Source organism: Xenopus laevis, chromosome 2S (assembly GCF_017654675.1).
Source record: "Xenopus laevis strain J_2021 chromosome 2S, Xenopus_laevis_v10.1, whole genome shotgun sequence".
Taxonomy (NCBI): domain Eukaryota; kingdom Metazoa; phylum Chordata; class Amphibia; order Anura; family Pipidae; genus Xenopus; species Xenopus laevis.
Window position 1 is genome coordinate 148828624 of NC_054374.1, and position 144179 is coordinate 148972802.

Below are 144179 nucleotides of genomic sequence, written 5' to 3' on the forward strand. Positions count from 1 at the left end.
ATAGAACATACACAGCAGCATAAAGGAAGCATATACTCACAGCACGTATAGGCTGAATCCCCACAGGCTAGGGAATATACAGCAGAGAGTAAGTTGACAGCATGTGATGGGTATTGCCCGGTTTTCAGGATATCTTCCAGTGGCAGACTAGGGGAACTCCTGACATCCCTATCTCAAAACTTGGTTCCCTACTCTGGGTCAGTAATACCCTGGGACACAGAGGTGAAAACGTTGGGATCTGCCCGTCCTGGCAGCACCCAGAACTCTTTTTCCTCCTCGGGGCCTATGATAGGAGGAGCAATGAAGCTGCGAGGCACTTCTGTAGGAGGGCCTGGACCATGCTCAGCTTCTGGAGTCTCCTCATATTCTTCCCATCCTGGAACTGGTCCTAAGGGATTGTCGTCCTTAGGCTTGGGAATAGCAACCAGCAAATTCTTTTCCCTTTCTAGGGATATCTTTCCCCACTCGTAGTGGTACAATTCAGCCACTTGAGTGCTCTCTCCTGGCACAGACCTTTTACTTTGACACCAAATCTGTGCAGGAACTTCCAGTATGGATTCATCAGCACTGTTCACACTGGATGACATCAACTTATCCAGCAAATCCTCATCATCCTCCAATATTGGAGGGTCTCGAATGGAGGGTGCTATGGGTGCAATCGGCCCCAATCGGTTGTATGAAAACTTTCTCCAGTCCACGTCATGACCTATGACTGGAATTGGAGTAGGAACAGCAAGGGCTGTATAGATGGTGACAGTCAAATCCCCACAAGGCTTCGAATCACCGAGCAACACTTTGCGGGATGAAGACTTTGGCTCAGAAGAATTAGACCTCACATGAGGAGCGGCGGCTCCTGAAACAACCATAGGAGTTTTGGAAACTGGAGATTCAACCAGCAGGTTCTCTGTTCCAGAATTAGAAGCATGCTGAAAGTATTCCTCCTCCGAGGATATAGAAACAGCGTCAGGCCTGCAGGCCGCATCAACTTCAGGTGCGTGCCACGCCCTTTCCAGACAGTCTTCTGGTAGCGGTTCTGGTGCAGGCACACAACAAATGGGGGCCCCTATAGCAGAAGGGGTACACACTTCTCCCCCTGGTGCATCCAACACGGTAGTAGACACAACCAAAGGTGTAGGCATCACGGCCGTCAAAACATCACACAAGCCCTCGGGCTTCAACAAAGGGGTAGTGGAGCACACATCTGCCGTCCAGCCGGACGGAGTGTTTTCACTGACCGCAGCCGCGGTCACATCTCCCTCAAGCGGAACCACTTCAGTTGGGGAGGCACAAGCTGAGGTGAGCGTAGACTCACTGGGTGACTCATCTAGTACGGGTACGGGTACAAAGGCCGGCTCTAGCGCGGGCTCTGGGACCTTCTCTGGGACAAGTTCTAGTGCGGGGGCCGCAGCCGCTGACACCCCCAGGGCCTCCTCTATCTCTTGGTAGACAAGAATAGTTTTGCCGCTCACCTTGTCCCGTATCTTCTCCACCAATGGAGGTTGATCAGCCCGGTTGAATGGTCCCATCCATAAGCGGGTCTCGCATTGCGAACACACGCCATCCGGGCCCTCCAAGGCGTTGGGCACTTCCATATCACACACGCCACAGGCCAGAATCATCATTCCCCTTTCGATTGGGGTAAAGGTACCCTGATACACATACTGCCGCTCGGGCTCCGCCCGGGTAGTATCACAGGGCAAAGGCTCCATAGTAGGCTCCGGAATCTCCGGTTCAATAGCAGGTTCAGCCGCAGGCTCAACAACCGGTTCGGCAATGCACTCAGCAATTGGTTTGTCCACACACCTATCTGACTCAGCCGAGTCTAACAGCATGGAAACCAAACTCAATATGGCAGCGGTACTATCCTCCAGGGTGGGACGTCACGCCATGGCTCGGGTAACACCCCCTTGGGATAATCTGGTACGCCCTTTTCTACTTTTTTGCGCGTTTCCCTTCTTAAACCATGCAGGGTAGGGCGTTGGCTCTGGAGGTTGCGCAACACAAAATTCCTTCACAGCAACTTTTCCTACACGAGGTGGTATAGGTGGCGGTGAAGGTGGTGGTGTCGTAGGGCAACTGTCCACCAATGATTCTGTTCCCAAGGCCAAACAAACAGGTTCCTTAGCTAGCAAAAAGTCATTAAAGTCTATGGCATCAGCAGCTAGGAATGGATTTAGCCCAGGGGTAGACATTTTAATTTCAGCATACTCTGAATCCTTGATACTACAGCCCTTGTTCTCTTCCCATAGGCTGGAGCTATAGTAAGATTCATCTATCATCGGATCCTCACACTCAGAAGTCAAATTAAGCAATGACAGAGGAGGGGGACTGCTCATAGGCTGGACAGACTTAGGCAGGCTCTGATACCGACATGGACACCCCTCTGCAGAGACTCCCATATGGTACACCTTGGAAGGCCAAGTATCACTGCTAGGTTCGGCAGGGACCCAATACAAGAGCCGGACAAACCCTTTCTCATCAGGCGGTTCTTGTGCAACATATTCAAAAGCATTAAATATGGGGTTGCCCCTTAAGGAATGATTCACAACATCTATAGGGCACCCCTCTGGGACATTATCCACTACAAACGTGTAGTCAGGATCCGCTCCCATTTCTAAGGACCAGTCCCACAAGGCAGCTTCAGAAAGGGGAGCCATTATGCTTTTGCTGTGACCGAAATGTGTGAGGGATACACGCTCACCCTATAATCAGTAGGCACACCGCTCAGGGAATAAGAACTACAGACTTTCCCCGCCTAGGTGCCTTTTTCCTACTGAGTCCGCACACGCAGCGCCTGTCACACTAGGCCGCGTGTGATCTTACAGTTAAACCCTTTTCAAGCCCCACGTTGGGCGCCAAAATGTAGCGCTATAGTAAACTGACTTGTGCTAGGGCCGTTTACTCTACTTTCCTTGGTGGGCTGAGACCACCGATGAGCTCTCTTTCTCAGGGGTAAGCCCTCGCAGCGGGGTGGAGGCAAGGGTGTATTGTAACTGTAACCTGATGCTATAGCACAATGATGGGCGCCAGTAGTTCTTTAACAGTAGAACCAAGAACAATGTTTATTGAACAAGAGCACAGAGATCATTTAGCACATTGATCCACAATGGAGAACATACACAGCAGTATAAAGGAAGCATATACTCACAGCACGTATAGGCTGAATCCCCACAGGCTAGGGAATATACAGCAGAGAGTAAGTTGACAGCATGTGATGGGTATTGCCCGGTTTTCAGGATATCTTCCAGTGGCAGACTAGGGGAACTCCTGACATCCCTATCTCAACACTTGGTTCCCTACTCTGGGTCAGTAATACCCTGGGATCTTGATCCCTCTAATCTCCTCGGCGGAGCCTTGAGCTGCTCAACTATTTAACCTCTCTATCACTCCTAGAGCGATCTATAAAACGAGTATAGCTGTCTAATTACTAGGGCCAAGGCGCCTAGGGTCAGCATCACCCATTCCCTTCCAGCCTGCTTAGTTGGGCTAAAGCAATGGACCCAGAGCACATGGTTCCTAAACCTTTTATACTCTGGCACAGTGCTACTAGTGTACACTGTGTGAACTGCAGGGGTTACATAAGCACAAGGTCCCCATAAGGACCCACTGAGGTGTACATATTACTAGGGATGTGCCTGTCTGTAATGTGTAAGGGTGTCTAAGATTTTCACATCCCTACACTATGATACTGAACAATCTTTATTTTCAGTTCTTTTGAGAGTTGCTTTGAGGATCCCATGCTGCCACTCTTCAGAGGAGAGTCAAACAGAAGCACAACTTGCAATTGGCCACCTTAAATACCTTTTGTCAGGATGGGACACACCTGCCTATCAAATTCAAGGCTTAACCAGCTAATCCAACCAATTTGGTGTTGCCAGTAATCAGTAATGAGCAGTTACATGCATTCAAATTAGCAAAAATACAAGGGTACCCACGTTTTTGCACAGCCAGTTTTTCACATTTGATTTAATTTCATACAACTGAATACTGCTTCACTAAAAATCTTTGTTCAGAAAACACCCCAGTAGTTAGATGTTCCTGGGATATGAACGACATACCACTGTTATCTTTTTTGTTGAAAGTGGATTAAATTATAAGGAGTTCCTAAACTTTTTCATATGACTGTACCTCTCCCTTCATTAACATTGGGATGGCCACTTGTAAATGTTGGCAAAGTTCATTTGTTCCATATATTGAATAGGGCACATGAATTCTGCATTAGGCATGCCTGGACAACAAAATAATCTGTAACAGGAATGGGGAACTTGGTCAACAGTACAAGGCATTGCTACATTGGAGATGATACCAAGACAGATAAGTGGTACAGGTATGGGACCTGTTATCCAGCATGTTTGGGACGTCGGTTTTTATATATAAGGGGGTCTTTCCATAATTTGGATCTCTCTGCCTTAGGGCTCTTACTCACGCGCGTTTTTACCTGCGCTCCCCTGCGTTCCGTTTTTCGGCGCAGGTTGAGACGCAACATTCTGCATCTTTCCTGCGTTCGGCGCCTACACGCGCCTGAGTGAATACTGCCCCATTTGAAATAATGAAATGCGTCTATTCCTGCGCTCCCCTGTGGCTGAACGTCGAAAAACGGAACGCAGGGGAGCGCAGGTAAAAATGCACGTGAGTAAGAGCCCTTAAGACAGCTAAAAACATTTAAACATTAAACCCAATGGGGTTTTCAAGCAATCAACAATTAGCTCTAACTGCTCTCTCTAATAGTGAAAGCACAATTGGGATTGGGTTGCTGTCTGAGCCATGGGAAAGACTTAATTTTTCTTAAACATGATTCTGAAGAAATAATGCTAAAAAGCATTAACTAACTAGTACATCAACAGCGCCCCATGGTGACCATAACTAAATAGTGCTCTTACAACTACCTGAAAGAAAAGTTCACCTTTAAACTAAACTTATTTATTACAAAAAAAAAACAGATTACAAGGCTCCCATTTTAATTAAACTGCTCGTCTTCTTAGCCACACCTTCTCCTCTTCATCTTCCATTCTTAATTTCCAACTGCTGTCAGGTTACTAGGGTAATTAAGCCCCAGCAATTACTTAAATAAGAAAGAGAAGACAAAGTAATTTAAAAACCATCCAGTGAAAACTAATGGCAGATTGTCTTTAGAGCCATCTGGAATTTAGCTGGATATTTAACGAAACTACAATTCTTTAGCTTTGGGATTATGATAGAATGTGACGTTTTCTGAAACCCGTGCCCCAAATGGCTTTGATGGAGTGAAATATAAGTCATAGATGTCGTGAAAAAAGAAATTCTCCCTAAAATGGATTTTTGACATTTATCACATTATAATTAGTCACATTATGTGTAAAGGAAATGAACTGTACATAGATACTTGGCCTTGGCAGACTGACACTTCAAATTCATTTATTTTATGAATACTAAATTGCTGAAATAGTTGTAACTGAGCCAACTCCGTTAGTTAAAAATTGAATTATATCCAGATTAGGTATAGCGCCAACTCATGTATTGTACAATGACAGACAGATAAAGTTGAGGTAAATCTGATTAGTGCACTAAACTCAACTCCAGAAGACTAATTACCTCTACTACTTCAGCTGCTGATGGATGAAGCTCAGAGACTGTCCCATCCCTGGACAATGCACATTAGCCACCCTTTCTATGCAGTACAAGACATAAGTCTCTATAACATCAATATCATTTAGTAGTTGTGAGAGCAGACCCAATCTCTCCCTACTATACCTGCTATCCCACAGTCACACACCCGTCCCAGAGACTATTATCCACTGTTACTATAGACACCATCCCTCCCTACTATACCTGCTATCCCACAGTCACAGTCCCTTCCCAGAGACTATTATCCACTGTTACTATAGACACCATCCCTCCCTACTATACCTGCTATCCCACAGTCACAGTCCCTTCCCAGAGACTATTATCCCACTGTTACTATAGGCACCATCTCTCCCTACTATACCTGCTATGCCACAGTCACACTCCCTTCCCAGAGACTATTATCCCACTGTTACTATAGGCACCATCTCTCCCTACTATACCTGCTATGCCACAGTCACACTCCCTTCCCAGAGACTATTATCCCACGGTTACTATAGGCACCATCTCTCCCTACTATACCTGCTATCCCACAGTCACACTCCCTTCCCAGAGACTATTATCCCACTGTAACTATAGGCACCATCTCTCCCTACTATACCTGCTATCCCACAGTCACACTCCCTTCCCAGAGACTATTATCCCACTGTTACTATAGGCACCATCTCTCCCTACTATACCTGCTATGCCACAGTCACACTCCCTTCCCAGAAACTATTATCCACTGTTACTATAGACACCATCCCTCCCTACTATACCTGCTATCCCACAGTCACACTCTCTTCCCAGAGAATATTATCCCTCTGTTACTATAGGCAACATCTCTCCCTACTATACCTGCTATCCCACAGCCACAGTCCCTTCCCAGAGACTATTATCCCACTGTTACTATAGGCACCATCTCTCCCTACTATACCTGCTATGCCACAGTCACACTCCCTTCCCAGAGACTATTATCCCACGGTTACTATAGGCACCATCTCTCCCTACTATACCTGCTATGCCACAGTCACACTCCCTTCCCAGAGACTATTTTCCCACGGTTACTATAGGCACCATCTCTCTCTACTATACCTGTTATCCCACAGTCACACTCCCTTCCCAGAGACTATTATCCCACTGTTACTATAGGCACCATCTCTCCCTACTATACCTGCTATCCCACAGTCACACTCCCTTCCCAGAGACTATTATCCACTGTTACTATAGGCACCATCTCTCCCTACTATACCTGCTATCCCACAGTCACATTCCCTTCCCAGAGACTATTATCCCACTGTTACTATAGGCACCATCTCTCCCTACTAAACCTGCTATCCCACAGTCACACTCCCTTCCCAGAGACTATTATCCACTGTTACTATAGGCACCATCTCTCCCTACTATACCTGCTATCCCACAGTCACTGTCCCTTCCCAGAGACTATTATCCCACTGTTACTATAGGCACCATCTCTCCCTACTATACCTGCTATCCCACAGTCACTGTCCCTTCCCAGAGACTATTATCACACTGTTACTATAGGCACCATCTCTCCCTACTATACCTGCTATCCCATAGTCACACTCCCTTACCAGAGACTATTATCCACTGTTACTATAGGCACCATCTCTCCCTACTATACCTGCTATCCCACAGTCACACTCCCTTCCCAGAGACTATTATCCACTGTTACTATAGGCACCGTCTCTCCCTACTATACCTGCTATCCCACAGTCACTGTCCCTTCCCAGAAACTATTATCCCACTGTTACTATAGGCACCATCTCTCCCTACTATACCTGCTATCCCACAGTCACTGTCCCTTCCCAGAGACTATTATCCCACTGTTACTATAGGCACCATCTCTCCCTACTATACCTGCTATCCCACAGTCACACTCCCTTCCCAGAGACTATTATCCACTGTTACTATATGCACCATCTCTCCCTACTATACCTGCTATCCCAAATCCCCTTCCCAGACACTATTATCCCACTGTTACTATAGGCACCATCTCTCCCTACTATACCTGCTATGCCACAGTCACACTCCCTTCCCAGAGACTATTATCCCACTGTTACTATAGGCACCATCTCTCCCTACTATACCTACTATCCCACAGTCACACTCCCTTCCCAGAGACTATTATCCCACTGTTACTATAGGCACCATCTCTCCCTACTATTCCTGCTATCCCACAGTCACTGTCCCTTCCCAGAGACTATTATCCCACTGTTACTATAGGCACCATCTCTCCCTACTATACCTGCTATCCCACAGTCACTGTCCCTTCCCAGAGACTATTATCCCACTGTTACTATAGGCGCCATCTCTCCCTACTATACCTGCAGGGGCGCTCCACCAATGAGGCGAGTTGAGACACTCGCCTCAGGTGGCAGCGCCCCCCTGGTTACCAGGGGCGGCAAAAATGCCGCTCCTGGTAACTAAGAGCCGAATTTCCGGTTTTCAACCCGGAAATTCGGCTCTTCTAGTGCAGAGAGCGCAATTGTGCTCTCTGCACTAGCGTCGTGCAGCGCCCCGACCCCCTCCTGCGCAGAAGATGTGAGCGCCGTGAGGAGGGGTCGGGGCGGCAACGGAAGGCCGCCTCAGGCGGCATATAGGCGCGGATCGGCGCTGTATACCTGCTATCCCACAGTCACTGTCCCTTCCCAGAGACTATTATCCCACTGTTACTATAGGCACCATCTCTCCCTACTATACCTGCTATCCCACAGTCACACTCCCCTCCCAGAGACTATTATCCACTGTTACTATAGGCACCAGGGCCGCCATTAGAAATCACGGGGCCCCGTACAACAAAATTTTTGGGGCCCCCTGGGCCCTGCCCACACTGACGACCAAGCTCCACCCCATATCCCGCCCACTCCACATCGCAGTTAAAAGACCACACAGACATCAGCGCTAAAAAAGTAAACCCCCCCCCCACACAAGTTGTAAAAAGCTATTGATGGTCAGGGCCCCCTTATAAAAAATTGGGGCCCCAAAAAAAAAATTAAATTCTTTTTTTTTTCTAAATATACTATACCTGCTATGCCACAGTCACACTCCCTTCCCAGAGACTATTATCCCACTGTTACTATAGGCACCATCTCTCCCTACTATACCTACTATCCCACAGTCACACTCCCTTCCCAGAGACTATTATCCCACTGTTACTATAGGCACCATCTCTCCCTACTATACCTGCTATCCCACAGTCACACTCCCCTCCCAGAGACTATTATCCACTGTTACTATAGGCACCAGGGCCGCCATTAGAAATCACGGGGCCCCGTACAACAAAATTTTTGGGGCCCCCTGGGCCCTGCCCACACTGACAACCAAGCTCCACCCCATATCCCGCCCACTCCACATCGCAGTTAAAAGACCACACAGACATCAGCGCTAAAAAAGTAAACCCCCCCCCACACAAGTTGTAAAAAGCTATTGATGGTCAGGGCCCCCTTATAAAAAATTGGGGCCCCAAAAAAAAAATTAAATTCTTTTTTTTTTCTAAAAAAAACATTGGTGGCAGGGGCCCCCTTATAAGTTAAAAAAAACTTGGGGCCCCAACAAAAAAAAATGTAAAAAAAAACTAAAAAAAACAAACATTGGTGGCAGGGGCCCCCTTATAAGTTAAAAACAAATTGGGGCCCCAAAAAAAAATTTGAAAACAAAAAACTGGTGGCAGGGGCCCCCTTACAAGTTAAAAAAAATTGGGGCCGTCAAAAAAAAAATCAAAAAAAAACAATGGTGGCAAGGGGCCCCTTACGAGTTAAAAAAAAAAATCGGGGCCCCAAAAAAAAAATTAAAAAAAAAAAGATTGGTGGCAGGGGCCTATAGAATATTAAAATAATACATTGGTGGCCAGGGGATTAAAAAAAACACACAAACTGGTGTTCAGTAGAATTGAACTCATGGCTTCAGTACTTCAACTTCGCCTCCTTTCGTGACTTCGGGTCTTTTCGCCGCTTCAGGACTTCAATTTCGGCTGTTTTCGTGACTTCGGGTCTTTGCGCTGCTTCAGGACTTCGGCTATTTTCGTGACTTCGGGTCTTTTCGGCGCTTCGTGACTTCGGGTCTTTTCGGCGCTTCGGGACTTCGGCTTTTTCCGTGACTTCGGGTCTTTTCCGGGCATCGGCTTCGGCTTTTCGGCACTTCCGCATTCGGCAACACAAGAGGCAAGACGTACGGCTCGGGCGCTCGTAAGGGGGGCCCGGATCTTCAAAAGATGCAGCGCTGCCGGGCCCCCCTTCATGCCCGGGCCCGGTACGCTTGTCCCCCCTGTCCCCCCCTGATGGCGGCCCTGATAGGCACCATCTCTCCCTACTATACCTGCTATCCCACAGTCACACTCCCTTCCCAGAGACTATTATCCCACTGTTACTATAGGCACCATCTCTCCCTACTATACCTGCTATCCCACAGTCACACTCCCTTCCCAGAGACTATTATCCCACTGTTACTATAGGCACCATCTCTCCCTACTATACCTGCTATCCCACAGTCACACTCCCTTCCCAGAGACTATTATCCCACTGTTACTATAGGCACCATCTCTCCCTACTATACCTGCTATCCCACAGTCACACTCCCTTCCCAGAGACTATTATCCCACTGTTACTATAGGCACCATCTCTCCCTACTATACCTGCTATCCCACAGTCACACTCCCTTCCCAGAGACTATTATCCCACTGTTACTATAGGCACCATCTCTCCCTACTATACCTGCTATCCCACAGTCACACTCCCTTCCCAGAGACTATTATCCCACTGTTACTATAGGCACCATCTCTCCCTACTATACCTGCTATCCCACAGTCACACTCCCTTCCCAGAGACTATTATCCACTGTTACTATAGACACCATCTCTCCCTACTATACCTGCTATCCCACAGTCACACTCCCTTCCCAGAGATACAATGGTATTATCTTATCAGCTTCTGTCCCACAGATCCAACCCCATAATCTTTATTATACATGGTATCCTCCATTATGAGCAGAAACCAATTCATGTCAGAGAGCATGTTTGTAATTGAGCTTTAGAGAAGAAAAGCCCTATTTTTTCCCTCAAAAGCCCCGCCTTATGTGGGCGTGTCTCCTAATAATCACACCCAAAAGAAAACCCACGTGGTTAATCCCCACCAATTACAAGCCTAGAGTCTGTGACGTGCGCCGTCCGGTTCCTACAATCTCCATGTGCTATTTCCGGACAGCTGGTGCCGGTGTCATTGGGAAGTTCAGAGCTACAGACCATGCCTGTCAGGGTGCTGCTCTCTAGGCGGCTCCTCTTTCCACTCCGGTACCAGGCTGGACCCGTTGCCCCGTGGAGGGCTGTGAGTACCGGCTGGTTCCCTGTGGGGGCCGCATTCAATGTGAAGCAGCAGCAGCGGAGGCTTGATGTGTTCGGCAAGAACACGGTGAGACCTTCTCTCAGGGCTGAGGCAAAACCGTACTGCTGGGATATGTGCTTTTGGGGGGCAGGGCCTCGACAAAAAACAATGGCAGCCTGTTCTATCTGGCAGGGCATGCTGGGAAGTGTAGTTCAACAACAGCTTTAGAGGCACAATAATTTTTTTTCACTTTGTAAACGTTAATCCGCAGTATAATCTGCCTCCTGTGTTGCTTAGTAGCTATATGTAATTAGTTTAGTGTAGAGAATATTTCAGCTTTTTTTAGAAACTTGTTCATGTAAATTAAAGGGCATGTAAAGGCAAAAAAATAAAATCCAATTTTTACTTTCTCTAATGAAAAAGAAACCAATATACTTTAATTAAAAAATGTGTACTGTTTTTATAAGAAACCTGACTGTATGCAGTGAAATTCTCCCTTCATTTACTGCTGTGGATAGGAATTGTCAGACGGTCCCTAACTGCTGAGCAGGGAAACAATCATACTTATGAACAGCAGGGGGAGCCCCCGCCTTACTTCCCAGACATGCAGAACTCAAGCAGCTTTGTTTATGACGATCCCTAAGCAGCTCAGACCACACTGAGCATGTGCACAGTCTTAGTCTTGCAAAGATGTTTAACAAAGTTACAAGATGGTGACCCCATGTAGCCAACTTTGAAAGCATAAATTATTTGTTTTTTGATTAGGCTTGTGGTGCTGTAAGTTCATGTTTATATTTACTAAATACAGCATTTTTAGCCTTATTTTATTTTAGACTTTACATGCCCTTTAAAGACTGGAAGCTGGAGTTGCTGTCACCTGATAAAACATTACTGGCCACACTGCCTCTGTCCCCTCTAAATCTGCTGTTTAATGGATTGTACCTTTGCTGCTGCCCATGGGGAAGGGAGAGCCAAGTGGTTTTGAGTAGGGGGTCCTGATGTCCCCTCCTATGTGTGTCATTAAAAGCGCTATTATAGGCAGACGGGTCTGGCAGGGAAAATGCTGCTAAACCTATAGAGTGATGCTAGTAGGGGAGAGCAGTAGTGACAATATAAAGGGGACTAATAGGGGTGGCTCACCTTTTAATATGTTGATCAACAGCCAATTCATAGCAACTTATTTATTTTCTATTTTGTATAGTTTTTCAATTATTTTTCACCTTGCCTTCTTTCAAATGAGGGAGGGGGTCACTGACCCCATCAAAAATGCTCTGTAAGGCTAAAAATGTATTGTTATTGCTTCTTTTTATTACTCCTCTTCGTATTCAGTCCCCTCCTATTCATACTACAGTTTCCATTCAAATCAATGTATGGTTGCTAGGGGAATCTGGCCCCTAGCAGACTTCTATAATTGCAAACTGGGGAGCTACTGAATGAAAAGCTAAATAACTATAAAAAAAAACAAAAAAACACAAATAACTAGAAAATTAATACCAGTTGCAATTTTTTTCAGAATATCATTCTCTTCACACTAAAAGTTTATTCCCTTGTAAACCATTCCTTGATGTTTTCATTGAATGTCAGTAACTATGGAATTTTTTCGTACTTTATTTCAGTTGCCAAACTTGCTCTCTCAAGGTGTCCATTGGCGTGGACGCCAAACAAGCAGATCTTTCACCCGATATGCCCACCAAAGGCAGGGCGATCTTGAGCTAATTACAACAATGAGAATGGGCACTGCTGGGGCGACAAGGACAGCATTTACTGGCCTATGTGTTCCATGATCGTGGGCTCGCTATCGGGCCTATTTTTGGCCACATATTGGTTAATGGAGACCTGTTGGAAGGCCCCATACACAGGCAGATAAGCCACTGAATTGGTCTAAAGGACCTAAATCTGCAGCTACAATCTGCCGATGGTGGCCATCCACAGAGAGATCCGCTTGTTTGGTGATGCCACCAAACAAGCTTATCTCTCACCGATATGCCCACATTGAGGTGGGCGATATCGGGCTCGTCCGATCATGGGCCCTAGGGCACAACGATAGGATCATAGTTTAGGCAATATAGGCGGTTGGATCGTGGGACGGCATCATCAAGTATAGCGGCTGCGATCTGACGGGATTTTTTACTCTGCCCGATCAACATCTAGCCAACTTTCGGCCAGATGTCAATTGGGGAAGCCCGCTGGAGGGCCCCACACACGGGCCAATAATAAAAACAGTAGCCCTCTGTGCTTATATTCTTGTTTGTCACTAGGTGGATGCCCAAAGTGACACAGTGGTCTGGCCATGTATCAGTTTGCAAGAGAATTGATGGCATTAAAGGGAAGCATCTTGACTCCCCCCTAAACCCTATAAGAAACCTTAGTGGGCCTGAGATAAAAATGAATCCAATGATTGCTTTCATTACTCCACCTGCAGCTGGAAAGAAAAGCTAATTGCTTATTGGTTGCTGAGGGTTACTAAGGGTTACTGTCGAGGTGCATATTTGCCCAGTGTTTATAAATGAGCCCAACTTTAGTGTCTTTTATTACATAGCCCTATTAAAAGGGTTGTTTGCCTTTAAAGGGGTTGTTCACCTTCCAAACACTTTTTTCAATTCGGTTGTTTTTAGATTGTTCCTCAGAAATAAAGACTTTTTTTCCAATTACTTTCCATTATTTCTTTTTTTATTGTTTTTCCAAAATCGAAGTTTAAAGTTGAACGTTCGTGTCTCTGGTGGCTGACCGCTCAGTCATTCAGGCGCAGACTTTAAACTGTTAAAATTTTGCAACATTTAGTTGATACATTACTCAGCAGCATCTCTGGAGTATTTGCAACTATTGTATCAATTCAAACAGCTGCCTGTAATGAAACTCAGGGAATCTGCTCAGCAGGGACAAAGATAAGAGATATCAACTAAATGTATCGATTTAGAACAGTTTACAGGGTCGGCGACCCCTCCCAGGGCTGCTTCAGAAGGTGAAAAATGTCACTAAAATATTAGAAAAACAGTCACACATAGCAAATAGAAAGTCATTGGAAAAAGTCATTACTTCTGGTGATCTATCTGAAAACAACTAGTTTTTTGAAGGTGAACCACCCCTTTAAATTAACTTTTAGTATAATGTAGAGAGTGATATTCTGACACAGTTTGCAACTGGATTTCATTTTTTATTATTTCTGGTTTTTGAGTTGTTTGGCTTTTTATTCAGCAGCTCTTTTTCTGTTTCAGCCATCTGGTTGCTAGGGTCCAAATGACCCGAACAACCATGCATTGATTTGAATGAAAAACTTGAATATGAATAGGAGAGGCTTGAATAGAAAGATGAGTAATAAAAAGCAGACAAATACCTCTGCACTCAACCCATTAACAATATTTGTAAGACTACTTTAAACTACTAATGCCTTATCCTTTAAACAAACAGGGATTGTTTGTCCATATATTGCAATATAATTAAGCTGGCCAGCATAAATTTATGGCAATATATGGACAAACAATCCCTGTTTTTTTCAAGGGTAAGGCATTTTCTAAAGGGATACAGTCATGGGAAAGCCTGTTTTTTTTGTTTTTTTTTCCCCAAAACAAATCAGTTATTAGTGCTGCTCCGGCAGAATTCTACACTGAAATCCTTTTCTCAAAAGAGCAAACATTTTTTTTTATACATATTTTGAAATCTGTCATGGGGCTTGACATATTGTCAGTTTCCCAGCTGCCCCCAGTCATGTGACATGTGCTCTGATAAACTTCAGTTGCTCTTTACTGCAAGTTGTAGTGACATCACCCCTCCCCCCCCCTCAGCAGCCTAACAACAGAACAATGGGAAGGTAACCAGATAGCAGCTCCCTAACACAAGATGACAGCTACTTGGTAGATATAAGAAAAGCACTCAATAGTAAAATCCAGGTCCCACTGTGACACATGCAGTTGAATTGAGTAGAAGAAACAACAGCCTGCGAGAAAGCAGTTCCATCCTAAAGTGCTGGCTCTTTCTGAAAGCACATGACCAGACAAAATGACCTGAGATGCACCTACACACCAATATTACAACAACAAAAAAAACACACTTGCTGGTTCAGGAATGAAATTTTATATTGTAGATTGAATTATTTGCTAAACACTGTAATTTAGAAATAGAAACTACATCATAAAAATCATGACAGAATCCCTTTAAAGATAATTTTTCCTATGCGCGTAAGGATGGTGCAACCTGCCCTTCAGTTGTTGCTCCCTATGCCATGCATTTCATTTCTCATGCTTGACGCCATTGTGACAGTATAAATATCTTATGTAACGCTTATTTAGCGATACTTTCTTCTATTTCCTGTAGGGTCTGTTTGGAGTCCCAGAGCTGAGTTCCCCAGAGGGATTCCGGATAGTTCAGGACAATGCTCTTCGGAACACAGAGTCTCTGGTGGAGAAGGTGTGCTCCATTCCGCCCAGTGCAGAGACAGTCAGGATATTTGACCAGCTTTCCGATGAGCTCTGCAAGGTTGCAGACTTGGTGAGAATAAAATGATTGTTTTATTTTCTTGATTCTATGCGGAAAGTACCGAAATAAAATGCAGCAATGCTTCTAGATTGTGATATGTACCTTCTGTACAGTCAAGGCCTTCTGACCTAAATCTTCTGGGGAAAACATCATATTTTGAATGTAGTAATGCTTAAAGGACCAGTAACATAAACATTTTTTTTTTTAAAAAAAATTAGTTTCTTTTTAACGAAAAAAACAAAACACCAAGACAATTTTAACTTTTAAATCACAAAGCTTTTATTAAGAAATTACTTACCGATTCTCTGCATGCGCTCCTCTTCAGAAACGGCGACAGGGTGACGATCCATCGTGCGGCGCTCGATTTCTCCTCCCTGGCTATCTCCTATAGAAGGCAGGGAGGAGAAATCGAGTGCCACACAATGGATCGTCGCCCTATCAGCGTTTCTGAAGAGGAGCGCATGCACAGAATCGGTAAATAATTTCTTACTAAAAGCTTTGCAATTTAAAAGTTAAAACTGTCTTGGTGTTTTTTTTTTTCGTTAAAAAGAAACTAATTTAAAAAAAAAAAAATTAGTTACTGGACCTTTAAAGGGACTCTTAGCCAGGTCCAGTAACATAAGCCCTGCTTTACTGTAGTCGGAGTAATGTAGTGATATTGTGTTGACAGTTGATTATAAAGTTGAGTAAACTTTTAGTATGATGTAGTGAGTGATATCCCTAGACAATTTGTAATTGCTTTTTATTTCTTATTATTTGCATTATTTGGCTTTTTATTCAGCAGCTCTCCATTTTGCAATTCCAGCAATCTGGTTACAAGTAGGGATGCACCGAATCCACTATTTTGGATTCGGCCGAAACCCCTAATCCTTCGCGAAAGATTCGGCCGAATACCAAATCCGAATCCTAATTAGCATATGCAAATTAGGGGTGGGAAGGGGAAAACATTTTTTGCTTCCTTGTTTTATGACAAAAAGTTACACAATTTCCCTCCCCGTCCCTAATTTGCATATGCAAATTAGGATTTGGATTTGGTCAAATCCGAATCCTGCTGGAAAAGGCCGAATCCCGAACCGAATCCTGGATTCGTTACATTTCTAGTTGCAAGGGTCCAAATTACCTTAGCAACCACACACTGATTTGAATAACACTGGAATATGAATAAGAGAGGGCCTGAATAGAAAGAGGAGGAGAAAGGGGAGCAGGAATAACTCTACATTTGTAGCATTAGAGAGCATTTGTTTTTTGGATGGCGTCAGTGACCCCCATTTGAAATCTGCGATGAGTCGTAAGAAAAAGGCACAAAAAAAAAAAATACTACTGGCCTTCATTATTTATTAAAAAATAAATAATGAAGGCTAATTGATAAGTTGCTGAGAATTTGACATTCTATAACATACTAAAAGTTAACTTAAAGGTGAACCACCCCAATATATAGTGACTTTCTATGGCAACCTACAGCAGCCCCTCTGGCATTTGCCAGAACCCACAGATCGGGGCCTGTACACATACACATTTGAAGTTTATGTAAATATAAACCCACGGCCTGTTCATGTGATGCCAAGTGAGTGTGCAATGAGTTTAGCTTGCCCGCCATTTATGAATAGGCATCATTTGCATTCATATTCCCGGGTAGATATTTCTTACCGGTGGGCATAGGGGTTTCCATTGATTTGCAGTGGGCACAATTATTCTATTTCTGTCCTGCAAAATATTTCATTGAGGAAAAAGTGGCCAATTTCACTATTTGCTCCTAACTCTTTGCCCATGTTATTAAAGCAGGCTTTTCATTGTGTAGGGTAAAATTATTTATTCTATTTAAAGAGGTCTTTTGGTGGAAAAAAAATTATTTTCTGTTGATTTGCTGCTTTTCCCTTTCTGTGCAGGCTGATTTTGTCAAAATCGCCCATCCTGACTCTTCCTACAGGGAAGCTGCTGAGGAGACCTGCAGGAACATAGGTACCATGGTGGAGAAGTATGTTTGTGCCATTGCCGTGCTGTTTTGCATCACATTTGTACATGTCTATTCATAGCCTAATGCTACCATTTTACTGCAAATAGGTGTTACTTCTGTTATTGCAGAGGGTTAATTAACTCATTTTTTGAGTGTTGCTTTGTACATTGTATTATTTCCTTGTTGCTCTGGCACCCACGTATAAGGGTAGGACTACACGGACGTTTTCGGTGCGATCCGGCGCAATGCAGCAAAATGCCGGCTTCAAATCGCATGCAACGGAAATAAGGTAAGAGATAGAAATGTTGGATGAAGTCGCATCATTGATCCGACGTGACACGACTGTCGGATGCAGGCGCAGCGTGTAGCATCCGACAGTCGTGTTGCATCAGATCAATGCTGCGACTTCGTCCGACAATGCATTCACTTAACCTTATTTCCGTTGCATGCGATTTGACGCTGGCGTTTTGTCGCAGCACATCGGATCGCGCTGAAAACATCTGTGTAGTCCTACCCTAAAGTTGGCCATAGACGTAACAATTAAGATCTTTGCTAGAAAAGATCTTTCCAGGAAAGATTGTTCGTTTCAACATGCACGTGTAGAGCTGAATAATCAGATATACAGATAGAAACAATAGAATTCTACCTGTATCTGACAATTCGGAACTAACAATGGCCGATGTTCTGGTGCCTTCAAAGCCGCCTGATCAAACTTTTCCATCTGAGTCGATCAACAAGCCAACGGCTCATCTCTCACCATACACGCACCAAATATTGTACGAATTTAGTTTTGTACGATATTATCGGTGCGTCTATGGCCACCTTAAGTCACAGTGGAGTTCCATGACCTGAATTTAAAAAAAAAATGGTGTAAAATCAGGCAAAAGTATTATGCATAATATATAGGTGGGACCACAAAACATGTAAAATGAGGGAAAACATAAAATCAGGTGATGTAAAATGTGGTTTCTACTGTATATATTTTAATTTTCCTTACAAATTACTAATCACATTTTTGTGTTGACATTTCTAGGCTGAATACAAATATTCACCCTGTATTAAATAAATATATACTTTGCAAATAAGAGCAATTCGTCTTTGCTGCTAACAAGGGATTTGTTATATAATGTTGATATATGTAAATATTGTTTCATTGTTCCATTTTTCCTGCAAATCACAGTTTTGTGTTGACCTTTCTAGGCTGAATACAAATACAGATCTGTGCCAAAGTTTAAGGTCTCTTCTGGGAAATCAGCAAGTTATGGATTCATTGGACCCTGAAACGAGGTACTTTAATATCCTACAATCATTTGCTAGCCAAAACATTGCAGCTTGTGCTACATGCTACATATACCTACCTTACAACTGTCCTGTTTTTCGTGGGACAGTCCCGATTTTGACAGCTCAACCTGCAATCCTGGATATGTACTGAAATGTCCCGATTTTCTCTTTGAACTCCTGCACTGAACAGCCAGAAAAAGATACAAAGTTTCTAACTTAATTGGCTTTTGGCAGAGAGTCCAGAATAGATACTTAGATACTTTTGTAACTGCTTAAGATAAAGAGGTCTCTTGTGAGAACTGAGAGTTGCAGCTTAAAGGGCAATTCACCTTCAATAGCAAAACTGTAATAACACATAAAAAACACAGAAATGTGGACACCCTGGTTGAGAGTTAACGTTGGCTGATACAATCATTTGGTCTCTGTGCAAACAACTTGATTTAGTAGGGGCTTATTCAGACCTGTGGAGAGAGGACTGCAGCAAAACAATAAATTATTTTTGTTTGTAGTGAGGGTGTTCTCATTTTTTGGGGAATGCTGCTTTACACATTTATTTCTAGGTAAGTCCAAGCAGGCATTTTTCTGATTTTCAGCAATTGGCTGTGAAATGGGTTAATTGGTAAAATAGCCATTTATTTGCACTTAGAAAAAGCTACTGATTTAATAGTCCCATAAAAAATGTATGCATTCATCAATACAAATGAACCCTTTTTTGTTATTTATATAAAAAATAACTATTTCTAATTGCAGCTTCCATCATGTACAGTGGAGCCAACTCTGTACAAATGAAATAAAAATATCTATAGGGAGGCAACACTTATGGTGCATGTGGAATCATAGAACTGCATTGAATGTACTTTAAAGTGTCTGCCGGTCTGAGAATCATTTAACAACCAAACCCGTGTGCCAAACATTAGGATTGTCTGATACTTCAACATAGTTGCATTTATTTAGCTACAGGCCAGTAAATGAGGTACCATATAACCCTTAATCATAAATCCGCATTCCTTTAATGTCTGTAATGCCAGCGCCACCCTGTGGTGATATTTTATTCATTTATTTTACACTTATTCTACATATACCTATTGAGATGATTATGAATATTTAGAAACCAGAAAGAAAAAAAGATACCCCGTATATATTCCCTAATTGAGGTTTAGATGTAAATTCCCAATCAATTCACCAATATCATTACATATGTAGACACCACATTTAATTAATTTAATTATTCTAATAAGAGGTATTATTGTTCCTTCATGAACTTAATGAATAAAGTGCTTAGTGCGTTATAATTAAATATTTGATTAATAATTAAATCATATCTAGAAGAAATTCATAGCTAATATAAATTAAATAAATAGCAGTGATTCTTAGAGAATTTTTTTTACTGCTATTTATTTAATTTATATTAGCTATGAATTTAGCTATGAATTTCTTCTAGATTTGATTTAATTATTAATCAAATAATTAAAACGCTCTAAGTACTTTAATCATTAAGTTCATGATGGAACAATAATACCTCTTATAAGAATAATTAAATTAAATGTGGTGTCTACATATGTAATGATATTGGTGAATTGATTGGGAATTAATTAATTGGTCTATCTGAAAATATTAATTGAGATTTACATCTAAAACTCAATTAGGGAATATACGGGGTATCTTTTTTTTCTTTCTGGTTTCTATATACTTCTATACACTGACCTAGTCAGACCCCGCTATAGGTCCTAATCCACAAGCTATATTACAGGTTCTTTCTTTTTTCAATTAATCCTTACCGATTATGAATATTTGCCATGGTACTTGTTGGGTAATGATATCATGGGATATTGATTCACATGGTACATATACAGAAGATACTATTAGAATTTCTCTTTTATATAATGTGTATGATGCATTATGCAGTGTACTTTTGAAGCCTAATTAACTTCTGTGTCATTTTCAGGCGTGTGGCTGAACTGTTTTTGATTGATTTTGAGATAAGCGGAATTCATCTGGACGAGGAAAAGGTACATAGATTTGATGTAGCACATTGCTGTTAATTAGTACAGTGATTTTAAAAAGTTATATGAGAGAAATGCCAAAATCAATTTGTATATTGCCAAAGGTAATTAGCTGCTTTTAAATATAGATAGATATATATAGATTTATATATAGGTAGATAGATAGATATATCCGTTTAGAGAATACCGGCACTCTCGAAAAAGAGATGAATAAGTGCCTGGGTGCAATCCTCAAATATGCGTATCAATGTAGTCCTTAAAAGGAGCACTCACAGGTCTTAAGAACAGTAGAAAAAATCTTTAATGTGGGCACCAAAAAAAAAAAAGATTTTTCGGAACACCAGCCTTTCTCAAAGTGAAACAACACTACAAATATCCAGTTAATATACAGGATGTGACAGGGAAGGGGCGTGATGTGCAGGGATGGTGTGACGGGTAATTAGTTTAAACGCAAAATTCAAATCAACCAATCATAGACTATTAATAGGGTGCTTTGTTAAACCAGAAATTCAAATCCACCAATCACAAACACATATGTGTTATTCATAATGGGCGTTGGTTTGGGCAGTCTCTCTCTCTTAAAAGCCGCATACTGGCGGGGGAGAATCTAGCCCTCAGACTGAAACCAAGCTTCAAGAGACACTGACTACAAGTAATGCTACTATGCAGAAAAGTAAAAGACTTTTATTTATTTTATTATTTTTTTTTACTATGACCAGAGGTAAACAAGTTAGGGACCACTGTGTGGGATTTACCTTGAAGTGGTATGGTGGCTTATAAGTTTGTAAACACATGCACTTGCATTTATACTGAATTACTTGTGAGACAGGAGACTAGGGAATGTGAATTGATTCATTGGCCAATTCAGTAGCACTTCCATTATACTTAAATACACTATAACTTAGCCATTTGAGTGCTCCCTTAACCCCCCTTTTTTTATATTAGAATGTAAAAGCCTGCAGGAAAATGGATAACTAAATTATTTTGTTTGTTTTTCTTTGGTGAAATACAGAGAAAGAAAGCTGTAAACCTGAATGTGCTGATATCGGACCTAAGTAGTGAATTCCTGCTAGGAGCTCATTTACCCAATCGCATTGACAAGCAGGCCTTGCCTGAGCACATTCACTCCCAGTTTCCCTGGGATGGAAGATATATACAAGTCAGTGGTTTACTTGCAGATTCGACTGACGATCTGGTAAGCGTTACGGGGTGGTTTCGATTTTTTGTTATCAGCAAATCTGTAACCAATAATCCGTGGGAAACCTGGGGTTAGTCTGGCTCAAAAATGTTTGGGGTTTAATATTGTAGAACACACCATCACAGGGGCATATATTCATTATCTGGGAGTGAGGTTCTTACTATTACACAAGCACATGCAATTAGACGAAAAGCACAAGGACTAAAGCAAAAAGAAAGGAATAGAATGCTAAAAAAACTACCGTATGTCAATTACTAGTTAATGGCAATTGTCTTCATAAAGATCTTTTATTTATGCCTTCGGTAAGTTCAACAATAATTTGATCAAAAACTGTCCACTGTTAGGTACGAGAAGCTGCCTACAAGATTTTCCTTTATCCCAATGCCAACCAGCTGGAGTGCTTGGAGGAACTGCTTGCAAGCAGAAATACCCTGGCACAGCTTGTGGGGTACCCCACATTTGCACACAGGGCGTTACTAGGGACCATGGCAAAAACTCCAGGTAAAAATTTTGAAATCCCCTTTTTTTATTGCTGTACGTCAGAGGTTCTTAAAACTTAAAGTTTAAAACCAACACAATGGGTGTTCTAGTTCCAGTTCTAGTAATGGACCAGGGATACAAACAAACACATATTTTCAGGAAATGCGTCATGGTTGTCCACAAAAAAAAAAAAGAAAAATTGCCAGTGCACGGTTTGCCTTTAAAAATAATTACTACAAAAAAATGAGGTGTTAGTATCATCTTTGGCCAAAATATGTAAGCTCACGTGCCACGTCAAGGCCACTCATTGTACGCTATACATAATGACTATGGCTAAAAATGCCATATTTTATATACTGAACTTATTGCTCCAGCCTAAAGTTTCAGCTTGTCAATAGCAGCAATGATCCAGGACTTCAAACTTGTCACAGGGGGTCACCATCTTGGAAAGTGTCTGTGACACTCACATGCTCAGTGGGCTCTGAGCAGCTGTTGAGAAGCTAAGCTTAGTGGTTGTCACTAATTATCCAGCAGAAAATGAGGTTGGTCTGTAATATAAGCTGATGCGGAGAGCTACTGGGGCATCTTTGGAGACACAGATCATCCCTGCTAAAGGGCTGTTGTTGCCTTGGGCGGGTACAGAAACCCAAAACATAATGTACAATATTTCTACCTATTTCTTTAGTTAAGCTGTAGTTCTCCTTTAAAGGGGTTACAAGGCAAGTCTGGGCAGATCTTATTCTGCTTCATTTTTAATGTAGATGAACTCATAACTGATGAGCCCTGCAGCGTTTGCCTTTTAGAGGTGTCCTGTGTTTAAAGGGATGGTCTGGCAATTTAAGCTGCAACCAGATATCTGTACATCTGTCTACAGTTTACAAGCTGATCAGTAATTCATTTACACTTTAACTACATGAAGCATTTCAGATGATACCCTGAGCTTATATTCTTTACAGCAGTTCAATATCTGTTGAGCAGTGTCGCCACAAAAAAGTTAAAATCACTTTGAACCTTACAAAATGGATCATTATAGGGCTGTCGGTGCAATAAGTCCAATAGATAAAATAAAGCATTTCTTGCCTCATCTCAAATTTAAAAATCCCACTATGAGTGGTTCAGGCCCTAATTGGATTAGAATGTTAAATCTGAAGAAAGGATATTTTTAATAAGAGCTTTTACATACTCAGAAATGTTGCAAATAGTATATTGAATTTTTTTATTTATTTGCGGAATACATTTTTCCGGCTTTATTTCGTTTCAGAGACAGTACAGATGTTTCTTCAAAAATTGTCGGACAAATTACACGATCGGTGAGTTGTTTTACTTTATTGTATTATTCTAACAAGCATTTAAAAAGCTTCAACAAATCCTGCAGTACTGTGCAGTAGAAGGGTGTATAACGGAAACATACATACAAATACTGACATATATAGGGACACTTTGGGGACATCTTGATGTATTTCTGTCATCCTTTCCTGTGGATTGCAAAATCACAAAGCATTTATAATAACCTTGCAGAAACTGCAGAAGATGAAGGGAGGTGGTAATTCACTGCAGGGTACCAAGTTTTTAGGCACCACTTACCTGCTACTTCAGCCTGGTGTTTCTTTGTTTATTAATCATAGTTATATGGATTCTCATAGTGTATAAAAACCTGGTGTTGCATTGGCTACACTGACCCCCATACAGTATTAAATCCCAGTGCTGCATTGCGCATTAATCATTGCTATACTGAACCCCACAACATTAAATTCTGCTGTTTCATTGGCTACACTGAGCCCCATACAGTATGAGATCCAAGTGCTGCATTGCTCGTTAATCATTGCTATAATGAACCACAGACAGCATGAAATCCTGATGTTTTATTGGCTATTCTGTACCCCAATACAGTATGAAATCCTTGTGCATTAAAGGGGTTGTTCACCTAAATTTAAACTTTTATTATGACATAGAGAGTGATATTCTGAGACAATTTGCAATCGGTTTCATTTTTTATTACTTGTAGTTCTTCAGTTATTTAGCAGAAATTACCCTAGCAACAATGCACTGATTTGAATGAGAAACTGCAATATGAATAGGAAGATGGCTGAATAGAGAGTTGAGTAATAAAAAGTAGCAATAACAATAAATTTGTAGCCTAAAGCTGGTCATAGACACAAAGATAAAGTCGCACGAAAATTAATTTCTTACGACTTTTGGGCCGTGTGTCTGTCGTCCTGACATTTTTCATATCATGTCGGCCGTTTAGTCGATCAGACAGGTTATAAGATTTCTATCGGATAACGATAATTTTCCTGCCTGTATTGTCCATATCAATGGGTGACTGTCATTACTATTGGTCAGACTTTCACATAATTGCTGTCTCTACTACTTTATTTAATCTGAAAGTTTAGTTGCAGGTCGGAAGATTGCGATTGTTCGTCGTATACAAGGCAAAAACTGCATGCAGAACTCAAGCAGCTTTGTTTATGATGATCCCTAAGCAGCCCAGACCACTCTGAGCATGTGCACAGTCTTAGTCTTGCAAAGATGTTTAACAAAGTTACAAGATGGTGACCCCCTGTAGCCAACTTTGAAAGCATAAATTATTTGTTTGATTAGGCTTGTGGTGCAGTGAGTTCATGTTTATATTTAGTATACAAAATACAGCATTTCTACAAACAAAAAGACGCACGTCAAATTTCGCTACACGTCAAAAAAATTTTGACGCCCATAGACTTTAATGGCCATCGGCGACATTTCACCGGGGTTGAATTTTTGGCGAAACGGGTCAAATTCGCCCATCCCTATGAGTGAATGAAATATATGAAATAATCGGTTCAATCTACAAAAAGGCTGTGGGAAGTTAGCCTTTTTGTAGATTGAACCGTGGTATAGTTATTTCTTGTTATTTCTTCTTCTTCTCTTTTTTCTCTTTCTCTTTTGAGATTGTACTTTAAGTGTGGGGGTGTGTTGCTCTAACTATTACAGTTTTATATAGTTTTTGCTCATAATCATTATTAATCGTTCATTTACATATTGGACTGTTTTTTCAGTTTCTGACAACACACTTCCACACTATTACGATCTCTTCCAATACTGCGTTATGCCATGCCATACTATATTATACAACAGCACGTACTAGCAATTATTGTATACCTAGGGTCCTTACTTTTCAAATAATATCTTTAAATGATTACAAGTTTCTAAAAGTTCAGAATATTTTCTATTCGTAAGGTCCGTGTATTCACATTTATTAATTTATAAACTTATTTGTTATGGGCGATAGTAGTGACTGTTTTTAAGTACTCTTTTAAGTACTTTTTTATGTAGCGTTTAACTATATAATTCAACTATATGATTACATCACTTCTATATTATTACTAGGGATGCACCGAATCCAGGATTCGGTTCGGGATTCGGCCAGGATTCGGCCTTTTTCAGCAGGATTCGGATTCGGCCGAATCCTTCTGCCTGGCCGAACCGAATCCGAACCCTAATTTGCATATGCAAATTAGGGGTGGGAGGGAAATCACTTGACTTTTTGTCAGAAAACGAGGAAGTAAAAAATGTTTTCCCCTTCCCACCCCTAATTTGCATATGCAAATTAGGGTTCGGATTCGGTTCGGTATTCGGCCGAATCTTTCACAAAGGATTCGGGGGTTCGGCCGAATCCAAAATAGTGGATTCGGTGCATCCCTAATTATTACCTATGTTATTCAACATCAGTTCCCTAATTGAACAGTAGGGGGGAAGCTACATATATGGGTATTTGGCAGAAGGCGCATTGGCTTCTTGAGGAAGTGACCAGTTTTGAGTCACGAAACGCGTCAAGCGATGCTCTCACCCTGCCTGCAACCTATTTTTGTGTGCACTATGTTTTTAATGCAACATCCTTGAATAAAATTTGTATTTTTACCATTTTTGCTTACGGATCCCATGTCTATGGCAGTCTGTGTGCCTTTTCGCTTTGTTTTATGGTTCGGGATTCGGCCTTTTCAGCAGGATTCGGCCGAATCCTTCTTCCCGGCCGAACTGGATCCGAATCCTAATTTGCATATGCAAATTAGGGGTGGGGGGGGAAATTGCATGACTTTCTGTCACAAAACAAGGTCGTCTAAGATGTTTGTCCCTTCCCACCCCATTCGGTTCGGTATTCGGCTGAATCTTTCATTAAGGATTCGGGGGTCCAAATTAGTGGATTCGGTGCATCCCTACTTTAAAGTGGGTGAAACCAGAAAGTATTGGAACGTGAGGGTTTTTATAACAATGGGTGTGGCTTATGGTTGTGGGAGGGGCTTGTTTTAGCAGTCCACGCTACACTCACCACACAGAGCATCCTTCCACTTTTTTCACTCCAATTCAAGCACTGCCCAAATTACCTGCAATCTCAGCTCCCTGACAAGGACCAAAATACTGTTTGGACTGTTTTTTTGGTATGCCTGAAATGCACCCACGCATTTACAAACCTGCAACGTCCCCCCACCCCCGGACCTTGTAAAAATTGTCCTGCTCAAAACCGGTCCATGTGCAAAAAAGTTTGGGAACCGCTGTGCTATTTGACTCCAGAGAGCTTCCACCATCTCTGACGATGCTCATATCATCATACATGACCTTCAACTCTCTGTTGCAATAGGAACTAGTGCCTTATTTTCGTCATTACGGGCAACTTTTTGGCCCCCAAATAGTTCTCAAAACATTTTTTATGTCAATGGAATGGAGTGCAGGTCATTGGGATCGCAGGACAGTGTCCTATGGCTTGAAGAACATATGATCTCCTGGAAGATATGATCAATTTTCCTGACCATTTTCGGCTTTAGTCTAATGCAATTGGATTATGACCTTCGTACTGAATGGCATGGTAGAAACTTCACTGCCTATGAAACAAGCTGGCACGGTCAGACAGATATCGCAAGTTTCTGTGACTGTGCCTGTGTCCCAATGAAGTAAGTTTCCTATTTAAACGAATACGGGAAGTGCATTTTGACTGCTTCATGTGAGTTGGTGTGCCATAGACCTAAGGTTGCATAACAGAACAGCAATACCTGATGTCTGCAGAGAGATTGCCATGTTGCATATTAAACCTTTCATTTTGTATATTGCAGAATCTGATGCCATGGGATCATCCTTACTACAGTGGTGTATTACGCGCAGAGAGGTAAGTCAGTGTTTCTTTCTGCGACTTAATGCACAGGTTGGTGTCTTGCAGCCATAGGATTGATTCCAGTCTGGATACGATCTGCAGGGAGTTTATACAGTATGTTCTCCCTGTGTGTATCTTGGTTTCCTCCCATTTTCCAAAAACATACAGGCAGGTCTTGGTTTCTGATAAAATTGATCATAGTGTGTTGGACAGGGACTGGTGGGGATGATGAATAATCTCAGTAAAGTGCTGTGGAATAAGCATTTGCTGATACATTTAGGATGTTTGGAAAAACATAGCATTACACTTTTGTACATTTAGATCCATGAGAATGCTTTATTGGCATGTATAAGCTCTTGGGTCTTATGTTTGGCATGCACAATGCCATATATGTGATGCATGTCCAATTACATGAGTGCCAGTGTTCATTTAAAGGAGAACTAAACCCTAAAAATGAATATGGTTAAAATACCATATTTTACATACTGAACTTATTGCACCAGCCTAAAGTTTCAGCTTGTCAATAGCAACAATGATCCAGGACTTCAAACTTGTCACAAGGGGTCACCATCTTGGAAAGTGTCTGTGACACTCACATGCTCAGTGGGCTCTGAGCAGCTGTTGAGAAGCTAAGCTTAGGGCTCGTCACTAATTATCAAGCAGAAAATGAGGTTGGTCTGTAATATAAGCTGATGCTACAGGGCTGATTATTAAATTCTGATGCTTATTACACTGGTTTCTGTGCTGCCATGTAGTTATTATCTGTATTAATTACTAATCAGCCTTATATTGTGACATTTCTATTCTATTTGTACTGTATATTGTGAGTGGGTCCCTAAGTTCAGTAAGTGACAGCAGCACAGAGCATGTGCAGAGAATCAGCAGAAAAGAAGATGGGGAGCTACTGGGGCATCTTTGGAGACACAGATCTTTACTGCTAAAGGGCTGTGGTTGCCTTGGGCTGGTACAGAAGCCCAACACATAATGTATAACATTTCTAGCCAGTTTCTTTAGTTAAGCTTTAGTTTAATGCACCAGCACATATGGGGTGGTTCCTAAGTCTGCTTGATAATGTTTGTTTCATTACAAGGGATGTCTTGCATGATGCATTTTATTAAGATCTGAAAACTATGTGCAATGTCTGCTTAAAAAGATTATTGTTGAAAACTAGATACATTTTGGAAAAACAATAACAAATAAAAGATGGAAAGCAATTGGAGAAAACGTTTTTATTTCTGGTGAACAATCTGAAAACATCTCAACTGAAAAAAGTGTTTGGAAGCTGAACAACACACATTTTCCTGGCATTGCTTGCAGCAACCTCTGGGTCTGGCTCTCTCAAACCTCTGTATTAAATGTTCTGCTAACTAATTTTTCCATGAATGCTAGAGGAAAATGAATTTGTGTTGTGATATAAGCTGTGATATTGATTTTGGACATTAGAGGGCACTATAATATAAGAAATAACTACCGAATGAGCACTTCAATTGAGTCAGTGCTGCTTTAAAGAAGAACAGGTTCTTGTATGGCACTCAACGCAAACTAGGTCAACCCTTCTAGGAACAAATACTGCCCTGCCTATCTATATTACCGGTATCTTTCCTATTAATAATGTTGAAATTATGCAGCATTTTTATCTGATGGGCTGGGTTAAAATGCCAGCCAGGTGCAAAGATCAAACAGAGAACAGACCGGTAAATAGACAGCCTGTTGATGCACCATCCAGGGAAGCAGAGCAGCCAGAGAAATAAAATTGCTCATAGGATTAATTAAACTTGTTTAAAACATAGGCAGAGAATCGTTCAATCTGCTGGATCCTGTGACTGCACTGCATTGGCCTGGGCGCAGACACCTGGAGCAGATTTCATGGAAGAAATATTTAATTGTACTTTTTTGAGCGAAATCCGCTGTGTGTGTCTCTGCACCCAGACCGATGCAGTGCCAACACAGGAGCCAGTGGATTGGCTGATTCTTAACCTGCATTTACACAGTTAAGAGAGGGTACAGATAAGGGCAACTAAGCTGGTAAAAGGTATGGAAAATCCTAGCTATGAGGAAAGACTGGCCAATTGGGGATGTTCACGCTGGAGAAGAGGCGCTTAAGGGGAGATATGATAACTATGTATAAATATATAAGGGGATCATAGAATAATCTCTCTAATTCTTTATTTACCAGTAGGTCTTTCCAGCTGACACAAGGTCACCCATTCCGATTAGAAGAAAAGAGGTTCCGCCTAAATATTGGGAAGGGGTTTGTTACAGTGAGAGCTGTGAAGATGTGGAATTCTCTCCCTAAATCAGTGGTACAGGCTGATACATTAGATAGCTTTAAGAAGGGGTTGGATGGTGTTTAGCAAGTGATGGAATACAGGGTTATGGAAGAAATTTCATAGTACAAGTTGATCCAGGGACTAGTCTGATTGCCATCTTGGAGTCAGGAAGGAATTTTTTTCCCCTCTGAGGCAAATTGGAGAGGCGTCAGATGGGGATTTTTTGCCTTCCTCTGGTTAAACTAGCAGTTAGGCAGGGTAAAAGAGTTTAAAGGTTCAACTTACTATGTTACATGTGTCAGTAACCTAACCAGTAACAGTAAGCCCAGACTGGGATACAATAATCAAAAATATCATACTGGTATTTCAAATATACGGGTCTAAACAGTCCCACACTAAATAGTGACTATGGCTTCCTACAGCAGCCCCTCTCTGGCATTTGCCACAAGTAGTTGGCCAGCTTAAATATATTGCAATATATGGACAAACAATCCCTGTTTTGTTTAAAGGGTAAGGCATTTTTCATTAGCAGTATGCACAAAATGTCTCTGTCTTAAATATATTGATAATGGGTTGAGTGCAGTGGACTCTTGTATTTGTCTATTTGCCACAATCCACAATCTGGGACTCAGTGGGTTCAATGTAAAAATCTAATTATGATGGGATGCTTACATTTTAAGGACCTGTCCAAAGGGACCGTAATTACTGGGATAAAAAACCCCAGTTCAAAAGGGTACACAAGTCCAAAATCAAATAATTATCCTGTAAATCTATGTTAAGTTAAAAATATGTCTTTATTACAAACTCATGTGGTCTGTATGCCTATCTTTTTAAATGATTTTGTAATAGACATATTTTTAATTTAACATAGATTTACAGGATAATTAGATTTACAGGATAACTCTAGTGCCCATAGAGTAGCAGGCAATTGCACCTCTTGTGTGTGCCTCTTTGCTTCCCATATAAGGAAACAAATAGGTGCTAAAAGAATCAGAAGATTCCTTATGTAAGCCCTAGTTATTTACCTAATGTTGGGTTATATTTAACCAGGTATTATTAGGTCTCCTTTACTGTGTTGGTCCCACTGTTATACAAGGGAGTTCCCCAGATTTCTCTCCCCTTTCATTAAATAGAACCAGCAGCCCATTATCATGTGGTTCCCTTTTTAAGTTGACCTTTTGTGATTGCCGAGTTCTGCCTCCACAATGTAAGGAGAGGCACATGATCTGTTTTCCTGGCAGCAGCTGAAAAGAAATGGCTTTGTCATGAGCAGAGCAGCTGTAAAACATCTTGGGTTTCTTATCTGCCAGTCAGAGGACGGAGCAACAGGACTTGTGGAACAGCGCAGTTTGTCATGATGTGCTATTGCTCTGAACTGTGCTCAGTTAGAGGCAGAGGGGTTCAATCCTGTTCTTTTCTTTAACCCGTTCACTGTGTATGCGACTGATAGCGGCAGCACAGTGTGTGTCAATATATGAAGATCCAGTGAGGTTTAAATAAAATCAAGTTTAGCCTTTGCTAAATTGAAGACACTTAGAACTAGACAACATATTCCACCGTGCTTTATAGAGATCATTCAGCAGTTATTCACTGACCCAGTGGATCTTAAAATCTAAGGTCCCGATCCCATTCACACTCACTATGGTCCAGGAGGGTAGAGTCCTGCAGCGGGTCGGATACCTGCGGGTTACCCGCAAAAACCTGCCGTACCCTGCAGGTTGAAGTTCCGGGTGTGGGTATAGACGAAGTTCTGTGGGTTTGCGGGTCGGGCCGCGGGTTTTCTCAATAGCGATTTTTACTCCTTTTTTCTGATCGCCTCTACTTCCGATGATGTCACTTCCGGTTTACAATGACTGCACTTCCTGTTTTACTCCTTTTTTTCTCTCTCTGATCACGCCTACTTCTGATGATGTCACTTCCGGTTTACAATGACAGCACTTCCTGATTCTTGATGTTCAGCGGGTAGCGGGTCCACGGGTAAGAATGCGGGTCCGGGTTGCGGATTGCAAGTTGCGGGTCGGTTACGGGTTCCAAACAATGGAGCCGCGCAGGACTCTAGTAGAGGGCCCAGGAGCGTAGAAATCCCAGTGAGGCAGTTTCAATATATCTTGGTTGAACAGGTCAACATATCAGTGTTTTGGCCCTAAATGAAATATGCTGTGGGGCCCATCTACTGTATTTACACCACTACCTGAAGTAACCAATGCAGACATGAGGGGAACATACAAACTCCTTTCAGATAGCACCCTGGCTGGAATATAACCTAGGAGCCCGGCACTGCAAGGAATAATTATCAAAGGGGGATGAAGACCTCAGATTCTGTATTCTTTGTTTGATAAAAATATCAAAAAAAATCTTAGACAAACAAGTAGAGAGCTGGAAAATACCCTTTTGGATGTTGTACATGATTGCACTGATTTGATTTATTTTGCCCCCTCGCTGGCAGGTATAACATAGAGCCCAGTTTGTATTCTCCATTTTTCTCACTGGGTGCCTGCATGGAGGGGCTGAGCTCCATTTTTAACCAACTCCTTGGAATCTCCCTGTTTTGTGAACAACCAGAGAAGGGAGAGGTTTGGTGTGAAGATGTCCGCAAGCTGGTGAGTACTTTATCATTTGTCTTTCAGTCTGTGGTTTAGTGTTTCCTATGGTTTCATAATATTTTTACTTGCTCTTAGAAAAAAATGATACAGGTATGTGATCTATTACCCAGAAACTCATTATCCAGAGAGCTCCAAAATACAGGAAAGTAGTTTCCCATGTAGAACATTTTAAAGGGCAGTAGCTTGTATTTGATCGCAGCTAAACTGCATAAAGCCATATTGGTGGCAAAACAATCCTATGCATTTTTTTTTTTTAAATTATGATATTTTGCAGATTTGAGGTATGATCCAAATTAAAGAAAGACGCACAACCCGGAAGCATCTTAAATCGCGCATCTCACGCTGGGTCGCCGCCACTCGCCTTGATAAAGCTGAAACTAGCAAAAAATGTTGGCGAAACTCTGCACAATCTCTTGATTTTATAATTTAGCTTTAAAGCTGCTTTTTAAATAATTCCTTGGGAATTGGTCAAGTGGGATGGCGTGCATTTTAATCAATCCCTTTTTTCAACTACTTCTCCTTCCTATTGCATTCCTGCACTGGAACTCCAAGGGGACGGGTGATTTGTGGCTTTTTGAGGTTTAGTTAGCTCTTTAACAGCTGAGGGCAAAGTTTAAAAATCAAGGCCACAGTCTTGGTCTCCCTGCCTTCTACAACTTTGTGGTGTCCTAGGGATAGAAACAATTAGGCAGCAGTTTTTGGGATATCTCCACCTTCTTGTTTTTCATTTTCCTACTATCTTCATGAACTGAGTGGATTGGGAATTAATTTATCCCTGATATACTTTTTAAGGTTTTTAAAAGGTTACTGATCAATTCAGTGCATTAAATGGGGATCTTTCCTTAAATAATTCGGTGTTAGCACTGCACTTCAATTAATTTGTCAATTCATTTTCACTAGGCACTTTATTAAATTATTTAGATATTTATCTAGAATCAACTTAAGGTAATAATTGACATAAAATTATTTATTTAATTTATTGCACTTTAACTTGTTTCTAAGGGGCAAACAATATCCTGATTGCCCACTTTTTAAGATGGGTAGGGTGGTTTTGTTGCACAACTACAAGATAAGGATTCCCGTATCCTGGTAGGTCTTTGAATTGATATTGCAGTAACCTTGCGCCTAATTATTCACAAGGTAATAGAGGGGTGCTTTTCTCTTTCTCCTTGAGGAGGTTAGGGTTGCTGGCTTTATTGTGTCTCTGCTCAGCTTTCTGTGGTAGCAATTATCACTAACAAACAGAAATATTTTGAAAATATTCATGATTTTTTTTCTCTCTCTCTCTTAAAGGCTGTTGTACATGAAGAGGAAGGTTTGCTAGGATACATTTATTGTGACTTCTTCCACAGAGCAGAGAAGCCCCCCCAGGTGAGCCACTTTCACTATGCCTCCCAGTTATTGGACCTGTCTGCAACCATCACAGTCTCTCTCTCAAAGCCTTAGAGCAGGGGCCCCCAAACTTGTTTTAGCCGTATTCAGATGTAAAAAGAGTTGGGGAGCAAAAGAAGCATGGCTGGTGCAAAATAAGGGCTGTGATTGGCCATTTGGTAGCCGCTATGTGGAGTGACAACCTACAGGAGGCTGTTTGGCAGTACACCTGGTTTATATGCAACCAAAACTTGCCGCCAAACCAGGAATTAAAAATAAGCACCTGTTTTGATGCCATCCAAGGGGTTGGTGAGCAACGTTCCTCACGAGCCACTGGTTGGGGATCACTGCCTTAGAGGCTGGGGCAAAGGCAGGGGTTGTTTATACAGAGGCTTCTCAGTGGACTGTTGGTTTGTCTTGATTGTGCTTGGAAGAACCTAGATGTATACTGTGACTTAACATTAAGGGGGTTGTTTATCAAAATCCATTTTTTTCCCCTGATTTTTTTCAATAAAAAAGTTCGACCAAACTAGAATCCACGATATGACTTTATTTATTATTTAAAAAGCATAATTTAATCAGATTGGGGGCAAACTCGTGAAAATGCGAAACGTCCAAATTTTTTTTCCTGAGTTTTTTTACCGAATCTTATGATATTTTCGGGCTATTACCCGAAAAGCCTGAATTTTTCATATTTTTGTCCGAAATAGTCAGATTTTCAGGCAAATTCCAGCGCAGACCACAGAAACTCCCAAATAGGATAGCAACCTCTCCCATTGACTTATATACAACCTCGGCAGGTCTGAATTATTCCATCCTCGCGGTACAGGTATAATAAATCTTGAAAAATTCAAGGGTTTTTTTTGTCCACTAAAAATTCAGATATTATAGTAAAAAAAAATGAATTTTTTGGCATTCAGACTTTAATAAATAACCCCCTAAATTTCTAACAGATTAAATTGTTATTAAAGCCTGCAATGGGTGATTTGCATTACTCTTATTATTCCTTATCATAGACCTTCATAGACATAACATTCTCTTACTGGCTTTAAAAAGAAATTATAGAAATTTAGTTGTCCTTATTCTGGTAATTCTGTCTTCCCACTTCCAATGGTTTTGTGGGGCCTCTGTTCCTGTTTGCTTGTGTCAATGCTCTTAAACTTTACTTTGTAAGCTTTTGTGAAATCGTTACCTGAAATGCAATGTAACCAGCACCTTTATTTCCGGCAGGACTGTCACTTCACCATTCGGGGAGGGAGACTAAAAGAGAATGGAGAATATCAGCTGCCCGTTGTTGTTCTGATGCTAAATTTTCCAGAATATAGCAAGAAATCACCTACCCTGCTCACTCCCGGAATGATGGAAAACCTGTTCCATGAAATGGGCCATGCAATGCATTCCATGCTGGGGAGGACACGCTATCAACATGTCACCGGTAAGATGCTTTATATCCTATTTCAATGCAAATTACAGTGCCTAGCAAAAGAGTTCTGACCCTGGATAACAAAATGGGGTTGGACTGGCCAATTGGGACACTGGGAATTCCCACTTGTCTGTGTGGGTAGTTTAGGCAGTTGGTGGTGTCTGCGAAGGGGGACTAGAGTTCAAAAGGACAGTGATGCTGGTGGTGTGCAGTGGACAAGGTGGTGGGGGATTAGGGTTGGCGTCTGGCAGTAATATGCACAAGGTTGGGGTGAGTAGGAGTAAGAAGGCAGTGGTATAGTGAGGAGTTTATATGTAGTGAATAAAGTACCCCCTCTTGTAAATTATAAGGAAATTGGAAGTTACCGAGGAGTTTCATGACCATATAAAAACACGAGGCCGAAGGCCGAGTGTTTTTATACAGGTCATGGAACTCCGAGGTAACTTCTAATATCCTCATATTTTGCAACAGGGGGTACTTTATTTATTATAATACACACGTTCAATGAGTCATGTGACAGAAATGACGTCAGAACTCACCATTTATAACTGATGACATCAGAACTCACCGTTTATAAGGATATTATTTACAAGATATTCATAGCTTTTGTGTATCATAGAAATATAAATGCAGGGGGAGGTGGAGGCAGAGGGTATTGTTCAGTGCAGTGAGTTGTGCAGGGTGATAGGGTTTTTTGCTGGGATGGTGATGTGCGACTGCAGTGTGTGTGTGTTTGGGGTTGTCATTGAAAGCCAGGGCCCTTGGGGGTCAGGTTTACTGGTGGGCTCCACATACCGCAGTCCGACACTGATAAATCCTATATTCAGTGCTGTAACTAGATATCGCAGGGCCCCACAGCAAATTATTTTTATGTCCCAAAAATGTCTAGAGGTTGACTTATTTTACCGGAATTACCTCCTGGGCCTGCTTCCTCTATAGTTACGAACCTGCCTATAATGAAATGTTGTGCAGTAGTTAGAAAACACATAGGGGTATATTTATCAAAGAGTGAAGTTAGAGATCACCACAGTCCGCTAGAGTCAAATACTGCCTTTTTCCATTCATTTCTATGGGATTATTAAAGACATATTTTCTCAAAGGGTGAAAGTTCACCCTTTGATAAATTCGCCTTTAAAAATCACATAGAAATGAATGGAGAGAGGCGGTATTTCACTCTAGCTGACTGTGGTGATCTCTAATTTCAAAAAATAAATTCGGACACGGGGGGTCTATATTGCCAGTCCAAATTAAGGCAGCTGAGTGTCAGGGACTTGCTCCAGTTTTCAATGCACCTTTATATTACCAATAATAATGTCCCGATTCTCGTAAAAAATCATCTTTTTATAAAAATACATTCATACTGACCCCTTATGATCCACCTTACACGTTTTGTACCCTCCGGTACTTAAAGGAGAAGGAAAGCTATGGAGGGATTTTATTGCCAATAGATTAGCTGCAATAGTGCAAGCTGGAATGCTATATTTATTCTGTAGAATGTTTAACCATACCTGAGTAAAAAGCTCTAGAAACTCTGTTTGTTTAGGATAGGAGCTGCAGTATTAACATGGTGTGACATCACTTCCTGCCTGAGTCTCTCCCTGCTCTGGGCTCAGATTACAGTAGAAAAGGGAGGGGGGTGGGGAAGAGGAGCAAACTGAGCATGCTCTTGCCCAGGGCAATGAGGTTTAAGATGAAGGCAGGAAGTCTGATACAGAAGCCCATGTGTAAACAATAGAAGGAAAGAAATGCTGTGTTTCTTTTGACAGAGGACTCAGAGCAGCATTACTTTGGGGGTTTACTGGTATATTTAGATGGACCTTTCTGATAAGGCTTACTTAGTTTTAACCTTTCCTTCTCCTTTAATCATAGGAATTTCTGCCAGTATCAATTCCAATTTTGGAATTGAGAAAATACTGTCAGAAAGTCCTATGATTAAGTACCGTAGGGTACAAAATGTGTAAGGTGGATCATAAGGGGTCAGTATGTATGGAACTCTAACTTCACTCTTTGATAAATATACCCCATATATAGAATGTTACAGATAAGTAGATCTAGAGATGGCTGGAATTGCTAAAGTGTGTGCGAAAGGAAATAGGGGACGGAACTGGTGAGAAAGGGGCAAAGTTTAACTCAAAAGATTAGTCTGTAGCCTGACAAGCATATGGGGTCCCACTATTCCATATGGTCAACATTGCAAGATTTAATTTCCCATGTACAGCATGTCAAACCTTATAGCTCCCCCATCAATGCATGGACTCCATTTTACCAGTAAAGCTGCCTGACAATAAATGAGCCATCACTGTAACTATCTGCTGTTCCACTTCATCTCTGTAATGCCTCCTTTGCCTTCTACTCTTCACTTGTCACTCGTCAACTCTGCAGACACCGTTGTAAGACAGAGTTGAAAGCTCTTCTCGCTTCATTGCCTGTAATATACTTTTTCAGCATCATTTTACATCCAGCAAGACACGCTCGTCTTTTTATTTGCAAAGCAGGAATGCAGAGTCAATGGCATGTGACATTTACAGGGCAGTTAACTGTATTTAACCACACTGCTAGAGCATCACTGGGGAAGATAGAAAGATGGGAAACATTAGTCTGTGGGTGCTCTGCTACAATGCATGGAGAGCCTTTGCCATTCTTGTACATGTTAAACATTGCTACTTCTCCACCTGCAGTGACTACAGACTCCAGAGGAGGGAGTGTGAAAATAAGCAGAACCTATTTCACAGGACTTCTTTTAGGGTCAGGGCACACAGGCAGATTTGGGGCTACTAATCTCCCCGAAGATTAGCCACCCGGTGACAAATCTCCTCTTCTTCTGGGCGACTAATCTCCCTGAACTGCCTCCCCTGCCTTCCCGCCGGCGATTTATATTTTAGCACTCGGATCGGTTCGTTTTCTGAAGTTGCCCAAAGTTGCCTGACAAGGAAACTTTGGGCGACTTTGGAAAACGAATCACTCCGAGTGCCATCCCACCGGCGATTTACATTTTAGCCAGCGGGAGGCAGTTCGGGGAGATTAGTTGCCCCAAACAAGAGGTAATTTGTCGCCAGTAGATTAATCTTCCTGAATCTGCCTGTGAGCCCTGACCCATACTGTTAATTTTAGGTTTTCATAATCCTTTTAATTCTGATCTTCACATTTATATGTGATGTTAGTGTTTATTATTCTTATTTGAGAACATTTCCACTCAAAAGCACAATGTGATTATGTTCTAGGGACTAGATGTAAAAACCTTTCCTTCATACGAAGATATACCAGCGCTGTAAGGTTAGGGATAAACACTAAGAAAACACAAAAATAAAATATAGTGTAGTATTTTCGAATAAGATTTGCACCTCTTTGTGCAACTGCTATATGGTGTGGTTTGATATCTTCCACCAAGGGATTCAAGTGCCCTTTACCCGTGACTTTTTATTGATATACGTGGCCACCTCCTGTGTAAGGTAATGGGTACTTACAAACGTTTAGTTTTGCCACTAGCATATAATATGATTCTTTGTCCCAATCCTGGTTATCTGTAGGTCTCTAAAAAGATATGCTAAAATCGTGTAAAAACTTCTTTAATATAATAAAAAGATAAAAATACAGGTTGCACTCACATATGTGTGCTTAGAATAAGCATAAATACAGTTCGTCTTGGGGTTCTCCTGTCCTGCGTTCCACTCTGGATGTTTAATTGCCTGGCGTTGTTGGTAGGACACGCGCTCCTGGTCTCCCCCTGATGAAGTCACTGCTCAGCCGACGCGTTTCGTCTATGCGTCGGCTGAGCAGTGACGTCATCAGGGGGAGACCAGGAGCGCGTGTCCTACCAACAACGCCAGCATATCTTTTTAGAGACCTAAAGATAACCAGGATTGGGACAAAGAATCATATTATATGCTAGTGGCAAAACTAAACGTTTGTAAGTACCCATTACCTTACACAGGAGGTGGCCACGTATATCAATAAAAAGTCAAGGGTAAAGGGCACTTGAATCCCTTGGTGGAAGATATCAAACCACACCATATAGCAGTTGCACAAAGAGGTGCAAATCTTATTCGAAAATACTACACTATATTTTATTTTTGTGTTTTCTTGGTGTCTATCCCTAAGCTTACAGCGCTGGTATATCTTCGTATGAAGGAAAGGTTTTTACATTGTGGTTGATCTGAGGGAGAACAGATCTTTTACCGGCAAAGGGAGTGAACTGCAGAACCTTTGGATTTTATTTATTTTTCACTAGGGACTAGATGTGCCACAGATTTTGCTGAAGTCCCCTCTATACTGATGGAATACTTTGCAAGTGATTATCGAGTAGTCAACCAGTTTGCCCGCCATTACCAAACTGGACAGGTAAGCACTGAAACACTAATAATAAATGTTTGTTTAAATGACTAATATAATGTATAATTGTCCTCATAATTGTCCTGCAGCGGGTCGGGTACCCGCGGGTTACCTGTAAAAAAAAAAAAAAGTGTGCACCCTGCAGAATGAGGGGAGGATTTTCAGGTGCGGGTATAGATGCGGGTCGGGTGGGGGTCTCCTCTAAATTTCTTATCTTATTTATTATTGTCTATATTTTAATCCTTTTAAAGTGTTACAAAACTCGTTTCTGTCCCCGCCCACTTTTGATGGTCATTTCCAGTTTGCAGCACCATCACTTCCTGTTTGATGGTGGTCGGCGGGTTGCGGGGCGGGTTTCCAGATAAGGCAGTTGCGGGTCCGGGTCGGGTAGTGGATCAAAGTGGGTAAATATGCGGGTTGCGGTTCGGGTCTAGATCTTAAAAATCAGTTCCGCTCAGCACTCTAATTTACACTGTACACCATTAGCAATTCCATGGGCCCAGGGAGCCTTAATGGTCAAGTAAGCAGCGAAGGAAGACATTTTCCATTCTGCTGTATCATATGGGGTATTTGCCTTCTAAAATAATTTGAGGAAAGGATCAACTCTGATCATTTAGTTAACTTTTTTTTTTTTTTGTAAAGCCCCTTAAAGGGGTTGTTCACAATTAAATTAACTTTTAGTATAATGTAGTGAGTGATATTGTAAGATAATTTGCAATTGGTTTCGGTTTTATTTTATTTGTGGGTTTTGAGTTAACTTTTTATTCAGCAGCTATGCAGTTTTTAATTTTAGGAGTCTCTTTGCTAGGGACCGAATTACCCTAGCAACCAAGCATTGATTTGAATGAGAGACCGGGATATGAATAGGCGAGAACCTGAAAAAAAAATCGAGTAGTAAAAAGTAGCAATGACCATACATGACCATACGGAGTAGGGATGGGGGCGAATCTGACCCGTTTTGCTTTGCCAAAAATGTGCAAAACCTCGAAAATTCACCACAATGAATTGAAGTCTATGGGTGTCAAAACATTTTTGTTGCACAATGCAGTGCTTCAATTTTTTAATTTTTTTTTATCACTCAACAATTTTTTCACACATTGGTGTCATTTTTGTGGAAAAAAATTTCGCTCATCACTATTACGGAGCAGTGACCCCATTTGAAAGCTGGAAAGTGTCAGAAGAGGGAGGCAAATAATTCAAAAACGATAAAAAAAGAAAAATTGAAGGTCAGTTAAACAGCTGCTTAGCCATTCTATAACATACTAACAGTTAATTTAAAGGTGAACCACCCTTTAATGCACATACTCTTTTTTTTGAGATTTGTTTACATCTTCTTTATCCTCCTGCCCTGACCCAACACATGCAAATATAGGGGGCAGATAAGGGTTGTGCCCCAGGAATTTAGACACAGGGACCTTAAAGTTTTTGCTACGATGCACAGTAAAGGTGGCCATAGACTCAAAGATCTGCTCGTTTGGCGATAGCATGGCTATATCGGGGGTAATCTGATTGTTCAGCCGTATGGCCGAACGATCCAATTACGATGTGCCATGGGTTCAGGCGGGATCCGGCGGGTCAAAATCAAACCTGACCGATCGACCAAACGACGATCTCCGCCGGACGAAAGATGTCGGCACACGCCACACACGATCCGAAAATCGCACGAATCCTCGATTCGTACGATAGATAGAATCTATGGCCACCTTTACATATAGGTGCTCTACTGCAAATGTCAGTCTAGAATACACAATCCAGCAAAATGTGGGTCATATGCCATAGCTTGTTTTTTTTTTATCATTTTGTAACTTGGGGTTAGAGTACAGAAGGTAAAAATGGCTTGGTGGCGGGTACAGATTCATGCAATACAAGACATTATAATTGTATCATCTTATGTCCCCTTTCTGGCCAATCCGTTATTAAATAATTGAGTTGTGTATGCTTATGCACAGTAAATAATGTGGTCATCTCCTTTTCAATCTGTTCAGACTGTATTCTGTCATATTTGTCAGGGCATCCTCTAGCTCAGTGATCCCCAACCAGTAGCTCGTGAGCAACATGTTGCTCCCCAAACCCTTGGATGTTGCTCTCAGTGGCCTCAAAGCAGGTGCTTATTTTTGAATTCCAGGCTTGGAGGCAAGTTTTGGTTGCATAAAAGCCAGATGTACTGCCAAACAGAGGCTCCTGTAGGCTGCCAGTCCACATAGGGGCTACCAATAGCTAATCACAGCCCTTATTTGGCTCCATCCAGGAACATTTTCCATGCTTGTGTTGCTCCACAACTCTTTTTAAATCTGAATGTTGCTCACGGGTGAAAAAGGTTGGGGATCCCTGCTCTAGCTAAATAGGGGAACTGAATAAGCAGTAAGTTATTGTTCATAAGGAAAGAACATCTCTTTCTGCAGGGGGATCACACTCATTCATGAGTTTTTCCATAGCTTTTTCTTTGATTGGATGAGAATTCTGTTCTAGTGTTCTAACCCCCCCCCCCATCCACTCACATCTGGACCCAAGTCTGTAGGACAGGGGTGCCCAAAAGGTAAATCGGGACCAGTAGACCTTTAGTTGGTGATCAGTAGATCTCAAGACACTGGGGGTCATTTATCAACACTGGGCAAATTTGCCCATGTGCAGCAACCCATGGCAACCAATCAAATTGCTGCATTAATTGTTCTACTTGCAGTTGGCTTCTAAAAGCTAATCACTGAAAATAAATCCAAAACATGCGGTGAATGAAAATAACAAAAAAAATTAATTTGTCAAAAAACAAACTAATGTTTTTAATCCCCGCCCTAAATGTTTTTTATTTTCACAACTTTTTAGACGCTGTCAAAGCCTATGGTTTCTCGTCTTTGTGAGTCCAAAAAAGTTGGGGCAGCATCAGACATGCAGCTTCAGGTATGTGCTTGTGTTAGAATCCTTGTAGCATTGCAGATGCACCAAGTCTATAACTAAGCAAAATACGGAAGAACGGACGTTGAACTGAATCTGAACTCAAACTGCTTTGTGGGAAAAAAAATGTCTTCAACTGTTGCGACTTTTATGGTTTGTACCTGATTGTGCTGAACACTAAGGGGCAGATTTATCAAAGGTCGAATTTCGAAGTTATGTGAATTTTTATGAACTCAAATAAATTTTAATATCCATCGAATAGGAACGACCCAAAAATTCAAATCAAATTCAAATCACGTTGTCCTCGGAAAAAGAAACTTGACCTTTGCACGTCAAATTTTTAACAATTTTTTTTCCTCCCCTTACAGTCTATGGGGCATGATTTTTGCAGCAAAACTTTGCAAAAATTTTGCTCATCACTACTATTAACATCTTCAGATAGTTCAAGGGACCTCTGACATTGACTTCTACATGAACTCGGCAGGTTTTAGTTGGCGAATATTCGAATTGGAACTGTTTCCAGGGTCGATGTATGATAAATCTCACATTCGAATTCAAATTAGAGTTGGTGCTTTTAAATTCGAATTTGTGAGTTTTGACCAAAACAAAATTTTGAAAATTCTAAATTTATCATTCGAACTTGAATAAATCTGCCCCTAAGGATATGGTTGAACCCAAACCTTGCAGATAGGGTTGGTATTCAGCCAAATCCCTAACAAAATATTGGATTTGAAGCATTCCCTATTATGAATTAAATAAAAGATCTCATCAGCTCAGGGATATCTGCTGGGAGTTGTAGCCCAGTTGCAGCTAGAGAGAAGCAGTTTCTCTGTTTCTAATACAGTAGATTTGAGGGAATTGCTCTAATCCTTCTAAATTATAAAATGGGTTCCGTTAACAAATAGATGTTTTCTCCCTGCAGGTGTTCTATGCAATGTTAGATCAGATTTTCCACAGTGTACACCCCTTGAAAGGTTCCACAACTGACATATTAAAAGAAACGCAGGAAACTTTTTATGGGCTACCGTATGTACCTCAAACAGTAAGTACAAACTGGCAGAGCTCTGACTGAGTAGGGTCATCTTTGCTTTTAATATCGGTTGTATTTTTTGTGTATAATCTGTATGTTCCATGTAAACACCATCAGTTGTTAGCGCTTACATTTACAGTGCATGGCAGGTGTTTTTATTTCCCTAAATTTCGCCCACTTTGTTGTTTCTGTTATGGCGGCTGTGTTACAACACTTCGTAGACTTTCTTGGCTACCAGTGCTTATTGATGGCCATCAAGATCTGCTTTATTGGCCAGGTTCCAGAGCAAATGGATCATTGCTCAGCTTGGATGCCTAGCCTTGAGCCAAGTTGGGCTGATCTGAGCATCTTTCATACACAAAAGCTATGAATAGCTTGTAAATTATATCCTTATAAACCGTGAGTTCTGATGTCATCAGTTATAAACAGTGAGTTCTGATGTCATTTCTGTCACATGACTCACTGAAATTTGTGTATTATAATAAATAAAGTACCCCCAGTTGGAAAATATGAGGATATTAGAAGTTACCTTGGAGTTCCATGACCTTCGGCCTCGTGTTTTTATATGGTCATGAAACTCCTCGGTAACTTATAATATCCTTATATTTTACAAGATCTTTCCTAGTAGATTGGTATTGGTATTGGAGCTCACTCAAATAACTGATTCCAGTACAAACAAAATCCAACAAAATAACTGCCTTTTGCACAAATCATGCATGTAGAGAGACATGATGTCTGGGGATTTTAATAGAGTGAGCTCTAATACATCTTCTAGGCAAAAGGAGCCCCCCCTCTGTAAGATATATTGAATCATTCATCTGACACCCAACTTCTGATTGAAGACAGAATGAGGAGAAACAGATGCTGAGAGAGGAATAGTGAAGATAATATTTTAGATACGGTTTTCTTATTAGTTTCTTATTTCAGTATGTTGAAGCTTATATTAAATTTAAATTTTTGCAATATTTCCCCTTTAATTCAGGTTCAGATTACATTTTCTAATCTGATCTATTTCATTGTCATTTAAATCTTTTGGGTGTATATGTTCTACAACAGAATATCTTCTTCAGAATGACCAGATTGTGTATGATCTGTGTTCAGACACAACAGCCGCGTATCCGGTATGTCAAACACTATATATACACACTCACACACAGGAGCTAATGTTGTTCCTTCACTGGCTTTGCTAGTCTTACAATTCCACAAACGTTTTGCTTTTCATTCACACTGCACCCCCCGTTTGATTTTGGGTTGTTTGTTTAGTCTATGGAGCGATTCTCTGGTGGGTACCAAGTAAATAACATGCTTATAAAGCAACGCAAGCATTGCCTTGTCAGTCCCCATCTGGATCGCGTCTTGGAACACTTAAGTGGTTAATTAGATGTCGAATTCCTCTCCTCTCTCCCCAAAGAAAATTAGGACTAAATATTTACATATCATGCCGGACTTAATGAATTGATGACAGCATAAAGAAAACACTGAAGTGTTGGGAATTGGACCTTTCATCTTTTTGTTATACTATCTTTGCAAAATGTAAATTGTCTCTTGGTTGGTTTATTTAACCCCGTCTCTCAAATCAAAGACATCTCTAGTAAGGGGCCTTGCGGCAGTTTATTTTGGGCAAGTAATGCTTGGATTACCATGCCCTTGTTTTATTCTAATTCTCCTTAAATAGTATATGAGCTTTCCGCCTTGAGTCCTGAAACAAAGCACAGAGACTCAAAATGTTAACAAAAACATAAACGTTATGCAAAAACAGGTCATGCAAACCAAAATCTTTTATTTATTTATTTTTGTCAGTACAGGTATGGGACCTGTTATCCAGCATGCTCGGGACCAGGGGCTTTCTGGATAATGGATCTTTCCGTAATTTGGATCTTCATACCTTGCGTCTACTAGAAAATCATGTAAACATTAAATAAACCCAATAGGCTTCCAGTAAGGAATAATTATATCATAGTTTGGATCAAGTACAAGGTACTGTTGTATTACTACAGAGAAAAAGGAAATCCATTGTTAAAAATTTGGATTATTTGGATAAAATTGAGTCTTTGGAGAATAATTCAGAACTTTTTGGCTTATGGGTTTCCAGATAATGTATCCTACACCTTTATTAGATTTATATGAATGGACCTAATGTTTAAGGAAAAGGTAAGTTCGCCAATGCTCATTCTGCCACCACTATGGTTGTTTTACCCAAACAAGCCCTACACTTTCATGAGTTTGCCATAGCATGCATGCATAGGAGCTTGTGGCTGCCATTTTGGATCCGCCTGTGTTTAAATTCTCGGCAGCAAGTTATTTCTGTAAATGTATCTCTCCCCCCACATAAGCAGCTATTCTTGCAGTGCTAAAGGATTAACAGAAGCAATGCATATTCTACAAATGCCCCAATTTCGGGTCTGAGTGATGTAGCCCCAACTTGTTGAAATCATCTTCTTTCTGTGTGAGCTGCTGGGGAATGAGTGGCTTCAGTTAAACATCATTCATTCTGGGGCTTCCTTCGTTTTTTTAATATCTATTAAAGGGATGGTTTGCCATTAAGTTAACTTTTATCAGAGGTCGAATTTATGTGAATTTTTTTTTTAATTCGAATATACTTACAATTCGACAGGGAGGTCATTTAAGAAAAAATTTGAATGTCTAATATTCGATCCTACCCGAAAATTTGCATTGAAGTCGAATCTCATGAATCGAGTTTTTCTCCTGAAAAAAAAAACCTCGAATGTCAGAAAGGCAATTAACATCCCCAAATGAACTCGGCAGGTTTTAGGTGGCGAATATTCGAATTAGGACTGTTTCCAGGGTCAAGGTTTAATCCCCCCATTTCGAACAGGGGGATTCAAATTTGAATGTGTGAATCTTAAAACTCGAATATTCGAAGTCTAAATTACTATTCGACACTTGATAAATCTGCCCCTTATTGTGTTATAGAATGGCCTATTCCCAGCAATTTTGCAACTGGTTTTCATTATTTCTATTTTATAGTTTATGAATTATTAGCCCTCCTCTTCTGACTCATTCCAGCTTTCAATGGGAGTCACTGACCCCGCAGCCAAAACAATATTGCTCTATATGCCTACAATTTTATTGTTATGAAGGCTTTTGTACTACTTTTCTTTCTATTCCGTCCCTCTCCTTTTTATATTCCAGCCTCTCATTCAAACCACTACCTGATTGCTAGGGTAAGTAATACCTTAGCAACCAGATACAGGAGCTGCTGAAGTACAAAACTGGAGAGCTGCTGAACAAAGTGATAAATATCTAAAAAAACAGTAAAAATTGTAAATTGTCTTAGAATATCAATGTCTACGTCATAATAAAGTTAATTTAAAGGTGAAAAACCCCTTTAAACCCAGCAGCTTATGACAACCATATCCAGCCATGTCAGCTCCATATGAGTAAGAATAACAACCATTGCTATAATATTAAATCCTCTTGATTGTACTGGATGTTTAATGTGTGTTTTTATTTATTTATTTATTTTTGCTTACTTCTGTGTATAAATTTATGGCTTCCTCAATCTAACTTTTTCTTTCTTGGTGAGTCACCGACACATTTCGCTTGTTCTAATTGGCTGATGCCAGCATGAGTCAGCAATCTGTAATTTATTACTGAGAAACAGCATGAATAGCTCAAAAATCATAAGGGGGGAAAAAAGAAAAGAATTAATAAGTATCAACTACAGTTTAGTTTCAATGGCAGTTACCGTTTCACCATCCTGGCCACTTCGTTAGCAGCCAATATGGCTTTGGCCTACTGTAGATTAGTAAAGTATATTTTTTTGTGTGTTTATTTGGGCTAGTGGCAGATGCCACAGTAGCATTATACTAACTTGATGACTGGCCATAGGTGGATATAGTGAATACAGTAATTACACTAATATGCAACCAAACGCAGACTACTTATGGGGAATGTAATAAAAGTCAATAACGGACAAACAATTTGCAATGCGAAAAGTTATACCTTTGTGCAAACAGATTTTGCTTTGCGCAGATTTAATATAGCTTTTGCAAACCCAGAAACTGTTTAGCGACCACTTCCGACAGTGGAAGACCGTTTACGAATTTTATAGTTTGCGACAATGCACAGTAAATGTAATAAAACTTCTTACTGAAAAAGTGTTATGTTTGCTCCAAAATATTACCATGCCTTCTAGCACTTCTTAAAGGGCATGTAAAGGCAAAAAAATAAAATCCCATTTTTACTTTTTTTAATGAAAAAGAAACCTATCTCGAACATACTTTAATTAAAAAATGTGTACCGTTTTTATAAGAAACCTGACTGTATGCAGTGAAATTCTCCCTTCATTTACTGCTGTGGATAGGAATTGTCAGACGGTCCCTAACTGCTGAGCAGGGAAACAATCATACTTATTAACAGCAGGGGGAGACCCCACCTTACTTCCCAGCCATGCAGAACTCAAGCAGCTTTGTTTATGACGATCCCTAAGCAGCCCAGACCACTCTGAGCATGTGCACAGTCTTAGTCTTGCAAAGATGTTTAATAAAGTTACAAAATGGTGACCCCCTGTAGCCAACTTTGAAAGCATAAATTATTTGTTTGATTAGGCTTGTGGTGCAGTAAGTTTATGTTTATGTTTAGTATACAAAATACAGCATTTCTAGCCTTATTCTATTTTAGACTTTACATGCCCTTTAAGAGTGCAAAATTTAAATTTAAAATTCGCAATGCAATAACATTTAAAGGAACAATATTACATTGCGAGATGTGGATTTTTAGTCTTATTGGTGCAAATTATTTTTCTCTTTGTGACTTTGATTACATTCCCCTCTTATTGTGCTCCATACCTTGCACAGACTAAGGACTCATCAAGATCAAACTTCTTAAAAAACCTGGCATTATTCAGGCACACGATAGTGAAGCAGAGTACATGCAATAGGATTACTCACGTCGTGCCATAACAAAGTCTCGAGTGTGCAGTGGCCAGGAGGGGACTGATCCACAGATGTGTGCTGATCTATGTTGAATTTATTCTTTATTTTGATACACTCAAAAACAATCTATATTTTCCTATATGATATCATGGTGTGCCATTTAATCCTCCTCTTTAGATTCCTCCTGTAGCAGATACAGAAATAGGTGTTGATGTTTTTCATACTGATATTTGTTGAACATTTTTGTGTTATTTCTGTGTGATTATGAGTTGAGCTGCTGTATCATTACCCAGGCTCCTGTCGTTGCACGGAATTGCTTTGCTTTCTCACATGCAACATCTCTCTCCAGCAATTAAAGAAAACGATTATGTCGTTTTGAACAGAAAGAGAAAAAATGTTGGAAACAGGTTTGATGGGTGAGAGTTAGGGTTAAATGGGTGATGACAGCCCGGATTAATTTTTGTGTTTACGCTTCTATAAACGTTAGAATGTGATGGTTATCTGAACCTGAAGCCATATGTAGCTATATATGTATGAGGTTTTTTATGCCTTGTCAGATTATCATTTCTTTGCTACTCCAGTCATGTAGAGGTTGTGAAAAGCAGCCTCAACTTTAAAAAAATCAAAAAAAAAATCAGAAGGTATCTTATATCCATTGCATTGCCTCAAAACCAAAGGTAAAAGAGTAAATCTGCCTGACTTTGAGTCAAAACAATGATGGGACATACCATCATATGAGGACCACATCAGGCCATAGAAGTATTCCTTTTCCAGAAGGTCCCTCCAAGGCCCTCCAAGTCATCCAAAATCCAGTGCATCTGCCAGACCATTGGGTACAAAAATGTTGGACGTTTGCAGATATACTATACTCACTGCAGAGAGCGCTGGCAACACAGATAGGTTGGCACATATTCCATTTTCCCTAGGTTCTTGTATGCATAGAATATTCCCTCTTCATCCCTCTTCACATTTTAAAGTCAGAGTTTTCCTATAGATGACGGTGACAGGCTGAAATAATGGCAGTTCTGTATGGATACTGCTAAAAAATATGGCAGCCCCTTTTCAACTCCAAGGGCCTTCTTTATCAAAATACCAATTTTTCTGAGTTTTTAAATTAAAAAAGCCCAACCAAACTAGAAGCCACGGTTGGACCTTATTTATTATCAAAAAAGCACAATTTAATCGGATTGGGGACAAATGCCATAAAATCAAGTGAAAATCTGAATTGTATCATTTTTATCCCAAAACGCTCGTTTTTTTCAGGCTTTTTCCCAAAAAGTTTTTCGGATTTTTGTCTGAAATAGTCGTTATGGGGGGTAAATCCAGCGCAGACCACAAAAAACTTCCAAATAGGATAAGGACCTCTCCTTTTGATTTATATATAACCTCGGCAGGTCTGAGATGAAGGATTTTCGGATTCAGACTTTTTCCATCCTCTGGGCATAATAAATGTCTAAAGATTTTTCACTAAAAATCGGATTTTATTGAAAAAAAAACACATTTTTTTGCATTCAGACTTTAATAAATAGCCCCCAATTGCCTTTATGATGGGATTTTATTGCCTGAGCCTACAACAAGCTTCCCTTATATCCTACATGGTGCTAATTTTTCTTTTTCCTTTTGGACTATTGCAGTTATTTAATCTATTTTTTGACACAATAGTTTGTAAAGAGAAATGTGCTGAGAGAATGGTGCCATTTATCAGTGTGAGTAATAAGATCTACTCTGATTTACTTCAGCTACTCAGCAGCAAAGGCAGGTACCAACATGACCTCCCAGTAGGACATTATCAGCCCTTGGGTGAAATTTTCTTCTGTTATTAAATAGCTCTAATATCCTCCATATATGTCCTTGAGTTCTCTGGCTTTATGCATAATAAAGCAGATCTCCGTTAATGTTTTCCATTGTGTAACGTTTAGCTGTTGGGGAGTTAATAGTACACCAGATATTACTGTTGTAAGGTAAATGTAATCTCTGCGTTACAAAACATCTACTTAAAAAAAAAAAAAAAGGACAAATGTAGGCGTTAGTTATTTGTTCATTTAAGATTAATTTTCTAGGCCCAGTAAGGCAGCCGTATTTTCTGCTGATGGATCATAACTGAGGGATGGTAGATATTCAGAATTGACACACTGTTCTATTCTCCTCCCTTGTTTTGGGTTTAGTTTGCACTCTCTCATGAATATGCATTGCCCAATCCATCCGCCACAAAAATGCAGTATTACTGAAATTCTCTCATTGTGTCTTTTGCAGCCATCGGTTTTGCAATGATAAGGAAACTGGGAGCATTGTTCATTCAAAAAGCTTTTATTTGTAAATAGGGCACAATAGCCAAAAGCAAAATGCCCAGGTTTGCGGTATATAAAGGGCTTTTTAGTGCTGTAGCTCCAAGTTTCTATGCACTTGTTTAGTCCCTTGTAACGCTGAACTTCTACCCACCGTTGGTTTCTTCCCATTCTCCCTTTCTTTTCCTTCTCTTCAAACTTGCAAATGTCTTATCGTTATGCCCCTAATTAACTCACCAGTAGTTTCTCAATGCATGTCTTGCTGGTGGGTCCTGAGCAAATATTAAAGGCAGCAATACACAATGGTTGACTTTGGGGTTATCGGCCTGAATAGGAAACGGATGAACAGGGAGAGTATGTGTCTTCATCAGCTTAGGTTGATAGCTCTTTGGGGCAGGGATCTTGATCATGTCCATCTCAAGCTCCTTTTGTGTCTCTCGACACCTGGCAATTATGCTCTCTGTCTATTTTTTGTCAGTTTTATATAATTTGTAGCTCATACACCTGTTGCACTAATTAAATAAGAACATACATGTATCCACTTGGCTAATGGTAACAGACTGAGCAGGTGAGAGGGAGCTTCAGCTGCTTTTTCCTCTACCAGAACAATTTATGTTCTTAGAATAGGAAGCTGCCAATCTGATTTTCTGTTCAGATGAGTGGACCTCAATCAATTGCAACTGGTGGAACAAGTTGGACAAACTGAGATTTGCAATAATAATTGGACAGTAGGAATGGCTACACTGCTTGAACAAAACTATGCAGCGGTGTATGGCTTTAGGTAAAACTCTGCCAATGAAGCTGAGAATCCAGGAGAGCATTTGTTAATCATGAACGTTTTCCAGTCTTTCTATAAGGCTGCCATCATTCATTTTTTTCATTCTGCTGTAGGCAGTGCAGGGACAGTGGTTGAATTGTAGTGTTGTTCTTGGATAATCTTTGCACAAGATGTAATGAGCTCATTCTATCTCTATTTAACATTTCTGTAATGCCCGATAGGAGAGACTTTCATACTTGCCTCAGTGTTGGCACAAACGGTGGATCAAAAAGCTCCAAAGGATACCAAAATGTGATAGGGTGTTAACCTAATACTTCTCCAGTTCAGGCAGATTGTGATGCACTTTGTTGACTTGTATGAAATGGAAGATATAATGTGCTGTTTTTACAGTTCTACTTATTCATCCCCTGGAGTGTGTGGCAAGTTCCTCTCTTCTTGCATTTATTATTCTGGGAAATACCAAATAGAGGTGAGATCAATTTCTTCAGCCAAAACAAGCAAAATTGGCGTTATATATATATATATATATATATATATATATATATATATATATATATATATATATATATATATATATATATATATATATATATATATATATATATATATATATATATATATATATATATATATATCAAACTAAGATATTGGCTAACTAAGTGCATCACCTAGAATCCAGGCATTGAAATGATGGCCTCTTCCAAATCAGTTTCTTAGGCAGGTGGGTGCATGGTCACATTTATGGCCACATGGGTATACAACAAAACAGGTTTCATTTCAAAACCGTGTATTTGTGTGAAAACCTAACATTTCTCCTTTAAACAGAAGTAATTGGTTGGTTCAGGGGAAAGCAGTTCCATTGCCATCTGCACACCATGTTGCTTAAGTATAGTTCAGTAATGGAGCGGCGCAAATGCTGTTATTTTAACCTCTGTTGATAAATAAAATCTGTTAATTTCAGATACATTTTTTTCTTGTGTTTGGAATGCTCTATGGCGGCTTGGAAAGGGTTTAGGGAATATGCGTCTCTAGAATCCATCTGTTGTTCAAACGATGTTGCGCAAACACTAACTACTTTCCTTAGAAATCATCATCGATGTTATGATCCATTGAACAACACTCATAGCTCTGCAGTGGCCTGACTTTATCATACTTACATGGTCATCTGGTTTTATGTCTGGTTTTCTCTGTGTCCATAAGTCTTGTGTGTTTGTTGATATGGGCGGTGTTATTGGTGCCTGCGGATTTGTCCATATGCTTGTGGGCAGTGTGTACTTGTTTAGCTATAAGTGCCTGTGTGTGTGTCAGTATGTGTGTGCATTTGTTGTCATGGACTGTTGTATTTTGGGATCTGGAAGTGTGTCTCTATGGGTACCACTGTGTATGTGTGTTGACATGGCTGTCTGCGTGTCTTTCCGTTGGGATATGAGAGTGTGTCTGTATGGGTACTACTGTGTGTGCTGGCATGGGCCCCTTTATCTACAGAGTAGGCGATGAAATTGTCCTTTAGGTTAATGGCACCTGTAGCATTACTCTGCTGGTGGAGTAACACCCAAACAAAACTCCAAAGGTAATCAGATGGCGCACACACAGCAAAATGTGCTAATACATAGTGGTTTATTGCAGAGATCAGAATAAACCAATACGTATTAGCACATTTTGCTGTGTGTGTGCCATCCATTAGCTTTGGAGTATATATATATATATATATATATATATATATATATATATATATATATATATATATTGATATGGGCGGTGTTATTGGTGCCTGTGGATTTGTCCATATGCTTGTGGTTAGTGTGTACTTGTTTAGCTATAAGCGCCTGTGTCATATATATAACTGTTGAGCAGCAAAGTTCCCAGATAGAGCACCACAGAACAACATCCACGGAGTTTGGATTTTATTAAAGGATATTGAACACCCAAACACCCCATGTGCTTCCTATGATAAACTTAACACTCTATAAACACTTGGCAAACTCTTGTGAGCATTTTGGGGCCTGTTGAAAGGCCCCCCTTTCTTACCAGCTGTCCAGTGGACTAATAATGTCATCCCACCCACATGCCTCACCCTGCACAGCCAGATTTAGCCCCAATAAATCCTAAAAAAATTGATCACTGCTATAAATTACGTTCCTGGGCAAACAAACGGCTAACAGTTGTGCATTTGTATCTTTCAGGCTTGGCACCTGAGATTTAGTCACCTGGCGGGCTACGGAGCGAAGTATTACTCCTATTTAATGTCCAGAGCTGTGGCTTCCATGGTGTGGAAACAGTGCTTCATGAAGAATCCATTTGATCGGTAAGTTAGAGCTGATCCAGGGCAAATTACTGCAAGATCATTTGTATTTTGACTTTACTAACATTAAGCACATTAGTTCCATAAAATTTCCCAATGCAATCAATCAGAGATGTTCTTTCTTTATTGTACCTGCATAAGTTTTGTCAAAACTGATTGATAATTGATGCTATGGGTTGCTTTCTTGTGGTGGATTTGCCACATTAGCAAATAAGCCCAGTTATAATTTTTGGCACACTCTGAGGTGTGCCAATGTGTCTAATTTTGGGGTTCCACGCACTTTGAAACACCCTATGGTAGTGAGCATTGACTTGACATCTTTGCTTTCAGTGTTTACTACCATGGGACAGGTTGGAATGCACCACCACTATTCCAGAAATGGTTATGTTTCTCACTCTAATTGGCCTTCAAGTTGCCTTTCAAGATAATCTTTTCAAAATGCACCATAATTGACCTTCTGACTGGCACATCCCTGTCACCCTGTCTGTATTGGTGCACTGGAAATGAACCAATACCCACTTTGAAATTGTTTGCCACACAAAAATTGGTACTACTGAGCAGGTATCCCCAATAACCTGGTTTTTGCATCCAATTAGTGCACTTTGCACTTACTTTGTAATTGAGCTTTTATATCTCTAAATTGCTTTACATGGCTAGCACCTTACAAACAAAAGCAGGTAAATTCACGTGTCAATGAGTGTTTTCTACTATACCAGTTCAGTGCCTTTGTGGAACATGGCAACTCTTTTGTCTGCTAAATTATACATGGGAGTAGTACTCAAGGTATCACCAGTGCACATCCCTTAGGGGTTGTACTGTGGTCACACTGATATCAGACCCTGCCAAGTTGGAATGGCTTGCTTTTGTTACAGCAGAAATGGTGCCAAGGCCACTTTAGTGATTCTCTGGTCTCTGTGGATCAGCAATATCTCTACTCTCCATGACAAATCTCACAATCCCATGACAACCATTGGTTGTTTTGAGATCCCAGGACTTGGTGCAGCAGCCATGGACCAACAGGTCGGAATGGTATTGGATAGCTTGTGTACTTGCTTGACACCTTCCCTGGAGCCTTGTCATGAGATGAAGGGAGACCTTAAGCAAATTTGAGCAGTTTTGATATATCTGGCCAAAAATCAATCAGGCAGGTTTGATTTTTCCTGCGATCGACGACCCCATCAGATAGTTGATGCGGCCCTATGACATTGGTGCCCAATTCCTTTGCATAACCCGATCGTTTGGCCCTAGGGCGGAATGTTTGGATTAACCCGATATCGCCCTGTCGTTCGTGGGCATATCGCGGAAAGACCCACTCATTTGGTGACCTTGCCAAACGAGCTGATCTTATTGTGTATGGCCACCTTTAGTCCCGCTAGTGAGGTTGGAAGAATGAATTAAATGGTTCCCCTTTCCTTCCACTTGCCTATCTTGGGGTAACTTGTAAAAATAGTTTCTTGTATGTGTTTAGAGATATTTCTTTAGCTGGAAGGCCACATTTTTTTATCTTATGTGGAGAATAGGTGTATATTCTAAATTCACTCATTGTTTGCTGAACTCTGGCACCACAACAGTAACCTTTCATTGGTGCACTTCAATTTGGTGCCGTTTGACTCTAGGCTATCCTCTGATTATGGTATGCTGGCTCCACTTCACTTTCTGGCTGTTTGTTTCAACGCTTTACATATTTTATGTTTTTTTTTGTTTTTAATTTGCCTTGTGACATTCTCAACTGCAAAGCTGGCCAAGCACCCTGGGCGCTGGTAGAATACAATACCAGACAGATTAGAGATAACAGTCCAGAAATCATTTGCATTCTTGCTGGATTCACGTGCAAGTTTGCCTTTGGCATGTTTTGATTGTGCGAGTAAGATAATGGGCAGACGGCAGAGGCACATTTATTTAAACCACAATCATGGTGGGTTTTATCCGCCGGTGGAGAAACTGATTGAGCCAAACATAAAATGAATGTATTTTTTTTTTTCTTTGGTTTTTAATACAGATCTCTGAGTCCTCTAAATGTTTATTTTTCCTTAAAGGGATCCTGTCATCGGAAAACATGTTTTTTTCAAAACGCATCAGTTAATAGTGCTACTCCAGCAGAATTCTGCACTGAAATCCATTTCTCAAAAGAGCAAACAGATTTTTTTATATTCAATTTTGAAATCTGACATGGGGCTAGACATTTTGTCAATTTCCCAGCTAACCCTGGTCATGTGACTTGTGCCTGCACTTTAGGAGAGAGATGCTTTCTGGCAGGCTGCTGTTTTTCCTTCTCAATGTAACTGAATGTGTCTCAGTGGGACATGGGTTTTTACTATTGAGTGTTGTTCTTAGATCTACCAGGCAGCTGTTATCTTGTGTTAGGGAGCTGCTATCTGGTTACCTTCCCATTGTTCTTTTGTTTGGCTGCTGGTGGGGAAAAGGGAGGGGGTGATATCACTCCAACTTGCAGTACAGCAGTAAAGAGTGATTGAAGTTTATCAGAGCACAAGTCACATGACCAGGGGCAGCTGGGAAATTGACAATATGTCTAGCCCCATGTCAGATTTCAAAATTGAATATAAAAAAATCTGTTTGCTCTTTTGAGAAATGGATTTCAGCGCAAAATTCTGCTGGAGCAGCACTATTAACCGATTCATTTTGAAAAAAAATTTTTTTTCCCATGACAGTATCCCTTTAAACAGATGATAAATTATAATATAGGTTAATAAATGCACTCAGAACTCATAGACCAATGTCTCATTTTATATGGTGGGGCCCACAGGAGAAACATGATAACTGGGTCGTATTTGAGAGGTGAGGATGCAGGTGCAGTAACTGGATCTTTCTGTTCCTCAGGGCGATGGGAGAGCGATATCGCAGGGAGATGCTGGCGCATGGAGGGGGAAAAGAACCTCTGCTCATGGTTCAAGGTAAAGTAACATCAAGGGTTGTCTGATCCTCTGATCTTTCTGTCTGTCTGGTCAAGCAGAACGTATGTTTGACAAATGCCAGCTGTTGCGATTAGGTATTTTCAGTTTTCTCAGCCTGTTCCCATGGCTAAGCCTTCCCCACACATTCCCTTATTAGAGCTGCACATTTATGTTGGTGCAAAAGCTTTTTTTTTTTTAGCTAGGATTGCACTGCTTACAATCCTGAAAGGCAGTGATAGTAACATATGAGTTTGTGTCAATACTTTGGAATGATCACATAAGGGGTGATTATAAGGCAATATATTGAACCAATATGGGAATGTCGGGTGCACCCAATGTTCACACAAAAATAGAAAATGGTGGAGTCCAGGTGGATACGACTAGTAGAGTTATCCAAAATGCTCGGGAACTGGGGTTTTCCGGATAACGGTCTATCCGTTATTTGGATCATGATACCTTAAGTCTACTAGAAAATCATGTAAACATTAAATAAACCCAATAGGCTGGTTTTGCTTCCAATAAGAATTAATTATATCTTGGTTTGGATCAAGTACAAGCTACTGTTTTATTATTACAGAGAAAAAGGAAATCATTTTTTATCATCTAGATTATTTGGATAAAATGGAGTCTATGGTAGACGGCTATTCATGACAACGGGTTGCTGGATAACAGGTTTCCAGATAACGGATCCCATACCTGTACCTTCCTTCCTTTCAGTATCCAATATGTAAAAAACAAAAAGCTTCAATCGACTTGCAAACAAAAGTGAGCATTTATTTTTTTGAGAGAATAAATAAATAAATAAACGCTCACTTTTTTTGTTTGCAAGGGGATTGAAGCTTTTTGTTTTTGACTTAACAGGGTTGTTCAGCATAAAATGATCTTTTGTAGTATATACAGACAGCATTTACTCTTCTTTCTATCATAAACATATGAGAGCATGTTTGCTTGGGGGCTATAGAGACAATTGCGTAATAAAATAACAAAGAAAGATATTTTCTAATTGACACAGCATAAATGTAATTATTATCAGTTTTGCCTGAGGACGTGCAGAAGCGGCTGTGTGTATGTTTCTCAACCTCCATTGAATTCTCATTTTACATAATGCAGATTACTGAGCAGCATCATAAGAAAACAGAAGGTTTGTCGCACACAGCTTTGTATGTGGGTCATCCAAATGAAATATGTTCCTTAAGAAAATAAAACTTTTTACTGACTAGACAACAATATGTGCAAAACTATTTTTCTGATTTAAATCATTAGTCATCAAGCACATTTTGTTCTTTCTGTAAGTAGCAGGACCAAGCCTTTTCATTCTAGGGCACTGTTTCTTTACAGTTTTCTCAGGGGACCTAGTCTGGGAGTAATAGTCAGAGCCTACATGTAATTATGCACCTCTTTTTAATTACTGAGAGCTAATGTAAGAAGAGATGTTACTTTATACCCAGTTTAGTGTGGATCAAACAGGCTATAACCTTCCTTAGTATTAGTGGCGATAATAGGAGTGTGACTGTGGGATAGCAGGTATAGTAGGGAGAGATGGTGTCTATAGTAACAGTGGGATAATAGTCTCTGGGAAGGGACTGTGACTGTGGGATAGCAGGTATAGTAGGGAGAGATGGTGTCTATAGTAACAGTGGGATAATAGTCTCTGGGAAGGGAGTGTGACTGTGGGATAGCAGGTATAGTAGGGAGAGATGGTGCCTATAGTAACAGTGGGATAATAGTCTCTGGGAAGGGAGTGTGACTGTGGGATAGCAGGTATAGTAGGGAGAGATGGTGTCTATAGTAACAGTGGATAATAGTCTCTGGGAAGGGAGTGTGACTGTGGGATAGCAGGTATAGTAGGGAGAGATGGTGCCTATAGTAACAGTGGGATAATAGTCTCTGGGAAGGGAGTGTGACTATGGGATAGCAGGTATAGTAGGGAGAGATGGTGCCTATAGTAACAGTGGATAATAGTCTATGGGAAGGGAGTGTGACTGTGGGATAGCAGGTATAGTAGGGAGAGATGGTGCCTATAGTAACAGTGGGATAATAGTCTCTGGGAAGGGAGTGTGACTGTGGGATAGCAGGTATAGTAGGGAGAGATGGTGCCTATAGTAACAGTGGATAATAGTCTATGGGAAGGGAGTGTGACTGTGGGATAGCAGGTATAGTAGGGAGAGATGGTGTCTATAGTAACAGTGGCATAATAGTCTCTGGGAAGGGAGTGTGACTGTGGGATTGCAGGTATATTATCAGTGGTCAAATAATAAATACTAATTAACTTTATAGGTATGTTAAGTGCAATTATCAAGCTTTCTTCAAATGATGCTTCACTGAGACACTAAGTAAACTTTGTATTGGTGCTTTGATGGTAATTCATCTCATGATTATCTGATCCTTTGTAGGGGATCTATACACATCCAGATTAATGAATGTACAATTGCCCAGCAATGCCACTGCGATAAACAAAGCTGCTGAGGCCAACGTTACATACATTGGGCCTAAACAATGTTTATGATGTCCAAAAAGCAGGTATAATAATTAACTTTCCCTGCCCAAATATCCTGTAATTCATGACTTTTTGTGGCAAGTTTTCACAAGTATTTCAGTGAGAAGCAGCTCATGCCCATCCAGTTGGCAAGAAGAGACTGCTACCAGATGGGCATTTCTGCCTCCTCCAGACGCTAGACGCAGATAGGTTTAATTGCAGCAGGCCCCATAGGCAAGAAGTAGTTCCATATCTTAAAGGGACAGTATAAACCTTTGTCCAACATGAGTACAATGAATAGGGTTGTGCTGAACATACTTTTATTTTAATCAAGAAAAATCTAAGCCTTTTATGCTTTCTTGAGCTCATATGAGCAGGGATATTGAAGCTACTCCATGTTTGATCCTAGCGTGGTAGATCATTAGATTAACAATGTACAGCCACTTCACATCACCCTTTGTTGTGACTGTTTATTTGCAAGAGCCTATTATGAGAATCTACCTTGCAAGATCTAAACATGGAAGAGCACTGAAAGAATTAGTGTGTACCATTCAATATACAGCCTAAAATAATCCGTGCTAGACCAGCTTTCAGCCTTATTTGTAGCTAACACCAGCAACTTTAAAACACAGAGGGGGTTATATAATAAAAGGCACTACGCTTGCCCAGGAACAGTAACCCATAGTAACCAATAAGCAGGCAGCTTTGACAGGTCGCCTGTTTAAAGACAAACCTCTTAGTGATTGCTATGGGTTACTGCCCCTGGGCAAACTTAGTGCCTTTTATTACATACGGTGGAAAATTATCTGATAATGACATTTCCATAACAGACTGCTTGTCGCTGAGGCTGTGGAGCACAGCGTTGTCTATTTATGGCACACCAGAATGTGTATTTCACTGATGTACAGCAGGGAGTTTTTATGTTTCTATGGATGATGAAAACTTTTTTAGCATCTAAGTGAGACGGCTCCATAAAGCACCTTTCACCACCGTGCCAATCAGTCTCCAACGCACATCTATTTTACACTCATAAATCACTTCATTGTTACAGCTCCAACTGGGCTTGGAACACTTGTATAATTAGATGAAATTGTTTCCTTTCGCCGGGGCAGAAACATCAAAGCAAAGTCTTGCCATTGCCTCGGGGATGGGAGAGATCCATCTTCTGTGAATGCACAGCAGCAGTGACTATAGGGCACCTCACTTCTTCATTGCTCTTGTCTATTATAACATAAAGAGATTTTAATGAAAGGGCAAATTAAAGAATAATACGTTTTTATACATTTATACCTGCTTGGGTTACACTTTGTAGGCACGTGGTGCCCTTCAGCACCCGAGCTTTGTTATCAGGCCAGTGCCACTCCTCAGCTGCAGATATGGATTTCATCTGTAGATCTGTCAGGGGTTCGTCCTCATTTGCCCTTCATTATGCTGACACCGTATGATTGATCTTCATCAGTATTTACCAGTGGGACAGAAAATGTGCCAAGCCGTTGATGGAGATCAAATCTACAAGTGAGCAAGCTAGCACTTTCACTTGAAGATAGAATGGCTCATTTATGACCCCGGGAGCTGCAAAAGCATTAAGGGTTGAAAGAGGGCCTGCCTAGGCCAATGCAGACTCCTGTGCCTACTTTGAGCCTCAACATAATGTAGGGGCAAGAGGGGAGGCCACATATGTGCCTCCCTCATCTGCCCCTTTTGAATTGAGCCTGGCCTAAGGGAGGCTGCATCAGATTAAAGGAGAAGGAAAGGTTAAAATTAAGTAAGCTTTATCAGAAAGGTCTTTATAAATACACCAGTTAACCCTCAAAGTAATGCTGCTCTGAGCCCTCTGTCAAAAGAAACATAGCATTTATTTCCTTCTATTGTGTACTCATGGGCTTCTGTATCAGACTTCCTGTTTTCAGTTTAAACCTCCAGGGCAGGGCTTGAGCATGCTCAGTTTGCTCCTCCCCTCTCTACTGTAAACTGAGCCCAGTGCTATGACTGAGCAGGGAAAGTCAGGCAGGAAGTGATGTCACACTAAGTGAATATGGCAGCTGCTATCCTAAACAAACTGAGAGAGTGTCTAGAGCCGTTTACTCAGGTATAGTAAAGCATTCCACAGAATAACTCCTTTAAAGAGCAGTCCGCATAGGAAAACAGAGACCTTAAGCTATTTGCACATTGCCCCACACATTGGGAAAAAGAAAGGCCAATTGCACACTGCATGGGGCATTATACTGTATATGAGTTCTAATATTTAACTTTGGAAAGTTCTTCAACTGCCTGTAATAAACTGGGCCTGATAAAATGACTTGAGCTGCGGGAGCATGTACCATTCATTTACTGTACATGATTTAATTCAGGTGCATTTATCTGTACAGACCAGCAATCTGGACTGATAGACAGGGGTGACCATAGCAGAGGTTGTTGGGGACAGTTTAATTTTGTGAATTCAGAGGTTTTTTCAAGCATTGTTCAGTTTGGCTATTCACATGGACAGCCCAATAGACTTAGTTGTATGGCCAGTGGCACAACAGATATTAAATTCAGATAAAACACTTTTTTTTTTTTTAAAGATTTCCAGCTTGATACATTCCCCAAAAAAAAACAGTATCAAACAGTTCAAATTTACACCTATCTATCGTATCCCTGCATATTCATCACTGCAGCAATGCCTACCTAGACTGAAACAGGAAAAGATGGTACAAGCATTTTTAACCTTTTTTACAGAGGATAGCGGGTTTAATAGAGGGAAGGGTAACAGAAAGAAAAGGGGGGGGGGGTAGGCCGAGAGCGATGCAGTATATATATCTTGTAGCACATTAACCATTGTCCTGCACAGAGGCTCTGTCCAGTTCATCTAAACAGTGGCCCCAGATCTTTCCAAACCGGTCCGGGCAACCTCTGCTCAGGTATGTTAATTTGTATAGGGGAAGAGCTGCATTCACTAAGGATTTCCAACATTTTAAGGAGGGAGCTCTGGGTAACTTCCAGACTAGGGTAATCGCCTTCCTTGCGTAAAAGTACAGCAACCTCAATAAAATATGTTGGTATTTGTCAAATGTAATGTTTTCAACCAGACCTAGAAGGCATGCCTCCGGGGTCCGCACACTCGGTATATTAAAAGTTTGTGTTACGTAGTGAACCAGATAAAACAACTTTAGTTTGAGATTAAAGGTTGCTCTAGTGCTCTACCCCCAGTATGGCCAAACATGCACAAATGCTCAGGTACGTATGGAAATTGCCGGAACTGCCTAAACAAATCGATGCCACTTTGGGATTCTTTGTCAAGAAGTGTTGGCCCACTGTTTATGATCAGCTGGATGTGGCCACACGTGATAACATGGAAAAAGTTCCTTCACAACATCGGCAACAAAGTATTTAAACAGCTGAAAACTGTCCAGGGGTCCTAGTATTTGTAGTTCTGTAATTGCTTGTGCCTGGTCCTCCAGAGGTGTTAGGATTTCTATTCTACATGTGTGCTAGTTGCTAATGCCTGGCCTTCCAGGGGTGCTAGGATTTTCTATTTCTAAATGGGTGCTAGTTGCCTATGCCTGGTCTTCCAGCGGTGCTGGGATTACTATTTCTGGATGGGTGCTAGTTGCCTAGGCCTGGTCTTGACGAAACATGGAACATATAATCAGACAGCCAAAAAGTGAAAATGATTGATTTTTAGATACACTTATAGTTATTCATTTGACATGGTAACCAGTGAAAAAAAAAGTGAACCCTTCATTTAAGGAAAACAATACCCCCAAAATGAACAGATGGTTTATATCAAATTAAGTGGCATATTAAAGAATCTCACCAAACTGGAATATATATTTAAGTAAAAACTGCCCTTTTACATCTCTTGCCTTGAACCACCACTTCGTGACTCTATCTGTGCTGCCTCAGAGATCACCTGACCTGAAATACTACAACTCTAACTGTAACAAGTGTGGAATCAAAAGACATGTGACCTATGTATGGTTTGTTTGTGTGCACCGTGAATCGTAGGATCCCAGGAAGCGGCCCTTATTTTTTAAAATGGCAATTTTCTATTTGTGATTACCCAATGGCACATACTACTAAAACAGTATATTATTATGAAAATGGTTTATTTACATGAGGCAGGGTTCTACATATGAGCTGTTGTATGCAATATCTTTTTATAAAGACCTACATTGTTCAGGGGGTATAGTTTTCCTTTACGCCATGGATACTGTTATGTCTGACATTCATTTAGCTTCTTATTGTCTATTTAAATAATTCTGTGCTAGTGCATTCTGTCCCATGTTTTATATTTCAATAGTATGCCTGCAGGCACTGTATATTTATAACTGGTTATTCATGTAGATTTCCATATGTAATTAGGCAGGTATGATCGGTATCTGCATCTCTGCATGGCGACCGGTCGTTCAGTCGAGTGGACAGGTTAGAACATTTCTGTCGGCTATAGATAATATCTCTGCATGTATTACCGATCTGACGATATCAGACGGAGACTGTCACCAGCTTTTATCGGACATAACTTTCGTATGATTGCTGTCAGGGGCAGAACATCGTTTGATCTGTTCTTTTACTACTTTATTTAATCTGAAAGGTTAGATTGGATTGGGACGTCCGATCATATGATATTGCAGGTATATCTGCACGTCTATGGCCATCTTAAGCTACACTTGCTGCTAATCATTCCAAATACGGTAGGTTGTTCTTGTCTAAAATGGAAACTATAACCTATGAACGTTAATGCTTCTTAGTCTTATAGCTTTCTCTGCTATGTTCCAGGGTCCGTAGCCCTGTCTCTTTTATAGGCCCTTCAGGCAGAACCTCATTTTAGTGTAGGTTCCAGCCTTTATGGGCTTCTGCTTGTTGGCCTAATTCAAAGCTCTCAGGTATACGCTACTTTAAAGAAGTGGTTCACCTTTAAGTTAGCTTTTAGTATGTTATGGAATAGCTAATACTAAGGAACTTTTCAATTGGCTTTATTTTTTATCGTTATTAAATGATTTACCTTCCTATTCTTCTGACTCTTTCCAGCTTTCAAACAGGTTTACTGACCTCATTTAAAAAGAAATGATCTTTAAGGCTACACATGTATTGTTATTGCTACTTTTTATTACAAATTTTCCTATTCAGGTCCTCTCCTATTCATATTTCAGTCTGTTATTCGAATCAGTGCGTGGTTGCTAGGATAATGTGTGCCCTATGAACCAGATTGCTGATATAGTAAACAGGAGAGCTGTTGAATAAAAAAAATGTAAATAACTCAGAAACAACAAATAATCAAAACCAATTGCAAAATTGTCTCAGAATATCATTCTTAATACCAAAAGTTAATTTAAAGATGAACAGCCCCTTTAAATTAACGGTTAGTATGATCTAGAGAGGGGTATTGTGAAATCATTTGCTATTGGTTTTCATTTTTTATTTGTGGTTTTTGAGTTATTTGGCTTTATTCAGCAGCTCTTCAGTTTGCACTGATTCCATGAATTGATTTAAATAAGAGACTGGAATATGAATAGGAGAGGCCTGAATAGAAAGATGAGTAATAAAAGTAGCAATAGCAATACATTTGTAGCCTTACAGAGCATTTGTTTTTTAGATGGGGTCAGTGACCCTCATTTGATAGCTGAATCAATCCTATGCCGAGGATAATATAAAAAAAAAAGGTGCAGTATCACACTCCGTGGGACTTGGAAAAGTAGCCAGAGGAATACACCCACAAGAAAACATGGCGTTTTGTCTTTCAGCGATTTGGAATGTGCCTTTAAAATATAACTTCATTTTCCTGGTGTGTTCTTCTCACCCATAACCAGCAGATCCAAGGGAATGAGAATTCACTATGTGTTCTGTGAAATATCTGAGCAATTTGATTTGTGTGTGATTAGGAGAGTTCAAGGGATACTGTCATTTTAAAAAATCAGTTAATAGTGCTGCTCCAGCAGAATTCTGCACTGAAATCCATTTCTCAAAAGAGAAAAAAATGATTTTTGAATATTTCATTTTGAAATCTGACATGGGGCTAGACATATTGTCAGTTTTCCAGCTGCCCCCAGTCATGTAATTTGTGCTCTGATAAACTTCAGTCCTTCTTTACTGCTGCACTGCAAGTTGGAGTGATTCATCCCCTCCCTTTCCCCAGCAGCCTGACAACAGAACAATGGGAAGGTAACCAGATAACAGCTCCCTAAAACAAGATAACAGCTGCCTAGTCGATCTAAGAACACTCAATAGTAAAATCCAGGTCCCACTGCGACACATTCAGTTACATTGAGTAGGAGAAACAACAACCTGCCAGAAAGCAGTTCCATCCTAAAGTGCTGGCTCTTTCTGAAAGCACATGACCAGGCAAAATGACCTGAGATGCACCTACACACCAATATTACAACTAAAAATAATACACTTGCTGGTTCAGGAATTAAATTTTATATTGTAGGTGTAAACAGTGTAGTTTAGAAATAAAAACTACATCATAAAAATCATGACAGAATCCCTTTAATTTTTCATTTAACAAGGCATTGTTTCTTCTTGCTGACACAGAGGGTTTGCCTTGCATTAGGTGCATCGAGGAACGAGAGGGTTCTCCTGAGACTGCTCATTACTGCTCGGAGGCCCTTCCCTTTGGGTCCCTCACACAAACGCCGCTGGCTCGCTCGAAAAGAATCTGTGAAAGCCGAATAGCTCCGCCATTATTTGTTCAAGGATCTAGTGGGGATAATGGCTTCTTAATTGTTTCTGCCTGTAACTGATCAGAAAGGGAATGCTTGAAGATATTTAGTTGTAAGAGATGTAGCCAAATGAAAAGTCCCCAACAGGGGTCATACCGGAAGCTTATTATCCAGAAAGCTCAGAATCACGAAAAAAAGCCCCGTCTCCCATAGATTCTATCCAAATAATCCACATTTTTAAAAAGGATTTCCTTTTCTCTGTAATAATAAAACAGTAGCTTGTACTTGATCCAAACTAAGAGATAATTAATCTTTAGGAAGCAAGATCAGCCTATTGGGTTTATTTAATGTTTACATGATTTTCTAGTAGACATCCAAATTACGTAAAGATCCAATATCCGGAAACCCCCAGGTCCCGAACATTCTGGATAACAGGTCCCATACCTGTATTGACGTTGACAAAAAAACACTTCAAAGGAACTCGGGGCTGTGTGTCTTGCTATAAGTGCTGGCTTCTTGCTGAGGGCTCTGCAATACAGGGGACAGGCACAAGCTGCGGCCCTCCAGCTCTGGTATATCAAATAGCAAGATGCTTTCATCCTTGGATATCATACATTAATATAAGTGCCCATTTCAGTGAAGCAGATGATTTGTAATACTTCATGTACTGTTATTCTGCAGTTATCATTTTCTTTGGATTAGGCTGAACACTGAATGGGTGGAAAGTGTTCAAGGCAAACTTTCAGCTTTTTGTAGGGTTTGGTTCAGCCAGGCTCTTGGATTTGGCTGAATCCCGCATTTGGTGCATCCATACTTGTTATAAATATGTGGAAAATTGTGAATCACTGGAGAATTCATGATTGGGATTAGGAACTATTATGCTTTAATTGTTCTGTAATTTTGACTTTTCCTAAGATTTGTAATGCACCTGGCTCTATATTTTAATAATCTGCTTCTTCTGTTTATTTTTGTTTGTTGAGAGGTTCTGATTCCAGAGCTGTTTGCTTTCCCCACAGGCATGCTCCAGCAATGCCCGTCAGTGGATGACCTGGTGGATGCCCTTGTTTCCGATTTGGATCCAGACTTCGAAACGTTCCTTATGGATTCAGAATAGGAGAATGCCTACGCAAGTTGTCAGCACCCGGGCCGTATTTTGTTTTTTGAAATAAACTGTTTCTGGGAAGTTCCATATTTTGCATTGGCCAAGGCAAATTAGAATCTGTGCAAGGGACTTAAATTCTTAGCACTTTTTGAATCTTGAAAGGATATTCCAGAATAAGGGTTATTTCTAGATCAGGGTTCTCGGCCCTTGGTCCCCAATGTGTCTTCTGGTTTCAGAATATATTATACCCAGGGTGCATGTGCCATTTCCCACACTGCCATTTTGATCCAGACAAGAGATGTCAAGACCTGGTCGTGCACTCTTGGTGATAGGCAGTTTTTATTAAAGAGAATGAGAGGTCACAGGGTCAGGCTCTAGTGATTTGCCGGTGAGAATACAGTATGTGTGAACTCACTATTTTAGTTTGAAATCAGGAGTCAGGAGGCATCTCAGATTCTTCCATGTCTATGGAGTAGGGACGTCTCTAGAGAATATAACAGAGTTTATTATTTGACCAATCGCCATTATAGTCATCAGCAGGGAGGAGTCTCCCGGCATGTCCAACAGATTCACCTTGGGAAATTACACTTTTTGGACCCGAGGTCAATTTAGTCCAACTAAGAGTGTCCAGTTTTATTTGACAGTGTGTACCCAACATGAGTCTAAGAGTGCAGGTAGTACAGAGTTCTTCATATCCTCAATTTTCTTTTTCATTTGTACAGTTTATTAATAGCAAAAGTGACCTCTTTTGTAAATTATTTTATATGATGGTGGGTTGCTTTCTGTGTTACTGCTCAAGTGAAAACATTTCAATAAATAGCTATTCAAATGTATTTCGGAGACAAGTACTATCCACAGCATGTTGACCTATGCTTTAATGCCTCTCTAGACCCCGTGTTCATCGAATGACAAGTAACATCCTAAAATGCAAAAAGATCTCTTTTCCATGTATCTGCTGATCTGGGGGTTACACGTTTACTGTTTCTTGGGTCTCATCAATAAAGTCACAGGGGCAGGATGACCATCAGGGGGGCACAGGGGGTACTACTGTAACTCACTTCCGAAATTAAATGTGCAAGGTGTTCCTTGCTAGCATCAGTTCTGTGGATATTTTGTTTCTATACATCGGCCCTAAAGGGGGGCATGGCTGAAGCCGCAAAAAGACCCGAAGCCACGAAAGGAGCTGAAGATGAAGTCCCGAAGCTACAAAAAGACCCGAAGCCACGAAAGGAGTCGAAGTTGAAGTCCTGAAGCTACAAAAAGACCAGAAGCCATGAAAGGAGTTGAAGTCCTGAAGCCACGTGTTCAGTTCTACTGAACACCAATGTGTTTTTTTTTATTTTAAAAATTCTAGCCACCAATGTATTATTTTAATACTCTATAGGCCCTTTTTAAAAAATAAAAAATAAATATTCTCTGGGGCCCAAATGTTTCTTTTTAACTTGTAAGGGGGGGACCTGGCACCAATGTTATTTTTAAAAAAAATGTATAAGGGGGCCCTGACCATCAATGGCTTTTTATAACTTGTGTGTTTACCGTTTTTAGTGATGCTGTCGTGTGGTCTTTTAACTGTGGTGTCGGGTAGGCGGGATCTGGGGTGGGGTCAGGGAGCTCAGAAAATGTTGTTGTGTGGGGCCCCATGATTTCTAATGGCGGCCCTGCACAGGGGCATTACCTGGATCGCAAGATAAGGTGCACTGACAGATGAGGTGCAAAGGAACCCAGTAAGGACTGGTCTGCCTTGCACCCAATAATGCTACAATCAGCACCTTGCCTAACGTGAAGAGTGCAGATATGTGCTGTATGCAAGGGCTTGTTCATCGAGCATGTGATTTTTTTTGCAGTGCTATATATAACACTTGTGTCTAGGACTACAGTCCTACATCTAATTGGGTACCAACAGAATAGTACAGACAAATACAAGAGTCCTCTGCACTCAACCCATTATCAATATATTTAAGACAGAGACATTTTGTGCATACTGCTACTGAAAAATGCCTTACCCTTTAAACAAAACAGGGATTGTTTGTCCATATATTGCAATATATTTAAGCTGGCCAACTACGTCAAAGTCATCCCATATCTGGCCAGTCCTACGCTCAATTTTCATCTGATTCATTAAGAATTCTATTGCTTCATTATACATTTTACAAAGGGACTAAGTTTTACCTGAAACTTACTAGCCGCCCTCAAAGCAAAACTCCCAAACTTGGCTGCCCTTTTATTAGACACCAGTGGGATCACCTGACTATAGCTGGGAAGGGTGGGAGCTACAACATGGAGCTGGTCACTGCTCCTGTATAACTATAACAAACAAGGGAAAGTTGTGCCCACCACTCATTTTTAAAACCATTAGGTGGGGGTGCAATGAGGCCCTTTGTAAAATGTATAATGAAGCAATAGAATTCTTAAAGGGCATGTAAAGGTAAAAAAATAAATAAATATTTTTACTTTCTTTAATGAAAAAAAAAAACCTATCTCCAATATACTTTAATTAAAAAATGTGTACCGTTTTTATAAGAAACCTGGCTGTATGCAGTGAAATTCTCCCTTCATTTACTGCTGTGGATAGGAATTGTCAGACGGTCCCTAACTGCTGAGCAGGAAAACAATCATACTTATGAGCAGCAGGGGGAGCCCCCGCCTTACTTCCCAGCCATGCAGAACTCAAGCAGCTTTGTTTACGATGATCCCTAAGAAGCCCAGACCACACTGAGCATGTGCACAGTCTTAGTCTTGCAAAGATGTTTAACAAAGTTACAAGATGGTGACCCCCTGTAGCCAACTTTGAAAGCATAAATTATTTGTTTGATTAGGCTTGTGTTGCAGTAAGTTCATGTTTATGTTTAGTATACAAAATACAGCATTTCTAGCCTTATTCTATTTTAGACTTTACATGCCCTTTAATGAATCAGATGAAAATTGAGCATAGGACTGGCCAGATATGGGATGACTTTGACGTAGTTGGCCAGCTTAAATATATTGCAATATATGGACAAACAATCCCTGTTTTGTTTAAAGGGTAAGGAATTTTTCAGTAGCAGTATGCACAAAATGTCTCTGTCTTAAATATATTGATAATGGATTGAGTGCAGAGGACTCTTGTATTTGTCTATATGTATTTTGTGGTCACAGCCTAATTGCACCCCCGCCTAATGGTTTTAAAAATTAGACCACAACTTTCCCTTGTCTGTTATAGTTATACAGGAGCAGTGACCAGCTCCATGTTGTAGCTCCCACCCTTCCCAGCTATAGTCAGGTGATCCCACTGGTGTCTAATAAAAGGGCAGCCAAGTTTGGGAGTTTTACTTTGAAAGCAGCAAGTAAGTTGCAGGTAAAACTTAGTCCCTGTGTAAAATGTATAAAGAAGCAATAGAATTCTTAATGAATCAGATGAAAATTGAGCATAGGACTGGCCAGATATGGGATGACTTTGACGTAGTTGGCCAGCTTAAATATATTGCAATATATGGACAAACAATCCCTATGTTGTTTAAAGGGTAAGGCATTTTTTAGTAGCAGTATGCACAAAATGTCTCTGTCTTAAATATATTGATAATGGGTTGAGTGCAGAGGACTCTTGTATTTGACTATATGTATTTTGTGGTCACAGCCTCATTGCACCCCCGCCTAATGGTTTTAAAAATTAGTGGTGAGCACAACTTTCCCTTGTTTGTTATAGTTCCAACAGAATAGTAGTCATGCAGGTTACCAGCTGTTTAGTTGAGAAGTTTTCTCATGGTGTTCATTGATGCACCCAGATGTCAAATCACTTCCAGGATTGTATGGCTCTTGGTGGGGAAGGCAGAAAATTTTGCATATGTTTTTGGGCCTGTTTAGGTTGCCATGTGAAGCAACAGATATTAGTTAAGTAGGTCTGGTTTGGATCTCTGCTTGGCTTGTCTGGGTCGGGCATTTGTCTACTAAAATACTAACTATCTGCAGCAATAATGGAGAACTATTATATTTTTGTGCAGTAGGGGTACAATAACAAGAATATAGAGTTTTCAAAACTACAAATATAACAGAGCAGTTCCTCTCCTCCATATGGTGGTGCAGTTGTTATCATCAGTACTGGAGTAATAGGTTCAACTCCAGCCAGGGCACTATCTGCAAGGAGTTTGTATGTTTTCCCCAGGTCTGTATGGGTTTCCTCTAGGCACTCCAGTTTCCTCCCACTCTCAAAAACATACTTGGAGGTTAATTGGCCATAATTTGTGTGACTGTGACTAAGTTCTTAGATTGTAAGCTCCACAGTGCCAGGGACTGATGGGAATGATATATAACCTCTTTAACAGAAAATTACAATTGCTACATTTTAAGAGACAACATTTATAAGATCCTTACCCGCAAGAGTTTGTGAGTAAATCTACAATTTGAGACCTTCCAACATTACATTTTTCAAGACTCCTTTGACATTCAGGTTTCTATAGGAAAGAGATATTTGCAGGAAAGGGTTTGATGAAGACAAACCTTGTGACTTCACATTCACAAGTCAAACTTTCATTGAACCCTGGCATTTGTGGTTTCAGGTCCTGATATATTTTCACGCTGTATCCTTCATCTCCTGGTTGTTTTGTGCAGAGGAAAGATCAAGTCATTGCGGTTTCGCTCATCATAATGGTTTGTGAGGAAAATTACAGAGCAGCTCAGAAACCGTCTCTACTGAATGTTCAGGCACACACAGTGTTACTTTTAATTTCAATAAATCTCTGCCTATAAGTCACCGCAAGATTGCAGGAAAATGGAACCAATTCATCAAGCAATAAACTTTGTGTGCCAGGTTTATTTTTATTTGCTTCAGAGACCCTTCTACAAGTTACTCCATATAGAATGTCATCAGAAGTCTATTGTGGCAAATCTTGAGATCCTTGTTCCAGTGTGAGTAAAGTTATAAAGTCTCATCAAAATATCATATGATTTCTCTTAAAACTGATGATGACCCAATTACCCCAATCTGGTCTACCGTTTGGGTTGACAAATCAGGCAGATATCTGTTGTTTGAGTTGCTACTCTGATCAGATGTGGCAGGGGTTGTCCGCAACCTTCTTTTCTAGATCTGACAATTTGTGTCATCAGAAATGTCTTGGTTGCTGAGTGGTTGCTGAGTGAGTGAGATCAGGTAAAGTCTGGATCCAGGAGAACCAGTGTAGTGATTTTGTCCTTTTCTTATTTAGGAAATGTTGATAATTCATTCAAACAATGGGCTGTGTCTGTAGAGATTTAAGAAGGAGAGAATGATAGGCCGGGTGACAGGTCCCCTACTCCTTAAAAGGGAGACATCTCCATGATTCAGCCTCTTTGGACTCCCCCCCCCCTTGAAGTAAGGGCGGATAGTGCTGAAAAAGAGGTCTCGGAAGGAGGAAGAAACCTAAAGGTAGGTAGAACTAGCTAATAGCTAGCTCCTTTAGTAGTTCATTCTAAGAATGAGAGATAGGATTACCGTACAGTAGTTGGTAATGAAGCCAGATGCTCCACCATGGAGAGAAGAAAGGGTTGCTATTGTACACGTCACCCACCAGCTTACCAACTCAGGGATAACGCCATCTTGGGAAGAGCAGCTGTAAGGGACTTGTGCTGAGCGGCTGCACATTTGTAGACTGAGTACTACTGCTGACTGTTACAAGTACCCTGCCCATGTCTATTTCATCGGAGAAGTAAGTCTATGAAAAACCACTGATGACCAAGTTTTGAATAACTGAAGTATCGTATGTGCATATCAGCATGGAAATTCTTCCTCCTCTCCAACAGCAATGACATGAGATGATTGTGTGTAATATCTGCTATGCTGGAAGTTGTAGTGACTAGAAACTCACGATGGGTAACCAGAAACCAGCAGGTGCTGGGCAAATGTCCTGAGAGTAAGACCCTTCCTTTTAGGGCTCTGTCCCCATAACTTTGAGGAAGTTGACTTGTTCTGGGCTCCTCAAGCAGATGCTGGGCCTTAGGGAAATGTATTATGCATAATACATAGGTGGGACCACAAAAAACTTAAAATCAGTGAGGTTTCACTGTATGTACAGTATATATTCTATATAGAGAGCGGGAGAGATTTATTATGGGGTCTTCACACCCCAAATGCTAAGAAATTTTTACTTAGGTCTTGATTCTTCACTAATGCTGGGGTAGACGTACCTATAATATCATACTGTACCCATGTACTATGGATAAAAGTCGGTCTGGGAATCAGACAGCTCCTCGTTACTACTTTTCTGATCATTGCTTCTATTTACATGAATGGCTGTACTCTACATTACCCTTCTAGCTGAATAATCCCTGCCAATTCTGAAAAGGTGGAGATTTCTCCAGATATTTATAGCAGTGTTGATAAGTTCTGCCACCATATGTCATTGCTGGCCCTCTAGTTGGCTCTACACCCACAATGTGGCCAACGGACTTGGGCGAGTGCTGCCACTTGTCATGTGGTACAGCATGGGAGCTGCGATATCCTCCAGGAAAGAGTATGAGGTCAACTTTGACCGTTTCAGCTCTGTGTTTCACTTGATCACCCTTCTCATCTCACATTTTGCTTGTACCTTAATATATCAAAGCAAATCTGAAGATGCATTTTGCTTTCTTTCCATTCATTTCTTTCATTTTCCACCTTTTTGTGGTTGTTTAGCTGTAATCAAGCAGGATTAGTATGGCTTCATATGCATTAGGCCCAAAATAATGACTCCCATCTGAACCTGTGTACTATAAGCGATGCCAAGATCATAATACGCCGTGCCTAGAAATATGACTGCCTACAGTGTGGGACTGCTCTGCTGTTAAATCAAGAACAGAAAATCCCTTTGAAGCAGCAACAGAACAAGTTTACAGTATCTTATGAATCAGGAATTACATCTGTGGTTACATGATCTGCTCCCATCTTGCCAAGTTCACTTCAAACTTCTAAATAAATTTGTGCTCTAGTTTGTTTAAACCTTTGGAGGATTATCTTCATTTCTGTTTGAAATCTCCCACATTGAGCTCCCCCTTGTGCAATTTATATTAAGCCGGTACAAATCACTCCAGTTGTTTGGAAGAAATTTGGCCTCAGAAAATAGGACATATATCTTGTTTTTTGGGCCCTGCTTCATCTCAAGTTCCCGGATTGTTCCTCTGCTCTTTCTTAGGTAATTATTATTTTTGTGCTCTGTATGAGGGATCCTCGTGACAGTTGTATTAAAGGGACCATCTGCCATTGACTTTTACATGATTTCAACAGGTTTTGGCTGAAGTATTTTCGGCTTCATAAATAAGCCCCCATGTGTTCTGCCATAGAGATCCACCTGTAGGCGCTAGTTCACACAGGGGCTACCAAATAGCCAATCACAGTCCATATTTGGCACCTCCAGGAACTTTTTGATGCTTGTGTTGCCCTATGGCTTTTTTATGTTTTGACTCATAGAAAAGGTTGGGACCCTCAATCAAGAGTATAAATACATTTCTAAAACATTCTGTACGAAAATAACCTTGAACCTGCTCCTGTAACTGACGTAAATACAATTATTATAGTCACACTCACCATTTGTCACCAAAATATCTAGCAGGGTACATTGTGTTCAGATCTTCTGTTCCTCTAAGCCCAATAACCAAGTGTGCGTATTGATTTCTATTCAATGCACAGTTTTGTGGTTACTGTAAATACCCTCTCTAAAATGACACAGAGCTTGGCTCTTCCCTAATGGGAATCCATCAGTTTGTCATATGTTCTATGAAGATTGTCCAAGTTCTAGAGAGGAAGTATAATTATAAGCAAGGTTTGAAAGAGGCTTGTGTGGTTAGGACAAGAGTGCAACTTGGCCGAAATTACAGGAGCCGAAATTACAGGAGTTACTAGACCAATATGTCATCTTTGGCGCCTTGCATTAGATCTTTTGATGTCTCTAGCAATGCCACAGAAACAGCAGAGCCTTAGAATTTATTGCAAATATGAAAATGTACCTTTGATGGATGGAAAGAAGAGACTATTCCATTAATTGGGAGAAGGGCAGATTTAGAGTTATAACAATGATATATCATGGGGAAGACTGAAAGACCTCAGTGTGTGCTTTATGGGGAGAGAGGAGGGTATGGATAACAAAATACTGCTGCAACCTGCTAAATGAACCCCGGAAGCTTGGAAAGCTTTGATCTAATAAATGCAACATAAACCATAGGGCAGGGATGTCCAAACTTTTTGCAACGAGGGCCAGATCTGGTGAGGTGAAAATATGTGGGGGCCGACCATTCAGCCTGACATTCTTTGAACCATTAACATCATTTAATAAAACTATATTTTGCCTCCGTAAACAGCTTGCCAGGAATCCTTACACCTTGGCAGTCCGATACGGTAAAACTACAACTCTCAAAGCGTCTGTCATGCAATAGAGCAAGTTCTCTCTATTGAGCTAGGCTAAGATAGAACTGGTATCTCCCCATTCTCGCACTCTAGAATAGCTTCCTGAGAAAATACCCCAATCACCAGCGATCCCGGCTCCCCGCTGTATTTCCCCGTCCCTATGTGCCGCCGGTCTATTCCTTACCACAAGATACTAGTGTAAAACACAGCCATGGCAACAGCTGTGCGAAGAACTGAAAGCTCTTTACTGAGCGCGACAAGAACCATAATACCTAAAGTTCCGTAGTGAGCGTCGCGGAACGTCACCACTGAGGCGGGAGTAATATCCAGGGGCTGGGCTATGGAGACCTAAATGAATTAATTAGCTGAGGAATGCCGGCCCTTGTTCGATTGGATAATGGGGCCAAGGGACACGCATTAAGGAATGTCCTACCCACCCCCCTTTATCCAATACAGGGCCGACCATTACCGTCCGTGTTTATCTGCTTCTTCTAATCTACCGCCAGGTTTCATGTGCGGGCCATATTCTGTATATTTTTGCAATTTGCTCCGGGCCAATTAAAAATGGATTGCGGGCCGTAGTTTGGACACCCCTGCCATAGGGGGTTCTGACCATGCACATCCCACCTCTTTCTCAGCTTGTAAACTGGACTGGTAGACTTCCACGAATTGTCAAAGTAGTAAACTGCTGCCATGTTGGTGGCTAAATTTGCCAGTGACCTGCAGTCACATCAAACCTATTAACGTAGGTTGAAAAAAAAAAAAAGACAAGTCCATGGAGTTAAACCTGTCTGCCTAAATGAAACCTGCCTAACTGCTAGTTGATCCAAAAGAAGGCGAAATCCCTATCCTGAGCAACATTTTTCGTCAGGGTTTTGATTGAAAAATGCCTATAGACTCCATTGAGTGAAAACAATTGTCGCGCGTCAAAAAATATTGTTGTCCATAAGCTTCAATGCATTTGGCAATTGTTTTGTTGTCTCACGAATTTTCAGACCAGTCCTTGTATCAACTTGTACTATGAGCAATTTTCAGTTATCCTGGGTTTTTTTGCTCGCTAAAAAGCCACCAAACTCCTTCTTGAAGCTGATGTATCTGGATGCTGGATTTGCTCTTGTTTGTCTAGGCTGAATTGGTTTTGAAAGCTAGTGACCATCACCAGCTGTTTTTAATAAAAGATAACCCATTTTCTGTCATTTCAAGTGGGCTTTTATTGCAGGCTTTTGGAAGATACCTACAATTTAAAATGATAACATGTTTAAAATGTTAAAAATTAACAATTTAAAATGTTATTTCAAGATTTATTATTTAACAAGTCCTGAACATGTAAGTATTAGTATTTATAGGTATCCAGTATATGACATATATAAAAACTTTGTATCAGTCCGTAGCCACCCCTAGGTTCTCTACACCGCTTCCCCCACCCCCTCCCAGGCCCGGACTGGCAATCTGTGGGTTTTGGCTAATGCCAGAGGGGCTGCTGTAAGGTCCCATAGACAGTCACTATTTAGTGGGCTATTTGGGCCTCTGTGTACTTGGAATGCCAGGGCCTGTTTTGACTCCCAGTCCAGACCTGCCCCCTCCCTAGGGTTTTGGGCCTTTTTCACTTGTGATCTTCAACTGTACTCATCCAAGCCCACCAAGCGTTACTTGTATATCCAAGCTCCCACCAAAGCCTAAACACCTCATACAATATTATTTATCATGTATTTCATTTACATTCCCAAGTTAATATAACAGATTTACACTATAAGACAGGAGGTTGCTATGGAATTATTAACATACTTTGCAAGATTGTTTCTTCATTATTCTTTTAACAAGGGGAGAATATGAAACGCGTGGGCAGCATGAAGGGTGCTGGTTTATGGTTAATAAAATAAATGTTTTGTGTAGTCCCAAGGAGAAAAGCAAGAGGAGCGATAAGGATGTGGCGTTTACATAATATTATGTTGGATGGGTTTAGATAGCGTGTCAAACCTTTATAGTCAACCTTATATAATGAAAGAACGAGAGATTTATAAGAGGTAAAATGATGGAGGATAAAGACATAAAGGGAAATATTTAAAATGAAGTTACCGAGAAGAGAAACCCCTTCATGTAAGTAAAAGATTGAATAGGAATGAGAGTAGCACAGTGATGGGGGAGAGTGGAAATATGGGTAAATCTATAGCTGATGATGCCTCTCTATCTACAATTCCTAAACACTGGGGCAAGCCTGCTGAAGGGTGGACCAAAGCAGAACATTGGGGAAGGATATGGAGGGGGTTCCATTGTACAGGACAATTAATCAATGTTTTATCTAGGATTCAGTCTACCTGGCCAGTCTATTTGATATGAAATTTTAATCAAAACTGATATATCTCAATGTCCAATCCTTCAAGATTCATTATCCCAGAGACTAGCCAGAAAAACAACTGATATGTCAAATGCCTTAGATTTAGAAGCTATGAACAATCACATTTTTTAAAAAGTTGTTTTTCCAGAAGAATTTGATCCAATATTGAGCACACTAATGGAAAGCAATAGTCTTCTAAGGTTAATAACCCTCTGTAGATCCATCAGTGGCAATTTCTAGTCAATTTTTGGCTTTATACATGTATGGGACTGAATGCTCGGGACCTGGGGTTTTCCGGATAACAGATATCTACATAATTTGGATCTTCATACCTTAAGTCTTCTAGAAAATCATGTAAACATTAAATAAACCCAATAGGCTGGTTTTTCTTCCAATACGGATTAATTATATCTCAGTTGGGATCAAGTACAAGTTACTGTTTTATTATTACAGAGAAAAAATAAATACTTTTTAAAAATTGGAAATATGATAAAATGAAGTCTATGGGAGACAGCCTTTTCGTAATTCTGGATAATACGTTTCTGGATAACAGATCCCTTACCTGTATATGTAAAAATACATTTATTTTGTATTTGCTTCTAATGTAATTGTCTGTAGTAGGTGTTAGTGAGTTTTCTATAGAACGTACTTGTTAACATGTTACCAGGAACATCGGTTTTGGGGTTTCCTTTTAAAAAAAGGCAACAAAATCAAAAGTTGAAATCAAAGTGTATTAGTGTGAATATTAAAGAGGTTTATGGCATGTGAACCTGTTGCAGATAAGCAGCAGATGTAGTCCACCAGAGACTATACACTTGAGGCTAGGGTTGCCACCTTTACTAAATTTTTTACCGGCTGGTGGGGGTGGGAACAACAAGGGGCAGATTGTGATGTCAAAAGGGGCGGCCCATGATGTAAAAGGGGGTGGGGCAGCAGAGATTTCACAGAGATTTCAAGAAGGAGAACAAAAGTTAAGTTTCAAAGGGATTGGCAGGTGTTTTACCGGCTAGGCCAGTAAAATACCAGCAGGGTGGCAACCCTACTTGAGACTGATCTGTTTAATGCTGAATAGACGGCATAGAAATGTTTCCCCATTGTTATTATCAGTGTTTCTCTTTGTGTGCTTGATGGGATTATCTGCCCAGACACAATGAATATAAAACAATAAACACAATATTGGGGATTTGATCTCTGCATCAGAAACCTTTTGAAGTGGTGATGTTCCAAGCCATAGTGAATGGAATGCTTCATAATTATTATTTTGTGGAGGAAAACGCTGCCTAAGCTTTGTTGACTAGGAAACCAATCGCAACCAGTCAAAAAAGAAGAATTATCTGTATAACCATTTTACTGCCTGAAGTAAAGAAGCTACATCGATGTGAAATGTTGCAAATTAATGGAAAAAACATGCCTGAAAGTTGTGTTGATACATGGAAACCATAATCGTGATAACCAAGGTAACATATTAACATAGTAAGTTAGGTTGAAAAAAGACACGTCCATCAAGTTCAAACTTATAAGTCTGTATAACCTGCCTAACTGTCAGTTGATCCAGACGGAGGCAAAAAAAACCCATCTGAAGCCTCTCCAATTTGCATCAGAGGTGGAAAGAATTCCTTCCTGACTCCAAGATGGTAATGGGATCAGTCCCTGGATCAACTTGTACTATGAGCTATCTTCCATAACCCTGAATTCCCTCACTTGCTAAAAAGTCACCCAACCCCTTCTTAAAGCTATCTAATGTATCAGCCTGTACCACTGATTCAGGGAGACAATTCCACATCTTCACAGCTCTCACTGTAATCGCAATGGGTGACCACGTGTCAGCTGGAAAGACCTACTGGTAAATAAAGCGTTAGAGAGATTATTATATGATCCCCTTATATATTTATACATAGTGATCATATCACCCCTTAAGCGCCTCTTCTCCAGCGTGAACATACCCAATTTGGCCAGTCTTTCCTCATAGCTAAGATTTTCAATACCTTTTACCAGCTTAGTTGCCCTTCTCTGTACCCTCTCTAATACAATAATGTCCTGTTTGAGAGATGGAGACCAAAACTGTACAACATATTCTAGATGGGGCCTTACAAGTGCTCTATACAGTGAAAGAATGACCCCCTCCTCCCGTGACTCTATGCCCCTTTTAATACAGCTCAAGACCTTATTTGCCCTTGATGCTGCCGACTGGCATTGCTTGCTACAGCCAAGTTTATCATCTACAAGGACTCCAAGGTCCTTTTCCATAATGGATTTGCCTAGTGCAGTCCCATTAAGGGTATAAGTGGATATTCTTACATCCCAGGTGCATGACTTTACATTTATCAACATTGAACACAGGGGAGGGGTTTTGCGCCCAGGGGGTTTCCTTCTCCTTTAAAACCTTACTCCAAGTAGAGAATGTACCATTAACAACCACACTCTGTATCTGATCCTGTAGCCAGTTTCCTATCCACGTGCAAATGACTTCATTAAGCCCAAAAGACCTTAGTTTAGAAAGCAGTCATTTGTGGGGCACAGTATCAAACACTTTGGCAAAATCCAAATAGATCACATCTACTGCCCCCCCCCACTGTCCAGCATCTTACTTACCTCATCATATAAAGCAATCAAATTTGTCTGACATAACCTATACTTCATAAAGCCATGCTGATTGCTGCTCATAATGCCATTCACCAGGACAATATTTTGAATGTGATCCCTTAACAAGCCTTCAAATAATTTGCCCACCACAGATGTCAAACTTACTGGCCTATAAAGTACTGTTGCTGTTCAGAAAAGTGTTATACTTACATTATTTGAATACTGAGGTACAATTAGTCAGTGGAATCAAGCAGCAGGTTGATCCAATACTCCAGATCTTTCCCTGCTCGACATGGAAACCAGCTCTAAATTGTACACTTTGCATCTGTTTGGAAACTTGGTGTTTAGATCCTGTCATTTATGTTGCTACAGTGGAGTGGAAGGTGACTGACTTCATGGTGGTGTCGGTGTTGGTTTTGCAGGACCAACATTTGGGAACATTGTCAGGAAATTATGTTTTGCACCTTACAAACCTTACTATACTTAAGCCTGATCATATTCCTTGAGTAAGCCACATGCTAGAGCACCAAGGGGTGCAAACTGAGCACCTTAATGCACCAACACCTGCACCTACCCAACTTAAGGAACAGACGAAAGGCCTCATACGAAGCCCCCTAGTTTAAGTTAATGTTAATATTAGGTTCTTATGTGGTTTTCAGCATTGGCATAACTAGATGTTACTGGGTCCCACATCAAATTAATTTTAGGGCCCCCAACATATCCAGAGGTTGGCCATACATGTTAAAGTTGCCCATTAATTAGAGCCTCGAGGGGTCGTCTATACCTCTTGGGTCCCCCTTGCCACCGCAGGGTCTGCTTCTGCCCCTAGTTTTCAGCAACTGTGCTGTTACTTGAGTATCTTTGTTTGGGTTCATGGTTTTCATTACTGTTATCTTAAAATATTAAATAAGTAAATGTTTACTGTCACTTCAATGCACACTTTATGGGCAACCTTAAAATATGTAGGTCAATCATGGCTCATGACATTATATTTGTGACTTATGTAGACTTGATAGGTATTATGCCAGGAATTTCAGAGGATTATGGTCTTACCCATATGAGACTTCATGGATATTACTGTAGTGTAGAAAATAAAGTATTTAAAGAATAAACGTTTAGAAATGCCTCTCTATGGAAGGGTCAGTAGACTTCATTATAACAGGGCTGGGCCCAAATCTCACACAACTTTGTGCACACAAACACCATATATCAAGTCCTAGAACACCCACTGAGCTACTATGAACAAGGCCCGGCATTATACACTTGCCATTGGCCAGGAGGTAACTACACGGCAGCCTTGTGTGTCTGTGCTATATAGATTGCACCTGTCTGCACACAACTTTGCACCAATTTTGGGCTGCTGCAATAACCTGGCATATTTTGTCAACCATTTGCACCTGGCACTGCCTCTGTTATTAAATGAGGCCTAATATTAGAAGTTGTATCTGCTCGTTGCTAGATATAAGGATTCATTCTGCACTGTTGGTTTTCGGACAGAAGACATGGTGCATGTCCTGGGCAAGTCCAAGTCTTATTGGAGCAAGCTGAAAGATATTTATTATAAAGTTTAGAGATGTCCCAAGCCTGCTTTACATAGTCTTTTTTTTTATCGGTTTGTTCTCTCTCTTTCTCCTTTATACCCAGCCCTGGGCAATTACTATGATACTTCTTAGTATAAATGGGATTTATTTGGCCAAGGATGGGAAAGGTCCTTTCTCACACATCTCTTGTGGAGACCCCACCGTTGAGTCCGATCCTTGAAGAGCCTTAATCACTCATTATCCATCTCCTATCAGAAAACATCAGCCCTAATCCCGCCATTCACTGCTTATGTGAAGAACAGCAGGATCGCTGACAAATCCACCGGCCATTGTGTGTTCTCACTGCTTTTGCGCGGCATCATGGGACATTATCAATCTGGATCAGCTTCACTGTGAAGTGGGATTTTGCCAACACTCTTGCCTAAACCAAATATGGAATAGATTGCACCCTGCTAGCACAGAGCGTGCTTTGTACTCCTTTGTCAGGCAGCACACAAACTGTGCTCAGGCTCTTTGGGGGGGAAGAATGGGGAGCAGACACTGTGTCCTTTGTTTTGTCTGAAAATGAGGCAGTGTTCAAGCAGGAATGTGCTGCAGGTAGTAATCTAGACTTCAGACACTGAAGCTGGAAGGGAGGAGGGTTGGAACAGGCGTAGAATTAATTTGAGGCATAGGACTTGCTGCTTGGAGGTACTTCACAGGAATGCAAAGCTCTCAAAGAGACCACAACAAAGATAGATGTCTCTTCATTCAACTGAACACTAAGAACTGTCACCCTTCCCAGAAAGGCACCTGCACCACCGGCACTGCTCCTGTTAACCCTTTGCTGCACTGTCCGGCTGACAGAATTCTATAATGCTCTCTCTGACACCCAACCTACAGGCAAAGCACACACTCCGCAACAATTACGAGAATGTAAAAATATCTGACATTTATGCAGTAAACAGATTTAACATTGGTGAGTTCCATGAACACATAAAGGCACAAAGCTTGGATCTGGTGAGATAAATTATAGCCTTATATATTTTAGCAAAGGGGTAAATGACCCTTTATAATACATATGTACTGTAGATCAAGCCCCATGTCAATTTTGCAGGGGAATTAGGAAGCATGCATGTATTATACCCAGACAATTTGAGTGGTACAATAAACGGCTAAAAGCATCAAGGGGCCTGCTTGGCATCTAATTCTCAAGACAAGGGTATGAATATGAAGTTGTGCCTCCCTTTGCTGTTATAAGAGCCTCTACCCTTCTGGGAAGGTTCCTAAGTGTGTGTTGGAACATTGTTGGGGGATTGGCTTCCATACATACATACTGTATGAGGTTGGGCACTCGTGCTGGGGATCAGGCCTGGCTCACAGTCAGTGTAATAGAGGGGTGAGATTAACCCACATACAACATTGTGCTCTGCTCCTCTAATGTCTAGTATAACTCAATAAATCTTCTATGAACACTAGAACTTTAGGAATGGGTGAGTCAGTGTATTTATTACACACAGTCCAATTCATGACACAGGGGGTCCTGTTGGATTGATGTCAGGGCTCTGTGCAGGCCAATCAGTTTCTCTCATTCCCATCTCAGCCAACCCATTCTGTAATGACCTAACTTTGTGCATGAGAACATTATTCTGCTGAAACACGAAAGAATCTTCTAATTTGTTGCCACAGAGTAGGTAGCATGGAATACCATTGTATGATGTAGTGGCAACTTTGTCCATGATCTCTGTGGCCTATACAGGCAATTCCAATAATGTCCACCAGAGATGTACGATCTGCAGCCGACCCCAACCTGCCCACTCACAACTCAAACATGGCCACTCGCAGCCCAAACCCAACCCGATCAGTCACCTCTATTCATAGACCCACACCTGACATAATGAAAGGTGGTGGAGCAGGCACATGCCTATAATAGAGCATGGCCTAGGTCAGTGATCCCAACCAGTACCTCAAGAGTAACATGTTGCTCACAAACCCCTTGGATGTTGATCCCAGTGGCCTCAAAGCAGGTGCGAATTTTTGAATTCCAGGCTTGGAGGCAAGTTTTGATTTCATAAAAACCAGGTGTACTGCCAAATAGAGCCTCCTGTAGTCTGTCATTGCCTATGGGGGCCACCAAATAGTCAATTATAGCCCTTATTTGGCACCCCCGGAAGTTTTTGCATGCCTGTGTTGCTCCCCAATGCTTTTTATTTTTGAATGTGGCTCACGGGTAAAAAAGGTTGGGGATACCTGGCCTAGGTGGAAGCAGCCAGTGTATGGATGTGAGTGGGGATAGCAGGTGGAAGAGCTCAACCCCAACCGCCGGTGACCCAGAAAACTCTTGCTGAAGTTGGTATGAACCCAACTTATGGGTAAATCCAACAGTGTTGGGCTGTCCACACATTTTTGCCAATGTAGTGTATACGTAACTTAAGTAACCAAAAATGTACCCTGCCCAGATCGAGAGTGAGTAGTATATATATACAGGTACAACAAGCAATGGCATAACTACCAGGAGTGTCAGGGGTGTGACTGTAACTGGGCTCGCTAACACGGGGCCCATCAGAGAGATGCGCCACAAAGATAGAAGACTGACAACAGGACTGACAACAGGACACTGGCTTCATAATCCGGTTCCAATATCTAATGATGTAATAAACTGCCAATGGCAGACTCCCTGTATCCCGCAGAAAGCCTGTGTAGCATTGTATGCTGGGTAATGTTACAGCACGGTGTGTTTCCTATTGATCCCTATAAGGATGTAAGTGTAATTAAGGAGACACAGCTGTAATCCTTCCTAATACACAGTCATTTTGTATTTAATGTTCTTCAGCTGGCGGCATAATCCCTTCTTCCAATAAATCATTCTCGATGGGATCAAGTGTTTCAGATACATTTCAAGTGCTTCTTTCTCAATGTTACAAATACCTCCCATAATCCTGTTTCCCTACAATCTCACAGGGATGTGACCTCCGACCAGAAGAATGTTTGTGTTTCAACTGAACCAGAGAAAAGATTCGGATCCTAAAAAAAAGATTTGGTCAACTATAATGAGATCAAAATAATATTCCTCAATTTCCCTTTTATTAAATATTCTGAAATTAATTTACAGAGACTGTTACTAAATGTATTAATTTCCTTTACAATCACTGGCTAAATGACCCGGCCATGGACCTGATTTAAACAAATAGGGGGTAAGGAAGATAATGGGGTGAAAGTGGCATAGAAAGAACTTTACTGTTGCTGTTGTTATGAGCACGCTGTATTTGTACATACTTTGGCATTGAAGGAGAACTAAACCCTAAAAATGAATATGGATAAAAATGCAATATTTTATATACTGAACTTATTGCACCAGCCTAAAGTTTCAGCTTGTCAATAGCAGCAATGATCCAGGACTTCAAACTTGTCACAGGGGGTCACCATCTTGGAAAGTGTCTGTGACACTCACATGCTCAGTGGGCTCTGAGCAGCTGTTGAGAAGCTAAGCTTAGGGGTTGTCGCAGATAATGAGGTTGGTCTGTAATATAAGCTGATGCTACAGGGCTGATTATTAAATTCTGATGCTAGTTGCACTGGTTTCTGTGCTGCCATGTGGTAATTATCTGTATTAATTACTAATCAGCCTTATATTGTGATATTTCTATTCTATGTGTACTGTATATTGTGAGTGGGTCCCTAAGCTCAGTAAGTGACAGCAGCACAGAGCATGTGCAGTGAATCAGCAGAAAATAAGATGGGGAGCTACTGGGGCATCTTTGGAGACACAGATCTTTACTGCTAAAGGGCTGTGGTTGCCTTGGGCTTGTAAAGAAACCCAAAAAACCATGTCCAACATTTCTAGCTACTTTTTTAGTTAAGCTTTAGTTCGCCTTTAAACTGCTCTTCCAGGCGTCACTTTTGCAAATAGGACTCCAAATCCCAATTCATCAATCAGTCCAGTCAGAATGTGCTTGTGTTAACTGGGGGGCAGGGGTGATTTTTTTTTTCACGTATTTGAGACTTTGCGTTTGAGGTTTAAGTGCACCCTGGAAACTAGGGATGCACCGAATCCAGGATTCTGTTCGGGATTCGGCCTTTTTCATGCAAATTAGGGGCGGGGAGGTTTTGACACAAAACAAGGAAGTAAAAAATGTTTTACCTTCCCACCCCTAATTTGCATATGCAAATTAGGATTCCGATTCGGCTGAATCTTTCGCCAAGGATTCGGGGGTTCGGCCGAATCCAAAAAAGTGGATTCGGTGCATCCCTACTGGAAACAACATATAACAACTATAAGGTACACATGGAGGGCAGAGGAGGGTTGCGGCACACAGTGGACCTTACAGCTGGGGCGGAGTGGCCCGGGAAATGTGGGGTCCATAAAGTGACAGGCCTGGTGCCCCAGTCCAATGCTGCATTGGCCCCCGGGCCCCCCACACCATCCCCCGGGCCCCCCAGCTGCAAACTATTCTGTGCTGCTGATACCTCCTGCACCCCTCCCTCGTGTTCACCGCGCATGCACACTCGTAAGTTTTCCTGGCGCTGCAGCGGGTAGAAGAGAAAGTGCAGGAGCGGGTCCGACCCTACATCTAGATCTAAATGATTCTGCCTGGAACGTTGTTCCCATAGGCACTCACATTTGTGTTTTTAATTGGATGCCGCCAGGTCTTATTAAGAGAGGAGCAAAGCAAAAGTTTTGGACAAGCAATGGGGCACGATTGTCTTACCGAGGATACTGGATGGAAGAACACCACAAGGAAGGCAGGCCAGACAACACAGCGTGGAACAGGCAGGCCGGACCAGCACAAGCTGAGTGGAATAGTCAGACAGGCCTAGGGTTGCCTCCTGGCCGGTATTTTCCTGGCCTGGCCGGTAAAAATGCTGGTTGATCCCAATGTTATTAATAGGGAAAAAAGATAAATATATAGGAAGGCCGGTATTTTTTTACTTGAAAAGGTGGCAATCCTAGACAGCAGGCAGGCAAGGGTCAACTAGGAGCGTTCAGGATAAACAGGCAGGCAAGGGTCAGGATACCAGAAGATCAACAGGAATTACTTAGAAGTAGCTCCAGGAACAACCTAAATTGAACCTAACAATGGGCAATGTGTTTTATTACAACCCCCGTCATCACGCTGGCGCATAAACCCGGAAGTTCGTGGCTGCGCGCACCTTAGGGGAACTGGCGCTGGAAGAAGACGCCAGCACGCAGCGGGCCTGGTGGTTTCGTGGGTGGCGGGATTCCCCGCCGTGTCTCCAGCGGGCGACCCCACCACCCACTAGACCACCAGGGTCCTTACACACTGACACCAGAGTCCTTACACACTGACACTCAAAAGATGTCCTAACAAGATCCAAGATGGAGCGCTGCTTTGCACATCTTTAAAGGATCAATACTGTTATAGATAAAGATGCTGAACCTCTGGGCTGCTACATTACAAGTTTGGAACAGTCCGTGACCAAAAAACCAATTGTGTCCAAGGCACATCCCCCCACTCATCAAACCCCTCCCCCTGCTCATCACCACCCTCCCGTTATGGGTTTTGGATGCATTTAGAAGAGAAAAGCATGTTGAACTCAAATAAACTTACAGCTTTACATTCAAGGGGTTGTTCACCTTTAAATGATCTTTTAGTATGATGTAGAGTGATATTCTGAGAAAAATTGCAATTGGTTTTCATTGTTTATTATTTGTTTTTTTTTAGTTATTTAGGTTTTTTGTTCAGTAGCTTTCCAGTGTGCAATTTCAGCAATCTGGTCGCTAGGGTCCCAATTACCCTAGAAACCATGCTTTGATTTTAATAAGAAACTGGGATATGATTATGAGAGGCCTGAATATAAAGATGAGTAATAAAAAGTAACAATAACAATAAATTTGTAGCCTTACAGAGCATTTGTTTTTAGATGGAGTCCGTGACCCCCAGGTGGAAGAGTCAGAAATAAGGTAAATCATTTAAAAAAAAGGATGGACGGAAAAATGTTTCCCCTTCCCATTCCTAATTTGCATATACAAATTAGGATTCGGTACAATATTCGGACGAATCTTTTGCGATGGATTTGGGGGTTCGGCCGAATTCAAAATAGTGGATTCGGTGCATCCCTACAAAAGAAAACAGTAGAAAAGTTGCTTACAATTGGCCATTCAATAACACTTAAAATTGACTTAAAGGTGAATACCCCCTTTCAAAACTCCAAAGGTTTGCTGGAATGGAATACAATAGCCTGCTTATACTTTTATGAACACATCAGCCATTTGGCCTTATTTAGACTAGGGATGCACCGAATCCAGGATTTGGTTTGCGATTCGGCCTTTTTCAGCAGGATTCAGATTCAGCCGAATCCTCTGCCCAGCCGAACCGAATCTGAATTCTAATTTGCATATGCAAATTAGGGGCGGGAGGGAAATCGTGTGACTTTTTTGCATTTGCAAATTAGGATTCGGATTTGGTTCAGTATTCGGCCGAATCTTTCGCGAAGGATTCAGGAGTTCGGCTGAATCCAAAATAGTAGATTCGGTGCATCCCTAATTTAGACAGTACATTCCAGACTAGGTAGGAACTGAACAGAACCGGAATTATAATTTGCATATGAAAATTAAGGGCTGGGATGGAAATCGTGTGACTTTTTGTCACAAAACAAGGAAGAAAAAAATGTTTTCCCCTTCCCACCCCTAATTTGCATATTCAAAATAGGATTCGGATTTGGTTTGGTATTCGGCCGAATCTTTCGCAAAGGATTCAGAGGTTCGGCCGAATTGAAAATAGTAGATTCTGTGCATCCTTTATTTAGACAGGACATTCCAGACTGGATGGGGCTAGTCTGAACATAGGCAGGGCTTAGAATTGATTAGGGGTATGACTGCGGCAGATTGGAGGCAAATACTAAAATAACTAAATTTTCTATTAAAAAAATGCAGTGAGAGTAAAAATGAAACACAGAGATGCGGTTTCCGTAAAAAATGTATTTATAAAAAAATTGCAATAATCACATTTACAAATATGCAACGTTTCAGTAAAAACACATTTAAAAATTCAGCTTGAAACAGTCCATATAAATATACAGCAATTCTATATACAAACACAGGTTGATGGGGCTCTGGGGGCTGCATGGAGTATTGGGTGCAAGGAGCAGGTGCAACTCTAATGCTGTGCAGAATGAGAAGATTTGGGTGCTGCGGGGCAGGGAGGGAAATATACTGAAGGGCCCTCCAAGAACAAAATGAATAATGAAGTCTGTGCTGCCTCAGAGATCACCTGACCAGAAATACTGCAGCTCTAACTGTAACAGGAAGAAGTGAGGAAGCAAAAGACAGAACTCTGTCAATTGGCTCATGTGACCTAACATGTATGGTTTGTTTGTGTGCACCGTGAATCGTAGGATCCCAGGGGGCGGCCCTTATTTTTTAAAATGGCAGTTTTCTATTTATGATTACCCAATGGCACATACTACTAGAAAGTATATTATTATGAAAATGGTTTATTTACATGAAGCAGGATTTTACATATGAGCTGTTTTATGCAATATCTTTTTATAGAGACCTACATTGTTTGGGGGGGTATAGTTTTCCTTTAAGAGCTGAATCGTCAGCTATACAGTTAGAAACAATAGAATTCTACCAGTATCTGAAGATTCAGCACTAACCTTCCGCTGATGTTTGGTTGCCTTCAAAAAAACGTTTATTTTCCTGTCACCTCGTTTCCCGTCATACACACATGAATATCACGTGAAACTTTGTTTCTTACAATAAAATCTGTGCGTGTTTGGGGCTGTTTAATATAATCCTTTCATTGAGATAAACGTCAGTTTAAATATCGGTCTGGCATGTATAAACGTATGGCGGGGTCACTGTTTGACTCTGCTCTATCATTTAAACTTGGAATAAATTTCAATTTGCCAAAATAACTATAACTCAGTGGTTAATTTAATAAGGCCCTTTGGTACAACACAGAATAACTAAACTCTCTATCTTATATATATATTATCATTGTACAGCTGGCCATAGATGTAAAGATTTTTAAAAGATCCGATCGTCATCGTGAGACCACGATTATCTCGAAACTATCGTACGAATTGTCCATCAACTAAAAAGACCATTTCAGGGGATATTGCCAGGAAAACAAAGGGGAGTTGCCTGCTTGGCCCTGCAGACATAGATAGATTGCACTGGGGCCGATAACATTTTTTTTAACCTGGCCGATCAATTTTCTGATAGATGTCGGCCGAAAAACTGTAAGATGTACGATCGTTCGAATCCCACTAACTACATGATAATTTCGATAATTTTCGCTAAAATCAGTCGTTCGGCAAGAAAAAACTTTGCGTCTATGGGGACCTTAAAGAACGAAAATTGTCTCTTCTGAAACATCCTGAAGAAGAACTAAAATTCACCCTGTATCCCTTACCCCGGAGTCTTCAACTCGTGGCTCTCCAGCTGTTGGGAAGAATAATTCTCAGCACCCCCATGCGGAAAGAGACAGCTGGGAGGGGGCTGGATGATGGTGGGAGCAACACAACAACACAGCTGGAGGTCCAGAATGTCAAGAAAGATGGAAGGAGCTGCACTTCAAAACAGCTGAAGGTCTGGCCTGTCTGTCATCCCTGCACAAGACTTTATTAAAATAACCATCAATAAAATCTGTCACTTAAAGAGAGCTGTTTGCAACGTCTCCAGCATGAAGTGAGGAGTGCAAAGGAGCGGCATATCTTGCACCAGAAGAAGACAAGGAAATGGAGTTGACTTTGGCCCTGAATACCTTCAACTTTCTTATTTATTCTTTAAAAAAAATGTGACAGTTCTAAGAACCAGGCCACCCAGTGTAGCCTTATGTGATGCAGCTTGCACACTCACTGCCTCGCAGAATTGCCCTGGTTGGAATCTCTTTTGGAGCCAAAACAATGGTGTAACTAGTCTCTGAGGTCTCTGAGGAAGTGTGTAGACACAAACGCGTCAGACCTCAGATGCTTCGTATGTCAGATGTAAAAATAAAATATATAACTTTTTAACCTGAATTCTGGATTTGGCGGTCTTCTATGGAGGCCCGGAGTGCGCTGCTGTAAAGACTGGTGACCAAACAATGGTGTAACTAGTCACCAGCAGGCCAGGGGGCACGTTCTGCACCTGCCCCCCCCACCAAATCATTCATTGGCGTGCTGCTGGTGCACAAGCCAAAACTCTCCCCCTGCCCTTCCGCCTGCAACAAGGGGTTGTCGCCCCCACAGCCCCGGTAGTTAATCCATGGAGCACAAAGACCTCCAATGAATATATTACTGAATGCATTAGTTAGTGCTATAATTATATAAGGACCGAGGTAAGAGAAACATGGACGTCCCCTTCCTGCCTCTAACCCATCCCTTAAGTTGATGCTTCTGAGGAAGTGGCATGAAGCCACGAAACACGCCAAGCATGGGGTATGATGCATTACTGCGTATGATTAACTGCTTTTAATGGATTTAATAAAATGAATTTTTTATGATACAAGCTGCCTGGTGCTCCGTGAAATCGGCATATTGGCATATCCTAAGTTGAGCCTCATTCAGACACCCAAGTTGGGAGCAGAAAAATGGTGTGAGGTACCAAAAGACAGGTACAAGGGGTGAGATCTTGCACCCTGTAGTGAAGTAAATTACCCCATTGCTTCCCTCTAGGACTTTTGCTCAGAAAATATTATGGGTGTCTCTCCTGTCTAAAGAGCAGGGATGCACCGAATCCAGGATTCGGCTCGGGATTCAGCCTTTTTCAGCAGAATCCTTCTGTCTGGCCGTACCAAATCCTAATTTTCATATGCAAATTAGGGTCAGGGAGGGAAATCGTGTGACTTTTTGTCACAAAACAAGGAAGTAAAAAATGTTTTCCCCTTTCCACCTCTAATTTGCATATGCAACATTAGGATTCAGATTCTGTATTTTGCCGAATCTTTTGCAAAGGATTCGGGGGTTTGGTCGAATCCAAAAGAGTGGAACCCTGGGAGAAACGGCAGGTCACGTGTAGTAGGGCGTGTTGCCTAATGCAGGAAACCAGTGCAAACCAATGACAAACATACCCCATGGCACCCTTAAATAGCACAAATAAATGCTTATGGCTCAAGCGTCCGGCTTTAAAACAACTGTTCTGCCTGACAGTGGTTTTTGGACTTCAATTAGCAAAGTGCAAGTGGTTTCACTTTTCTGTGCCTTATCAGAGTATATTTCATTGGCCCCAGTGCTGCCGGTCAGGAGCCTTAAGTCTCAATGCCCGAGGGTGAGAACAAGGCACCTGGCTTCCCTCTCTACTCTCAGGGAGCTCATGGAAGAGGCAGGTAGCCAACAATACATTTTTGTTGCCAATGCAAATGACTTGTGAGGGGTTTATGGAGTCATTACTTTTTGGCAATTATACAGACTCTTATACAGATTATAATTATACAGATTCAGTCTCTGTGGGGGAGTTCTTCATAGACTTCAACAGCACAATGTAGTCATCACTAGGGAGGCACCGAATCCAGGATTCGGCCTTTTTCAGCAGGCTTTGGAATCGGTCGAATCCTTCTGCCTGGCCGAACCAAATCCTAATTTGCATATGCAAATTAGGGATGGGAAATCACCCCTAATTTGCAAATTAGAATTCGGTATTCAGCCGAATCTTTCGAGAAGGATTCGGGGGTCGTCCGAATCCAAAATAGTGGATTCAGTGCATCCCTAGTCATCACCCAATAAAAGGGAGGATATACCCCAATTGCTTTCACTAGAGAAATATATATTGTGCCTGAGCTTCCTACCCCAATCCACACCCATCTACCCCCATTGGGTTTGAAATAGATGCCTCCAGCAGCCCCCCTTTTTGTGTTCGTTCAGCAGGTAACAGCAAACAGGGCATCCATAGGCATATATCATAATACCAACGTATTTCAACTGAACAGTCTCAAAAGTGCCATTGCCGTTCTCCTGCCTATACACTATGTACATAAATACAAAACTACTTACAGGTAACAAACTGTTTTGACCGGGACTCTATAGGCCAGTTTTTTTGTACTAGAATATACAAATGAAAACTTCTCAGAAGTTTATAATTAACAGCATTATGCTCGCGCTAGGGTTTAGTAAGTTACAAGTACAAATCTACTGTACAGCATCAGTGGTGGCGACCTTCCTGTACACAGATATACGGCAATGCCTACGTCATTGGGGAGGCGGAGCTCCGTGCACAGGGCCAATAAGGTGTATTGAGAACAATTGGGTAAGAGTTTCTTGTACAAGTGTCTTCAGTTCTATACAAGCCTTGATATATGCAGCCTCATTCCCGATATGTACTAAAAAGCCATCCTGTAACGCTTCCTTCTCTTCCTGAAAGTGATTGATAGAACTTGGATTTGTTGCTACAGTGAGTAGATCAGACGGCCTACAGAAGAAAAGAAAGATCTCCGTTAATAACCACGTTCTTCTCATATCAATAAGGAGTAATGAGCCCCTTACACGTTCAAATCAACACAAGATCATGGCGGATGCATGGTAGGGTTAAGGCAAACATGGAGGTTATTTGCTAATCGATAAATCTTGGCTATTGTGGGCGATTAATCTCCTCGAAATGCCTTCCCACCGGTGATTCACATTCTTGCCGTGGGAAGGCATTTTGGGAAGATTAGTCGCCCGTGTAGCAAAGATTTATCGCTTGCCAACTAATCTCCCCATGTGCCACCACCCTTAAAGGGGTCATTCACCTTTATGTTAACTTTTAGTTTCGAATAGCTAATAGACAGCTATTCAATCGGCCTTCATTTTTTCTTTTTTACAGTTTTTGCATCATTTGCCTTCTTCTTCTGACTCTTTCCTGCTTTCAAATGGGGGTCACTGACCCCATCTAAAAAAATTTTTTGTAAGACTATTAGGGATGCACCGAATCCAGGATTTGGCCTTTTTCAGCAGAATTCGGCCGAATCCTTCTGCCCGGCCGAACCGAATCCGAAAAACAAGGAAGTAAAAAATGCTTCACCCTTCCCACCCCTAATTTGCATATGCAAATTAGGATTCGGTTTTGTATTCGGCCGAATCTTTTGCGAAGGATTCGGCCGAATCCAAAATAGTGGATTCGGTGCATCCCTAAAGACTACACATTTTTTGCTACTATTACTATCCTTTTTATTACTCATCTTTCTATTCAGGCCTCTCCTATTCATATTCCAGTCTCTTGTTCAAATCAATGCATAGTTGCTAGGGGAATTTGGACCCTAGCGACCACATTGCTGAAATTGCCAACTGGAGAGCTGTTGAATAAAAAGCTAAATAAATCAAAAACCACAAATATATAAAAAAATAAAACCAATTGCAAATTGTCTCAGAATATCACTCTCTGCATCATACCAAAATGTAACTCAAAGGTGAGCAACCGCTTTAAGAGGTTAACTGGTCTTTAAATGAACACTTAGAATGATGCAGACAACGTGCAATTGGTCTTCAATTTGAATTATCAAGCCTGATATTCAGAAAATCTTCCGTTATGGGGTATGATCTATCTATCTATCTATCTATCTATCTATCTATATATATATATATAATACACAAAAGCCATGAATATCTTGTAAATTATATTATATATAACGGTGAGTTCTGATGTCATCAGTTATAACCGGTGAGTTCTGATGTCATTTCTGTCACATGACTCACTGAAATTTGTGTATTATAATAAATAAAGTAGCCCCAATTGTAAAATATGAGGATATTAGAAGTTACCTCGGAGTTCCATGACCTGTATAAAAACACGAGGCCAATATGGTCATGAAGCTCCTCGGTGACTTATAATATCCTTATATTTTACAATAGGGGATACTTTGTTCACTATATATATATATATATATATATATATATATATATATATATATATATATATATATATATATCTCTCTATATATATGATATATTTTGCAGTTGGTCTTTTTTTTTTTTTTTTTTTAATTAATTTTTGTTCAGGAATTGTTTGGAATTCCTGCAGCCATTTCGTTTCTAGGGCACAATTAAACGTAGCAAATAGGCAGAGGTGTGAATGAGAGACTGGAATATCAATGGGTGAGGTTTGAACAGAAAGATACAGAGTAAAAAAAAACAACAATAACTATAAAAAATGTAGCTGCAATAGTTTTGGGCTGCCCGTGTCAGTGACCCCCATTTGAAAGCTGAAAAGAATCAGATGAATGAGACCAGAAGTAAAGAAATGCCATTTGCAAAGCAATTTACTTGCCCGGACTCTCTAGAAAAGGGTTCATTTTAATTTAGAGGTGAAAAAAATGGCAATTTTGGGTTCTGGCTTCAGAACAGCCAGCCAGAAGTGGTATTGTTGTGCATCCTGATAAGACCAGAGGCAGTGCAGTCACATTACAAGGGGATTGATTAAGTTAAGTCACCTGTTTATCATCTTCCCTGTCAGAGTTGTCCTCTTCATCTGCCTGCGTTCCATCAGAAGCCTGACAGGCAGCCAACTCTAATAAGCCAAGATGTTTGGGAGATTGAACACTCGCAGGCGGCTCTTCATAGCTTTGGCCATGCTTGGGTGCGTGTATATCGCTCATATCTTCATTCTCTGCATTCAGAGAGTCTCCTTCTAGAGGCTCCGGATACGGCTCACAGGCACCCGGGCTATCGCTGCCAGAAGGGCTCTGCATCAGGGGCCAAGTCTCTGCAAGATCTCCGCAGGACGAGTGTGGGACAGGTCCAAAATAGGTTGGAATCATTTCTGCTTGATGGTCTTCATTCCTGGGGAACAAAGAGAGAACGGATTAATGCTAGCGATCAAATGCAGCAAATATATTTGATACTGACACATAATCACAAGGGCTTAGATGTCTCAGAGGAGTTACACCATAAAGGAACTCTGTTACCATTGTAGTGAATATTGGAAAGCATTCCAGCTACAAAACAAGCTCTAAAATGGAATACATGGATAAAATATACATTTTAGATGAAAATGTCATGGACTGCTGGGTTACCCCAGACAACTACTACACCGAAAATGCAGTTCAGACAGAGAAAGGCCTTGAACATCTATATTTTCTTTTGGGATGCCCCGAATCCACTATTTTGGATTTGGCCGAACCCTTGAATCCTTTGCGAAAGATTCGGACGAATACCAAACCGAATCCAAATCCCAATTTGCATATGCAAATTAGGGGTGGGAAGGGGGAAACTTTTTTACTTCCATGTTTTGTGACAAAAAAAATTGGCGATTTCACTCCCCACCCTAATTTGCATATGCAAATTAGAATTCGGTTCGGCCTTTTTCAGCAGGATTTGGCCAAAACCGAATCCTGCTGAAAAAGGGCGAATCCCAAACTGAATCCTGGATTCAGTGCATCCCTACTTTTCTTCCACCTCTCATCAACTTTTTCTCCCAAGCTCCAGAATATACAGGTATGGGATCCGTTATCCGAAAACCTGTTATCCAGAATGCAATATGGATAGTCCCATAGACTACACTTTATTTAAATATGCCAAATTTTTAAAAATCATTTTTAATACTTTTTCTCTGTAATAATAAAACAGTAGCTTGTTCTTGATCTAAACTAAGATATAATTAATCCTTATTGGAAGCCAAACAAACCCCCTGCTTTTAATTGGGATGCACCAAATCCACTATTTTGGATTCGGCCGAACCCCCGAATCCTTCGTGAAAGATTCGGCCGAATACCAAACCGAATCCGAATTTGCATATCAAATTAGGGGTAGGAAAGGGAAAACATGTTTTGTGACAAAAAGTCATGTGCTTTCCCTCCCCGCCCTTAATTTACATATGCAAATTAGGAATCGGTTTGGCCTGGCAGAAGGATTCGGCCGAATCCGAATACTGCTGAAAAAGGCCGAATCCCAAACCGAATCCTGGATTTGGTGCATCCCTAGTTTTAATTAACGTTTACATGATTTTTTAGTAGACTTAAGGTATGAAGATCCAAATTACAGAAAGATCTGTTATCTAGAAGGCCCCAGGTTCTGAGCATTCTGGATTAGATTCTTCTCAAAGCCCAATATAATTCTGGCCAAGCCTGAACCTTATGTTTACGTGGGATATCTCTGGTTGCCCTTGGACCCCTCTTGATAAAGGGAGCAACCCCCAAAACAAATTGAGTTCAGAAGCCAGTAACGGTATATAGAAGCAAAACTGCTCTCACTCTTTATAACATTATGGGACAGTGATTTTACCTGTGTGGGGGGTGTTTAGACAGCTGCAGTGAGGGGAGACCAGTATCTACAGAAAATGAACTTTATCATAGTGTTTCCCCATTATCCAAAAACATCCATATTTCTGATAGGGAAACTAGATTGTAAGCTCCACTGGAATAGTGACTAATGCAAAACAGTAAATATTCTTAGCAAATCACTACGATGCCCATGCAATATACAGGGGGATAATACCCTAAACGCAGAGCCCTTGTGCATCCAGCCAATTGTATGTTGCAGAATTCTCTAGCCTTAAACTACAGACCTCCAGTAACTGAACTCAACTAAAGACCTCAGCAATGACACTGGGCATTGTAGATGTAAAACAGCCAAGAATGATGTCCCCCCACCCTGAAAGAAAAAAAGAACAGCATTCTGTTGCCTAATGCAACCCGTAGAAGACTAGTTCCCACAGTAGATATCCCTGACATAGCCATGCTGACAGAACGACATGAGGTCTTGACATCATTTAGATTCAATTCAGTCAGAAAGTCAATTCCTCTAATGCAGGGATCCCCAACCTTTTGAACCCGTGAGCAACATTCAGAAGTAAAAGGAGTTGGGGAGCAACACTAGCATGAAAAATGTTCTTGGGGTGCCAAATAAGTGCCGTGATTGGCAGTTTAGTAGCCCCTTGTGGATTGCCAACCTACATTGAGACTCTGTTTGGCAGTACACCTGGTTTTTATGCAACCAAGACCTGCCTCCAAGCCTGGAATTCAAAAATAATCTCCTGCTTTGAGACCACTGGGAGCAACATCCAAGGGGTTGGAGAGCAACATGTTACTCACGAGCTACTGGTTGGGGATCACTGCTCTAATGTATGAGACTGTGGAACAAAGCTCAGAGCAGGGGCCTTGAACTGCATTCCAAAGGAATAGACAGCTCGGGGCATAAGCTCCAACAACTGCACAGCCTGCAAATGTGCTCTGTGCTAGCCGCTTTACTGAGCCTTTATTTTAACACAGAACACTTTCTTCTTCCCACTTGTGGGTCATTATTATTATTATCTGTCACTTATATAGGATAATAGCAGGAAAATGCATAAACTCAAAGGTTTATACCACATATGCCTACTCCTTATATTATCATAGAAAGGAGCATGGTCTTCTCTATAACTAACTCACTGCCATTTTAGGTTAATGCTGATTTATTTTACCATTTTCCCACTCATTTTTTCCAATTTTTTTTTCTAGAAAATATAACAAGTTTGGAGTTGTGCAAAGTAGGGATGTACCGAATTCAGGATTCAGCCTTTTTCAGCAGGATTCGGATTTGGCCGAATCCTTCTGCCCGGCCGAACCTGAATCCTAATTTGCATATGCAAATTAGGGGCGGGGAGGGAAATCGTGTGACTTTTTGTCACAAAACAAGAAGTAAAAAACGCTTTCCCCTTCCCACCCTTAATTTGCATATGCAAATTAGGATTTGGATTAGTTCGGTATTTGGCTGAATCTTTTGCGAAGGATTCGGGGGTTCGGCCGCATCCAAAATAGTGGTTCGGTGCACACCTAGCATCGAAGGCTGCAGCCTGTTGGAGTATGGGGGAAATAATTAAAGGGATACTGTCATGGGGAAAAATTTTTTTTTCAAAATGAATCAGTTAATAGTGCTGCTCCAGCAGAATTCTGCACTGAAATCCATTTCTCAAAAGAGCAAACAGATTTTTTTATATTCAATTTTGAAATCTGACATGGGGCTCTGATAAACTTCAATCACTCTTTACTGCTGTACTGCAAGTTGGAGTGATATCACCCCCCTCCATTTTTCCCCCCAGCAGCCAAACAAAAGAACAATGGGAAGGTAACCAGATAGCAGCTCCCTAACACAAGATAACAGCTGCCTGGTAGATCTAAGAACAACACTCAATAGTAAAAACCCATGTCTCACTGAGACACATTCAGTTACATTGAGAAGGAAAAACAGCAGCCTGCCAGAAAGCATTTCTCTCCTAAAGTGCAGGCACAAGTCACATGACCAGGGGCAACTGGGAAATTGACAAAATGTCTAGCCCCATGTCAGATTTCAAAATTAAATATAAAAAAATCTGTTTGTTCTTTTGAGAAATGGATTTCAGTGCAGAATTCTGCTGGAGTAGCACTATTAACGGATTCATTTTGAAAAAAAATGTTTTTTCCCATGAAAGTATCCCTTTTTTAAGGTTAGTAGATTGAGCCATTTGAAGGACCATTTGGACCCATTGGGCAAGTACCACATCAACTTATTGACATGATATTTGTCCAAGGGGGATGTACAAGGGCCACAAATCTACACAATTGGTATGGAGGGACCTAGTTGGCAGTTGTTATGGTCACAGAGATGCTAAGACCAAAACGGCAAACTGAGCCAGGAATGCCTTCATGTAATCTAGAGGAGAGCAAAAGCCAAATAAACATACAGTCACCTGCTAAGATACCTGTAGGGAAAGTACAAATATAAATGTTTTTTCTTAACTGTATGGGAATACCTTACCCCTCAAACAGGGAGCTGTGGGACTGGAATATACACGCATGCTCCATACTATGGGTTTCCTCACAACACAAGGATGGAATCAGGTGAACAGTTCCTGAGGAAAGAATAAAGACAAACATATTTAGACGATGCTCTAGGTTAAATATCCTACTGGTGCTCTACAACAGGTTCTGGTTCTAAGATAGATGCATATTTAGCAAACACTGAGTGGTAGAAGGCCAAGAGAACATTGTAGCTCTAGATTTCTAAGGCCCAATCCTGCTATTGCCGATATCCTGAGGATGGAACATTTTATTCCAGGGACATAACAGTCTGAAGGAGTGCTTTAGGAGGACAAACTGATGCCTTCAAAACGTAGTCCCTTTGTAAAATGTTTAATGAAGCAATAAAATTCTTAATGAATCAGATGAAAATTGAGCGTAGGACTGGCCAGATATGGGATGACTGTGACGTAGTTGGCCAGCTTAAATATATTGCAATATATGGACAAACAATCCCTGTTTTGTTTAAAGGGTAAGACATTTTTCAGTAGCAGTATGCACAAATGTCTATGTCTTAATTGTCTAAATGTATTTTGTGGCCACAGCCTCATTGCACCCCCGCCTAATGGTTTTAAAAATTAGTGGTGAGCACAACTTTCCCTTGTTTGCCTTCAAAAATAGGACATTTTGAAGAGAAAAATGACCATTCTCTGTATCTTTTGTGTCACTATCCATTTAACAATTATTGGTTCTTTCCTCGTAGTTCTTTAATAGCCAACAAGAAGTTTGCATTCATTTTTAAACTGTGCTAGTCCAGTAAACCACAACTACTGATGTTCTGCCCTGTCAGTACATAATTGTGTCAGTTCTGGAGGAAAATGTTCTATACATAAGAAAACACAGGGGATCTCGTCAGTCTTTCCCCTACATCTCCTTTCTCCCGTCTACTCTAAGCTTTTGCCCGCCTCCAGCGTACTTACCCCGCAGTTGTGATGGACCATGCTGGCAGTGGCAACATGTGCTCATTGCATGGTCTGTTACTCGTGGTCTGTCAAAACACAATAGTTCTGATCCAGTATACTGGAGCTCCTGGGATCTCTTGGACCCTTTGGAGAAACATTAGAATTTAGTTGGTTCTAGGGACTATAGGGAATATAACATGCAATGTTCTCTTATTTAAATGCAACCCGAAAAAGAAAAACATATAGGGTCTCTTCAATCCCAGAACATGAAGTACTTACAGCTTGGTTTCTTCTCCATGAACTGCCTTTTGCAGTAGATAACAGAGAGAATAAGCAGAGCCAAGAGAACAGTGGACAGCGCGCTACATATAACAGCAGCCAGGGCCGTGTCCCGGGGACTGGAAGCAGTGGACGGGATCTTCACGAGGTTAACTTTTGCATTACCTGCAAAGGAATTAAAGGAAAGTTTCAGATTTTATTGTAAGCTCATTTAAGCAGTACGGATGGCCAGTGGCAGGTCATTGAAGCCACTCAAGAAATTCCTCCAAGCAACTTGTAATTACGGTGAACATCAAATGAACACTACTATTTGGGCATCATATGCAAGCGGTGTAGTCAAGACAGAGGCTGCATATAAGTGGGTACTTGGAGTGTTGGAGAGCCATAGTTTGGGAACCCAGGGCAATTGGGTCTTTGGGTACAACACCTAGACTAAAAACCCAACACACTTTGAGTCACACGTTTCAAACAACAATTGACGTGAGTTAGCAGGAAAGGCAGACTGGAAAGTAAAATTAACAGTCCTGTTCCGATAGCTGAATCTGATTTCTATGTGTTTTGCATATCGCATAATAAGAAGGTCTGCAGTGTGATGTCTACAAATCAAATACATATTTTCTGCTGAAGCCAAAATCCCAACAACTTATGGTCAAACCACAGCTTTCACAGCAAAAATACGTGGCAAACCGATGTGATAGCCAAAGCCTCTGCTCTGAAACACTATACAAAGTAAGCAAATTCTTCATATTCTCCCCATAAAATGAGAAGCCTCACTGATGGCAAAAGAAGTAACAAAATAATTCATGATCCGGCCTAAGAACTCTGAGCTGTGACAGATGTCGGAGCAGAAATGAAATAACAGGAATGAGCTTTGACAGGAGTATAAACCATTCCAGCCAGGGGTAATCATCTGAAAACCCAGTTTTCTAACTTTAAATATTTTCATTTTGTGGCAGATGCTCAGTTACCAAGTATTTCTCCCAGTTTTTCCACATTAAATTGGAAATGTATGCAAGTTTTTTTGGTTCTAAGTATAAATTAGGCTTTAGCTCTGCCTCTTTAAGGGTAAGGCCAGACGAGGAGATTCGGGGAGATTTTGTCGCCTGGCGACTTATCACCACGTCTTTTGCGCGACTATCTCCCTGAACTGCCTCAGCGTTTCTTCCCCATAGGCTACAGCGCAAAATAGCCTGCGCTAATGCACACGTGGCGAAAAAGACGTTGCGCAAAAGACGTGGCGATAAGTTGCCAGGCGACAAAATCTCCCTGAATCTCCTCGTCTGGCCTTACCCTAAGGATCACTTCAGCAAATATTGAATTTAAAGCCACACAAAGAATTTCAAGTAACAATTGCAAAAGCAGCTAATGATGGAACATCTGTCAGTTCTGCACAAATAGGTACCAAGACTGCATTGATTCTAATGGTCAGCCAATGGCCGAACAATTGAATCCCATAAAAAATTGAAGGAAGCTTAGACCAATCACTCTCCTGTAGGTAAAAGGTACTACACAGGTATAAGAGAACTGGTGGTACAGTGAAGAATATGGTGGGCTGCACTCTGTAAATCCAATTTCATTGAGTCCAACACAGAAATATTACATAAACAAAGTTTCCTCACATGGTGGAATGACCTCAAGTCTCCAGCAATCCAAGTGGAATGACCTCAAGTCTCCAGCAATCCAAGTGGAATGACCCCAAGTCGCCAACAATGGTGATGCCAAATGGAAACCCGCACCCAACAAATTGGCAGCCCAGTGGTTTCAATTGTTTCTGTCCTTTAGGGCACTAGTACCCCTTATCTGGAAAACCTCAGGTCAACAGCATTCTGGGTAACAGGTCCTGTACCTGCAGGGTTGCCACCATTTGCTCAGGAAAATACCAACCTGCAATTAATCGAAAAGGGGTGATGAATCCGATGATGAGAACGAGGGATGGGGCTAATATATGGTGGGACTATGATGTAAACGGGGCCTGGCTGTTATATGGCAACCCAAGTTGTGGTCACAACTGGGCTGATCCAACTATTTTGTCTGGACAAAAAAAAAACAAATCACCATGCAGCCCCCTATGAAAAGGACCTCATATATGGTATGATAAAGGTCCCTGCTAGGTGGGATTTTCCTACTTTCTTGATCAATATTTCAGTGAGCCCCAAAGAAGCAGGCCATCATTTTTGTCTTATAGACAACCCAACAGTGGCCTTGTTAATAGAAAATACTGTATTGCCCTGTGTATGGGCAGCTTAACATCTCCAACGTTGACTCTAGTCACAATGCAATCATAGCAAGAACCTTTGGGGTCCACAGTAAAATTGAATTTCCTTGTAACAGAAACAATAAGAGCCCCGTAGTATAACAAAGTATTCGTTTCCAACCTAATAAACAATGAAAATTACGAATTTGCCTTTTGTATGCTTAAGGGTAAGGTCACGCGCGTGCCATGCCGCAGGTGACTTTTCATTTTAGCCGGCGCAAGACAGAGGTAAGGCATTTGGGGAGATTGGTCACCGCAAAGACGAGGCGATTAGTCGCCAGGCGACGAAATCTCCCCAAATCGCCCAGTGTGACCTTACCTTAAAAATAAAAAACTATCAGAGGCATGCTGCAGAATGAGAAGTTTAATCAGTAAACGATATACAATAGCAAAAAAAAAAAAAGATTAGGTGCTGTTGATCCTAGATTAGTCATTAATACTAGGGTCAAAAGAGGATCAATGATATTGCAAGTTTATAGACTCTAGATAAGGGGTTGGTTTAAGCAAATATTTATAGAGGATAAAGCATTGTACGTTCTCCCCAATCATTGTTCAAAGCATGCATAATGCAAATAGGTGTCAAACTGCATTAATCTTATGTATTTCTAAACTTGTACGTGGCAATTTGAGCCACAAAGGGAGGAATGTGCCATGGAGCTCTCCATTTGTTACAGAAAAGAATAGTGTTGGACCAGTTATTGATCTCTATCTCTCAGCTGGAGATGCACTTCACTATCTGCTCTTCCTTCCTATTAATCCAGTAATTTTATGGGACCATTATTGCCTTTGAGGAGATAATTCTGAAGCCATTCATTCACATCTGCTTCTCAATGTTTTTTTTTTTCTTTTTGTATACTCACACAATCCTAAAGAGAGAAAATTAGCTTTTTGAATATGTCTATTCCCTAACCGCTTAATCATTTAATCCCTAGGTGCTAATTTAAGGTGGCCATGCATGGCTTGATCTACTTGTTTGGCTTGGTAAGTAAATTACTGGAACTCCTGACACGACACTGGCTGACACGAGGAGCCCATTCAAACCCACTGGTCTGAATGGTATCCACTGGTGGTACTCGACTATTGGTATTTTCTTCCAATCAACATCTGATCATAATAATCAGGAAGGGCACTGTTTTGGCACATGCTCCCAGTTTGTAAGGGGTGGAACTCCGAGGTTACTTCTAATATCCTTATATTTTCCAACAAGGGGTACTTTATTTATAATGATACACAAGTTTTAGTGAGTCATGTGACAAAAATGACATCGCTACTCACCATTTATAACTGATGACATCACTACTCACCATTTATAAGGATATCATTTACAGGATATTTATGGCTTTTGTGTATTATAGTGCAATACATGACATTACTTAAGACAAGAAGATATTTTTTCTGTACTGTCAAGTCTTGATCATTGTCAGCCCCTTCTTCTTGACCTCTAGGTCTAAAGTTTCCAGACTGCTTGCATAAGTGTTATCCGGTTTGTTTTTATCCATGCCAACTCTAAATCCACTGTTCAGATCAACCAAACTTTCCACAGGTTTTTGCCTTACAAGGAAACTCTGGGCGACTTCGGAAAACTAAGCAACACGAATGCCATCCCACCAGCGATTCACAGTTTTGCCAGTGGGAAGGCATTTTGGGTAGATTAATCGCTTGGCGACTAATCTCCCTGTGTTTACCGGCCTTAGAACCCAGTTCAACATTTTAACATACAACATCCCCTGCAAGGCTGCTTGTCAGTCAGTTGTCTGCTGCACCTTAAAAACAGAAGCTTTAATACATTAAACAAATGGCAACTTAACTGCCACATACAATTTCCCTTTATTCTCTGACTCTCTGATCTTGCCGTATGACTAATGCTATTGTTGCATTTTGTTCAAACCACCTACTACTCTGCATGGGTCGGTTCCCACTGAAGTGCCACAGGATGCCCCAGACGACAGTTGCACCCTGACAATTATTCCGGTGCATAGTTTCAGGCTGGTACAATTTAACTTCAATTAAAGCACTCATAACGGCATAGTCTTAAAAATCTCTGGCACCTAAAGTATTGATTCTGTAGCTGCAATGATGCCAGGGACAATCCGTTTAATAAAGAATTTACTTGGCATATGTTGAAGATAAATAAGCCATGGCATCAGGGTTTTGTCAAAAAGTCTAGCATAGAAAAAGACTTGTATTTTTGTCATAACATCTGTGCTCTGGAATATAAACTGAACAGGCTTTTGTCTTTCAATATAAGTTTCCACCAGGATTAGTAGATGGGGCTGCCAGCTGCATGCAAGAACAAAGATAGCAATCGGAAGGGCAAAAGCTCAAATTGCCATGTTCGGTCTCCAAAACATTCTTCCCGTTCTCTGATCCCTGTAACTGTTGTTGCGGATATAAAAAGAGCCATACACAAGACAGGAGGCTGATAAAGTGATGTATTCTAGTGGTTGAAAATGTTAAATGCAAAAATCTTCATTGGTTGAAAATGAAGAGTTCTACTGTCCCGTTTTCAGTGGGACAGTCCTGCATTTGACAGCTCAACCCGCAGCCCCTCGTTTGTACTGGAAAATCCAGATTTTCTTTGCACTGAACAGCCAGAAAAAGAAAAAAAGTTTCTAACTTAATTGGCTTTTGGCAGAGAGCCCAGAATAACCACAAGGTTCAGATAAGATACTTTTGTAACAATTTTGAGATAAGCAAATACGTAATTGTAACAATATAAGATAACAGGTCCCTTGGGAAAAGTACTCACAACTAAAAGGGCAATTTACCTTCATTAGCAAAACTGTAATAACTGGAAAAAAAACACAGAAATATGTTCAAACTTTCATAACCTGCCAAATTTTGTAAAATGAACATGGCAATTAGGGGTTGTGGCCACAAAAATGTGGGCGTGGCCAACTTTTTGTCCCTCTTTTTATTTCCAAAATGTTGGAAGGTATGGTTCTAGGTAAGGTGTAAATGTAAGGCTAAGACTAGAAAATTCTGGTGGAAAAAAATGGTACATCTGCTCATAAATAACACTAACACTGTTGTGATTAACATAAAAAATATACAGGTATGTAAAAAGATGCCACTGGTTATGGAATTTCTGCCCTGGAATCCATTGACTTGAGGTTCATGCTTTGGTACGGTTATAAAACTCCAATATATACTGTATTTTATGGGTCCCTAAGCTCAGTAAGTGACAGCAGCACAGAGCATGTGCAGTGAATCAGCAGAAAAGAAGATGGAGAGCTACTGGGGCATCTTTGGAGACACAGATCTTTACTGCTAAAGGGCTGTGGTTGCCTTAGGCTGGTATAGAAGCCTAAAACATAATGTAAAACATTTCTACCTACTAGATACTAGATACGTTTTAGTTCTCCTTTAGTTCCTCAGACATAAGACATTGCAGAACTGGGCAAGATTCCACCATCAGGTCTGCGCTTTACCTCCAAACAAATCCCTGAGATATTTGAGGAAAGTCAATTGCTGGTCAATAGGTTCTTATATGTCAAACAACTGACCATCTCATGACAGGACAAGCTGTGTTTGGCCAACGGCTTCAACAACCATCTATCTGTCTGCATCTTCTCAAAAAAGTCTATGGCCATTTAGATCACTTTGCTGGTATGTGTCATATGATATAACTAAGTGATAAGTTACATTTTTAGCCACCCTTTATTCAAATCAAAGCAAAAACAGACAAACAAGATCAAAAGCAGTTCTAACCCTGATGGATTACAGCCATAGGGGCAGCCTTGCATTCTGTTTAGGTGGCAGAAGACAAGCCAATGCAGTCAGATTAGAACAGATCGGGAGTAGTATATAGGATAGGGGCAGCCAAAATATCTCTCTCCTAAAATAAAACACCTTAAGGTCAGGGCAAGATTCCACTCAGAATGTCATATGAGCAGTCTGTGAACACTGTAGGCCTTGCTGCAACACTTTCTTGTCATTGGGACAATCATCAAAAACCAAAGTCCATTGCCGGGAAGGGCAGCCTCTCAAAGTAAATCTTCTAGAAGGGGATTGCTTAGCATCATGTCTGCCCAAACAACCAACACCAAGCTAAACTCTGAATCCACTCTGCAGGTCATCCACTCATCCTGCCACTTTTAACAAGGATGATACTCAAAAATACAACATGTAGATGGATAAAGTGAGAATATTATGTGTTCACTTCGGATGTAAAAATGGAGGAGTACAAAAATGTATTTGCATAAAAACCAAATGGCACCAAGTGTACCTTCAATAGGTGCTCTTCTACAGCGAATACAGACTTCTATCCAAAGACAGATACTGTATTGTAGCATATACATCCCCTTAAAATACCCTACAAAGTGAGAGTAAATATATTATGAAATAAAGAGAAGTACACGTCTAGCTACTTCAGTATGTTTTGTCGGTAGGGATGCACCGAATCCACTATTTTGGATTCGGCGAACTCCCAAATCCTTTGTGCAAGTTTCGGGCGAATACTGAACCGAATCCGAATTTGCTTATGCAAATTAGGGGTTCGGAAGGGAAAACATTTTTTATTTCCTTGTTTTGTGACAAAAAGTCACACGATGCAAATTAGGATTCGGATTCAGTTCGGCCGGGCAGAAGGATTCGGACGAATTTGAATCTTGCTGAAAAAGCCTGAATCCTGACTGAATCCTGGATTCGGTGAATCCCCATTTGTAGGCCAATTTTATGTTATGGTAAGCCCAAGCACGAAGTTAGGTGGCCAACCTTGTCATATATCCAACCACTTATCCCATGGGCCTATCATGCAATATGATCATCCACAAGGAAGGCCAAATAGCACTGTTCTATTGATTAAATGGCAGCCCAACCGAGTAGATCTGAAGTTAGGATGAACCATGCTTCTGCGTCTACCAATGCCCCTTTCAGACTTCAAAAAAGTACAAAATGACCTTTTCAGCTGGGATAAATCAGTTTTTATTGGTGCAATTAGTCATGCAGTAAAAGTCAAGCCTGCCCAAACTTCCCAAACAAAACTTGCCATTTTATGTCCACCATAAAATCAATCAAACATTTGTTGCCATAGCTAACTGGAAACCAAAACGAACCAAAGCAGTTTCAGTGCAGAGGTGAAGCCAAAAAAAATGTCATTGTGCTTGGTGTTTGTAAGATGCCCTGGCATTCTTACCTCCCAGCGCACCTCTTCTCGGCTGAGGGCGCGCACTAGCGCTGACGTCACGTGCATCGGCTATGCAGAAATGATGCCGACACTGGTTCACTGAGCATTGCGATGCTCGCGTTTTGACGCTGAGCGTCATGGCGTCATCATTCGGCGCATAATTTGCCGCCAAATTCCCTTTAAAAAGGCGTTTCTCCATTTTGACGGTACCCAAGCTGCCTTCTGTTTACAGATCCTGCCGAAGCGTTACTACTTATAGCCTGGTTTTTGACTTCTGCCTGTTTTTTTTTACCCTGACTCTTGACGCCTGGCTCAACCCTTTTGCCCGTTTTTGAATATGCCTTGCCTAACCCTTGCCGGTACCTCTTTTACAGACTTGTTACTATTTACGCACTAACTCCTTGTCGGTTTCGCAGCAGAAAGCCCGAGGCCCCAAAAGGGCGTCGGTGAACACTGGAACCCACAGGGGTTCCCTGTGCATCCGCTACTTTCAAGGTTCCTGATAGACGAGTACATTACAGTGTTGCTCTAACAACGCATGATGGGGACAGGACTTTCCAATGATTTATCGTTCCAAAGAACATATTCTATTAAATGCTTTGGAGGGGCAGCAGGAGTGTAATAGGACTAAAAGCAGTTTTATATAGATAGATATATATATATATATATATATACAGATAGATATCCGGCCTGTCATAAAAAGTGTCTGTAGAGTCAAAGAAATCCACACCACCCAAGAATAAGCAGGCACCACACGCAAACCACTGCCTTCCTAAGAACTTGCCTTTGCCAGTGTGAATGTAATATTACAGACTACCTTTTGGCTTTATTCGTGTAAAAACAAAAAGTCATACCATATTTATTAAGACAAACAAATGTCAAAAAGAGAGTATGGAAAATTGGCTGCTTGCTCCCAAACTCCTGCCAGGCCCAAGAGCCGTGACTCAACGTAAACTTTACAAATGTGTCAATGTTGTCAGCTCCTTCCTATAACAAAACGTTTCCTCTCGCTCCCTCCCCACGGGGGGCTGCTACAACCTACGGCATGAGGTAAATGTTTAAACCGGTTTCTGTTTTTTAAATCTCCAAACACAAGCAGCGGATAAAAAGAGAGGAAGGAGATTTATTGACAGCTGGGTAATAATCAACTGCTACTAGTTTTAAGAATTTGCGATCAAAGTCTTAATATACTCGCTGCACTAAATAAGCTTTTTTGCGCAGGAAGTTCATGGCCCTTACAAGTGTTCTCAGGCAAACAAAACACTTGCCAACTCGGCTTAGTGGAACAAAAGACATTGTTAATTTATGGGGGCCCCACAGGCTTTTACACTTTTTCTTCTGCCACTAGAGTAGTTCAATAGAGCCAACTGCCTACAAATATTTGCCTTTCTACTTCTGTTTTTTTGTAGATGGATATGGGCTGCGGCTGAAATATAATATGTTTGCACTGTCCAGTAAAATATACACATCTGTTAGATATATATTTTCCCCCCGTCCTGGTGTCAGAGAAACAGGTTTTGTTCCCCAACAGTACAAACATCTAAGGAGGAGAGCCGTGGGCCGAGGACAGCTAATTTATCACTGCTGTATGTTTTTATTCCATTCTAGCTACACGGGGGTTTATAGAGTTTACACATCATGTGGCAGATTCAGGCTTTAGACTTTGAACCATTTAATGCACTAATCATCTGCAGATATAATAATAAACAAGCTAATGTACCCTCTGAATTGGCTGAAATTTGACTCGTAGCCTAATTGACATCAAATCAAAAAAAGTTCTTGAAGATCTCAAAATTGGTGGCATATTGCAATTATTTATACCAATTCAAAACTGATAACTGACTTTTGAATTACTACTCCTACTAAATTTATTAGGATACTAAAGGGGTTGTTCACCTTTAAATTTTAACCATGCGATAGACTGTCCTATTGCTATAAACTTTGCAGTTGGTCTTCATTAGTGATGAGCGAATTTATTCACCAGGCACAAATTTGTGGCGATTTGCCGTGTTTCTCCACCAGTGTCAAACAAATTCCACCGGCAACAAATTCCAACAATTACCCACACCCATTGACTTTAATGCACGTCAAATTGTCGCTGTTGTCCGAGGCATCAATTTTGACATCCGCGAACAGACGCCGGTTGGCGAAGCGAAACGGGAGAAATTCGCCCATCACTAGTCTTCATAATTTTCTTCTTTGTTTTTTTTATTATTTGCCTTCCTTTGCTACATCTTTCTAACTTTCAACTGGGGGTCACTGACCCCAGAAGTCAAAAAAAGATTTCTCTATAATTGAACTATTATCATTGTTACTTTTTTATTTTTTTTACCTCTTGTTCAATACCTCTCCTATTCATATTCCAGTCTCTCATTCAACCCACTGCCTACTTGCCTGCATCATAGTAAAAGTTAATTTAAAGGTCAGGGCACACAGGCAGGTTCAGGGAGATTAATCGCCGGCGGGATGACACTCGGAACGATTCGTTTTCCAAAGACGCCCGAAGTTTCCTCGTCAGGCAACTTTGGAAAACTTATCGCTCCAAGTGCCATTCCGCGATTTACATTTTAGCTGGCGGGAAGGCAGTTCGGGGAGATTAGTTGCTCCCTGAATCTGCCCTGACCCTAAATGTCACTGAAGGGTTCACTAAATAAAGGAAGGAAACCTGAACCGTAATTTTTAAAGTATGCAATGAGGATAATAAACATAATAAACATTACACTTTGAACACAACAGTGCATTAATGACTCCCCATGTCCTGTAATAAACAGATTTTATGTATATGCTATAATGCCACAATACAGATCACTGAAGAGTTATACGTTTCCCCAATTTTATTCCCAGAGCTCTGGTTTCACCCAAAACTGGCTTTTGACATTGGTGTTCCTTTACGATCAGAAAATAATCAAGTTACTACTCTATAACCCAAAAATCACATATTTCCTCCATTGTTAGTTTCTAAAGCTTGAAACTTGCAGAAGGTTCTATAGTATAATGGTACATAAAAAGGAACAGAAGCTGGGGAGGTTCTTCCTGCCCTTCTACAAAAGCCCTAATATATCATTTTCTACTCATCAATAGAACGACCATCAGCAGCACTGTCCTGTTTCTAAAAGAAAAGACCTCCTACCGACTGAGCGCATGCTACAGATGCCGGTCGCAAAACAGCTCAAGGACTGAGAATGAAGATTTCTAAACAATTTGCTTTAATATCAAGAAGGTAAACAATTGGCAGCATTTACATAATGACAATATATGGTGAGTGATGGAATGGTTAGAGGCCAGTCCACCTTGGGGTGCTGGAAAATGTAACCTGACAGCTGGTTGGCCAGTGCTTAATTTAAAGGGTATGTTGAAACTCTGTTTTTATACTTATATAGTTTTTCCGTTATCCCAAAACCCGTTATCCAGAAAGCTCCGAATTCCGGAATGACTGTCTCCCATAGATTCCATTTTATCCAAATATTCCAAATTTTTACAAATGATTTATTTTTTTCTCTGTAATAAAAACTAAGATATACATACCAACTAAGATATACATAATCCTTATTGGAAGCAAAACCAGTCGTGGGTTTATTTAATGTTTACCTAATTTTCTAGTAGACTTAGGGTCTTATCAAGGGTCGAAATTCGAATTTGAAAAACTTCGAAATTCGCATTTGAAAATCTTCGATATTCGAATTTGAAAAACTTCGAAATTCGAATTCAAAAAGACCAACCACACGGAATAGGTCTGTTTTCAATTGAATTCAAATCGTACGAATCAAAGTAAAAAAAAGGAAAAGTTTTCCCCAAAAAAACCTTCGATTTTTTAAAGTCCACCAAACTCCAAATGGGTTCTAGGAGGTCCCCCATAGGCTAAAACAGCAATTTGGCAGGTCTTAGATGGTGAAAGTCGAATTTTTAAAGAGACAGTACATGATCAATTTCAAAATTTATTTGGACTATTCCCTAGTTGAAGTACACAAAAATTTGCTCGAAATTCATTTTTTTTCATTAGAATTTTCACTTCGACCTTTGATAAACCTGCTCCTTGAAGTATGAATATCCAAATTACAGAAAGATTAGTTATCTGGAAAAACCCCAGGTCCCGAGCATTCTGGATAACAGGTCCCATATCTGTCCAAACTTACAGCTTATGTGTCCAGAATTAACGACAGATCTAACCTGTAGTTGGTTGTTTTGGGATGCCCATGATACTACGTAAGCTCCAAAAGGCTTCTCCAGGGTAGAAACAATTCTAAGGCCAAATATGCAATTTAATGTACTCACAGTGTGGTTCATAAGGGGGCGGAGGATTGCCGCACGGGACACACTCCATATCTTGAAAACCACCAAGTTTCGTTTTTCTATAAAATCTGCAACAAGAAAAAAAAGGAGCAATATTTAAAGCAAATTACAGTTTGGGAACTGTATATTTTCACAAGCTTGGTAGATGTGTGTGTTTCATTTCCTACTTGAAAACAGTTGTAAATTACGGGAATGGAAAAAAACGCTCATTAACTGAAATGTTAGCGTTTCACTGCAAGATATTAAGTAAAATATGGGGTTTTGAGTTGCACTTCTCCAAAGGAATGGCTGGGATGTTAAATCACAACAATAGTTTACATTTCCATACAATCGAGAGGCTGGAGGTACATGAAACCTGACGGTTTTCTGCATTCCGGAGAGGTTTTCTCTTTAGGTCAGGTGATTGTGCAAAACATGATACAGCAGAAAGAGAATAGGAAGAATTTTTAAGGAAACTAATTTCACAAGTTACATGCATTCACTAATCTCAAGAACACCATCCTTTTCTTTATCCTTGTTGTCTAGTGAGAACCAAGCCAAGTTCTATCCCTTTCTGCCCAGAGACCAGAAACCAAGACCATCCTCATAATAGTTTTATCCGAGCATGGCATAGATGGCTGCACCACTGCTACTGATCAGTCAGCCCAGTTAGTAAGTCCTAGGTCACAGAAAAACTGGCCACATTATTGAAGGGCCACTATACTTTTGGTTTATTACCCTATGGATCTGCCTAAATATTTAGAGCAAAATACATAATTGTTTCCTCTTGTTTTACTTTCCTTAGCATCAGCCAACAGTTTAGAGCAATTCCACATAGGCAGCAGCTAGGACATCTACTACTTGCCACTGGTTGCTTCCCATTGGACAGTTCACAATGAGCAATTATCCCTAAAACAAGTGTGTATTTCTGTCAACAGATGATTTTCCTGGCCAAGTAATAATCCCCCCCCCCCGGAACATCCGGTACAGAGTGGAGACTTATCATCTTATTAATTTTTTTTTATTATTTATTATTTTATTGATTTTCATTGTAACAATTAAAGGTTTAAACTTTACATAAAATCAGCGTCTTGAGTGCCATTGATAGGTTACTCTATGTATCTTTGTGCTTGGATTATCAAATGGTCACTAGTCCTAGTGTATGACCTCTTTAGTTAGCTCACACTTACTCTGTTACCATAAAGCCGCATGGGGGAAAGGGTAGAAGACATAGTCAAGGGGGGGTGAAGGACGGGAGGGGGGAAGGAGGAAGAAGAGGGGGAATGACGAGAAATAAGTGTTCTTCCTTCGACTATACTTCTGCCATGGGGCTCAGGTATCAGACTCACTTCCTATATAGTACCACTTGTGTTGGTATTAGTCCCAGGTTGATGACCTCCCAGATATTGGGCTCATGGATACCACCACTCCAGCTTGTTATCATCTTATGAGATAGCCCATAAATCTTACTTGAATGCGACCAGCTCCATTTATCTAGCCCATGGTTAAGTGCCTGGGTGCACAAAACGTTTAAGGCTTTGTGTCTGTTTACTTTTTGCCTGAAATATAGGTTCCTTTACTTTGCCTGTCCATGGGATCTGTGAGTGCCTGCTGTTTCTTCCATGGTCTAGTTAGTACTTCCACCTTGAATTATAGGTCTGGGGCAGGCGCACCCAAACCCCACGTGTAAACTGGTGAGATTCTCTACTTATGGCTATGAACCAGGAATTCTCTTTCACAATTCTGCCATCTCCATTTACCTGGCACAGCTCTCCTTATCCCCTCCTAACAAGAAGCCACAATGGGAATGTAGTCTAGTGGGCATAGAGACATTGCCAATGAGAAATAGATGAAGACAGCACCTGGAGTGCAACTGAGTTGGGCCCTGCCATGGTGGATAGCAGGCAACTAAATTAGAGGATGGGCCAAGGCTGAGCTGATATTATTCACTACTTTTCTTTTTAGAAGCCTGGCCTGGGTAGATCTTTTGGAGTTCCTGTCATGGTCCTGAATATGGTTTACCCACCACCCAATCTGTAAACTCAGGGCCGTGAATCTAGGGTCCCTATCAGGTACCTGGGGCTACAGTGGTGGATCCCTATAAGGTACCTGGGGCTATACAGTGGAAGGGACCCCAATCTTTTTTTTATCTTTGAGCAACATTCAGATGTAAAAGAGTTGGAGAGCAACACAAGCATGAAAATTTTCCTGGTTGGTTCAAATTACGTGCTTGGCTATTTGTAGGACTGGCAGCCTACAAGAGGCTCTGTTTGGCACTACAACTGTTTTTTATATAACCAAAAAGTTGCCTCCAATCCAGGAATTCAAAAATAAGCACCTGCTTTGAGGCCACTGGGAGCAACATCCAAGGGGTTGGTGAGTAACATGTAGCTCACAAGCCACTGGTTGGGGAGCACTGCTATAGATATTCCCTTGTACTAAGTCCAAGGGGCAAATTCACTAAGAATCGAAGTTGCGCCAGGCGCAACTTCGCCGCTCTTCGCCGCACTTCGCCAGGCGAATTTTTGCCAGCGCTCCGCAAATTCACTAAAATGCGAAGTTGCGCACAGGGGTAGCGAAAGGTTGCGGAGTTGCGCTAGCATTGTTTCGCTATATAAAGCGAAGTTGCGCTAGCGAAGGCTAATTTGCATACGGCGCGAAATTCAAATTTCAATGGAGGAACACGTATCTGCACTACAAATGCCTAGAAAACCTTCAAATCTGCAAATAAAAATTTTATTTTGCCCTACACATGTGCCCACTGTCTAGGTAAGTTGCCATGAGTCAGGAAAAGTAGGGGGGAGCCCCAAAAAAATTTCGATCTTTTTCAGCCTATCAGCCATCATGTAGAAAACACGCCAGCGTTTTTTGGGACTTAGAAAAATTTTGGACTTTTTTTGAAACAATCCCTATCTACTCTATTGCGCTTCGCCAGGTCTGAGGTGGCGAAGTAAGTCTAGCGTAAAAGGTAGCGTTTGCTACACTGCGCAAGTTAGTGAATTTGCGTAGTTTCGTCGCTAGCGAAGATTCGCCTGGCGTAAGGTTGCGAAGTAACACTAGCGAAACTACGCCAGCGTTAGTTAGTGAATTTGCGCAGTAGCGAAAATGGCAAACGCTGGCGAATTAACGCTAGCGTTCGGCGCTTCGCGCCTTAGTGAATTTGCCCCCAAGAGTGCAGTAAAATGAAACCATAAAGAAGCCCATTGAAGAACCATTTTACGAAGTCTTTGCAAGTGAGTAGCAGGAGAAATGGGACACATTAGGGTGGATCACAACAGCTGTTATTCTGTCTGCGTAGAGTCGTAATAAATTGACAATCAATTTTGAATTACGGGATTGGAAAGAAACCGAGAACACAAAACAAGAGATCCCTCAAGCAAGAAAGAAATTCATCAGACTCGGCTACGGCATTACTTTCCAAGGGCATAATTGCAACATGGTAACACTTCTATAAGAGCAAAACAAACATTGAGCAATGAAAGCCCAATACATTACACGCTTAACGTTCGAAAATGTGAAGTGTAAAAGGCTGGAGTTGTTTTGGCGAGAGTTCAATCGCCCTGCGGAGGGTCTTAAGTGTGGGAAAAATAATCAGGTCTCGGTTGAAACTCTCTCCTGAGTTATCTTAAGAGGCACTTACTTGTATAAACAAAAGAGATATCTACAGACTAATATATATATATATATACATATACAAAAAGCACAGCCAGACTTTCCTCGAAGTGTAATTATTTGGACACACGTACAAACAGTTTTGCTGCATTCCTAGCAAAATGGATAACGTGAAGGTACATTGCACCCAACATTAGTAGGATAAACGCTGCTTCTAGTACAGGCATGTCTAACTGGCGGCATTCATGTCTATTATGACTATTTTAAGGGGATGTAGACACAAAATTATTTATGCATAATGACTGATGCGTTAATTATATATTTTCAATGGTTTCAAATTTATTTGTAGATGTCACTTTCTCCCCTGGTGATCCTGACACTAGAAAGAGCCTATCTTCTGCTACATTGTTTCAAGAGGCAGAACCAGTAGTGCAAAAATGAACAGACAGGAAATGCATTCAATTCAAATATTCAAAATTAAAGGAAAACTATACCCACCAAACAATGTAGGTCTCTATAAAAAGATATTGCATACAACAGCTCATATGTAAAACCCTGCTTTGTGTAAATAATCCATTTTCATAATAATATACTTGTAATCATAAATAGAAAATTGCCATTTTAAAAAATAACGGCCACCCCAGGGTTCGTACGATTCACTGTGCACACAAACATACCAACAAACCATACTTGTTAGGTCACATGGGCCAATTAACAGACAGAGTTGTGTTTTTTGCTATATTTCTGGTCAGGTGATCTCTGAGACAGCACACAGACCATCACGAGAATGGTGGCTCAAGGCAAGAGATGTAAAAGGGCAATATTTACTTAAATATATATTCCAGTTTGGTAAGATTCTTTGATATAAAACTTAATATGATGTAAACTATCTGTTGCTTAAGTATTCATTTTAGTTCAAAGTTTTCCTTTAACTTTAAAGAGCTCGATCACCTTTTATTATGATGTTGTAGATTGTGATGGGCGAATTTGTCCTGCTTCGCTGAACAATGAGAGAATTTCCCGCAAAATTCGTGAAACTGCGAAAAATTAGCGAAACACGAATTTTGACTCCCGCATCAATTGTGACGCCTGCGGTAAAGTCAATGGGCGTCGAATAATGTTGATGCGCGACGTTTTTGACGCAATCGACTTTTCTGCCACTCGTCCAAATTTTTATTTGATGCCAGCAAATCCCCGAATTTATTGCCGCCGGCGAAACGTGGAAATTTGCATCGAATTCGGGCCAGGCGAATTTATTCGCCCATCAATAGTTGCAGAGAGTGATATTCTGAGACGATTTGGTTTTCATGTTTTATTATTTGCGGTTTTTGAGTTATTTCGCTTTTTGTTCAGCAGCTCTCCAATTTGCAGCAATTTTAGCCCAAATTCCCCTAGCAACCATGCAATGATTTGAATAAGAGACTGGAATATGAATAGGAGAGGCCTGAATAGAAAAAGGGGTAATAAAGAGTCCCGGATTTGTGGAGAGGCCACCAAGGCCCGGGCCTAGAGCGGCAGGATTTTAGGGGGCGGCATGCTGCCCAACCACACCCACATTGGTTCATAAAAACTGAGGAATCGCAGGAGATACGATCGTTTTTGTGCACCAATCTACATTTGTCCGGTCCTGATGAAAATTTGAGTGAATACAAGGTAGGGGAGAGGGGCAACGAACGAGAGCAGGCCTAGGGAAGCCCATTATGTAAATCCGGCCCTGTAAAGAGTAGTAATAACAATACACTTGTAGCCTTACAGAACATTTGGTTTTTAGATGGGGTCAGTAACCTCTTTGGTCAGAAGGAGGCAAATAATTCAAATACCATAAGAAATAGAAAATGAAGGCCAACTGAAAAGTTAGGCTTAGAATTAGCCATTCTATAACATACTAAAAGTTAACTTAAAGGTGAAGCACCACTTTAAAATGCATTGTTGGATGTATAAATAAATGTATATTGGAAAGTTACTTTTCTCAGGCCCGGATTTGTGGGAAGGCCACCTAGGCCCGGGCCTAGGGTGGCAGGATTTTAGGGGGGCGGCATGCTGCCCAACCACACCCACATTGGTTCAAAAACACTGTGGATGCGCAGGAGATACAATCTCCATGAAAATTTGCATGAATAAAGGGTAAGGGACAGGGGGGACAAACGGCAGTGGGCCTAGGGGCGCCCGCTATGTAAATCCGGCCCTGACTTTTCTGTTGCTGTAGCCCGGCTCTGTTCACTCTCAAAACCTTTTATATCTGATTTACAGAGGGAAATGAAGTACAGCCAATTGTACTACTGACTGCACTACAACTCCCATCATCCTCTGACAGCCTAAAAGCAAAGGATTTCATTAGTATAAGGCAAACACTGCTCCTTCCCAGTGAGAAATAAAAACACCATATCTGTCAGTTACAACCGGAGAATGAGTAGCAGAGAGATTCATACAGTATTTAAAGGAGAAGGAAAGGCTAAAACTAAGTAAGCTTTATAAGAAAGGTCTATATAAATACACCAATAAACCCTCAAAGTAATGCTGCTCTGAGTCCTCTGTCAAAAGAAACAACACATTTCTTTCCTTCTATTGTGTACTCATGGGCTTCTGTATCAGACTTCCTGCTTTTATCTTAAACTTCTAGGTCTAGGGCCTGAGCATGCTCAGTTTACTCCTCTTCACCCCCCCTTCTCTGCTGTAATCTGAGCCCAGAGCTATGAGTGAGCAGGGAGAGACTCAGGTAGGAAGTGATGTCACACCAAGCTAATATGGCAGCTGCCATCCTAAACAAACAAAGAACTTCTAGAGCTGTTTACTCAGGTATGATAAAGTATTCTGCAGAATAAATTATAGTGTTAGCTATGCACTATTGTGGCTAATCTATTGGCAATAAACTGCTTCAGTAGCTTTCCTTTTCCTTTAAAGGCAATAACCTGCTGAGTATATTTTCATGGGTCAAGTGGAAACAGTTTCATTTATTGGTTCAGCTTTAGGAGAGGATTTTCAACAAGGATTATTTTAAAAAAAAGAGGGGAAAAAAATGTTTTCATTAGGGCAATAACAGGAATTGAGCTTATTGTAAGGAGACTGTTTTCATACTGTAGCTTCGTCTTTCATTTCTGTAACGAGTATATTTCTGTTTGTGAAAACAAGTCGTTAGTTGGAAATTAGTGTTGTTAATGGGATTCAGCTGTGATGGCAGAGAGGAACGATTTGTGTCAAGAGGGAATTGTGGTCTTGCTGGTAGCGTAGCTGCACTGAGCTGGATGCGGGGGGTGGGTGGAGGCCGGACACCCAGTAAATATTATGGGTAGATATTCACTCATATTCGCTCAGAGCGTGAAATGCAGGAAATCAACACAGTGGCAGTTATAGGTATGGGATCCGTTATCCGGAAACCCATTATCCAGAAAGCTTCAAATTACGGAAAGGCCATCTCCCAAAGACTCCATTTTATCCAAATTATCCACATTTTTGAAAATGATTTCCTTTTTCAATGTAATAATAAACCAGTATCTTGTACTTGATTCAAACTAATATATAATTAATCCTTATGGGAAGCAAAACCAGCCTATTGCGTTTATTTAATGTTTACATGATTTTCTAGTAGACTTAAGGTATGAAGGTCCAAATTACGGAAAGATCCATTACCCAGAAAACACCAGGTCCCAAGCAGTCTGATGCTGATGACGATCCTGAAAATCGTAGATGTGAATATTGAGGAATAAAATTTGTCTTTTTCTTTATTGAAATATTAACTTTTTAGCCGTGAGTGCTTTCTTATATTGGAATATCTATACATACATACATACAGAAACACGCAAACATACCATAGACTCACGCATATATGAACATCACAGACACATGTAGACGGTCTAAAATGCAGATTAGACTGAAAGTATCTTATTCAAACAACTGCAGACCAACAAATATATTATAGGTATTGGATCCACTATCCAGACACCCGTTATCCAGTTTACTCCGAATTATGGAAAGGCTCCCATAGACCCCATTATAATAAAATATTTTTAAAATGATTTCCTTTTCCTCTGTAACAATAAAACCGTACCTAGTACTTGATCCAAACTTAGATATAATTAATCCTTATTGGAAGCAAAACCAGCCTATTTGGGTTTAGTTCATGTTTACATGATTTTCTAGTGGAATAAAGGTATGAAGATCCAAATTACGGAAAGATTCGTTATCTGGAAAACCCCAGGTCCTGAAGCAGAACACTTTACTGACTTGAAAAGACAGGAATTCATTTATTGGGCAAACTTGTATGTGCAGTTCCACTACAAACACATCGGCAGAGGCATGGGGCACATGAGTGTGCACACACTTTTCACGGTACAGGAACACCATGACCAAATTCCTGCTGACTTCAGGAAACTGCCTAAGAAACTCTTAAATGCAGGAGACTGTAACACCCCAGGAGTTCAGACAAAGGGTGGGAGTGTGGGAAAGCCGTGCAATGAGCAGAAGCTATACATTGTATTGTGTAAGTGTGCTCTGTAATGACAGCTATTTAAAAGCAATAGACTGGAGTTCATTCATTAAATTCAACCACAGTCCAGGAAACGACTGAAAGTTGGGTGTATAGCCTGTGTTTAAGCCATCCTATTTATGATGTCAGAATCGATTTCTGTTTTATAACTGGCACTTGTTTCTTAAGCACACGTGGACACCAGAGCACCCCCTCCTAAATAACACATGCTAAGAAATGATTCAATGAGCTCTACTCTTCCAGGGTAAAGAGATTGAGTCACTGTACATGACATTGACAAAAGGTTTCTTAAAGGAGAATTCAACCCTAAACTTAAAAAACTTCTAAAACTAAACTTAAAAAAATCCTAACCCCCTAGACCCCCCACCCTACTCCTCCAGCCTAAGTGTTACCCTGGGCTAGAGTCCTGCGCGGGTCCATTTTTTGGAACCCATACCGACCCGTACCCGCAACCTGCAATCCGCAACTCGGAACCGCATTCTTACCTGCTTGGATCCGCTACCCGACCTGACCCGCAAGTACCTTATCCGCAACCAGAACCCGCTGACCACCAAGAATCAGGAAGTGCTGTCATTGTAAACCAGAAGTGACATCATCGGAAGTAGCCGTAATCAGAAAAAAATAGTAAAATAGGAAGTGCTGTCATTGTAAACCCGGAAATGACATCATCGGAAGTGGGAGTGATACGGAAAAAAAATCGATATTGAGAAGACTCGCAGCCCTACCCGCTACCCACAAACCCGCAGAACCGCATCTATACGCACCAGGAACACACCAGTTTTTGCGGGTAACCCCCGGGTACTGACCAGCTGCAGGACTCTACCCCGGGCAAATGTCCCTATTGTTTTACTTACCCCTCAGTGCAGATTCAGGCATCTGAGTTCATGGGCGACATTTTCAGCCACTTCCGTAGTCTTCGTAATGAGACTGGCATTTCTGCAATTTTCGAGAGTTTCGGCGCATGTGCAGAAAATTGCTCCAACTGAGCATGCGCCGACATGCTGGTCTCATTCCGAAGATTTTCGAAGAGAAGAAGATGGCGCCCGTGAACTCCGATGCCTGAATCTGCACCGAGGGGTAAGTAAAACGTTAGGGGCATTTGCCCGGGATAACACTTTTAGGCTGGGGGGAGGAGGGTCTATGTAGGGCAGGGTTTTTTTAAGTTTAGGGTTGAATTCTCCTTTCAGCGAACCAGGTTGGTGAGTCTGATGATAACCCATTCTAGTCAGACATGTCCACAGCAAGCATCTGTTTTTCAGACTAACATCTTTGAAGACTAATGAGGGATACTGGAGGCCACATTTTCAAGAACAGCTGGAGGGCTGGACATCCTTGATTTAGGTTACAAAAGACAAGAACTGTCTTGAATTTAGTTCTGGAGTAAAACCCCCAAGGGATGTCCAACAAGGATTCGGCATAGAGGCAGCAGTGTCCCATAGAACTTGTTTACAAGAACTCCAGCAGAGGGATACAATTAAACCAGAGGAAGCAGAAGCCTTCTTCTTTCAAAGGTGACTTAAGTTAGTAATTAAGCCTTTCAGCAACTCCTTTGAACACAGCAGATACAGTTTCAAAGAAAAACTAAAGCTGTAAGGCTTCAGGCCCATTTAAGTTGCTTTTGAAAAAAAAAATCCAAAAATGAAAGATTTGGTTAAAATGTGAGGGGGGTCGACGAGAGCAAAAGTGAAAATATCCAGTAAACATATCCGTCATCTCTTCAGAGGGCTGTGTCACACATGGAGATTTCTTGCTGTTGCTCCGGACAGACAAGTCAAAGCAATACGGTGAATGAAAGGGTAGTCTACGGGAAAATACTAGATTGTAGCCTCGCTCCTCAAATTTTGGAAGACAGCACTCAGTATTTACATTTTTTTGTTGTGTATACTGCATTTTTCCCATAGACACTTTTTGGACACCACACCTTGTCTCAAATTTTTTAGAAGAATCTATTGCATCAATTCAGATAAGAAAGTCTCAGAAAACCAAAGTCTAATTTTGCTTAAAGGTATACTTTCATGCGAAAAAAATTTTTTTTTTCAAAATGCACCAGTTAATAGTACTGCTCCAGTAGACTTCTGCACTGAAATCTGTTATTAAAACAGCAGATTTTTTTATATTTTGTTTTGAAATGTTACATGGGGCATATTGTCAGTTTCCCAAGTACCCCCAATCTTGTGACTTGTGCTCTGATAAACGTCAGTCACTCTTTACTGCTGTACTACAAGTTGGAGTGATATCCCCCCACCAGTAGCCCATCAGTAGAACAATGGGAAGGTAAACAGATAACAGCTCCCTGGTAGATACAAGAACAGCACTCAACAGTAAAAATCCATGTCCCACTGGGACTCCTTCAGTTACATTAAGTAGGAGAAACAATAGCCTGTCAGAAAGCAGTTCCATAGTGCAGCATTGGTTCTTTTTGAAAGCACATGACCAGGCAAATTGACCTGAAATGGCTGCCCACACACCAATATTAAAAGTAAAAGGAATTACATTTTACATGGTAGAGCTAATTATTTTCAGTGTAAACAGTGTTATTTAGAAATAAAAACTAAACCATAAAATCATGACAGTATCCCTTTAAGAAGAACAAATATAATTAAGGAGCTAATGTTACTTTTGTATTTATATAGCAGGTGTTCCTTAATAGGCTTTGCTTTGACAACAGGTGCAAGAGACTTTATGGTGGAGTCCTGCATGGGTCCAAATTCTATAAGCTGGAACAGCAACCGATACTTTTGTCCTCTTGGACCTGCTATCCAATTCAAACAGCAACGGCCTTACCACAACTCAAACCACTACTGCTGCCACCATGAAAATGTAAGTAACAGCACCGTAAAACTAAATTGATATAATTACAGAGGTGAATAAAGGAGTAAAATTAACTACTTGCAACCTGCTATTTTGGAGGTACCCCCTGGGTACATGAATTAATTACTAGTTACAATAACCCAATATATTTTTGGAGAAAATATAGAGGGTAAAGGGGAACACTACACAAACATAATTTAAGCTTCTTGAAAAGTAAACATAATTTAGAGCAACTTTGCAATATACATCAATTGAAAAATATGCAGACTTTTCTTGATTTTTAATGGTTTGGAACAGTTCCCTAAGCCAAGCCCCCTGCTCTCCTGCTGATCTGTCTGACTACTTTGCTGAGCTGGCTGACTACTGTTACTTTGTATCAACAGCCATCTGTCCTCAGCCTGCATCTTCCAAACCCCATAATTCCCAGCACACGTGATTTGAATAAGGAACGGAATATCATAGTGCAATGCATTGTGGGGTGTGTAGTTCCTGCATGCTGTCTGTAAGCTGTGGAGTAGTTGTTACAATTTGTAACACCAGTGTTAAGTCCCTCCTTCCCTGCCAGGATTGCAAATGATGCAGAAAGAGAGAAACTGTTAAACAGCTGGATTGCAGCATAGAAAATGACATTTATTCATAATTTTTGAAGAAACAGGTAACTGTGATGGGTATATTAGGGGTTTATGTGGGCCTCTTTATCAAATTTTGGTTTGGAAGCTGTAGTTCCCACCAAAAAGTCTACGTAAAAAAAATGACTTATAGAAATACTTACCCAGGCAAACAATCTCCACACAATGCATTGCTTGTTGTTGTACAGTTTGCTTTTTGCAAGCGGTTAATTGTAGCGCAGTCAAGGCAAGGTTTGCATTTCTGAAAGCCCCAGTCCTCCTTGAATCGGTTTGGCCTGCAGGGCAAGCACTGTGCATCCTCTCCATATCCAAAACCACATTCCTTAAAGAGAAAAAATATTGAATATATTTATTAGTCATTGTGTGAGCTTTCTTGTTAGCCACATCCATTCTTGCCGCCACATCTTAAAGCCAATTCCAGAGGATGGTTTCTTGCAAAAATTTTATGTTTGGTTGACATTTAGGAAAGAAGTTGTGCAACAAGACAATAATTAATGACATGAACTAGAACAGAGTCTACAAACACAATCAGAAACACCTTTTCATGAAAAACATTTCAACGTTCCTTATAGACTGTTTCCTACTTCATAACTGTAAGTCCAACAGAGTAAAGGTGGCCATAGACACACATCCTATCGTACGAATCGAGGATTTGTACGATTTTCGGATTGTGTGTGGCGTGTGCCGACAGCTTTCGTCTGGCGGAGATCGGTCGTTTGGTCAATCGGTCAGGTTTGATTTTGAACCGACCGATCCCGCCGGAGCCCACGGCACATCGTTTGCATATAGATATAGCCATGTTTGTTAATGGCATATCGGGGGAAAGATCCCTCGTTTGGCGATGTGGCAAACGAGCGGATCTTTGCATCTATGGCCACCTTAAGTCTTGTGCAAACCGAGGTTCCCTTTTCCTGGTGAGAAAAAAAAGACTTTTCCACTTTATTGCAGGTTTCTCCATGCCAGAACCACAATTTGTGGGCTATTATGTACTATTACTTTTAATCTAGCCCCATCTGAGATTGTCAAAACAAAAAGACAGGCATGGAGTAAGAGAATATGAAGTTGGAAGGCTGGAGTTCAATATTAGGTTGGGCAGGATCAAACTAAAGTTCTACTTTCACCGTCTTCCCAGGCCTGGATTTGTGAAAAGGCCAATAAGGCCCGGGCCTAGGACAGCAGGTTTTTAGGGGACGGCATGTTGCCAAACCACACCCACATTGGTTCAAGAACACTGTGGATGCAATAATCCCTAATATCTACTTATCTAAAACTGTTTCTCTGCTGGGTCTCACTATCTACAGGGCCCAGAGCAATCACTCCTGTTTACAACTTCTTAAAGACAGCTGTCAGTGATGGAACTGAAAGTTATGACCCCAAGGAGAAATCTTGTTAAGGCAGATATTTGGAAGCAATGCCATTCTGGAGCAGACGCAATATAAAGGCTGTTCTTGTGTGATGAACTTAAGCTTCAAAGATATAATTCGAGAAGCAAAACCAGCTGGTGTAAGCGGGTTAAGCAATTAAATCCACTTCTTTCTAAACGAGGAAAGTAGGTCCAGAGTTTTAATGATCTCTGGGGCTTACTGAAAACAAAAAGCTGTGTTTCCAGCAGGCTCTGATGTGTTTCCCAGTGCTAATAATCTCCCTTACTTCTATAAGCAACAGCTAGTCATCCACTTTATTCGAGAAGCGGCCGAACATTTGAATGATAATAGCTTCTCGAGGAATCCCACTGCCTCATTATTCCAAGCTTATGGTGGAGCTCTGTGAGGTGATCTAATTAAGCCAGCTATGTGAATGTTTAGAACTCTAGGCAAGCTCGGAGGGGCATTCCACTTAATGGTGAATGGAAAACTATACCTTTTTTTTATGTTTGCTGCCAAAGGGAACTACATGTAGTGCAAACCCGTGGTGGCAATGGAACTGCAATGTTGTGGAAGACGCATTCTTTTCAGTAATAAAAAAAACAAATCCCTTTGCATTCCAGAACATATCACAATCCACCAAAGGCTTTTCACTTCTGTTTGGGAGAAGGCATGCATAGAATGAAACAGGTGTCTTGGCCTGGTCCCAGACTCATTTATCTGCTATATAAACACATCTTTATTGTTATATATTGATACCAATTACATACAGAGCTACATTCAGGCACAGGGAGCCCTGCCCTGAAAAGCATGTCTATTTAAGTATAAAAGACGCAATGTTATTCCCTGATCTAGTAACCCATAGCAACACATTAAATCCTGTGTTTGGCACCTGAACGTCAGGGAATTTAAGTGGCTAGTATATGGCAATAAGGAATTTATAATGGAATTAATACTGGAATTAAACCCATACCTCTTCAAAGTCTACAGTTGGATAAACACAGTCAGTTGTACTCATTTACTAAGTGTATCTTTGACCGATCTGCCCACTCCATTGGTGAACCAAAATGGAATAATCTGATCATTCAGCCCCAAGGTCAATCAACAGATTATAAGGGCATGTGAAGGTCTACTGGAGAGACCACTTCTATGACCTGATACGATTGTTACTCAGTGGCATATTCCAGTCATCCCAGTCAATATTTCAACAAAATGTGATCAGAGATGTTGGTCGAAAATGTCATAATTTTAGCCTTGGAGCAGTTATATAAGGTTTTCCAAATCATTTCATAGTCTTTATCAATCTAACGCAAGCTATCTGGCCCTCTACTTTGGACAGCATTGCTGCAATTCAACACCATAACAAAGGCATCCATACCCCTCAGCGTCACTGCTTTTATCTTCCAATAAAACTAAAGAGCACCCCAAATTGTGAGGCAATTGCTTCTTTTTGCCACTACTGCTACCTATATGTGAGTAAAGAGTATACTCTGAGAGTTTGTTTTTAGCAGAGATGCCAACCTGGATCTGAAGGGGTCCGGGGGCATCTTATCCACACCCTCACAAATTCTCTATTGCTTTGGATGGATATCCGAGGAGCAGATTCATTTAGCTTCAAGTGCAAATTGAGGACAGTGGGTGACAAACTGTGGATGAGGGGCTTAAATCAGGGTGACTCCCACAAAAAAGGGCAAGTTGACATATGTGTTTTAGGGATGCACCAAATACAGGATTCTATGGAAATGATGGCAATCCACAAATGGAGACTCACAATCAATATTGCTATGATTTTAGTTTTTATAGGACTGTAACATGTACACTGTGGTCTAGGGAACAATTTGCCCCCTATTGTAAAAAATATAAGGGTATTAAAGGAGAATTCAACCCGTAATAAAAAAAAACCTTCCCACCTACTCTGGGTAGACCCCCCTCCCTCCAGCCTACCTGGCCCTCCCCCCTGGGCAAATGCCCCTAATTTTTTACTCACCTCTCCGTGCAGATTCTGGCCTTGGAGTTCACGGCAGCCATCTTCTTCTTCTGTGGTAATCTTCGTGCCTTGATTGCATTTTCTGCACATGCGGTTGGAGTAATTTTCCGGTCCCGAGCAAAAGTCACAAAAATTTCCGAGATTTTTTGCATAGAAATCTTGCACGGAAATTTACTCCAAATGCGCATGCGCTGAAACTTCCGAAAAAGACAGAAGAAAGAAGATGGCTGCCGTGAACTTCGAGGCCAGAAACTGCACGGAGCGGTGAGTAAAAAATTAGGGGGATTTGCCGGGGAAGGTAGGCTGGGGGGGGGGTCTACCCAGGGTAGGGAAGAGGGTTTTTTTTTATTTACGGGTTGAATTCTCCTTTCAGTCATTGGAGTTTGAAACCTATATAAAGGCACATAACAGAGAGCTTTTATATAGGCCACGGAACTTAAATGTTACTATATTTTACAGAAGGGATGCATTACTTATTAAAATACTGTTTTCTATCAGTAATGTGCAGGGTCGGACTTGCACATTGGGGGCCCACTGGGACTGCAAAGCGAAGAGCCCTCCTGGCAGTCACTGGGGGCCCCCTTCTGACCTCCAAACTCCCTCCCCCGATATATACTCTGCGCGAAAAAGACGCACCGTGCTCATGTGCACACACACACATTTACGAACACGCAGAAGACGCCAGCAGCCGATGGGCCAGCAGATCGGGGAGCAGGTCTGGGCCGGCGGAGACCTATGAGTGCCAGGGCCCACCGGGTTTTCTCCTGGTATACTGCCGGCCCAGTCCTACCCTGGTAACGTGACATCTCTAGAAACCATTTATAATCATATATTTTACAGGTTATTCATGGCTCCTGTATATGCTTTTGTACAGTGTACGCACAACCTATATCAGAACATAACATACAGCACCTTCAGTTTTTAATGAAGGTGCTCAAAGAAAATCCTACAGTCTATCACCGATTAAGAAAAGTAAGAGAAAGAAACCCAGCTGGGTTTCAGGACACAGCACACATCCGCCTGCTGAGAAAAGAATGCTGTCTTCAAATAATTATTTTGCAGATTAAGAAAAAAAATAAAGCTAATTGGTTGAAAGGCTTACTTTGATATGAGTGCCAGGGAGTCAAGGCCTACACATTCACATTTAAATAGTTCTAGCACAGAGCAGATTTCCTGCTTTTCATCTGAGGAAAGAGTAGGGCTGAAGCCAAATTCTTCCTGCACTAGGATGTGAGACGGTTTAGAATAGAGATTGTGCTTCAAGGCAACATTCATCTTTGTGTAGAAGACAAAAAAGTTCTTCAAAATTTAGAAACTCACTTAAATGAGAAGGAAAGTCATATCCCACTTGGAGGTGCCCAATGTTTACAACTTGTAAACATAATCCCACATTAAATTAATTAACGCCATTGTTTTGTCTTTTTTTGAATGTTAATATGTTCTGACTGACATAATAATGTTGAGGATGTTGCTTCAGAACCTCGCGAAATAGACTTTGGCGAAAAAGGAAAAGTATAGAAAAGTTCATGCTTTGATAAATTTGTGTATTATCAATGATTCAGCTGGGTGAAGATTCGCCTGGCAAAACAAAGCAAAACTTCTCTTGTGCTGAGCTTTTATCCTAGCAAATTTCTTCTTCACTTTTAGTAAAGTGGCGATGTCCCTGCAAACTGCCATTTTGGCAAAGTTTCACTAAAAAAACACACTTTGTTCTTTTGTAAATCTGCCCTTTGGTGTTTAGTTAAACTTGGCCAAAGTGCGACAGAAGAGTTCTGCAGGGAGATTTGGTGGTTTATGGGACAAAGAAAAGTATTTTTGGCTTCAGTTGGTTTTTAGTCACATTTCCCATTACAAGTGATGGACTGGAACGATGACCCTGGAATTGCATCTTTTTTTTTAGCTTCAGCTATTATCTTACAGTCATTAAATCACAGCACCTGAAAAAAGGGTTAGTCTTGTACCTTTGATGGCTCCTTTCCAGGTCCACATTGTCTGCATGGTCTACAATTTCCAGTGTTGTCAATATACTCCTGTTCTCTGCAGTCTCCAACTTCAGAAAGGGTTCTGCCAACCTGGCGGAGGAAATAGAGAATTTTTAATAAAATCATATACTGAATGAACTTGGAACTCTTTAACTTACTTGATTAGAATGACCTATTGCTTCCAGTTTATTTTGGGCAATCTGTTAGTGGGGGTGCCCAAAAGTTAGATCGGGATCTACCAGTAGAATGCTAACAATGCTTTTATGGATGTAGATCATTATGGGACAACATGACTAAAAGACATTGCATTAGTAAAGTATGGGCACTCCTGTGTTCGATTAGTCCCAGCTAAGCATTTAAGCCTACACCAATATATTTTTCCATTTTTAGGGCAGAGACACACGCTGCGATTCAGGTAGATTAGTTGCCCGGCGACAAATCTCCTCTTCTTCAGGAAGACTAATCTCACCGAACTGCCTCCCCTGCCTTCCCGCCGGCTAGAATGTAAATCATTGGCGGGATGGCACTCGGATCGCTTCGTTTTCCCGAAGTCGCCTCACGAGGAACTGTACACACATTTTTGTGTGGGTGAGAACTGAAAACAATTGATTTGGTAATTTAAAAAAATAAAAAAAACTTCCAACTGGTCTATCTAAATGGTCTATCTACTGTAAATCAACCAGTGCAACGGATATTGGCAGTAGTCTTTCTGATGTAAGACTGATTGGACTTTAATTTGCATCTAGTGATCAGACAGTTCAACCCTTGGGCTGATTCAGTGGATGATTTTCTCCAGTTTTATCAGTGTCAGTAAGACACTAACATCTTATGATTTCAAAGTGAGATTACAACAAAAACATGGATGTCCCCTCAATCTTGCGATTGTCTCTCCTGTGTGCCATAAGTTTGGGTTCAGGGATGATCTTGGCACCCTCCTCTCCTGCTCCGTGCATAAAACATCAGTGTCAGAGCAGGTTAAAAGGGGGACTGCATCACTATTGATACAGAGCTCTCTGAACTAGCGGAGCTCAATTTCTGGGTTAAAACCCGGAAATTTGGCTCTTAAAGTTACAAGAGGGAGCTTTTTGCAGCCCCTCGTAACTGGCAGCTCGCTGCTGCCTGAGGCAAGGTTCTCATCTAGACTCATGTCAGGAGAGGCCCTGTTTGGGTTTGGCATCTAATTTCTGTAATGCTTGGAACTTAGGGTTTTCCAGATAAGGGATCTTTCAGTAATTTGGATCATTATACCTTAAGGCAGGGATCCCCAACCTTTTGAACCCATGAGCAACATTCAGAAGTAAAAGGAGTTGGGGAGCAACACTAGCATGAAAAATGTTCTTGGGGTGCCATATAAGTACTGTGATTGGCCATTTGGTAGCTCTATGTGGATTTTTAACCTACATTGAGGCTCTCTTTGACAGTGCACTTGGTTTTATATAACCAAAACTTGCCTCCAAGCCTGGAATTGAAAAATAAGCTCATGCTTTGAGGCCACTGCGAGCAACATCCAAGGGGTTGGGGAGCAACATGTTGCTCACGAGCTACTGGTTGGGGACCACTGCCTTAAGGGGTAGATTTATCAAGGGTCGAATTGAAAATTCAATTCAAATTTTCCAAAATGCTCAAATTCGAATTGTGAGTTATCCAAACTTGATTTGAGTTTTAATTTGAATTCAAATTTTGAGATTTATCACACTCTAGCCCTTTAAGAACTCAAATTCAACTATTCGCCACCTAAAACCTGCCAAATTGCTGTTTAAGTCAATGGGAGACTTCCAGGGATCAATTTTGAGTTGTTTGCGTCTAATATTCGATCAAATAGTCCAGACCAGAAAATTCAAATCGAATTCGAATTGAGTTTTCCCTCTGAAAAAACCTCGAATGTTAGGAAGGCAATTAACATATTCAAACGGTTCAATGGACCTCTGCCATTGACTTGTAAATGAACTCGGCAGGTTATAGGTGCCATATATTCGAATTAGAACTATCTCCATTGTCGAGGTGTGATAAATCTCCCATTTGAATTTGGATTAAAATCAGACAGAATTTTGACACCAAATTTACTATTAGATCCTTGATAAATCTGCCCTTTAATAAACCCAATAGGATTGTTTTGCCACCAATATGGATTCATGCAGCTTAGTTTCAATGAAAGGTAGTTATATTATTACAAGGAAAATGGAAATGATTAAAAAAATTGCTTAAATAGACTCTATGGGAGATGGCCTGCTGCCTTCTTGTAACTCAGTCTTCTGGATATCAGCTTTCCAGTTAAGAGACCATATACCTGCACCTGTAGGACACAAACATGGGCCATCTAAACGTCACTTTTAATACAGAATACATGTGAAAAATGCCTATACTGGAATCCCACATGCCCTGTGGCATGTACTTTATAAGGATTTATATATATGCAATACAACCCTTCAAAACAAAACAATTACTTCTACAGTATCTAATTAGGGAGCTCAGTCTGCCACGGTAATATCCTTCAGGGGTTATTTTAGAAAGAGAGTGCAAGTAGAATTATGCAGAGGTCAGACTAAATGAAAAGATGTTGTACAACCCAAGGTCAGAATGTCTTGCCAGGAAATATCCTAGAGGCCCCCACAACCCTTATCTCGTGTGATGATCTCTTTTAGTACTGTGTTATTCTACTGTACTAAATCCGAATCTTTAAAGTAACATCATGTCTAAGAACTTGGCTCCAAAGAAAAAAAAACAAGGAAGATTTTTTTTTTTTACAGAACATTAAGTAACGCAAGCTAGTCAAAACAGAAAATTACAAGTTGTTTGGATAAGAGAATAATTTTTTATAGCATTGTCTTTCTAGAACTATGTTATGATGTGCTTACCTTCCAGTCCCTATATACGTTTACAATGTACTATTGTTGTTTTTAATCAGTAAAATAATACAAAGCCATGGCCTTTTCTCCATAAAGCACCAGCAAACAAATTCATATGCACATGTTGATAGCAGTGTTTTTTGTTTTTTTTCCAAATCCCTGTGATAACATTAGTTTGGACATTGTGTTTAATTGTTTAAAAAGTTGATACAAAAACAAATTTTTCTTTTTGTAAAATCACCCCACCACCAAAAACCTTGAACTTCAACAGGTTTAAGCTGGCAAAGTATTTCAATCGAATTTTCTCAATTTTCAAAAATTCGAAATCGAACATTTTTGCAATCAGGTTTTTAAATTAATCGGAGTAAAAAAATGCAATCTCAAATATTACTAAATTGCTCCTAAGTGGTCAACTGAACGATATCCAGACCCTAAGGGGGTTAGTCATCAAAATCTGAATTTATCAATTTTTTTTTAATATACTCCAACCAAATCTGCACTGGTTATTTTCCCTTATTTATCAATACATTTTCCCGAAAGATTCGAGTGTGGGAAAAAGCTTGTGAAAATCGTACAAAAATTTGAATCGTACAATTTTTTTCTGAAAACTCTGATTTTTTTCGGATTTTTGCCCATAAACCACAAAATCTTCGGATTTTTGCACGAAACCCAGCACAGATCAGGATATCTTAAGGACTTCTCCCATTGATTTATATACAACCTCGGCAGGTCTGAGATGCCGGATTTTCAGATTCTGACTTTTGCCATCCTCGGGGGATAATAAACCACGCAAAATTCTATTTTTGTATCGGATTTTATAGTAAAAAAAAATAAAAACTCAAGTTTTTCAAGTTTTGGCCATTCTGACTTTAATAAATAACCCCTTTAGATATAATTTTGAAGCTCTGGCCAACAGAAATTGCCAATTTTTTCCCACCATTAAAAAATGCAAATTCAGCCAAATCTTTTGCGGAGGATTAATTATTCTGCCAAATGGCACATTTGTTGAGGTTTTCAGCCAGCTGGAACATTTTCAATGATGGTCATCATTAACATACAAGATTCCACTAATGCCTGGGAAGATTCTTTTACATCACTGACTTGAGAGTTAAGGAGAGCACTCCTTAATCTTTAATGATACCCTGGAGGCCGAGCACTGTCAGACTATGAAGCACCTCTGCACCTGTTGAAGGGAGTTGTAAAAGAGACCCTATGATATTTTTATTTGCTTGGAGAAGAATGACAAAAAGAGTGAATTTAGCAACTGGTTGCATTTGTGCTCCACCTGTTTTTATAGCCCTTTGCATATGGACCTTTCTCTTGACAAATGACTTATCATACTTCAGTTTTTGGCAATAGCAATGTTAATGTGTTGACCAAGAAAGATATTATAGAGTATGAGGAGACACTAGAGGGCCACTATACTTTCTCGTTCTGTTTGACAAGTCTGCTACACTCAACTTACTGTTTTAGGTCTCCTTGAGCTTTTTTCTTAGGTTCTCTAGCTAGAGGTCCTGCCTAGAGCTTGGAACCACTGTGTTGCTGCTTTTACTGGCACATTATTTTTTATTCTTCAAGAGATCTCCATTGGCATTTATAACCACTAACTGGGTCATTAAATCAGAAAGTGAATTATACAAATGTGGATTTATGGAATGGTCACATTTGGCAGTAAAACGGAGAAGAATATTTTTTTTTTTAGAATGCTTCCATGTTTTAATCATATAGATATAACTGCCAGCACTGAGATGTTTACACTTCTCCCTTGGGACAGGATAAACAGTTGCGTTTAAAAACCATTTGAAAGTGATTTTTAAAATGATGCAACCATGCATGACATCCAGATTCAAACCAGAAGACTAGCGTGGGCTTAAAACAACACGTGGAGCAGCCTGTCGTTTTTTTTTACGAAGGGAAAATATGTGATTAATCTGCGCAATTTCATTACTCATGTGAACAACCATGAGACATGTTAATTCTCTTGAAGTCGGTTGTTATGGGTTCCATTATCGCACTGAACTAATACCCGCACACTGATGATTTTAAGTGGTTTGAAAGAGAATGTATAATTAAATTTCAAAATCTAAAGCTCTAGTCATTAATTACATATTTTATACATCTAGAGATTGCCAAGTCCTTTGAACAGTCAAGTCTTAAATGTTCTACTAATGCCATTCCCTATGATACGTTAGTCATACCCCTACATAGAGAGACCCAACGTAGGGTTGCCACATGTCCGGTTTTTACCCTCAGAGCATGTTTTTGGAAGGGCTGTTCAGGTGAAATTAGGAAATCCGGACAGGACATTGAAGTAAATGGCATGGAGATCATCCAATCGCTGATCATGTCACAAGTCCCGCCCCTGATCTCATCAGCCCAGCCCCTATGGCACTGGTCCCGCCGCACCCCTCGATGTTACCCGTCCCGCCCCCTGCCCAGAGTTGGGCAAACAGAAAGGTGGCAACCCTAACCCAAGGTGACTAGTTGGGTTAAATAAGAGACTGCAATATGAATAGGAGGGGGACTGAATAGAAAGATGAGCTATAAAAAGTAGCAATAACAATACATTTGCAGCCTTACACGGCATTTGTTTTTTTACATGTGGTCAGTGACCCCTATTTGAAAGCTTGAAAGAGTTAGAAGAAGAGGGCAAATACTTTAAAAACTATAAAAAAAGAAAAAATGAAGGCCAATTGAAAAATTGCTCAGAATAAGTCATTCTATAACATACTAAAAGTTAAATGTGAACCAACGCCTGATTTCCACCTTCTGCACCAATATACTAGCAGGTAGGCAGGTATCATTGACAAAAAAAAGGTTGAGCTTGACGGATTTGTCATTTTTCTAGTCAAGTTACTATACAGGTATGGGATCCGTTATCCGGAAACACATTATCCATAAAGCTACGAATTATGGCCATCTCCCATAGACTCCATTATAATTAAATAATCCGATTTTTTTTAAATTATTTCCTTTTTTTCTGTAATAATAAAACAGTAGCTTGTACTTGAGTCAAACTATGATATAATTAATTCTTATTGGAAGCAATACCAGCCTATTGGGTTTATTAAATGTTTATTACATGATCCGTTATCTGGAAAACCACAGGTCCCAAGCATTCTGGATAACAGGTCCCATAGATGTTGCCAGTATAATAATCAGCAATGAACTCTGGGATTCTTTTTTTAATATACTATCCCCACAACCAGAATGGGCATCCTAGTTTCTTCTATACCAATAGCGGTAGAGGAGTAATGCCTAAGCTTCTCTATACTTATTTTTAGACCACAAGCTTATTTGTGGACCACTGCTTTAAACCACTACATTCATCTTATACAGGCATTGGACCTGTTATCCAGAACGCTTGGGACCTGGGGGTTTCCGGATAACGGATCTTTCTATTATTTAGAACTTCATACCAAAATGCATCAGCAGAATTATGCACTGAAATCCGTTTCTCAAAAGAGCAAACACTTTTTTTAATATTTAATTTTGAAATCTGACATAGGGCTAGACATATTATCATTTTCCCAGCTGCCCCCAGTCACGTGACTTATGCTCTGATAAACTTTACTGCTGTACGACAAGTTGGAGTAATATCAGTGATACCTCCCTTTCCAGCAGCCTTACAACAGAACAATGGGAAGGTAACCAGATAACAGCTCCCTAACACAATATAACAACTCCCTTAAAAAACAGCACTCAATAGTAAAAATACAGGTCCCACTGCAAAACATTCAGTTAAATTGAGTAGGAGAAACAACAGCCTGCCAGAAAGCAATTCCATCCTAAAGTGCTGGCTCTTTCTGAAAGCACATGACCAGGCCAAATGACCTGAGATGGCCACCTACAAGCTAATGTTATGAATTAAAATTTAAATTTTATGTTGTAGCGTGAATTCTTTGCAATGTAAACAGTGTAATATATAAATAAAAACTACACCATAAAAATCGTGACGGAATCCCTTTAAATCTACTAGAAAATCATGTAAATATTAAATAAACCCAATAGGCTGGTTTTGCTTCCAATAAGGATTAATTATATCTTAGTTTGAATCAAGTACAAGTTACCGTTTTATTATCACAGCGAAAAAGGAAATCATTTAAAAAAAATTTAATTATTTGGATAAAATGGAGTCTATTGGAGACTGGCATTCCGTAATTTGGAGATTTCTGGATAACGGGTTTCCGGATAATGGATCCCATACCTGTATTATGTAAACACTGAAATTAGCGACTTCATTTCTTTTGTTAGAAAGTCAGACCTCCGGCAAAGCAAATCTGTACTGGTCAACTGGGGAGAGGAACCAAAGGGTAACCAAGGGGTCCACAGTATGGTAGCTACATCAGTGCACCAGATTTTACCTTTTCACGCATGATTTTATGCTCCGCTCAATATTAAGACTACAAAAGCACAAAAGTATAGAGTTTAAATAAGGGTTTTTTTTCTAAACAATGAGTGTAGCCTTAAAAATGTCATGCAGTAACAGAGATTTTATTTATAAATCCACCCCAAATAAAATGTTGCAACATTTAAAAAGTTACTAAAAAGAAAAAAAAAATCACGGTCTTCATAAAACAGCCACAAAACATTTATTACAGGTTTCAGCATGACTGCATGTCGTTATTTAGCAGCTATGTTTTAATTAAACTGCATGACACACAGCAACGTGCATTCTGTGTGTAATTAAATACTGATGCTAGATGGAAAGAAACCATTTATGGTTCAGAACAGGCAAGGAATTTCCAACTATATGCTATTTGGTTGTGATGGCATAAGTAGATCTTCAGAATGAAAGATCAATAGGAACGGATCTGAATAGAGATAAGCAATTACAATTAAATTCAACTCTCACATTTGGATGCCAGGGATAGTGACCCTCAATGGCAACCAGATAGTACTATTTAGTCTTTAAAATGTTATTTTTTACAGCTCATTTACCAGCTTTGTTTGCCTCAAGTTCGGGAGCTCAAAGTGGTTAGCATCAAAGAGGATAGCGTATAAACAAAAGCAGATAATCATCTGAGCTGATGTTTGGATTAATACAGTTCAGACTACGATTTCTGCATGAAGCATAAAATATCTCAATTCCTATCAACGACTGGAAGCTTGACTGGTCACTGAACTGAATACTCTCACATACTTTATGAGCAAGCAGAACGGAGATGGGTCTCAAGAGCTGTGTCTTTCCTTGCTACTTACCAAGCACAGCAGCAGGACCAACGCCATTTTGAGTGAACTGTCTTTTTCCAGTGGTAAGGAAAATTCCATTGTTTCTCACTAATTTGCAATGGAGACCTAAACAAAACAAATCAAAACCAACAATTAATAAAAATGCAAGCTTTAAATGTAAAAAATAAAATAAGTTTTAACATACAAAAAAACAAGACGGTGCCAGATGGAAGGACCACTGAGGTTTCGATGCTAGTGGACAGCATGCATGGTTGACTTTTTCATCAAGTACAGTCAATTCTTAAATTTGCCAGAGACTTGAAGCATAAGCTCAGACTCACATTATTGGCAAACCTTCATGTGACCCATGGAGCTAAGTTCACCCTATCCTTCCATGCTTTTTTTAGGGTGGAGGATCATCTGCTGATTGGGAAGGAGCCAGCAATTCACAACAAACTCATCTTCCGGGTCTTCGGCAAGCTGATTTGGAGATCGCCATGTCGGCGCATGCGCAGTTGGAGCAATTTGCTGGCTTTCGACAACTGCGCATGTGGTGAAAATTTTCGAAGCGCCCGAAGAAGACGAAGACCCAGAAGATGGCTGCGTGGAACTTGGATGCCAGAAACTGCGCCGAGGGGTAAGTATAAAGTATGGGGCATTTCCCAGGGGGGGGGTTTGACTGGTGGGAGGAGGGAGGGCCTGTGCTTGCATCCAAGTGGTGTAGGGACACCTACCTGCCTCACCATGCCCACCCTACATGAATACAATGCTGTTGGACATAGTTACTGCTGTATTCATGTGGTGTAAGCAGGTCTATTTCAGAGTTTAAAGAAGCTGGTGTTTGTGACATACTGTGCTGTACATTTATTTAATTTTGGTCATAGCCCAGTTGAACAAGCCCTGCCCTCAAATCAGCATCGCTATAAACACAGTACCACGGCTTGCACACACATCTAGATGAGACTTGCTACAACCTACTGGCAGATTTCTCACACACAAGGAGAAACAGACTCACAACTACAAACACAGATAATTGCAAGGTCAGAATTGAAAAGGCCCGGACTTCAGGCTGCTCGGCACAGTGTCAAGCCCTGATCTCTGCAACATTTCCCTGCTGGCTGTATCCTGGATGGACTCGGCTTCTTAATATTCAGTTCATAACAATCCCTTTCATCTCACAGCCCAAGGCTACAGCAACAACGGCCACTGAAACAGAGCCAGAAGAACAGGTATTTCTTTATACATGGAGTTCTCCTCCTCACATAATGATCAGAGGGCATCATAAATCTGTCTACAAGACTTTAATTTCCTCTCCCAGCCCCCAAGCCTCTATCTCTCTCTCCGAGATGGTGGTAGTTTGATAAAGCTGCCTGATAATGATATATTACACTGTAAAAAAAAAAAGCTTTTTGTACATTTAATAAAATATTAAAAGACTCACTGAAGACTTTTCTTCATTAAATGTAATTTGCACCACACCCGTAGCATTTTCCCAAACCAGGAACATATATCACTTTCACCACTCAGTCATGGCTCTATTAAGGGAGCCTTTCATCTATATTAAATAACACTCTGTCCTGCTTACGCCTATGCTTATTCAAAGGGATTTCCCTTTAGCTCTGTCATAGAACGTCAACAAGTTTACTTTTAAGTATCCCCTTTGGGACAATTCATAAAGAACACAGTTGCAGAATGGTGTCCATCTCTATCTTAATGCCTGGTACTAGCCTAGGCATGTCTTGTTGTCTACCCTCTCTCCTACTTGATTGGTGCATATGTAAAATACACAAATCAGGAGTTGGTTATTCCTATTCGCACAACTCCAGCTAGAAAGAAATATACATTTTTTCGGTAGGAATTTAAGGGCCTATACTTAGAGTAGGTAGCATCAATAGGTGGCTAAGGAGATTCAACCATTTCCATAATCAAGTTTACATAAACTGTTTGTTGATTGTTAAAATTCACATACTGCTTGGTGTGTTGATCCACTTAGCCCAGGGTCATTAGATGGTTCCACTAATAATCATGAAGAATGACTCAAAAGAGAGAAGTTATAGGCCTATACCCACTAATATGTATCAATCAAGAGATATCGGTTTCATTATGAGTTACAGCAGGTAATGATATACTCTCAATTTATACAGGGAAAAACATTTCTATATGTACATAACAAGTACAAATGTTGGGAACTGAACAATCTGCTGTTTCTCTATGCAAAAATCAGATGTACGACAAACATGAATATTGGAAGATGATTTACCTAGCAATCAAGATTGCTTTTTACTCAACACCCAACTTATTTCTCCCTCTAGACCAGGGGTCCCCAACCTTTTTTTCCCATCTGCCACATTCATAAAGAGTTGTAGAAAGAGCGCAACACAAGCTTGAAAAAAGTAACTGGGTATGCCAAATAAATGCTCTGGTTGGCCATTTGGTAGCCCCTATTTGGACTGGCAGCCTACAAAAGGCTCTGTTTGGCAGTACATGTTTTTTATGCAACCAAAACTTAAAGCCTGAAATTCAAAAAGAATCTTCTACTTTGAGGGCAATGAAAGCAACATCCATGTGGTTGGTGAACAATTGTCAGGGCCCGAAGGCTCCGTTGTAGTGTGGACCAAGGAGGAGGCAATAAAACCAAGTTCGCGGTACAAAAGGATTTATCAAGAGGATGGTCGTAAACAGGCAAATGGTCAAATACAGGCAGCAAGGATCAGAGTCGTAAAACAGGCAAGAAGTCGGTACACAGATAATCAGAAAGCAGTAAATCACACCCAGGAACTATGCAAGATAGACCTATAATTGGGCAAGGAGGTAAAGGGCAGTCAGGAATAAATAGTCCAAAGTTGGCGCCAAAACTTGACGCGATGACGTCATGACGCTGACGCCGGCGTCCTCACGTTAGCGTCCTGACGCCGACGCACATTCTGACGCCGGCGTCCATTCCGTCGCCGGCGACCAATCCGGGGGCGACTCGTTTCTGATGCAGTCACATTGCGACCAGGAAGAACCGCATGGTGGAGCAGGAGGTCGCCATCTTGGACGTCTCGTGGGGTAAGTTCACCATCTTCCATTACAGCAATATGTTGCTTGTGAGCCACTAGTTGAGAATCAGTGCTTTAGACATTTGTACGCAACTGATGCCTCCACTCTTTGCCTTCCCCCTGAGGTCTCCCACCCAAATGATATCTCTTGACATCTTCCACCCAACTGATGCCTCCCACCCAACTCATGAGCAGTACTGCTGTTAATGTAAAGCCTATACTTTCAAACATATTCCTCCCATTTTTCCCAGGTCTTGGGATTTCACATCTAGTAACCCCTTGGAACTTTTTAGAATAAAGTCAAATTACCCAAAAAACCATAGTATTTTTAAAGGTAAAAAAAAAACAACTTACCAAACTTAAAAATAAGTTTACTCAAATACATTCATAGCCTGAAGTCTAATACAGCCTGAATCAAGGTTCCCATCTGTACAGGTAATTGTAACATTAATTAACAGCAGTACACTTCCAGGGCACAGCTAGTTCTAGCTCGTTTTCTTCAGCTCAGATTCATTAATAGAACATTCCAAAAAAAGAGACTGTGAGAGCTCTGTAAATAACAAGTAACATGCCCCATAGTGCTCCGTTATTCCAGGGGATTTGGGGGGTTTAATAAAAAGGTTACATTAAAAAAAACAACAACAACAACACAGTTTCTTATTAATGTTCTTTTAGATAAATAAAACTACAGATATTTTATATTTTTAAGAGAACTAAAGCTTAACTAAAGAAGTAGGCTAGCAATATTACATTATGTACATTAATCCAAATGAACCACAGCCCTTTAGCAATGCAGATCTGAGCCTCCAAAGCTCCTCATCTTCTTTCTGCTGATTCACTGCACATGCTCTGTGCTTCTGTCACTTACCGAGCTTAGGGACCCACTCACAATATACTTTATATACAGAATAGAAATGTCACAATATAAGGCTGATTAGTAATTAATACAGATAATTACTACATGGCAGCACAGAAACCAGTGCAACTAGCATCAGAATTTAATAATCAGCCCTGTAGCATCATCTTATATTACAGACCAACCTCATTTTCTGCTGGATAATTAGTGACGACCCCTAAGCTTAGCTTCTCAACAGCTGCTCAGAGCCCACTGAGCATGTGAGTGTCACAGATACTTTCCAAGATGGTGACCCCCTGTGACAAATTTGTAGTCCCTGATCATTGCTGCTATTGAGAAGCTGAAAGTTTAGGTTTGTACAACAAATTCATTATATAAAATATGGCATTTTTAGCCATATTCATGTTTAGCGTTTAGTTCTCCTTTAAAGAAACATTCCTTTGTGAGACAACCATGAGGAAGTTGATTATTATTACTAGATAATAAGCAAAAACCATAAATCACCTGTGAAATCTAACTTCATAAACTGTGCTTAATAATGTCTTTGGTTAATATTTTTGTTGATTGATCTCACTTAAGTCACTTGACTCCAATGGGGTCACACATGAAACTTGTGTAATATATGAAATAATATACACCCCACCTTATAATATAAGCATAGTAGAAGTCAGTGACCTCATGTCTTAATATGAATGAAATGGATGTCATTGGTGACTTTATTATCCTTATTTCATGTCTTAGTGTTGTTGAATCTTTAATAAAAGAGGTCTGGTTGCCATGAGTTACTGCAGATGTGCATTGTAAATTTCCACTTTAGAGAAAATTATGAGGCTACTGTATCTTAAAACAATTTGTGAAGATTTCCCCAAGCTTCAATAGGAATCAGGGATTTACACAAGCATGGCAGTGTAATCCCACTAATTAGTGCATTCATCCAAGCCAAAGAAGACAGGCTGGCTTGTAAAGCTATTCTTAGGGCAGAGACACACGTGGAGATTTGGGGAGATTCAGTCGCCCAGCGACAAATCGCCTCTTTTTCGTGCGACTTATCTCCCCAAACTGCCTTCCCACTGGCTTGAATCTAAATTGTGGGCAGGATGGCACTTAGAACGCTTCCTTTTCCGAAGTTGCCTGGTTGCCTCATGAGGAAAGTTTGGGCGACTTCGGAAAACGAAGTACTACGAGTGCCATAGGCGTCGGGAAGGCATTGTGGGGAGATTGGTCGCCCGAAGAACAGGTGATTTGTCGCTGGGCGACTATTGTCCCTGAATCTCCACATGTGTCTCTACCCTAAAAGAAACACATATTTAAATACACAAATACTAAGTATTTGTTATCTTGGCCTTGCTGAAAAGGTGCAAAGTTGGCCGTCTGGCAGTACAAGTGGAATGCCATAAAATGCAGCCTCTCTTTAAGGGTCAGGCCACATGAGCAGATTCGGCGGCGCTTCGTTTACCAAAGTTGCCTCATGAGGAAACTTCGTGCGACTTCAGAAAACGAAGCGCCGCCTGTGCCTTCCCCCAGGAGATTTTGATTTTAGTCGTCGGAGGGCAGGGGGAAGGCAGTTCGGGGAGATTGTCACCACAAAGAAAAGGAGATTTGTCGCTGGGGCGACTAATCTCCCCGAATCTGCTCGTGTGGCCAGACCCTAACTATGAGGCCTGCCTCCCTCCCGCAAATATAGTGAGGCTCAAGGGGGTTACTTGCTCCTGGTACATAGTACTGGAATAGCAGCTACTGCTGCACAGTGCTCATAACTTCTCTATAAACTGGGCATAAACAGGGAGATCTATTAGTTTGGTGAGGTTTCCAAAGGAATACATTTGTCCATTTGGACTACACTCCTTTTTGTCCCCCAGGCCAACAGCTGAAACTCATATTAAGCACATGCAGACTCAACAGGACAGGACCACATCGACATTCTCATGGAATCTTCTTCAGATAGGACTTTCCAACCTTGCATTTTCTTGCTATCTCTACCTAGCCTACCAATGGTTCATTGAAAGTTTTTGCTCCATTTCTTTTTGAAATATTCTGACACGTGGAAGGTACCAACCCATGTGCCTAAGATAAGATATTTACAGTACAATAATACCTAACGTTCATGCATTGGACCCCTTCATGGTCCACATTTGACTTGAAGCCTCCAGCTGGATTTATAAAGTTTAATAGACTGTTGAACCATTGAGCATTGGTAGGATCGTCTTCAGAAAGACTTTGCATACTGTTGTATTGCACAAGCCAATTGGATTCATTACACAATAGCAACAATACTCCTTTATTCATTACAGCCCTTGGATTAAGTTGTGCACTTCACAATACATTAAATACTAGCCATATGATCAAAGACTGTGTGGTTTCTGAAAGCATATCTAATTGCAAAAACAAAGCCATTCTATATTTATTTACATCATATATGCCTTGATAAGAACAATGAAACTGTCTCAAACAGACAGACATAATAACTCTGGCATGGAAGATAGGCAATGGGAAATCTACAGTATTTTTACCCCCGCTCTCCTCCCTTTTAAATTAGGAGCTCAATCAGATGTGAAAATGCTACTACATTCAATTTAAAAACCACTCAAACTAGCTGCCAAGTACTGGCTAATAGACAAAGTGCATAAACCCCTGCTGCTGGTAACAATATCTCAGATTATTTTCTGTTTGGATTGCAGATAGAGTACAAGCCAAAAGAATGAATTAAAGACCCACCTATTCTGACTTTTCTTATTTATGCTAGATATACCTAGGTCATATAAAAAGAAACACATGATTAGAACACTGGGAGATATATTTACTATCTGTAGGTATGGAACCGGTTATCCCGAATGCTGGGGACATGGGGTTTTCCAAATCTTTCCGTAATTTGGATCTCCATACCTTAAGTCTACTAAAACAATCTTTTAAACGTTAAATAAACCCAATATTTTGCCTTCAATTAGGATTAAGTATATCTCAATTGGATCAAGTACGGTTTTATTATTGCAGAGAGAAAGGCAATTATTTTTAAAAATGTGAATTATTTGATTAAAATAGAGTCTATGAGAGATGACCTCCCCGTAAATCGGAGCCTTCTGGATAATGGGTTTCCAGATAACAGATCCCATACCTGTGTATGATAAGATAGGATTTATTATCTATTTATATATAGGCAGTCAAAGGCCCATACTCGGGCCTGTGGTTTTCTGGCTAATGGATCTTTCCATAATTTGGATCTTCATACCTTAAGTCTACTAGAAAATCATGTAAACATTAAATAAACCCAATAGGCTTGTTTTGCCTCCAATAAGGATTAATGATATCTTAGTTGGGATCATGTACAAGGTCCTGTTTTATTATTACAGAGAAAAAGGAAATTATTTTTAAATATCCAGATTATTGATTATAAT

At 40.7% G+C, this 144179-nt stretch overlaps 2 protein-coding genes across 2 annotated transcripts in view; one reads left to right on the forward strand and one right to left on the reverse strand.

Annotated features, from left to right (window-relative positions):
• Window positions 1-10742: 10742 nt before the first annotated feature.
• mipep.S (mitochondrial intermediate peptidase S homeolog) lies at window positions 10743-67837 on the forward strand. Its single transcript, XM_018248647.2, has 19 exons — window positions 10743-11006; window positions 15231-15404; window positions 17279-17367; window positions 18547-18633; window positions 20573-20636; window positions 21643-21825; window positions 22173-22329; window positions 23570-23618; window positions 27108-27198; window positions 27393-27445; window positions 32147-32300; window positions 33597-33674; window positions 34905-35109; window positions 39326-39435; window positions 42247-42321; window positions 43238-43357; window positions 53490-53611; window positions 56447-56520; window positions 66654-67837. The coding sequence occupies exons 1-19, from the start codon at window positions 10842-10844 to the stop codon at window positions 66749-66751; spliced, it is 2148 nt and encodes a 715-aa protein (XP_018104136.1). The 5' UTR covers window positions 10743-10841; the 3' UTR covers window positions 66752-67837.
• Window positions 67838-91303: 23466 nt separating this feature from the next.
• tnfrsf19.S (tumor necrosis factor receptor superfamily member 19 S homeolog) overlaps window positions 91304-144179 on the reverse strand; it is a 59965-nt gene continuing 7089 nt past the window's right edge. Inside the window, exons 2-10 of the mRNA XM_018250282.2 lie at window positions 136921-137016; window positions 128852-128962; window positions 123683-123861; window positions 112008-112093; window positions 100354-100518; window positions 100093-100218; window positions 99132-99225; window positions 94853-95201; window positions 91304-92856 (exon numbers count right to left, since the gene is read on the reverse strand). Of these exons, the coding sequence (XP_018105771.1) occupies window positions 92848-92856; window positions 94853-95201; window positions 99132-99225; window positions 100093-100218; window positions 100354-100518; window positions 112008-112093; window positions 123683-123861; window positions 128852-128962; window positions 136921-136989 (1188 nt within the window). The 5' untranslated portion in view covers window positions 136990-137016 and the 3' untranslated portion in view covers window positions 91304-92847. The remainder of the gene's footprint in view (window positions 92857-94852; window positions 95202-99131; window positions 99226-100092; window positions 100219-100353; window positions 100519-112007; window positions 112094-123682; window positions 123862-128851; window positions 128963-136920; window positions 137017-144179) is intronic.

Bases quoted from the DNA above. Each gene is read 5' to 3' on its own strand.
- mipep.S (XM_018248647.2), top strand. From the start codon at position 10,842: ATGCCTGTCAGGGTGCTGCTCTCTAGGCGGCTCCTCTTTCCACTCCGG. The intron at 18,634-20,572 runs GTACTTTAATAT...TGTCATTTTCAG, and splicing joins TCATTGGACCCTGAAACGAG to GCGTGTGGCTGAACTGTTTT. The intron at 27,446-32,146 runs GTAAGTCAGTGT...CCTCGCTGGCAG, and splicing joins GGTGTATTACGCGCAGAGAG to GTATAACATAGAGCCCAGTT.